At 38.9% G+C, this 121896-nt stretch overlaps 1 protein-coding gene and 1 long non-coding RNA gene across 2 annotated transcripts; one reads left to right on the plus strand and one right to left on the minus strand.

The window, feature by feature from the left end:
- Positions 1-35231: 35231 nt before the first annotated feature.
- On the plus strand, positions 35232-114070 carry LOC124169422 (G-protein coupled receptor dmsr-1-like). The gene is made up of 7 exons (XM_046548015.1): positions 35232-36941; positions 49419-49502; positions 95019-95159; positions 96117-96280; positions 104787-104898; positions 111030-111554; positions 112773-114070. The coding sequence occupies exons 3-7, from the start codon at positions 95103-95105 to the stop codon at positions 113094-113096; spliced, it is 1182 nt and encodes a 393-aa protein (XP_046403971.1). The 5' UTR covers positions 35232-36941; positions 49419-49502; positions 95019-95102; the 3' UTR covers positions 113097-114070.
- Positions 114071-116879: 2809 nt separating this feature from the next.
- Positions 116880-119539, minus strand: LOC124169064. Its single transcript, XR_006867025.1, has 2 exons — positions 119481-119539; positions 116880-118275 (listed from the first exon to the last, which is right to left on the minus strand). It is a non-coding gene; the product is annotated as an uncharacterized LOC124169064 (long non-coding RNA).
- Positions 119540-121896: the final 2357 nt, after the last annotated feature.

The following is a 121896-nucleotide window of genomic DNA, read 5'->3' on the forward strand; positions in this document are numbered from 1 at the left end:
CCAACAGCGAATCGAAATGTTTATCGTTGCCATTATTAATTTTGTTAAAGTTTTTTCTGTCTTTCATTTCTTTTCTTTATTTTTGTATTATTTTTTCTCGGAAATGTTTTATTAGCTATATTTATTTTAAGAAAGTGAGTAACTCCACTGTACATATTGGACTTTGATATGGTAATGGTGAAATTAGCAAGCGTGATGGATATTTATGTGAACAAATTTTTTTTCGCACATTCGCGTTGGAAAACCCGTGTAACTCCGAAAATAGTTGAAGAGGGGATGGAGGTTCAGATATTAATAATCTGGAGAAGACACGTTATCGTTATCAGCCGATATAAGGTACCGATCACCGCTTAATTTTTCCGCACTTCCATAGAGATGTTATCAACATGCTCAGAACAAAACACGGGAGCCACGGAAAAACAGAAGAATCGCGCCACGCGATAACGGGCTCACCTTGAATGCGCAGCCAACCTTTCCATCACCGAAATCGCCTCATCACACATCCAATTTTATCGCTCTCCAAGCGAAATGCAAACATTCGGTGTAACTCGTCGATTGGCCGCAATCTGAGAAGGGCGCTGCTGCGCCTGATAGTCACGGTCGGTTGGTGCTTGGAACAATGGTTTACAGAAAAAACGAGCGATACATTTAAGTCAAGTCGTTCGCGCAATATTAGCCTCACGGCATGGCACTACTGCATCTACATTCTACCCCAGTGCAAGTCGCCTCAATAAGCGTGTGGCAGGGGGTGCGAGGACAGCAGACATTAACAATTTAAAAGGAAGTGTTTCTGCATCAGATTGTGGTAGCATGTAGATGCTCTCAACCCTTTCTAACCCAGAGCTGTTTCTGGGAAAAATTTAATTTCAAGACTTCTCATTGTAAAAATGAGAAACTTTTCTACTCAATCATAATCATTGTGGAAGCTATATGTTTCTCCATTAAAATTTACAGCACAAAAGATCGCTATGTTTAAATCTTTCATGAATAGGGCTGAAAATGTATAAATTTTTGATATTTCTTAGAAGCAACATTGGGTTGTAATGGGTTAAGAAGTTTCGCTCTAAAAGGATTTATTAAAGTCCTCCTTGTTCGGGGGAAAAACGAATTCCCCTATCTATCTGTCCGTTCGGCAAAATATCTCTCTTAATTTATCGCTTCAATCGGACCTGGAAATATAGTGGGGCTCTAATATTATGTTCTCCGTGTCGCTCTTCAAGATATTCATTCTCAATTGTTCAAGAAATCTGAGCCTTGGACGTAGCCTCAGAGTCTGTAGAGGCTACCAGCCTAGTTCCTTTACAATATAATCCGAAGATCCAAGCGTTATGGAGTGGAAATTTTCCATATCGAAATAAGTATGTGCTTCCAATTTTCCACGAAAATGCGGAAATAATCGTGAGAAATTGCAAGCATTAATTTCATTGCAACATAATTCGTTCGCCATATGTGGAACGCTTTCTGTATGCCCATATCAGTTTTTGATACATCAAACAGCTTGCCTTTGTCTTTTAATAAGTTTACCCATAAGGTCTTTCTGTGCCCGATACCATATGCTTCTGCATATTCAAGGTGTGGCTGGACTAGTGCGAAATAGCGCTTCTATTTTACTTTCTCATCCTAAAATCTTCCGATCATCATAGCAGATCCTGTTTCTCCCTGCTTCTCCTCTTATGTGACATTTCTGAGTGATCACGGTGAAGCATCCAGCAAGAGTCATCCGCCCTTCACCCGAACATCCCTAATTTTCTGGTTGCAATGTGCCAATTCCTTTATGTATTCAGATGGAACATTTTACCCTATTCAAAACTTACATATATCGGGCAAAAATAATTCCAAAGCATAGGTTACAACTTTAAAACAGAGCCCTTAGTACATAGGCATTAATGTTTACAATAAGTTGCCAAGTGAGTTTTTAAAAACGTGTCTATTAATTTAAATACATTCAAAATTAAAATTAAACAAATTTTCTTAAACGAAAATTATAACAATATACAGTAATATCTTGAAGATATGACTATCTTCGGTGTGTTAATATATTAACTTCTTGATGTACATTTACTAAGGCCAAGTGGATATGAATCCACAATATACGCAAAGATATGATTCATCCGCGTACCAGAAATTTTCTCCTCCAATTGTATTTATTCTTTTTTCTTTGTCAGCATTTCTCTTACAATGAAGGTATTTTCTGCATTACTTAAAGAATATACCTATCTTGGCAATTTTTTGTATATATTGGAAAAGCCGATATGTATTCATTATTAAAGTAAGTTCAATCATTTCATTATCATCAAATTGTAATTTTAATGACATATTTGGACATTTTAATATTTTGTGCATAGAATTTTCTGTTGCTGTTTTATGACGAATCAACAACGTAATTTATCTTAAGCCACTTATAATTTAAGCGTTACGCGTTATATAAATATTATCTTTAGACCTATTCCAAGTGAAAATTCAACAAAACGAGGTCGCCGCAGCAGCGTCCAAAAGCAAACCTAGGCTCCATTTCCTTTTAAGACTCGCCAAAATAATAAACCACTCCGATCTGACAATAAGGAGCAGAAAGGTCTCCTTGACGTCCTTATAAAGAAGACCTCCAAAGAAGGCGGGGCCTCACTACGTGACTCACATGCAAAGGATTAGCGCCGAAGGAGAAACAAAGATTTTCTACGAAGTGACACCCGAGAGAGACGCCGCGGAATGAAAAAAAATAGCAACCTCCTCCTTAAAGACGCATTACAATAGAAACTGTTTGCTTTTGGCGCGACGGTGAAAATTACTAAATTAAATAAAAAATGCCTAATTCCACCTTAAATTCACGTAAATACCTACAAGGTGCTAAGATTTTTCTATCTAAGATGTATTAATAGCCCAAAAGTTTTGGCTGAGCCCCATTCATGCTATCTAAGAACAAATGCTTAATATGTAATAACCAAACCAAATCAAATTTGTTTAAACTAAGCTTTCTTTGATTGGGGCCAAAAAGTTACAACAGTTGGCCAAAAATAATCAAAGAGAGTAACAGCATATGTACCTTACTAAAGTATGTATTACTGGCCATTTGCCAGCGAAAGCATTATAGAGAATAGACGGGGTTATCTTATAGAAATATTTGAAAACCATATTCCTTAAATGCAACATGTTCAAATCATCGGTTGAACTCTCGATGATATTGAGTTTTGGGGAGCAGGAGTACATCACCGTCAGTCGCTCCATGGAGACCAAAATGGACAATGAAGGAAGCAATACATCTGTTAGTTACGTAAAAAGAGTGCTTGAAAACCTCTTACACACTATGTAAAGTTCTAAGGGACAACTTAACTAAATGTAGCTATCTTGTAATACATCAATAAACCTGGTAACCTGGTGGCTGGTAACATTATTGCGTCAAGCATTTTTTTGTTAGTATTTGGAGTTTGTAGTCACATATAGAACGAGACTGCTGATATTATTATTCCTACGTCAACATGTGAATCTTCTAAAGGACATCATGTCCTAGAACTAAAGTACATAAATGCTTTCAATTCCAAATCCCTTTCCTCTACAGAAAATCATTTTCCCTGGCGAACTGTTTCCCTATTTTTTTGCTGAATTCTGCACGAAGCTTTTACCATCATGATATTATCAGGTTCTCCGCGACATCAGATGCGGAATCGAAAAAGCGTCTCCAAGCGAAATAGCGCGACATTTGATCTCGCAACAAGAAAATGGGGTAGGTATCGATTTTATTTCGCTAGTACGACCTATTTCTCCATCAAATTCTTTCCTTGCTCGCTAAAGCAGAACTTTTAGCAACGTAGAAGTAGAAAAGATAAGAATCGGGTAAACAATAATCTCTTGATTTCGGCTATTTTTTTAACTTCCCTTTCCTTCGCAGAAGAATATATCCTCCGATAAGTCACCACTGATGAAACTAACTATCTGAAGTTAATCCTTCATTTTTGAATGGAATTTATTTTTTAGGAACAAAATGGTGTATTAACAAATATTGTGGCTGAACTATGAATAACTCACTAGTGATACACGCCGAAGGTACGTTCGGATAGGTGAGAGTAGAGGAATCACCACGAATTAAGACCCAGGCGTATAACGAATTCTGGGAAAGGGGACGTCCCCTCGCACTTCGAAGATTTTTGAGTTGAGATCAAGGGTCTCCATTAGCCGCACTGTCGGCCCAAGACAATGGTGGTTTAGCGTTATATCTTTTCCGATTTTATTAGTCGTCACCAGACAGCGGTATCTAGTTCAGTGTGACTTTCTCTGTTAACCGTAGTGGAAGTGGTTTTTTTTTACATGAAATTCGTTTCGCATGCGTTAAATGTGTGCTTTATATGATTTATTGGATCAGTTGCATATTGCTGCCGTGTATTTCTTTCGTGAAAAGTGGATATAGACGACTGATAGCGCAGCGAGTGGCGATTTTGTAATCCTATTTTAATGCGAGCGGAGCGACAAAAATTCTAGCGGGAGAATTGAGAATCCTCTAATTTAATATTCGTGGTTGGGGTGTCCTAAGGCTCCACCAAGGATTTGAACTCGGCATCATTTGGCGAAGCGCACGTCCTACTAAGCCACCGCCTTCCACATGAACGTATTCCACCGTGATGTTATCGGGACCTCCGTGATATCTGACGCAGAATCGAAAAAGCGTCTCCAAGCGAAGTAGGGCGATATTTGATCTCACTTCAGAAAAATGAGACTTCGATTTTGTGTTCACTGTTGACCTGTTTCTCCATCAAATTCTTTCCTTCTCTCTAAAGTGAACTTGTAGACAGCTTACACGAAAAGAAACGTTATGAATCTGACGAGGAATAAGCTACTGTTTGCGGCTAACATTTTGAAGTCGAATATCATCTTGTGTCTACGATTGAAATATCAATCTGAAATTTCTCGCATAGGGAGTTGATTCAGGGTTATAATCCTGTGGAATCATTGGTAAATAAAAAATTATCGGTACATATGCTTAGTGCTATAGGAAAATTGTCAGAAACTTTAAATTTACTAATAGTATGGTACTCCTTCGTTTTTCATTGAGTTCATTTTTATTGGAAGAGTGTATGTCCTAAAAATGCAATAGCAGAAGCTTGCTCCCTATGAGGTAATGCTAACTTCGTTACTTATAGAGAAGATCACAAAAAACAATTAACAATCCAATTGTTACAAAAAATTTAAACTCACTGCCAGGAAAGAATAAATTAGAATATAAATATTAAGAAGGTCTTGAAAATAATAGCTTGATTGAATTGAAGGTCTGGCTCGTCCAACATTCTTGACTCCCCATCAATGTAATTACTTTAAGTACAGTTTTGAATATTGTCCGTAGATTATATTCAATGTTGTGCCTTATATTTTAGACTTTGTACATAATGGAACTACTGTACTGTGTTTAAAGCCTATATATTTAAGAAAAGAACTACTGTATATAACAAAAAGGTTAATTTTATTTTGAAAAATGTCATCTCGGAGCTGTTCGAATTAAACGGATGCTCGAATTACACGTGTTCAGAATAGCGGGCTTCGCTGCACTTCCGTATAAATGCAAGGTCTTTGGAGAATAAACTAGTTATTAGATTCTTGACTTGAACTTTTGTTCCCGCTTGAAGTCACTGGTTATAGCTTAAATGAATAATAAGACTTCAACTCACAGTCAGGTTGATCAAAACTTCATTTACGGAACATCCCATGAGAAGGTATTGTTGCTGAGAGTACATAAACAAAATCGTCATGTTACCAGCCAACGAGGAGAAAACCTTAGCGATAAAGAAGTAAACATAAATCCCAACTGAAATTACAAATATTAACACTAATCGTAGTATTCTCTCCCTTTTCTTTTTCTTTTAATTTTGTTTTCATTTCAACAGAAAGTATGGTTGTCTCTTTGGTCGCAAAGTATGATGAGATATTTGCTAATCTGTTTAACATTTTGGCCGATACAGCGAGTGGATCGGTAAACAATCCGTTTTCATCAATGCTGATTTCATAACAGTCAACGTTTATTTAATGGATACGTAAGGCGTAAAAGAATTCATGAGCTGCAAATATAAAAATGAGATTCTGTGACGTCAATTGATTCGCTTAACCCCACATGAATTAGACATGGTGTTGCGAACCAGCCCTCTCAAAATGGAAATGCATCCTCAAGATAGTTATTTGGCCCCAACAAGATGTTTGCTGTAAGTCTTGCGGCTATCCTCTGCGTCTCAAAATAGATTTAAGAAAACAACACTTTCGAATAAATTCAGCATATTGAATTGACGAACATAGTCGATTATCTTAAGCATATTGGGAACTTTGAAATTGAATTAAGCTGCTCGGCATACATCTGTAGTTTTTGTTATTGCTATATTTTCACTAAATTTACTTTCGCATGATGCGTTTCGTTGTCACGGCAACATTTTCAAGCGTATTTGTGGTGAAAAGGAAACGCATCGTTTCGCGCGTAAATTCAGCGGAAATATTGCAATGTCTCACGTAAACCAAAATTAATTACTTCCACCACGCCGCACAGTGGTCCCAAATCGAAAAAAGCTGGCCAAAATTAATTACGCCGTTGTTATTATGTATATATTTGACCTAAAGGTCTATTCTTATTGTTTTTGACCCGCTTATTCTGAATTTATAACTATTTTTTATGTATTTGCAACAATTTTATTGCTATTTCACATTTTGTTTAAACAATTAATTTTTTTAACATTGGAATTTGAGATTATACTGGTGATAGTAAATTAAAATTATACATATCATAAAACTGAATTAGTTATTTAAAACATATACATAAATGCATATAAAATGACTGCATTGTTTATTTTTGGACAAATTTTGAACAACTTATTTTGAATGAACCAAGAAAGAACATTTTCTACTTTCTCATTTGTTTGATCGTATTTGATACGAAAAATAAGTTAATATTAATTGGAAATTTATATTATAAGTATATTATTAGTATTATTGTACTGCATTAGTTGTTTAAAAATTATAATATCTAATTCTAATTAAGTAGACAATTTTATAGTTCCTTGTAACGTGCCAATGGATTTGGAAGCAATTTTAAACGGGGTTCCGTATTTCACAAGTTTCAACGGAGGCATTATTACAATCATTAAAATGTTATAAAAAATATTTCATAACTCCTATAACTCAAGTTAAACGCCAAATTTATTGATACGCTTGCAATAAGCTCTTTACGAAGTGAGGTATCAATTTAACGAGCACATGATTTGGTACGAAAAATTAAATGAGATTTTCCATTAATTTGGGCTTTTTTAATTATAAAAAAAAATAAGTTAACATTTCTCCTTATCTTTCTCAGTCATTGTTACGAAAAAAATTTAAATACATTCATGATAACTATCCGACAAATCCTCATCACAGTCGTCATCCACTCAATTCTTCCAGGATTAATAAACTCTTTACCTCGACTGGTAATTGAAGTAATTTCCTTCTTTGAGCCTTAGAAATACTTGATATCATTGCATCTGAAGTTAGGAGTAATCTTTTAAACAGGTCTTCATTCGTTGCTATCCAGGAAAATTTCCTTGCATGGTGCTCCCTGAATCTTCTTATGTCCTTATTCCTCGCCTCCATTGCCTCCTCGGACAAGTGGACAATAGGAAGGGTAGCTTCTTTAGATGTCCGTCGGAGGAGCAAGTACTGATGTTTCGTGAAATTACCAGAAACAATCATGGAAAGGGCTTCTTCGTGGGAGATTTTACTTTGCCTCACATCCTTGGCTCTCCATTTTGATAACACTCGCCGCGCTCTTGAGAGAGTGGTTGTTGTCACCTCATTTATTATTTTCGCCACGAACTCATCACCTTTGCTTCGATAACTCATGGATGCTCTACTGGCGATGTGCTAGCTCTAAGATCCTCCGTTTTCCATCTCTAGGACCTTTCACTGGACTTCTCAAATTGTTTAAATAAAGGCGGAGGAAATTTCAACTTCTCATTTAGGCAGTCAGCGAACTTTCTTCTAAAAAACCTGTCATTTCTTTTTCTTTCCTTCCACCGGCGAAGATAATTTGAGAGAAAAAACACTTCTCCGCAATTTTTTTAGGATAACTTTTGAATTAACGTCCTCATCTAACTCTATCTTGTTGCTCCAGCAATCCAATAAGTATTGGTTTTTAAACGATACGGACCCTTTTCCACTTTCAAGAAATTTTTCATGCATCTAAAGACGCGTAAAAATTTTCAGAGTTATCGAACTAAAACACTATGGGCACTCTTCTTTAACCCCACAAGTCTTCTTTAAAAAGTTCGAGGATACTCGACTTTTTCAAGACTCGATCTTCACGCTTGAGGAAACTAACTTTCACGTCTTTCGTTTGGCAAAATCTGAGTAAAACTGAGTTTTGGCGAGAAAATGTCGGGCAAGCGATGTCTAGAAGTAATTTGGGGGTTCCACAGTGTGAGGTTCGCGATGCTATTATCTCCATTTTCTAGTAAATATCACATTTGAAAGGTGAAAAGGCTTACTCCGTTCATCCCCGGTGGCCAAAGTGCAATTCATAACAAGTGTATAGAGAGGGGTGGTTGTGTTTTCCCGATGGGCGCAATCAATAGCCTAGGCCTTTTCGGCCGTCGTTTGCCCTGCATGTGGTTGAGGAGGCCGCTAAGGAGGCGACAGAGGGACAATGTGCAGCGTGAGGGCGAAAACTAACCCGTCTAACGGAAGGAAAGGGTGGAGTTGCGTTTGAGGGATTCTTTTTTGTTTTGAATGCATTCATGTTTTTGAGGATTACTATAAGCACAGCTGCGAACTTTCGTTCCATAAATATATCCTTCCGCTCGAGTCCTTAAGCAATTTTTATGAGAGCATGGGCACGCGTAAATAAAAGGTAAGGTCAAATGGAAACTATTAATGATAAAACGTTCTACGTATGACAAGAGATGTTTATTCATAGGGTAAATATTTTTTGTAGAAATAAAATATCCAACAATGTTGAATAACACCCATAAATACTGGATTTCCTCGAGCCCTACCACGCGCCAGCCAGGCCGCCGCCCGCGTCAGCGCATTGCATCAGTATAGTTAAATCAATGCTGAGGTCGGAGTAGCAACTAGTAGCAAAAATTTTCTTCACTACTGCGTTGCATATACTTTTCCCTTTGTATTGGTGCAAAATACACCGTGCATTCACGTGCCTTTCTAAACGATATTGTACATTTTATTTGAAAATTCGGGTAAAAAACACTAAAAGTTACAAAATATATATAAAATAGTAAACATAGTAAAATCCGAATAAAATTTATGTCCCACTATGTAATAATGTTTATATTTGTAGTTAAAAATGTTTTTGGCCAAATATATCGCGTAAAGGTTGTCCTGCATGACGCTGAACTTCCTCAAAATCGACCGATTTCACGCAACTGTGATTTTTACGGTGAATGCTATATGTTTGGCGGATCACTGCAGCCGCTCTGATGAACAAAAATACTAACTTAGTAGTGTATTTTGTAGATTATATCCTGTAGAATCCGAAAATAGGGTTCAAAAATTCCTTGAAAATTTTCGAAAAAACGACTTTTGGCCAGCTTTTTTCGATTTGGGACCACTGTGCGCCGTGGCACGCATCGCACAAGATCTGTTAAATGACTTGATGCCATGTTACTCTCTAATGAGTCTTTCAATTACAATATATGGTCTCACCCACCCCTCTTCCCCTACTTATGTTAGATTCATCTCACACCTTCGCACCATTGTCATGCTTCTCTTATACAACCCTTGAGAAAAAGAACTCATAAGATTCTTAAGAAACCCTTAAGATCCTTCTTTCTTCTCCCCGCTCCCAACCTTAAACATAAGAGTATACTAACGTATGTATAAGTATTTTGTTCTTGACCTCACTTATCTTGTAATCCTGCTGTTTTCGTGAAAGCAAAGGGTTCGTTGACATTTTTAATCGCTTATTGCGATAGATTTAAAAAAAACGTGAAGAGACCCATATTTTTCCATCTGTCGCTTCTTCTTAACAAATTCGCGACGAAAAATCGCTGACCATAACCCTTTCAAAGATAAGTTGATGATGCCACAAGCTCATGTTGATGAGGTCACTGCTTAAATGCTACTGATGCTACTCATCGACCTCATATGATTCATGGTTGAATACCTTTTTGCGGGAGATCTCATTCAACGGAATGAGCAGTTCTCCGTGAACGAGTAAAGGAGCCGAATCTCTAATGACGCCACCAACTCACGATAGGTGCGCAATTAATTCCGCGTTTTTTGATTTGTTTCAATTCGTTTTGGAATGCGTGACTGAGGAAAACATTTTTTCGTTTTTACTCATCTTTAGCTTCTATCTAACGAAGTGATTCTTTCAAGGAATTGTGATTTCGATTCGAGAGAACTACCACAATAGTCGAACTTGAGTAATCGATGGCTAATCATCTATCGATATAAAAGATTTATCCATCCCACTCGCATTAACTACCAATCCTTGAGCGATGATATTATCGTCACATATCGTTTCAGCAAATAAATTAAATTGATATTCCGTCTTGGATGTAGCGATGGGTTACGTAAGTAATAGATATATGTACTACATTAACCAGCTGAGGAGAATTACTTTCAAGCCTTTCCTTCCATTTCTGCGAAAATGGCATCAGCCTTTGATCAAGTGATTGATAATCGCAATTCAATAACTCCAAGTTGTAAAATATCTGCAAGTAATCATTTGAAATAAATCGAAGACATTCATGGGAAACTGCCTTAGAACAAAGTTTTACTTCGTTCAATGGTGTTAGGCTTAACTATGTGGAAGTAAAACCTTCGAAAATGAAAAGGAGACTTCGTTGACTTCCACAGATTTATTTCGTCCGTGCGACATGTTTCGAACCATAGAGTACTTGATAATGACCTATATGGTTCGAAACATGCCGTTCGGACGAAATAAATCTGTGGAAGTCAACAAAGTCTCCTTTTCATTTTCGAAGGTTTTACTTCTTTGTTAATATAATATATGTTAGATGATTAATGATTTATTTTGATCGGGAAGAATAATAGCATATTCGCAATACCATTTTGGATAATATCAGTTGATCTTTGATAGTCCTTTGATAATCTCGATCCAATAGCTCTTTCTAGAACGGGAGATTTGGGAGTACTATCTTCGATTACACGACGATTTATGATTTCTTAAGGACAAGTGATGAAATCATTGGAAAAATCATTTGAAATAAATCGAAGTCACTCGCGTGACTAAGAGTCGTAAATACCGTTTAACCTCGTTGATTAAATCGTAGATTGCAAGTGATTCATGATTTATTCATCAAAAAGAATTATAGCATGATATCAATAGTTAGATAAAGTCTATTATTACTTTTTGAAAGAAACATTTGCAATTTAAAGCGAATATAAACTTTTATTCCGACCTAGATTTTGTTATAACTACATCACCGCACCATTTTTTACCTTGATGATGATTATCAGTGATGTACAACGAAACCTAGGCTGGAATAAAAATTTATAATGGTGAAAAATTGCAAGTGTTTCCTTGGAGATAGAAAAACGCTACTCTACCACGCATAGTTCTTCTAATTTTATATTATTCTTTTGATGAACTCGATCGAGGATTTCGGTTCTCGAATCTCATTAAGTTCCGCCGAGACTTCTAGAGAGGTTGACCCTGAGCCGACCCTGCGGAAAAAAATTTCAAAACAAAACACTCTCGATTCCCGTCCGTTTGTTTACACCGCTCTTCTGAAATAGACGGGTATCGGGAGGAGGGCCGGCCCTCGTGCGAGGCGACGACTGACGCCCATTCCAAATTATTTCAGGAAAAACGAAAAATCTACTCTGCGTGTACCACTCCGCCCTGAGGATGTGGGGAGGGAATTCCTCCGCTGAGGGGTGTGAGGGGGGGGGGCGGAAAAAGGGACTTCAGAGGAGACACTGAGAATTGTGGATATTGCTCGAATTCCTAGCAAATGGAATGGGATGAAAACATAGGGAGGCGTTAAAGAAACGCCCCAAGGCCATCTTTCTCGAGGGCGCAATCATTCCAGGGCGCGGCTTATGATTTACTTTGATTTAGTCGTAGAGGCTCACTTTCCCTTTTCTCGACTGAATGGTTTGAATATTTTTCCACGGTTCACGCTGCGTCTTTGTCGCTATGTTTAGTATCTACGATAACAACTCAACGGCTGCACTTATTTTAATGAACCAAGCGTTTTTTCACGATGAACCTTCTTCAAGTATTAAAAAAATATTTATACCTGAAATATTTCTCCAGATTCGTGTTAAAACTTTAACGTTCAAATTTTTATTAGCATTGGTGGAATTCATATATAAAATAATGGCGTTCTTAGCTTCGGCAAAGAGTTTGATTTTTGCGGATATTGGCTGGAGTGAGAAAGTGAGATTTATAGCAAATGGAAAACAAAGGGAGGTCTCATAGAGAAGCCTCAAGACCATCTTTAATGGAACTTGAGGGTGCTCATTAAGATTAAGTTTGATTTAGCCGCGTAAGCATACTTTATATTCTCTTCACGGAAATGTTAAGGCTGTTGTAGGCTCACATTTTTATACACAGTCTTCTATGTATGTTTATTCCATGATAACAGCTAATCAGCTGCAATTTTCATATTTTTTGACAATTTGGCTATTTTCGGGGCCTTATTATGTGTCTACGTACATATATTCCACATAAGCAGGTGAACGGCTGCACTCATTTGAATGAAAAAACTTATATTTAACTACTTATTTACGTATCACTAAATGTTATAACAGAGACTGAAATGTTACATTTTAACGTCATCGGTGATATGTAACTTCCCACTAAATGAAGCTAGGTTCTTGTAGGAAACTTCAGAGAGACAGTAAGAATTGTGGATATTGCCTGGAGTGAGATGGGAAGATCCCAAGCAAATAGAACAGAGAGCGGAAACATAGGGTGGCCTTTGAGAAACGCCTCAAGGCCATATCAAATCGATATTGAGGGTGTAATTCCAGAGTGCGGATGAAGATTAAGTTTGATAAGGTCGAAGAAGTTCACTTTCCCCTGAAAATATAAGACTTTTTTCGCCCAGAGCACGACTATGTTTTAATTTGTATTTATTGCAATGCAGAAACTAACAGGCTGCTCTATTTTCATGACAAGACTTTTGTTTGTTGACTTCTCTGCAAGTGTTAACAGTTATGATAGAAGAAAGGTTATTCCAACCCCTAAAAAAACTGGCATGTTTGAAATTTGTGTTCTTATTTATGGTATGCTCCTTTCAACTAGATGGAGTTAGGGGTTCGGAAGATACAGTGAGGATTGCAGATATAATCCGAAGTGAAGGGTGCATTCATAGCAAATGGGAGGGGATGGCAACATAGGGAGGCCTTAAAGAAACGCTACAAGGCCATCTCAAGACGAACTTTAGGGAGTAATCCCAGAGTGCAGATTAAGATTAAGCTTGCTTTCGTGGAAGAAGCTTACATTCTCTTCACTCGAATGAAATACTGGGGCTTTCTTGGGTTGAGGGTTATGTTATTATGTATGTTTATTAAATGGAAAAAGCTACTTGAGAGCATTTCTTTTGGTGAATTAACTGTTGTTTGACTAAGAACTTTCCGCAAGTCTTTTAAATTATATGTTGCTGAAAATATTCTCCAGGTTCGAACAAAAAACGGCAGATTTAAAGTTTTACTATCGCTGTTTTCATACTTCTTTAAACGAATGGAGTTCTGAGCTTTAGAAGAGATTGTGGCTTTTGTGGTTATTGCCTGGAGTGAGTGGTATATTCCTAGCAAATGGAACGAAAAGGAAACATAGGATTGCCCAAAAGAAATGTCTTAAGGCCAGATCAAATCGAAGTTGAGGCTGCAATCCGAGATTTGGGCTTAAGATTAAGTTTGATTAAGTTGGAGAAGGACACTTTCTCTTTATTAAAAAGTTGGGCTTTCGAAGGCTCACAGCAATATGTGTTTGTGGCTATGTTTAACCATAGTGATAGCTGAACGACCTCATCCAAATGAATGAACAAATTGTTATCTGACCCTATCCATCCCTGCAAGTGATTTAACAGATTTTTATCAAAATATTTTCATTCAATTAAGAACTGTCTACAAATTGTTTACATTATACACCGCTGAATGTTTCCTTAGTAGCATTACACATACTGACAGGCTACATTTTTATTACCATTTGTGGCAGGTTTCTTTCAACTGATGGCTTTAGATGAGACGGTGAGACTTGTGGATATTTCCTTGGGTGAGGGAGGGCGATTTATAGCAAATGAACGTGGACGAAAACTTAGACAGGCCTAGAAGAAACGCCTCACGGCCAGATCAAAGCGAACTTTTGGGTTGAATTCCTTAAATTGGCTTAACATTAAGTTTGATTTGGTTCAATACACTTACTTTCTCTTCACTGGACGAGGAATTTTGTGGTTTCAAAGCAGAACATGTGTGTATGTACGTTCGTACCGCTGTGGTAGCTCAACGTCTGGACTGATTTTTATGAACAGACGGATTTCTTCATTCGAAACGTTTTACAAATGTTTTAAATTATGTATCGCTGAAATTTTACTTCGGAATCCTATAAAAAATTGCGTCTTCAAACTTTATTGTCGTTTTGGCATCTTAAATCTATCGGTTCTGCAGTGTACTACCCTAGTCTTATCTTTGTGTCAATTTCAATTATAATTAATCGGACCTCTCGAAATATCTTTAGTATCAAGCAAAAATTATTCTACTTGAAATTTCCGCAAAAGATTTAATTCAAAAATTTCGCTTGGATTGGTTAGACTTTCCCATTCTAATTTCCCAATTTATTAAATAACATTATTACGTTCATCGTAAATTTTTTTGACAAATCTCTCTGCTCGCCCCTGTATTGTATCAATATGCGAAACTTTTCGCAGAAAACAATCTTGTTCACACGAGTCCCACACAATATCGGCGTACTCCAAAATTCTTTAAATTTTCCATCGTATTTCCCTAAAATTCTTTTAATAAATCCTAATCTACAATTTGCCTGCCCGCAAATTTCCTGACTGTGCTTTCCCCAGAATAAGTCCTGGGTATGAGTCACTCCTAAATACTTAATCGACTCTACATATAATGACTTTAATCCTGGTTCGATGCAAATCTAGCACGTTTGCATTTTTGTTATGACTGGTGGTTATAGGCTTATTGGATCAGGTACATTATGGAAACTGTTTAAGAAGTATTCCAATTGTGTTTTCCTGTCGATGGCGACATCCATTTCGTCTCACATCGCCCTGGGGACTGTCTTTTTCCTCGTTCTATTCCAGGGGGGGGGGGGCAAAGGGGGGTCCAACAGCCCGAAGGCCGGCAATAATTGAATCCGCGTGGCGATGGATGGATGGATGAAATATTCATTGCGATCCTTGTGACGCGGAGGCGGCTGATCCGGAGACAGGCGAATAATAACGAATTCTTCTCGATCAGAAGACGCTGTTTTAGGCCGCAAAACATTTGCGGACACATCCGCATGATTGATGAGAATACATTTCAATGCACAAACGATCTTGCGTAAGTCAAAAGCGAAGACGACGACTTAATATGCACGATGCGATATCTTATTTGCCGAAATTTGGTTTGCAATTCTGCAAGGCGGCTGCAACGCAAACATTTGAAGGCTATAGCCTCCTCAGACCCAAGGTGTACCATTTCCACGTTTTTATAATTATAACAATCCTTCAAGTGTGAATTATAGTGGTTTAAACCTACCGTTTCACTTCTTGGTGCCTTGTAGTACACGATCCTGCCACCAAATGCCACATTTGTTTTGTTTTGCAGTCGTAAAACATGATGAATATGAAAACGGCAAGCAAGATGAGTGTACGTCGTCAAGTTTAATCATTAAGCTTTGTATTCAGTTGTTTAAACTAATTAATAATGTCTATAATGATTATATCAATTGAAAATAATGAATGATAATTAAGTATTCTTGATGATAATAATTTCTTTGTATGATTGAAGGGCATAAAAATATATTATCATAAAATCCCCAGCTGCACATATATGCTTCATACTGTAAGATATTTTTTAATAAACGTTTCTTTTAAATTTCACTGCGATGTTATATTTTCCATCCACCCTGATAATTAAAGGAGGCTGAAACATATATATAAAACAGCTCGGAGACTCATGGGCGAATTTATATTTTTTCGTGGCCTCTTTTTGATATTTGAATTTGAGCACTTGAGATTCAGGTTTTTTTTTTAAATAATTAAATACATGCCGACGCACAGTGGGCTAGAATCGAAAAAAGCTGGCCAATACCTCAAAAACGATATTTTTGATCTAGGAAGTTGAAACGTCGCATGCGTATTCTCAAATAAACTGTGTATTACTTTCCAGATTATTTCATCCCTATGCCTTCGTGTTAGCAACGTATTTGAGGCCAAAGTTGAACAAATTCAGCGAAAAACGACCACCCTCGATTTTTCTGAAAATAGCCAAATTTGTCCTCGTGCATTGGTTTCATCAATAGTTTTATTGACAAAAATGTTATATCATCTTAATTAACACTTCCTTTCCTTTTTTTGGAGGGTTTTTAAAGATTTTCTTTCATCGTTAACTATAGATATATAACAAAATGGCGGAGCCTTTTTGCAGCCAATTGTTTACATAAACGTAGAGAAAAAGTAGATACTTCCGCCGTCTTCCGCCAAGTTACTTATACCTCGTAGTTCTATGAAGCTTCTACATTGTGAATCTAATGTAAAATCTTGCACCAACTTGCAACTCCGAATTTTGCATAGTTTTTTCGAGCGTGCGGTCGACTCCGGTCCTGGCCGGCGGCGGCGGCGGAGAGTACGGCGACGCTGCAAGCGTGTGGATGCGATATGACCACATTCACTTTTATACCTGGATAATAGATATGATAGAGATGGAAAATCATCACCAGACAGTAATATTTATAAAGATTGCTAGGAATGACTCTAATTATGCAATCGCTGGACTCTACAAGAAGTACACTGAAATGCATCTTCCTTAGAGTGCATTCCATATACTAGTACGGAGAATAGACTTACATCGTGTGCTTAATGCAGTGACATGGACTCTTTTATTAACAAACAAACTCTCTTTCTAGGCGAGAGCCGACCATGATCCATGGAATCCTCTTCTTAGCCTCCCATACCTATTTAAAAGTCTTTAAAAGACAAGGTACACGCGAATGGTTTTTTGCTGATATTTTCGCGACCATATTCTCTATTTTCCTATTGAAATGCACTTTCACATTTTTTTACTTGGCTTAAAACCACCAAAAAACGATCCGGGATATGCTCGTCAAAGCAAAAGATCCCGTAGGGTTGAAGACACCTGGCGTTTACCAAGTGCCATGTGGGTGCGGGAAGATATACAGATACGCGGCTGCGGAGAACACAAGCGCCACCTCCAACTAGGACAGCCCGAAAAGTCAGCCATCGCAGAGCATTGGATGGAATGCAGAAATACAGTTAAGTTTGACGACACTAAGATGCTCATCCGATCCGATGGCTTTTGGGATCGACTCATCAAAGAGTCTGTTGAAATTAGACTGGCCAAGAATACCGTCAACAGAGATTCCGGAAATGCATTGAGCAGCACTTGGAAACCTGTGCTCAAGACTATCCAAAAGGCTAGGCGAAACCATCACGCCAGCCAATCAGAGCGTGCCACTGATGACAGCCAATCAGCAGTCACCTGACCACCAGAGAGTCTGTATATAAGCAAGTTAAATTTCTCACTCACAGCCCTGAGGACGATGACCGAGTCTGGCATCGAAATGTCGCGTCGGCACTAATGCAGTTCCTGACCTGGTGGTGATCCCGAGAACTCTTTAATAAGTGTATTCGCCAGGAAAGCACGAAATATTTCTTCTATTTCACATTTGGTTGTGATTCTGGTGCGATGTCGAACGGTTCTATTTGTTGTGTTCCTTCTGCACAAAACATCTTCTGAAGTTGGCGAAGGATTGAAAAAAGAAATTATAAGGGTCCCTTCAATCTTCTATTTCAGCCAAAATCGACATCACACAATTAACGGATGGTAAGCCTTCCAAGCGGGCCTGCGTCTCTCACAGCCAATCATCGGCCGCCCTCGGTTCGTTGCTGTTTATACTGTTTCGAGCGATTCCTTCCCTCAATGAACGGTTTTGCCGTCGCGAGTTCGTGGACCGATTCTCCAATAGCCTCATCAACTTTTCAAAGAGGGCGGCGACTTGGACGTATGTTTTATGGTAACGATTTTAAGAGAATATATATGAATGAGAAAAATGTTTTTCGTCGTAGCTTATCACTCCGTACAAGCTAAAATACGGGTCTATATTTTTCGAAATGTTTCAATCGAAAGCCAAAGGAAACTGGTGAATGTTCCTATTTCGTTGGCGCAAACTATTCTACGTCTACATAATACCTTTCGTGCTATCTCAAGGGTGTATGGCAGTTGGTGAATATGCACCAACATTCAGCATGCAATGCGCTACGTCTTCGAAGTCATCCAGAGAAAAGGCAATGACACATACTCATGCCTCAGGCAGTGTAAGATTCCATCGATCATGCATTCCTCCTTGCTAGTTAATACCAATTATACAAAAACAAAATTACTAAATGCATAAATAAACATGAAACTGTAAAAAAACTAGTTTGGTGACGAAAAGGAAAACAAATACCAACAAACTCAAACCAGAAAAGGGGAGAAAATACTGCAATTAAGCAAGTGCAGCGATTAATTTCATTGATGGTACACCTTTTACTGTACTGGGTGGTCCCTCGGAAGAACTACATCTTAAATCTCTCTCTGTTCTGCAGTCTATGAAGTTATGACTGTACAACTTGCCTTTAAACATGATTCTAAAATTACTCCCTTCGTGTGGTCAATGTTCTCAACTCCAACACGGCCCTGCCGCACTCATCGTTGTCGGTCGAAGATAAAGAGAGAGAGAGAGGGGTTGTGAAATAAGGGTTGGGGGAAATGACTGAAAGCGAAAGTGAATGAGAAGGGGGTGAGTGGTAGGGGGGTGGAGGGGGTGGGAAGTCTACTTTGTGTCAGGGGAGAATGGGAATTTATTCGTGTTTATTGTGGCGAGGCTTTCGGAGAAGAGATAAGGAGTGCAAACAAAAGGATATGCCCCCCCCCCCCCGAGGGTTATGTTATTAGATGAACGCGGTGTCGGATGAATAATCGATCATTGACCACCTGAAGCGTCAGCCATAAGGACTGGATTTTCTCATTCACTAACTAACTCTGCCTAAAATCAATTATTAATTTTTTATCTATTAAGCAATGGGTAAATATCTGCAGGTAATGAGCACAAATTAAAGCAAGATATTTGTTTGCACCAGGAGAGAAGAAGTGAAGACTAACATTAAATTTGGGTAACAAAAACTGGAAGAGGCGGATGAATTCTGTTATTCTGGAAGTAGGATAACGGGCGATGAGAGAAGCAAGAAGGATATTATCAGCAGAATAGCCCAAGCGAAGAGAGCAGTCCGCCAAAAAAAAAGATCTAATTACATTGGGAAATTTAAAGATAGAAGTATCAGAAGTTCGTTATTCAGAGTATGTTTCTTTACGGAATTGAGGTGTGGACAATGACCGAAGCGGAGAAACCAAGGTAGGAGGCCTTCGAAATGTGGTGCAACAGAAGAATGATAAAGATCAAATGGATCGACCCCGAAAAAATTTAAGGCGTTTATTGTGAGTGAATCTAACGAATGACAGCATTAAACGATCACAAACACCCATGCCCTGGATAGAGGCATCCTACCCAGGCGGGACCCGAACCCGCGACCTTCCGTTTGGCAGGCGATGACCTTACCCCACCGTCACCGAGAAAGGCTAAAGCCACAAATATTACAATAGAAGATTCTCAAGTCACCCCGATAATTACTGTCGCTCCGCGCGCATTAAAACAAGATTTGAAAATCGCCCCTCGCGGCGCTACCAGTTAGCCATATGTCCACTTTTCACGAAGAAATACGCGGAAATAACATGAAGATGAGCCAATAAATCATATAAACCAAACATTTGACGCATGCGAGGCGATTTTTAACTAAAATAGACCACTTCCACCACGGTTAATGGCGAAAGTATGACTGAACGAGATTCGGCTGCCTAGTGGCGCCGCCGAATAAAATGCACACGAAACTGCCATGTTCCTGGGCCATCTTTAAATAGAGCCTCTAGAGTATATAATAAGCACTGTTCTTAGGCGGTCACCCATCCAAGCACCATCCAGACCGGACGTTGCTTAACTTCGGTGATTGGACAGTAACCGATGATGTCAATGTGGTATGGCATCAGGCTAAAAAATGCAAAACCACGTAGAAAAATTAACACCATATAACTGTAGAGTAATTTTTAAATAGAGTGAGGAGTTGGTTAATGAGAAAATAGCAGTCTTTTTGGCAGAATCTTCAGGTGCTCACAGAGCGATTATCCATCCGACACTCCGTCCATCTTATGATACAATATCACTCATTATAATCAGTCAATCCCTCTTTGTCCTGCTGTTATAATCATATCTAAGTTCTATCATTCATTACTTATATAACCAACCTTAGGCCTGAAACAAGAGAGTGGGTGACTGAGAAAACTGTATTGGTTTTGGCACAAACTTCCGTGGGCCAGAGACGGATTATATCGGCGAAACTCCGTTCACCTAACAACAAGATATGATATAATACCGCCACCAAATCACTTTTGTTTTCCTGTTCTAACCATATACAAAATTCTATAATTAATATTAATCAAACAAGCCATATTTTCAAAACAGGAGTAACCTAGCGATGGAGCTGAAATTGTTTTTGCTTAAGTTTCATTCAGATAGTCAGAGACAGACTACGTTCATCTAACAACATTTACAAATAAAACTCCGTTATTGGTTTGTTACTAAATGAAGGAAAGATCTTAGATACGATTAGAAAAGTAGAACATAAAAGGGATTAATTGATTATAATAAGTGATTTCCTATTAATAGATGATCGTAGTGATCGTTGAAATATGTTTCTGACCACCTGAAGCGTCTGCCAAAACGACTGCTATTTTCTCATTCACGAACTTACTCTAGCGAAGATAATAGCGAATCGGTCTAAAAGTAAAGCTGGAAAAGTTTCAAGTTAACAAAAAAGCGCCATGCCGTGCCTCATCAAGAGTAAAGTCAGGAAAAAATAAGATTTAGCAAAAGGTTCAAATTTTTCCTCCATGGAATGACGGACATTTGTCGGATAAATATTTCGGGTTCAAATCTTGGCGGTGGCCGAGATTGCCCGATCCCTGCTTGGATGTTGTGTGGTGGGACACTTTGGGTAAAGCACTCCGTCCGTCGGATGGGACGTTGAGCCATGGTCCCCTTGGCGCCTTACGCTAAGTCTAGGCTACGCCGGGTTTCTCTCCACCCTTCCAGACCGCCTCGTGCAAATACCGTATCGTAACATAATAAGAGAAAGCATTATCACTGAACTCCACACGGAGCACACTCTTTCTCCGTAAAAGGTGTCATTCCCTGCACTGCATAGTCTCTCTCTCTCTCTGTCTCTGCATGGATTTGTTCGGCAGAGAGTATAGGTATAGGAGGGGGAGATATTTTCCGCTGAATATCTATTTCTGAACCTGTGTTTCGCATCCGTGTAGTTTTGAAAAATGTGGGTCAATGTTAAGCACCCCATTGATTATATGCGCAGCGTAACAAGGATGTTTTAATGAAGTAGTTTGTTGAACAGGTCCCTTGGGGCAGCTGCTGCAGTCGTAACTCGCCCCCTGCTCCAGAGGGTGCGACAAGTGTGGAGGGGTGGAGGGGGTGAATCGGAGATTGACGATAGACACGGGAAGTGAGGGGAAGGGGGTGAGGGTGATTCGCATCCGCCTCCAGCCCCACCACGCACCGCGCACTTTCATTGTTTTTAGTTCAACTTTTTTTTAAGCTGGACGTCAGATGGCAGTAGGGAGAAATCCGAGGCAGAGTCCTCTAGATGGCAGTTCTCTACACTACTCCCTCATAGGGTAGTTTTGTAGTGTTTTATAGAGTAACTTTGTAGTGTATTATCAACAATCCAGAGGGCTCTGATCCGAGGCCACTGTGATTGATGCATGAGGTGTGTTCAGAAAATAACGGGAATTTTTTTAACGGGCGGATTTTTATGGGGGTCAGGAGGAGCCTCCCCCACAACTTAAATGGTAATTCAGTAAAGTGCGAAAAAAGTACGAAACCTGTACTTAAATATGTTGGTATAGATACCCCTGAGAAATGATAAAATTTCCATCTGTATTCATTGTTTACTTTGTCTTCGGCAGCCGCTAAAGTTAAACGAGGTTTTATGAGCTCGACGATTTCCTTAAAGAAATGTTTCTAAGAATAAGCATAACATTTTGCATTATATATAAAAGAAGAATTTACGAGAGGTATACGCGTTCCCGCGAAGACGTTGAAGATGAACGCGTGCAGCAAAGGATGAAAACATGGAATGAGTGATAGAAATGTTTATGAACTGATTTTGAAATGCTTATGAAATGGGAACTTTTTCGAAGAAGGCAACATCAATTTAGAAGAATAAATAAATATTATAAAAAAAACTAAAATCCCGTAATATTTTGAAGAACCTCGTATTGCATGAATGATGGCAGAGTTAGTATTATTAGTTGGCAGAGGAATTTAGTAATACTTCGACGCAAAATGGTTAAAAGGTCTTGCTTTGTCCCTGAATGTTATTTTTGCTCTGGGGAAGAAGAAAAACCCTTCCTGGTTTGTACAGCTTGTCCATAATGCAACCCTTTGAATAGCCCGTCCAGGAGATCACGTGGAAGTGATCGTGACCGACCCCAGGATTAATAATAAGAAGAAGCCGCAGCGGCGATGGCGCTGTCGTAGTGGCCAAGTTGGCACGCGCTCAAGGCGTTGTCGCGCTCCGAGGGTGGCACTCCTGGGTTTGTTGAGAGGTCTGCTGTGTTTGTGGGTCCCAACGCATTCGGGGGGGTCTCATTATTCAATGTTACCACGTCAACCAAACATGTGGACATCCATTGAGATTTGGTTTAATTTTCTCCAAAGCTGGCAGGTTGTGCTTTTTTCTTTGCTGACGACAGAATTTGGAAAAAAATTGCTGCTTAAGCTCTAGGCCAGAAGTCTTCAATCTTTTTTAATGCAAGGACCAAAATTTTGTTTCACATCATCCGTAGGGCTACGATGCTCCACATCACTCTATTACCACATCAATAATATGAAATAAAACATTTATTTTCAAAGTGCAAAATTCTTTATTGGTTAAAAAGTTCAATCAATGGTAGCGATTTTTAACATTGTTTATTTTTGGCGAGTGTGTCGATATTTGTTTCGCGATGCAATATTTTCTTCAACTTCTAGGGGCCACAAGAAATTAGCCGTTAGGCATTAACCATAGAGTTTGAATAAAAGTGGAGGTCGGGTAGCTAGCGCCCTCATCGGTGAACAAGTGTACTTCTAATGTGTATCACGTGACGTTGGGAATTTAGACATGCACGTGCCCGGGGGGGGGGGGGGAAATTAGACATTCGCTTCTTACTCATATGCAAGTCACGTGACCCGATTACACGTTACTATCGAGACGTTTAAGGTATGTAGTGACCGAGGTAGCGATTTGAGTTAATACCTGTGCTTTACCCGCAGATGATTGCGTAAGGCAATCGAAAAGTAATTGTCGAAGATATTTTCCTAGTGCCTCGAGTTATGAGTGCTTGTACTTATGAAATATTTTAGATACGAGCGAAATTTTGCTTTGAAATACGAGCGTAATTTGAGGTACGAGGAACGGCCAACAGCGGCGCTGTACACGGTGAAAAAGGCAAAGGCCAGTGAAGAGAAAAGCAGTGACTAAAATTAAGCATACAGTAATTAGCATTTAAGTTTTGTGTAAGCTGCATTTAAATTTTCTTATTCAAAATCACGTAAAAAAACAATTGGGGTAGCATTTTTGGGGTTGTAACGTATTAATGGCATTTCAATTAATTTCAACGGGAAAAATTGCTTTGTGATTCGACCAAATTGATATGTGAGCAAGGTTACGGAACGAATTAAATTCATATCTCGAGGTATCACTGTACCTTAAATAAGCACTTGTATTTCCAGTCTTCATCCACTTAATCCAATTAATAGCTCAACTCAATTACGGTAAGCATGGTTCTCTAGTGGGTAGATCCTTTAGACGCTGAGCGAAGACTTCCGTGTTCAAATCCCGAGAGAAACCTTAGGAGCGGAGGAGATCACCCCCCAAATATTAAATCCTGCAAGTGCGAAGTACCCTAGGAAACAAAACTGCCCCCCCTCCTAACGTGAATTTGTAATACTCACACGCCTGTGACTTAGTTTGGGGTGGACACTAGCCTCGCCTATCTAAACCAGCCTTCTAGTTGAATGACTGAGAGATTCAATTATTTCAACTATTATTCGAGTCTATCGGTCCACAGTAAATTTCCTCCGAGGTAATGTAATGTCAATACCGAATTCAACGTTATGCACGGAAAGATACACAGAGCAGCAATCATCTCAATCTTGACTCACCGCAGAAGCCTTCGTCAGAATCAAGGTACCTGCTGCAAAGAGCGCCACTTCATGTTTGTAAGAGGAAGTAGCACTGCTTACGAAGACGTTTAAGTGGCTGGCGTCCACTCAACCTTAAAGTGGAGATGGTCGTCAATTGCTAACCATGAACACGTCTCTCCCGACTAAAAAAAAAGTTTCCTTTGAAGATGAAAGACTTCCAGGAAAGCAAATAAAATACCAAAAAGTCTTGCCAAGTCAAAAACATGCAAGTCTCGTTTTTTTCCCTGTAATGAAAAACCAACATAGATTCTTGTATTTAGATTTTCGCAGCAATTAGGTGCCCCTGTGGACTCTATTTCCGAGTGTACCTACTGATGTGCATTAAGTTTTTATACACATGCAAAGTGCGTTTCCTTCCACTGGGAACGTCGTCAGCACACTGAATGATATTTATCAGTTTTTATGAGGACGGACCGTTGAAATATCGGCCAATATTGCCTAGGATTCAATGATGCCTAGGATTGAATAGGACACAAAAAATGTGTTGCAAGAAATGAAATAGATGGTTTATGTAAATTATATAGTAATGTAATTATTGAAGATTAGCATAAATATAAAAAAGATGGACATAATATGTCTATGCAACTACTAAACAAACTGAACAATACGAGAAAGTTATGTCACAAAAAATTTCCCTATTTGTTTAAAAAAATTATAATATATAAGTTAAGATATTTTATTTGGTATTTATTGCACTGTAGAATTAATGCTAAATTTTTGACCTTTTTTGTATTCATTGTGCCTCATTTATTTTCGTATAGTAAGCCTTGAAAATAGAAAAAGTATCCCGCAACGTTGGAAAATATGTTTTTCATAACTGACCTCAATAGTTCATTTTAAATACAAACAAGAGTTACATAACCAAAGGAATATAAAAGCCACTGTATAAAAATCGGAAAAACCTAGTAAAGAAAGCAGAGAGTGCGACAAGTGTTGATTGGCAATGCCACTTCGAGAGTTATAAGGTCAGTCCATGCAGCAATGCACTCGAAAGTAGTTTACTGTTACTCTATTGCACCTGCCCTAATTTTCCGCCTAACGAACGTTATTAAGGAGTGGCTAATTACCACGTATCTTTTGGGATTTCCCTTTCAGGATTTGGATTAGCAGTCGTAATTAAGTAAACACTAATGGCCATGTTTCAGTATATTTTAGTTGTAGTTGTTATATTAAAGGTCTAATTCCTGATTGTGGCATACATTTGAAATAAAAGATACTGATTATTTTCCAAAAATATTTTAATTTCACCTCATGAACGCTTTTAATACATTTTCTAATTGCACTAGACTTGTTTCACTTCACCGGCAGATTTCCACAAATATTTTATTGAAATTCACGACCGGTTTCAAATTATTTTGTATCATCTGAGTCATCTGTAGATAACTCAAAATATATTAGTACTGGTCGTGAAGAGAAATTAAAGCATTTGTTACTCAATATTTTTGAGCTATCGTGCACATTTTATATCTTAAGGTGGTCGCGAAGTGATAAAAAATAATCATTTCTAAGATTTTTGACCAGATATAAAACAGACCCCAAGTGAAGTTATGAGAAACGTTTAAAAATTATGTTGCTGGCTGTAAGAGGTATGTTGACTAAGTTTGAGTCAGCATTTATTAATGTCCTGATTTTTTAAAATCTGTTTGCTGAATTGCTTTCCTATACGTTTTCTTTACTTCAGTAATTAAATTTCCCTGAAATTCAGAGAACTTACGAGTAATCCTGGATTGACTAGCCGTTCAAGTAATAATACTATACTTTGGATGATTTCAACCGATAATTACTCGAATACCAAATAGAAGATTGTAAGCTAATGAATTTACAACATTGGGAAGGTGTTCTTCAACTATCAAATTAAGAATCTTTTCGACGCGCTACTGTAAAGCCGATAATTCATACGTTTCGCACTGCGGGCGAAGAAGATCAAACATTCTTGAGCTACAGATTCCGGGAATTTCAGCGGCGTCATTCCGAGAAAAATTTGGAGGAGACAGCAAAGATATCTGGACGAAATGCGAGCAGCAGATTTACTGCAGTGTGAATAAAAACCTCCTGAAAACTGCAAAGAAAACATTGAATTAACGGGAAAGCCGGGGAAAGAGGCGTGGGAGTAATGCGATTCAGGAAAAGCCCAAGTTAAAGCGACGAAATGCTCAAGGATTACAGCGAGAAAAGAAACATGGCGAGGAATGAGAAATAGAAGAAAAAGTGGGGAAAATAACCGAAAGAAATTGAGAGGTTATTTTTGAGGGAACCAAATTCTAATATTTGCTTGAATGAGGTCAATGTGAGCAAGAAATTAGAATGAGTTATTTCAAGCAGAGGAGGAAATGAATGTTAAGGTTTTTTTTCTCTCTGGTAAAGATACAATCAAATTTCCATCGTCTGATCTGGAGTGCGGCGCTTTACTTGGCGGAAACAATAGAATTTAGGAAGGAGGGCGTCAGAAGACTGGAGGCGTTCGAGATGTGGGTGTGGAGAAGTATGGAGAAGGTGAAGTGGACGGAAAGGAGGAGGAACGAAGAAGATAAATCGGAGAAAGGAAAAATAGGCGTATCATTATTTTCAAACTTCACCGTCACTAATAAAACAAAAGTGAACCCGATGATCTGAATGTGACCATTCGAGACCTGGTTTATGTACCCGTTTAGAGAGAAACATTCATAGTGAGAATGAATCGCTCAACAGTGCAACATCATCGAATAACGCGAGGCCGAGTGGTAGCTGAGGAGCAGTGAACCATTCCGCAGGCGCGCATGACGTCATCGACTCATGTGCGAATTGTTTAAAACCGTCGATTTTTCGTATAGTCACACGACTGGAAATCTAATTCTTGTCAAACAAAAATAACCCGACTTTTTGCGAGGATAAAGACTTATGTTCGTAAGTATGAAATACTAGCGTACTAGTGGAGAAGAAGGATTCGCAATCAGCACGAATATAACATCTGAGAATTCTCAAATCAGCCTCTAGTTGCTCAATTCATCGCGAATTTAAACGTGTTTACCAAAGTCGCCACTCGCGTCGCTGACGACTAGAGCGATCCCACATTCATGGAAAAATGGCTAAAAGTGAGGGCCTTTAACCGAAATTCCTATTCGGGCTGATGTGATGCATAGAATTCATAAATCTTCAACGATATTCTTCGCAATAAATACATCTTGTTCAATTTAAAATATGTATCTTTGTGTGAATGTCAATCCATTTATTATAAAGGTATGAAATGTATTAATGATAATTGCTCACACTGTAATAAGTGTACTTATGTGGAAAAGGTCGATTGTATTAAATATCTTGGAACCTACATCGATCAAAGAGTTAGCTGGAAACAGAATATTGTTAAAAGAAGAGCAGATATGACATCTATAATTAGGAAATTTTACTTATTGAGATATAATTGCCCAGTGTCTGTTCCCGGAATATTTACTATGCAGTAGTAAATTCAAGATTACAATAAGGAATTGCGTGTTTGGGTGGAGCTTGACTAATTTGCAACCACTTCTGGTATCTCAGAAAAAGGTGATAAGGGTAATGCTTAGGGCATCAAACTTAACTCATTCCCTTCCCCTATTCAAAAAAATAAACATCTTACCTTGTGGCATTTATTTGTTTGTAAGGTCCTTAGAGTATTTTATATTAGAGGTGGTGAAAAGAGCTTACGAATATCACAAAATCTCCGACGTTGTAATACTTTTCACATACCCAGACCAAGAACAGAATTATTTAAACAAAGTTACCTATTCTTGGGACCGAAAATTTACTGTGAGTTACCAAAATTCATAACTGATGAAAAGAAAAGAACATATATTACAAAAGGGTAAAGATGTGGTTGTTTCCTCATAATGATGTTTCACATTTGTTTAGGTGAATGAGGTATTGTGATGAATGTAATTAATGTTTATGTTATTGTTAATGATATATGCAATGATTGTTTTTATGTTAGTTAGTGATTTCATCTTCTATATGTTTATTTATATATGTTATGTTCACATATTCTATATGTTTCATATGCTAGGGAGCTTATTATTTCTCAATACGAATGATCCAGCATGGGAACATTTTTTTGTGTAATAAGTACAAAAGCAATCTAACTGAAGAGCGAGTCGGTAACCCCAAAACGGAGTATTAACTCCAAAGGGGGTACGTATATTTCCTGTATTTCTTAAAACTTATATTTGTGTGGAACAATGAACGTTATTATGAATTGTTGCACAGTGATATCGAGAATAAAAGGATCGCTCTAAACTCATCGTCGCGCTGTGGACATTTTTAGAAACACGTCGAAATGTGCCCAAAGTGGCATCAAAAATCAATCCTCTACGGGTTGGAGTGGAGCCTTCTCTATGTGTACGCAGTCCCCTTGTCTAGAAGAGCCTTTGCTCTCTAATCCAGCGCTATACCCACGATTAGTACAAGGAAGGATTCCACAGTCGACTCTTATAGATGCGTTGAAACCCACCGGGAATCTTTATGCGTTTACAAAAGTCACCACTAGAGTCACTGGCGGGCGGAACGATGCGAATTTCGCGGGAAAACAAGACATAATCTGGGATATTAACCGATGGTATGGTATTTTGTGTAGGTGACCGACAGCTAAGGTCATTTGCGCCATGAAGGAAGAGTATGGAAGAAAGGGTGGAGAGAAACCCGGCGCAGGCATTAGAGTGCTCTTTGCAAAAGGCGCCAAGGGGACCACGGCTTAACGTCCCATCCGACGGACGGAGTGTTGCGCTTGAAATTTCCTCCACACGACATTCAAGCAGGGATCGGGCAGTCTCTGAAAATTCTCTGCCACCGCAGGGATTTGAACCCGAGCCCACAGGGTGGGAAGCCTATCTAGCCGCTACATCAACCCGATCCCCATAGTAACCGAGATTCATATTTTTGATGATGTGATCTATCAAATTCATAACTTTCCAATGCTTATTCCTTGCGAGTGCAAAAACCACGTGCCAAATCTAGATATCGGTCTGTACTCAATGCCGCGTAGCGGACATATCTGAAAACAGATTAAAATGCGCACGAAGTGGAAACATAACTCAAGTCTCTACGGGATGGAATGGCGCTCTCCTCTAAGTAATCTTCTTGTCGTCTTCTTTATGAGAAAATTGAAATATATTCTTTTTGGCCTACCATAGGTACTTAATAAAAAATAAATTGAAAAAAGAGCAATCTATAGTTAAAGTATTTACTTACGAGGATAAATCAACATTAGCCGCAGACGATATATCGGGAGCCACCGAATCCTAATATGCCTCGATCAGATTACGATTGTTCCAGCAATCGTTGGGACTATTGTGCATTCACACAGCGATTGTTAAATCTTGTGCTGCCCTCTAGTGCTGAAATCTAAAGTGAACGAGAAATTGACGGTTAGCAAAGCTGTTGAGGTATGGAGGGTTAAGATATTACTATGTTCAACGTGTATTTAACTTATAATTTTTCTTCCGCACATATTCTTCCTCGCTTGGACGAATTCATGAAAAAAAACAGAGCGAAGGGAGCTTTAAAAACTTTTCGTCCTTCTCTTGTCACGCCCTCTTCCGGTTTTACAGCGCCTAACCATCGTAAAGTGGCAACGTTCGGAACTATGTGAACTATTGTGCAGACATTCATTCATTCACACGACTAGTTGTGCTAAGTATCGTTAGGACGATCGATCAGACAATCGTAATGTGAACGGGGCATTACGTTCAAGGTTGAATTGCTTCAAATTCGATAATAGATCGAATCCAGACCTCAGTCGATTCGATCTCTCATCGCAGTCCAGACGTACAAATGGGGCCTTGCAGTCGAATGAATGCAACAGCAGTCAACTAGGACGCGTGAACCCAGATATTGGTAAATTGTAACGCCACGTATTACACCGTTATTTTCGGAAGTATTAACTGGGGTCACATTCTCGGTGGATGCGCAGAAGAAGCAGGAAAAAGAGGGCGATGAAAGAGAAGGTGGTATGGTTCTATAAAGGACAGAGAGATAATGACGGCAGGAGAAGAAACTCATTTGTCAGAATAGAATACCAAGCATTCTTCTGAAGATGAGATGTATATGAAATAACTCCCCCTCCTCCCAGAATTCGGCACTCCCGTCTTTTCCCGCTTCTACGCCACAACCTCCCCAAATATTTTTTCTCTCCCCGAGGGCTATGGTCGCAACCACTTTCAAGGAATTTCTCGTAATACCATCCTAATATTTGATCCAAATTTTCTTCTAAGTCCGTAGATATTTCTGTCACTGGTATATTTTTAATTTTAATCCACTATCTATTGGGTTTTCAATTCATTACAAAATGCTTTGCACATTAATTTATGGTGACTGATTTACAACATTTATGTGCATCAACAGGGCGAAATATCAATAATACAGCGTTATATAAAGAAGAAATAATTGAAAGAAGCAATAAAATAATGATTTTTTGTAAAATGTATGGAGCTTTAAAATTCACAAAACCAAAGGAAGGAATTTTTTTTTAAAAGATTCATTATTTCGTTCGTTCATTCATTCAAATTAAAACTTTCATTAATTTTAAATAATTTCACAAATAGCAAATTTAAATGACAAATAGTTTTCCTGTTAATGATCAGACATTGTTTCTCCTGTTATTGTGAGTCCTCTGTAATTGGCCTCGTACTGTTTTTAGACTGGATTAAATCAATAAATAAACTTATTTTTCTCGTTTTTTTTATCGCATGCGCTATTTGTGTGGAAACTAAGCAAACAGAATTAAAGATCAGGAAAACCTAAGAAATATTCTTTCATTTAATGAATTTTATGAAATATTTATTCATAAATAATGTACAAAAATAATAAATGCTGATATACATTTATAGTAGAATCATACAATGATATGCAATAACTGTTAAACTTTCTTTGATCTCAAATCATCATTGTCGTTCATAATATTGCTCATTTATATAGCAATGAATGAGCAAATTTCAAAGTTAACTACACCGGCTGGTTTGCAGCAGAAGGGCTGAGGCTCAGACCGGTGCTAAACTAGGAAATTACAAACGTGTGGAGTTCTACAACCTGTGCAGCCTAGTGGCCAACGATGGATAAGGCAAAATGTAAGTAGCCAGGAGAATAGCCAAGCGAAGAGGGCATTCCGCTAAAAGAGGATTCGTCTGACAGCTGAAAATATAGGCGTTGAAGCCAGGAAGCAATTTATTATAACTTATATTTAGAGCATGTTTCTAGTAATGAGGCATAGGTGATGACAACAACGGATAATTCAACATTGGAAGCATTCTAAATGTGGTACTTCAGACGAATTATGAAGCTCGTGTGAGTAATGTGGAAGCTGAGTACGATAGAGAATAGTCTCCGATAAAGAAGTCCTTTGAAAAAAGAGCCTCAGATAGAAGACTGAGTTATATAATAGGCCATATCACGATGGTCTGATGGACATTACCGTTGAAGGACAGATTTCACATTATTCGAAGATACCAATTAATTACTGTCAAGTTAAGAATGATGAGGATCAAATGGATTGTGCGAGTAACTAATGAGCCCTAACAGGTGTTCATCGCATTTCTGTCTCCCGTAAATATGGATATTATGTAAATAAATATCGTACTAGAGTCTGGAAAAATAGTTGGAAAAGTCAATGAAATGGAATTAAAAGGTTGATATTTCTGTGGCCACTCTGAAATAATGATAATTTGTCTTTCAAAGAAGAAAAAAAAATGATTGGGCACGGTAATAGTCACCCAGGGTGAATGACAACCCCTTTTATTATGATGAGGGGTGGAGGGCCATGCTAGAAGGGGTAGTTCGATAAAAACTCCTCATAAATATTATGGCGCCCAATTCCTTAATTCATTTTGTTTCATTCAATCAAGAAACTAACCCATTAAAGAAGACCACCGTGTACAAAAAGCCACGAGGCTGGCCACCCAAAAAGTGAATGTAATGCCTGATGAGGATTATATTATGTCGCCCGCGGGCCTCGTCAAAACCCGCAACTTATACATAAATCTATTTTCCCCTTTTCACGAGAAAAGACATGTCCAGCGATGTCGCTTAGTCCTCTGAACTGAACTTCAAATTTCAAGTTCATTATATTTCCCAATGTCAGTCGTGATTTCAAACAATCTTTGGTCTTAAATTAAATTTAATAAACGCAGTTAAACGGAGAGGGTAGAGCTCATCACTGACTAACTCGCATACGTTTCAATATTGTAATTCAGCGTGGGTTCTTATCCCTGAGCCGAGTCACATTACAAGGATTTTATTTGGGAGTTTCCGAGAGATTCACCCAGGATTTAAACCCGGGACTCTTTGATGAGTATCCAAGGCCTCTGCCCGCTGGGCTAACACGATTATTGGAAAATCAGATTCATTAACACGATCAATACATACCGTGGAGTCTCGGTAATTCGGCAGATATCAGACCAGAGCTCTGATGGATTACCGAAATCGCCGAATTACTGGAAAACGCCAATAATGACGCAATTAAACGGCAGGAGCTATGCATAATTTTACATATACATGTATGAAATATATTGTATTATACACTAAATTAGTGCACAAAGTGCACATACACGGAATTGAAGTGTTAGCGCAAAGTAAAAATACAATAAAGAAAAATTAACCTTACAGTAGTACAGTATTGTATTGTTTCGTATTGATAGCCCACTGAACTGTTCGTTCATGTCTCCGTTGACATTGTCAAAGCATGGTCTACCCTCTCAGTAAGCATTACTTTTTTCTCAGTATGACTAGGCTCACATGTGAAGTAGACTACTGGATAATTACCAAGCTACTTGCTTAGCAGCTGCCCGTATAAAAACACCGGATTTCTTGCAGGACCGAAGAAGATAGGTGCCGGAGGGATTACCGTATTTGTAATGTTTTCGGTTGAGAGAAATTCATTGCGTTTCTGCCAGAAAACATATTAGGACGCTGGCCATTTTTGGATTTTGTACTTTTGGAGCTAGCCTTTTTCAACTGTGCGCGGGAGCTCGTTCAATTGTCTCCGAGTGCACTCGAAGCCGGTGCGAATATCGAAGTCGCTGGCCCAAGCATCTAGCCTGTTGCCTAAGCACGTAGCAACCCTCAGAAACTCATCTGACTTCTAGTTTCTTCACTCCTTTATCATGGGATCTCTTCGTTGCTCCAATCTAATTCCCTTTAATTCACGGCACATCCTTGCCCGCACAACCCGCAGCTTAGAATCAGTTCACCAACCTCAATTCCATCTATCAATATCACAGCGGTCCCTAATTTCCCTTTCCAACATCTGTTTGCATACTTGATAGGCAATCAGGAGATCAGGGTTCGAATCCCGGCGGAATCAAACATTTTTTATGGCGAATCGAATCCTTGGTGTATATTTCCAGCAGCTGCTGTCGGGCGATGTAAAAGTGAAAATTTACAAATTTACAAAACTTTCAGCAGCAACCACTCTCACTTCCCCCGCCCTCAATGCAACTAATTCGCGCAATGCATGTAAATCTACGGACTGAGACGAGAGCCACCTCAAAAGGCGTGTGGCGGGAGGAGTAAGGACGCCAGCCGTTGAACAAATTAAAAAGAAATGCTCTAGCGAAGTCCTACTTAGCATTTTTATTCCATTGGAGGAAAAACGAATTCCTGCACTTATCCGTTCCGTAAAATAATTTATCAATTTTTTGCACCGTTTCTGCCTAATAATTCCCCATTGTTTTCTTTCATGTTTCCATATTTGGCCTTTGTTAATTATCAATTTAATTATTAGTGTTAATTATCCAACTTGCTAAGTACTCGAATCGATTGGTGAGAGTGGTAACCTTGTGAAGCGCTTGTCTTGTGATCAAATCAAATCCTTGAAGTGCGTGGAGGCCTAGGGGGAGGAACTGGCTCCTTTACCGTGTATCTGTAAAACCCTTATGCCCATGGCCTCGTCTTGGGTGAGCTCTACCCTCACCTATCCCAACCAACTTTCGGATTCCATCACTGAGCTATTATTAAAGTATTCCACGGATTAATGTAGGTTTTCATGGAGTATTTAACAAGTATTTTGATAGTCACCCTTCTCATCATGGACTTCCCTCTTCAATTCATTATAAGGCCTACTCCCTTTCGTTATAATTTAAAATAATCCTGTTCTCATCCTTCGCTCCCTCATTTTCTCGACATTCTATCAACGTTCATTTAAGCATCATTCTGTGGCACTGTTTTCTACATTTCCTCCCCGCTCAGTACCTGCTCCGTCCGTACCTTCTGTCTCTTCCGTATCTCATCTAAAAGCTGCCTCTCTTCACCCACCATGTCCAGCACTTCGTCGTTCATTTTCCGCCTCGTCCACTTCAAATTCACCACCTTAACTTTCTTTATTCAATAAATGAGTGTGAGCGATGAATATGAATGCCTACTAACCCAATGCACAGGCCATAGTATTGTTTTTTTTTTTGCGTTGAATAAATAAAAAAATGTAGAATAAGCTTGGGTGCGTAGCGACCGAATGCGACGCCTGATGAAGACTTCACTAATGTAAGTTCGCCTCGTCAAACCCCTCCACGCTCAGATAAATCTATTTCTTCCCCCTTTCCCGATCCACCCCCTCCCTTGCGAATACACATCCAAGGGCGAGCAACCCCCACCCCCTCCCCTCACCCATCATCCCTCCCCTCCGTCCCCCACCCGCCTCCACCCTCCCCTACCCGTCTCACCTAGAGCCTCAGAGAGGGAGAACACAGTTTCGCCTTCAATCGACTGACAGACCTCGCACGAGCGAACCGCTCCTCCTGCCGCGCTTCTGCACTCCACTGCGCTCGCAAACTCCACACCCGGAGGCGCCGCAGAGCAAAACACCACGCGTGGACTCTATTAAAAAAAAACAGTGCAGCGCCTTCCTCGCCTGTTCTTCCAGCGTCTTTCGTGTGAAACCCAGTGCTTATTGAAAACTTGAAGAAGATGGTGATTGCTAAACAGGAAAGTGTGAACCGTTTGACCGACAAATAGACATAGTATCAAGCCACATTTCTTCCTCCGCAAAATAATCTAAAGAGTAAAATTCATCCCGCTGACTAAAAATGGTTTAACTCTTTCTTGACCTGTCATCCAGTGATTTTCGTAATTACAACCAATGTTTAGAAGTTCAAGTGGTAGGGGACCGTTTTTCAAGAAGTGACATTGTCCTCTAGTACCCTCGGAATAAAATGAGAAGAAAGTGTCTGTTATAAAAGAAAGTGTGAACCGTTTGACAAACAAATTTTCATAATTTCAAGTCAAATTTTTTTCACCGAAAAAGCCATTATTCACCAGAATCCGCATGGTAAAATCCTATCTAAGGTCTAAAAATGGTTTAACACTTCCCTGACCGATCTTAAAGTGTACATTGCCCGACAGCAAGTGCTTACAAGCTCAGCGAACAAGTGCTTGACATATCCAATGAACGCGAGATTTTGCATCGTTTGAAACTCATGCACGTTCTAAGCTTCATTGTCTTTTCCGCTCCTCCCTTATTCTCCTGAGTGACAACAGAAAAACAACCTCATCTAAAAAAGGACAAATTGAAGCGCAAAGTATAAACTGTTTGTTAACGTTTAAACTACTCTATTTACTTCTGTCCCACCTTATCCCGTGCGACAAACAAAAGACGACTTCCCAAGTTTACAATGGATGAAGGACGTAACGACATACACCAAAGTGTGGGCAGTGCGCGAGAGATATCCAGTTGAAAGTCCATTAATCCTGCCTAGAGTGTGCATGTAAGAGGGACATCGGGTTGGTTCTGATATTTGGAGGAGACTACCAGACATATTGATAATTTTTGTCTTGGGGGAAGGGCAGGATAGAAAGTGTGGAGAGAAACCCGGCGTCGGGTCGGCGTTAGCCAGCTGATAACGAAAGGCGCCAAAGGGACCACGGATTAACATCCCATCCGACGGACGGAGTGCTGTACTTAAAGTGCCCTCCGCAAAGTACTCAAGCACGGATCGAGTGGTCTCTGAAAACCCTCGGCCAGCGCCGAGATTTGTTGAACCCGCGCCCACGGGGTAGAAAGACAGCACTCTCGCCACGGCATTAGCTCGTTCCCCTCGCCAGGGATATCCTTTTTTCATTATTCCCTGGTTCCACCTTGAAAACCCCTGGTGCGCAAACAAAAAAGGAAACTTTCAACTTGATGTTTAGCAATTGTATACCGATAAGGATTGTAATGAGCCTCCTTCTTCTGGTGCGGAGAGAGAGCAAAAGTGAACAGAATTGAGGCGTTTCTTTCCCTGTGTGTGCATATCCTGGGGAGTTCACTCCTGGCCTGCAAGACTTGTGAGGATTTTTTGCTTATTTTGAAGTTTTCTTTGAGAGTTCGAGAGATTCCACCTGCTTATATATTCAACGCGTGTGAGTCTATCCTGCGGCGCTTGTTTTCAAGAATATGATGTTTTTGAACGAAGAGTGACCTCGATCTAAAGAGGAAGGAACAAATCACGTAAGATATTTTACAGTTTATGACTTTTATGTAGAGATATTAAACCCAAAAACTATTTATCGTTTGTAGCTTAGAGGCTTTTCTTTAAAAAAAAGTGAACTTTTCAGCTCCATCATACTCATTGTGGCAGCATAAAAAAGACCATTTCATTTTGCATGACAGCTCAGATAAGATTTAATGGAGATCAAAAAGCACCTATTTTTTAAAACATTTCATTTTGCTTAAGCCTAAACCACATGATCATTTTTTCCCTCCCTTCTGAGCGATCGCTATAATGATGGCGGAAAAATGACCGTTTCACGCGATCATTTTCCGGGAAAGATCCAGGGATAGTAGGTCCATCCCTTTTTCTATCATTGAAATCGCTGTTGGCACCGCCTTTCAGGGAATCGGAACGCATGGCCACTAACAGTGATTGTAATTTCTCGCTTGTCTTTCATATGAATGACAGTTGTAAATGTGGAAAATTACGGAATAAGCGATGGAAAAAGGGACGGTGGGAATGACCGTGCAGTGAATCAGAAAATGATGGGTCGAACGATCATTCTATTGGTCCCTGAAAACTTATCATTGGAGCTATCACTCAAAGGGCGGAAGAAATGATATTGTGAATGAGGATTTGTGATATTTGCATGACGCAGCTTTCGATTCTTATATTGGCTAATCTTTTCACCCTAACAGAATTATTCCACTTAAACTCCTTCATCACCTGCTAGATGTATACAGTAATATAATTCATTTCCCCAATGGGTGAACGAAAAAGTTATTACTCGGTTATGAAATTCATCTAAGGTCCTTCTAATTTCAGTTATTAATTTGAATTACTGTACTATTTTCTTTGTTTGATAAAGGAAAGATGAGCAAGAAATGCTTTTCGTCGTAACATATCTACCGAATTATTCTAAAGAATCGTCATTTCGCCACTGAAATGAACAATTTGATTTACTATAGTAAATAAGCTAAAATGAGCTGGTCCGAAGATAGGATGTCCAAATTCCAGTGGAAGTTGGCTTGAAACAACTCTGAGAGTGGCCCAACGCGGGTTGACACCTGTTGTCCTCTCCGATGATGACAACTCTAATCATTGTCACTGGTCAACCTAATCCTAATAATCCTAAGATTGGTTAGACGCAGCGCCCAACTCAATTCTCCTATCTTCACACACGAACGTATTTCTTCTCTTTCACTTTACCTTTATTTCATTCGTGGGCTTCCCTTTCCGTTTTGTCCTTCCACTCGTCCCTTGAAGATTGTCTTCATCAGATCATCATGTCTCAAGATATGGCTTATATTACGTTCCGTCTTTTTATAAAATTTTTCACGAGGCTACTCTCCCCTCCTACTCTTCTTAGTATTTCCTCATTACTTACTCTGTGGATCCATTTGATCCTCATCATTCTTTTAAAGCACCACATTTCGAAGGCCCTTGGTTTCTCCGCTGCGGTCATTGCGAATGCCTCTTTTCCCTAGAGAAGCTCACTTCAAACATAAGCGCCGATAAATTGTTCCACTTCCATGCTTAAATTTCCCGCCGTATTTTAGATATTTCTTTTGGTTTAATGCTTTCTTTTTCGGGACTATGCTAATAATAATTTCTTTCTCGCTCTTTCCGTCACTAGATATTCTGCTTCCCAAATAACAGGACTGTGCGGTGAATCGAAAACAGGTTTCTGAGATATTTTTCTTTCTCTTGGCATCTGGAGTTCCTGTGTTAAGACATTTATTTCGGGGTTGAGTGAAATACACTATTTAAATCGAATATAATCACTTCAGTACGAGAATAATCGTTTAAGAACCTCAGTTGAGTAAATATCCGGATTGCTGACTGATGATGAATCTTGAAGTTACACAATTATTTTGTCTCAGGAAAATATCTTAGAAAAGGTTTCGCTGACTCAACCAATTAAGGGAGAAAAGAAGGATTCCTCCAACTGCTTTGCCGAAAAAGCCTAAGATTCAAGAAGGACTTCTATTTTCTGAGAAAGTTTTTTTTTGATATTTTCACAAGTTTCATAATTAAATAAAACTGTAGATTAAGGTAGGTTTCCATGGAGCATTTACAAATCATTCTAGTAATATCCGTTCCCGTCATACTCAATTTCTCTCCTCAATTTACGACAACGCTAACTCCCTTTCATTCCATACTTATAAATCCTATTCTCTTCCTTCCTCTCCCTCGTTTACTCAACGTTCTACCCTGTAACACAGTTTCTGATACTACTATTAAATGTATTAACTCTTACGTCTTATTAACAACTTTACTAGTTGGGATGTCATCGTAAACATGCGTATTTACTATTAGTGTGACCGGTCCGTGAATTAGAAATTTACATTGGCTGTAATCGTATTAACCCTTTCTAATCCAGAGCTGCATCAATTATATCAATATATCAAATTTCGAGATTTTTCATTTTGAAAACTGGAAAATTTTCCTCTCAATCACAATTATCATTGGAGCTAAACATTTCGCCATTGCATTCTACACCGCAAAGGAATGCGTAATTTAAATATTTCCTAAATAGAGCAGAAAATGTATACATTTTTGATGTTGCTTAGAAGCAACATTGGGTTGTTATGGGTTAAATAGTGGTAGACCTGCAAGCAATTGGCTAATTTCCATTCGTAACATTTTATTTTAAGCTGAGCTTATTGTATAACGTAACCGTGGAGATTGATAATAATTTTTCAGTGGGGAAAGGTGTTTGGGACATAACTTCGCGAAGCCTACCAATGAAGAAATAAAAAAAGGTTTCCCTTGTGCTTCCGATAGTATATTTTAACGAAAAGAAACAGTTATGACCAAAAATTTCACCAAATTTGCGATACTGTCAATGTTTTGGTGAGAGTAGGTATGGCTTATCCTACCCATGCACCCCCATATCTGCCACCCTTCGCTCGGAACCAGTGCCAAACTCCTTGCAAGGAACGAGTCGAGTGGTTCCCCCCACTAGTATATATTCCCACCTTCTCGAGTAGGAAGGATCGCCTTTTTTTCCCTTGACGCAAATATAAGCAGGAGAGAGATGCAAGGAGAGTGAATGGTTGGCGGGGAAATAGCCGAGGCCGAGGAAGATGTTTAGAGTGGAGTCTCGCGAACGCACTGGACTGGACGACGAGGGTGATTGGCGATCAGGGTAAACATTTCTCTGTTGTCTAACTCCTCGAGGCTACGAGCAAATGAAAGGAAAGGTTGTCGAGTGTCTTGCGAGCAGTCCAGCCAAGAGGTGGAATGCGATAGAGGCAATAGGATTTGGGATTAATGCGGAAAGGCGATTACACTCTGATGAAGAGGAATTGTTTTAGAACCCTTAATCAATTAACCATTACAATTTTAAGGTGAAAATATTCTTTTCCATTTAAACATAGTAAGTATTAAATTAGTTTATTGGCGAAAATGTTGATTAATTATTAAATAATGCAAGCTATTATTATTTAACTATGTATCTCCTAAGGTACATTGCTCATTACGGGTATATAATTACTTTGCAATTATTAAAAAGAAATTCGGGAGAGACACCACAATTAACATGGGACATAATTGTTTAGGCTTCCGCATTTCCATCTAAAATAAATATCGTAAACAAAACCAACCAATGACTCTCGACGTAGTGATCAGCTCGATGCCACGTTGAAAGATGCCATTGGTCATTAGCTTCAACTTAATCCGGGAAATCTTAAAGATATGGCGGAAGTTTACAGCTCTATACATAGAATATTGTCTCCGTCTGTATTTGTGTAACTGTCGCCGCAAATGAGGAGATTTACAGAAAATTAAGACACAAATAACTTTGTAATAACTGGTGAAATTCCTCGTTCAGGTCCATACTTAAATATTTTATTGTAGAAAGACCTCGAATAAAACATTTGGCAGAGGAAATAAAGGCAGGATGTAAATCAGAAGCATTAGGATGGCGTGAAAAGATTAGCCGATAGGGTAATTGATTGGAGATCTTCGTCAAACCAGTCTCAGGATTGATGACTGTTTGTGATACGCCATTATTTTCCACCATTATACCACCCGTCAGTAATCCACCTCAGTAATTAGACTACATTCGATCGATTCTAATGACCCCGATGCGTCTATCGCTCTCTAATCAAACAAATAGCTGTTTTTTGTATTCCTCATCTCTTCCATGCACTCACTGTCTCCATATCTCCTCGCATTCACCTGTTTCGAACTCTGCATCCGGGCACCTACGCCAATCGCCTCGATAAGTACACCCCCATCCCACACACGCATCGACGCATTTCGGCATTCTTTTTTTCATCTATTACGCCACCCTCATGCCCTGTTTACGCCTGGCTCACACAACGAGGGTCGCGACGCACAGTGCTACCAAATGGAAAAAAAGCTAGCCAAAATTAATGACGTCGTCATTTCATCCAAATTTTTAACAAGAACGGCTGTATTATATTATTGATTTTGATCGCAATTTTACAATTTTCCGCAACCTCGACAGTAATAAGTTTTTCCGGTGAAGTGAATTCCCCGTTTGCCATTAACAAACCACCGCTTAGTACTGCACCCCTTAACATTGCTTAAAATGTCTTCACGTTTAATTTATGGGGGTAGGGGAACTTGTTAGAATTATGGACCGCTTTGAGTTTTTACTTATTTTGGATTTGATGTAATGCTCTAAAGAGAGACACGTGCTTCCCGATGTCTGCGAGGCAAAGTATTGTCAGAGGTGCAAGGTTGAAGAGGATCGAATGGACATGAATGTGGCAGGAGAGTTAAGGGAGGAATATTTGAGGGATGAAAAGCTTCACCGCCTTCTATGTTCATTTGCTCTCCCTGAAGTTCCTTTTTTTCCATTTCACCTCCTCCTTGATATTGATTCAACTTGTCTGTAACCAACGAAGGCAGGAAATCAACCTCACTAAAACTGAATAGACCAAATGAGAAATAATACGAATGTCCCTCAGCTGCATATCCGACAGTTGCTGCTTTCTCATAGGCCCTCCTAAACAACATATCTACTTGGAACTGGGTGATTCCTCTTTCGGGAGTGGATGTCATTTATTCATCACTCACAAATGTAAAAACATTTCAAAGGGCCAAAGAATATACATCTACTCGCTGAGGTTTGTGTGAGCTATGAGATGGTAAACATATTACGTGGATGAAGTGAGTCTGACAAATTTCTATTCTATAATTGGGAGGAAAAAATGGGAGGAATAGTTGTCTAAAATAAGCCAGACTGGATCATCAACATGGAGAGTTTTGCATTTCCTTATAACTTTTCGGCCAGTCAATATAAATGCTTGAATTGATGAATCCCGAATTATTCATTAGCGAAAGAGTTCCTGGAGGTGTTCCATCTGCAAGCTCATTTTTCAAAACACTTTCTCGGGACCAAACGCTTTCTTACACGGGTATTTTGGACAAGAATGGGCAGTATGATGCATATCTACGGATATAACGCACTCTAAATTCTGAATTTAGGTAGTATTTTACCAGTTCCCGATAATTAAATGATATATTTTCTATTCCTCATACTGTCTTAACACTCAGAGGAAATCAATTTCTAGGCCAGCTGCAATAGTAAGTATGGGTTCTCCATTGCTCCTCCTCATTATAGCCAAGTACATCCAAAATTTGTTATCCTAATGCTTTCCTTCTCGTTCTTTTCCTCTTACAGTTCCGTATTTTCTTTCAATACAGCTATCAAAAAAGTAAATGAGATATTTGTAATAGAAACTATGAAGTCATAGAAAAAGCAATCCTATAAAGTGGGGCAGGAGTCAGCGCCCGTGGGGCAAGGGCCCTCATGCGGACACTTGCCCCAGGACTCTTACCCCAACGCGTTGGGGTAAGAGTCCTAGATGTTGCAACGGCACTTGCTATACCTAATACGCAATAACACAATCACATGGTGAGCTGCGAACCAGCTAACTGCATGATTTTTCGAAGCAAACGTGTATGAGACACTTGCTTCCCGTCGTTGAGCAGTCAGTGCAGCTCAGGAATTAATCCTGCCTCGTAAGGCTCCCAAATATTCTGAATGCCTCTCTCATCGCGTATATAGTGCGCCGAAAATTCCTATCGGCCCAGAGGAGCCCCAGTGCCGGCAATTTAACCGCAAGAGATGAATATGAACCCCATCACCCTTCAGTGCACCCGAATAGGCAAAGCGAAGCCGATACCAACGCCGCCTTAATCCAACGGAGGACGAGCGAACCAAAAATGCCGAATATTCATGCTTTTAAGACGCGGGTTTTCCCCTTTTTAAATAAATCGATAAAAAGCAACATTTCGTTATTTCAATCGCAAACTTCGGTGTCATATTTGGCAAAAACGCAAACAATAATGTGGCCTGAACGACGTCACAATATAAAATGAGCCACAGAAACTCTAATTTTGAACTAATAAAAATCAAACGCTAACATATTTATCAAAATTTGCTAATAGTGGAAAATGAAAACAAAATTTTTGAATGTATTCCTCTATTCAGTTTCAAATGTGACCGAAACTGCATCTTATCTCTGGAATGCTTGGAGCGAGAATACAAGGCAATTGTTTTTTGTTGTCTCCAATGAGGATGATGCCATATGATAAGACATGGACAATAAAAATTACCTATTTCGTTTTCGTCTATTATTATACTCGTATGTTCTCTGCTGTCTACCTATGTGCATTTAAAATAAAACCGTTATTGTAACTCTCCACTAATTTTTTTTTCAACCATACCTGCATCTTGATCTGCAATGCTTTGCTTTTTTGTAAATATAGTATTAGGAAAGTTACTATTACCGTTATAATTGCAATGGACAAATTATTTCTACCTCGTAAAGCCAGAAACTCTTTTGGAGACGATGCTTTTACTTTTAAAATGTTTATACTTTAGTTATAGGCAAATATTGTGAAAGGGATACACCCTGGAAATATCAAGATGACGACGAAAGTTTAAAAGCCTAGATTGAGGAGGAGGATATATAAGAGGAGACGTAAAATAAAAATAGAGGCGTTTAAAGATTAGCCGGTAAGATAATTGAAAGGAGAGCTGTATCAAACCAACATTTGGATTAATAACTCACGATGGTGATACGAGGCTTGTCCGTAAAATAAGTTCCACGGGCTGCCGCTGGCGCTAGGATTGTTTCTATGCGCGACCATGCAACAAAGGCAGTTTGTTTGGTTCCCTCACTCCAAGCCCTCACCAAGCCAGCGTCAATGCGACGTTTGGTATTGGCTCAGCAGCCGTCAGCGATGGAGCTTCCTCTTGCGTCTCCCGCCAGCTGCGAGTTGCGGTCTGTTATTCGTTTCCTGGCCTCTAAGAAGAAATCGGCGAAGGAAATTCACGAAGAGCTTTGTCAAGTGTATGGAGAAGAGTGTATGAGCTCCGGGATGGTGCGCAGATGGGTCAGGGACTTTAAAAATGGCCGAACAGACGTCCACGACGAAGCCCGTGCAGGGCGGCCATCAGTTTCCGACGAAACAATTGCCAAAGTCGAGGCGGCAATGCTTGAAGATCGACGGATTACAGTTCGGGAGCTGTGCGAAAAGATTCCGGAGGTCAGCAAAACCACAATTGACAAGATTTTGACTGAACATTTAGGCTATTCAAAGGTCTGCGCAAGATGGGTACCAAAAATGCTCACTGCAGACCACCAGCGGCAGCGGGTTGAAGCGGCCCAAGAATTTCTCGCTTTTCACGGAACAACCGAAGAGGAATTTTTGGACTCTATTGTTACTGGTGACGAGACCTGGGTACACTACACCACACTGGAAACAAAGGAGCAATCGAAGCAGTGGAAGCACCCTTCTTCGCCCAGAGCAAAGAAGTTCAAACAAATCCTGTCTGCCGGGAAAATCATGGCTAGCGTTTTTTGGGATCGAACGGGCGTATTGTTGTGCGAGTTTATGCCTCGCGGGACCACAATCAATGCTGACCGGTACTGTGAGACCTTGAAAAATCTTAGACGTGCAATTCAGAACAAGAGAAGAGGAATGCTGACAAAAGGAGTGCGTTTTCACCATGACAAAGCCCGACCGCACACCGCCAATCGAACCACAGCCCTCATCGAAAGATTTGGATGGGAAATGGTGTCTCACCCACCCTACAGCCCAGACTTAGCACCAAGTGACTTCCATCTCTTCCCCGAGTTGAAGAAAAACCTTGGCGGAACCCAATTCCAGACAGATGAAGAGGTGCAAAATGCGGTTGTTAGTTTTCTACACGGACAGGCGGCAGAGTTCTATGACTCTGGTTTGAAGAAGTGGGTGCCTCGAATGCAGAAGTGCATAGAACGCAACGGCGATTATGTAGAAAAATAAAAGAAAGACTGAACTATCCAAAAATGTACTTTTCTTTGCAATTAAACCAGTTTTTTTATGTGAAAAAAATTCGTGGAACTTATTTTACGGACACGCCTCGTACTTACATTCTAATAAGTATTTCCCTGTTTATCGAACAGTCCGGTAAAATGTGCCGTAGAAAACGCTGCCTAAAATCATGTGAATGAGAAAGGGTCTGGCAGGTTAAGATCGTGAAAAGTGCCACCAGATATTTTGAAAAATAAAAATATACACTTAAAGTGCATCCAAAATTATGTTTCCCCAAATTTTCAGGCCTCAACAATGGATAATAACCCCAAAAAAATTGAAACACGGTTTTTAGTTTTTTAACAATATCTCCAGTTTTTATTTTTGTAAAATCGTTTTCTTCATTTTAGAATGTAAATACAATTACGCTCTACCATCCTGATTTTTTTCGAAATTATTTACTGTTAGCTAAACTTTTACAAAAGTTCGAAAATTTCAAAATTAAATTAAAAACTTTAGGAAACAATAGACACGCCGAGAAAATATATGTTGTTATCCCTACTGTAAAGTATAATCCTATTTTTTTCAGATTTTAAAAATTGGTGCAACACGGTCAAAAACACGAAAAAGCTTTCTGCCATTTGCATCTACGTATTCCAGGAGGATATTTGATTTGATTGTTGAGAGCAACGATTGCTGATCAGTTTGTAATATTATTGATTAAGAATAAACATGAAGACATAAGAATGAACAATAAAATGAAGCAATAAATCAACTGACGCCTTAAAATATCAATCATATCTATAAATCAGAAAAAAGTGTCATTTTCAAATGCAATCTCGAGAACATATTCAATGGGAAGTTCCATTATTTCAACCTTCACTCAGTAATGAATAATAAAAACAGCGTATTTCCAAATATTCGAGCAAATTTTCTTTAAAAAATTTCCTTCGTTTTATTATTTTTTTCGTTTTCACCTGAATTTTTCTCGTTTCAGCTCTTCACTCATTCTTCCTCTAAACAAGCAACAAGGAGGGGGTTCTCCATTTCGCATCTTAATACTCAATCAAGCTCGCTCAACTTTTTCAATCTTCCTCCTCTCCTCTTAAGGGTTCCTACCTGAAAAGTTTCCGCCCTTTATGGTCTTGAAATAACAACTCACATTAAGATTTCAAACCTGATTGTTGAGGAGCAACCTGTGTCATTCCAAAAAAGGCCATTTTAAACGGTACAGTTACAGGATGTTTTCAATTTTGAGGGGGACTCGAACGTGGATTCTTTTTTTCTTGTTTTTTTCTTTTTTTATTCCTCAGCTGTAAATGGTCTTGTTAAATGGGATACAATGACGTTTCAACTTGATGAACTTGTCAATATTTCATGCACATATAACCTAATATATACCAAGATTTTGTTGCACAATATGGTTGTCATCTACATACTACCCCCAAGGCGTGTGGCAGGGGATGTTAGGACACCAGCCGTTTACAAATAAAAAGTGAATTCTCTAACGAAGTTCCGCCTAGAATTTGCTGAAGTCAGTTCTTTTCGGGGGATAAACGAATTCCCATAACTATCCATTCGGAAAATTATCTCTCTGTTAGTTAATCTTTTCTTCCGGACGCGGAAAGAGAGTGGGTTTCTAATACGGTGTTCTCTGTGTCGCTCTGAAAAAACATGCATTCTGAATTGCTCAATCAGCCTTTGCCTAGCGCGCAGCTTCCCGAGTATCTATCAGCTCCCAGCCGAATTCGCTTAACATCTTCGTAACGCTGTCCGTACGTCCGTAGCAATTTTTAGACGAATTGCGCATCTTTCCTTTGTATTTTATTAAGTTCACGATTTTAAGTATTTCTGAACCGTATTCCATAAATATCCTTCAGGGCGATGCGGAGAATATCACTATCGTCATTATCGACAGAAATCAATCCTAAGATTGTTTTGACGCAATCCTCCAATCGACCAATCTTTGTAAACCTCTTTCATTATTACGCTTTAATTCTTCCGTCACGTGATCTGTGTACCTCATAAATGGTCCAGCTCATCCGTTGTTCTCCCCACCCACCTGTCTCCCCTTCAACGAGAATTTTCATTAGACCCTTGTATCTCATGATTTTGATTAATTAATTTCCCCGACAACTGGCATGTAAATCTCGCTGTGACTTAAAATTCTTAAGGCTTACGGGAAATTCTTGAGATATGATGGCCTACTGAAGACAATATTGTCGATAGACAATTGATTGTTTGAGGCGTAACTTGGTGAAAGCGATTCATTATTAAAAATAAAAAGAAGAACTTTGTGCTTTCACATTAATATTTATTCACAAATTTACGACCATGGTTTCTGATGAGTTCACCTGATGATGACGTCTAACGTTGAAACCATGGTCGTAACTTTGTGAATAAATATTAATGTGAAAGCACAAAGTTCTTCCTTTTATTTTTAATAGTCGATGGACAAGTTGCTGGCATAAATGGAAAAGGAAGACCTCGATGGAAATATATGGAACAGGTAATGAAGAAATAGAGAGAGAAGAAATATGCATGTGTGACATTATTAGCTGATAGGAGAATTGTGTGGAGAACTGCGTCAGACCAACCTTAGAATTAATGAACAGAGTTGATGATGAAGAAAAGGAGATTGATTTAGAATGGCGTTTAACATCAGTTCTCTAACGGCCAATCTTTTAACACTTGATTACATGATTCTTACGCTTTACATCACAAGCTCTTTCGCGGACTACCTCATCCGTTCTTCACATCCACCTGTCCCTCCCTCAACGATATTTCTCATCATTCCATAGTGTCTCATTGGTTGGCCGATTAATTTATTCATTATCCTACGCAAGATTTTCATAAGAATTCTCTTCTCTCCAACTGCTCTTAGATATTCCGAATCATTCGCATCATCTACCCATTTGAACTTCCATTTATAACCTCAATATATTCCCTGTTCCATTAGAAATGATGAATTAAGAGAGATATTTTGCCAAACGGATAAGGAGAAGAATTCGTTGAGAATGATCGAAGGCTTTCCCGGCGTTTTGTATCGTGGAAGTTATACGGGGTTTACACCGAAACAAGTTCTTCATTACGGCCGACGTTTCGATAAACGAGTACGAGAGCGAGTACGAGTCGTCCATCGAAACGTCGGCCGTGATGGAGAACGTCACCCGGTGGAAATCCCGAGATACCTACCACGAGAAAAATACTTTTTTTTATCTCCAACAATAAATTATCAGTGAGATTCAGTACGCGCATCTCTTCCCCAACGATTGGTTTAGTAATACCCTCCGGAACATACAGATTGGGCAGAAAGGATGAAATAATACATATTTCTCCGATCGCAAAAGTACTGGAATTCGTAACTCTCCCGAATGATACAGGAATGGTAGGTTGCAGGTTGGTGTCTTAACACCTCCTGTGTCACGCCTATTGCTAGGTAGATGGTTAAAAGATGTTTTTTTCAGGATATACAAAGAGAAAAAAATCTTTAAATTCTAGGTAGCTCCGCTGAGAATCACTATTTTTCTTTAATCAACAGTTTTTCAGTCGTAACCATCACTCTTTGGGAAGGTTATAAGTGGATAACTGTATAGCTGCTGCTACTTAAATTTCATTTTGCAAATCACTGGATTTTCCCCATTTCATAACTGCAACTTTAGACATTCTAGAAGTAGCAGAATAGAATTTTCCTCATTTATCGACCTTTGCAATATCAATAATCGTAGATACTCAGAAATCGTAACTTATTGGAGGAATTTTTCATGAATGAAATTTTTATTGAATGAACCTCCCTCTTAGGAAGGAATTTTTAGTCGTTAGCTACAGGTGAATCTACTATTTCATTTTGCCTTTCTTTCTCACAATGATATCCTTCCACGTTTTTTCGTCAAACTATGCGGCATCCCCATCTTCCATTCCTTATTGAACTTTTTTCCAATAAAAACTAGTTGCATTTTTATATATTTTCCCTCGAAGATTTGATTTCTTCTTGATTCATTTATTTACTATTTTTTTTGCGAAGCCCTAAATTATCACGCAAACTTCTGATTCTTCGAGGTCTTGGCACTCAAAGGATTTCCCTTCGTTCTTGAGTTTCTCGCTGGAACCTTTCACTTTCCTTTTTTGGGAATATCCAGTTCTAAATTCAATCGCACTTATTCTACTTAGTCTCAACTAACTTACGTTTAACTTTCGATTCCTCCCACCAGTTGCCGCTGCTTCCACCGTCGCCAGAGGTCGTGTTGCCGCTCGGATGGTGGTGTCTCCGCCGCAGGTGGCGCCGTCAGCGACAGGTCAGTGAACTAATCCATACGTACCTAAACTTAGGCCTGATCTACGATGGGACGTAAGTCGTTTACCATTTTCATGGCCAATGTATCTCTCATGCGATCCACCATTAAACGTGACTCTGGTATGGGAGATACCTACATATTTCTTACACTTCGTGTGGTGTATCTCGGAAGAAACAAGTGTTATAAAGGCCATACTAGCGTACTACAGTCATCTTTTGAAGTTTTCTCGGACAACGTTGATGCTTATGTAATTCAGCATGGCAGCGAGAATATCAGTACCTCTTGAATCAATGGTCAGTTCTATTTACGTAATTTATTGCTGATGTATATGCGGAATCCATTACTAGTCTGTCTTATGTGTATTATGGAGTCTCTTTTGATTTTATTTTTCACCAATAAAAATTTATTTTTTAGTGAGACTGAGCAAATTGGAGGCTAATGCTGGAGGGTTTTCCTTTAAATTAATTAGGTTCGCGGTTGACTAGGCATTGATTAGCCAGACAGCGAAAGGGCTGCAGGATATGGTGGATGCATTAGAAAGACGATGCAAGGAGTAAACTGTGGAGATTAATCATAGGGATATCAAATATATGAGGTTTGGAGAGCGTTGAGAGTTAGGAATGCTAAGTTCAAGATGTAAGGCGATCACAAATTTGAAAAGGTGCAGAACTGTTTGGGCAGGCATAAGAGGAAAACAGATGAAGCAACAAGGGCATCAGGAAGAGTCAATAGCTGGTATAACAACAGGATGGAGCTGATGAGAGGATGGTTATGTAAACATTTGAAGGAAATGGTGAGGAAGAGTCTGATATGAAGTGAAGCGCTTGGCAGTGCGGAAAGGAGGACAAGAAAAGACTGAAGACATTCAAGATGTGGATGTGGCAAAGAATGGAGAAGGTGACGTGGACAGAGAGGAGGAGGAACGACGAAGTGCTGGATATGGTGGGTGAGGAGACGCAGCTTCTAGGTGAGACAGAGGGAGACAGCTGGTATGGATGATATAGGGGATGTTGAAAACAGTGTCGGAGGGTAAACGATGGAGGGGAAGCAAGGGAATAGGATTTTTAGATGGAATGGAGTAAGCCTTGTTGTAAAATGTAAGAGGGAAGTCCTAGTTGGAAGAGAAGAAGGCCAGGGTAATCTCTAAAATACTCTTTATAACACATATTCAACAGGTATAATAGTTTAATAATAAGTATTTTGCGTTTTGTCGATAAATCCATGCTACCATTATCGAAGAAATTTGTTATTTTCCAAAAAAAATCCCAATAATATCACTATTAATTCATGAATGAAGTATTATATACCTACTGCTATTATTCCACCTTAAAACCAATATTCTGAATTTAAAATTATGATATTTTTGGGGTCGAAACTGCATTAATGCATGCATGTTGAATATTTGTACGTGATGACAGCGCAAATTCATTCCTACCTTGCCATAAGTATGCTGATATATTTAAATGCACCATGGCCAAGATTTAGTTTCAAAATAGGAAATCGTGATAACCCGCAGCGTATGTTTTCGTCGAGGTAGTGAGCCTTCGCAAAAATCCGTTTTATCTCCATGGGCCGCCTGATATTCATTTTATGCCTCGTCTCATTCACGCTTATCTTGCACAGATTAAGTTAATCCATAGTTACTATTTACTGTGGCAGTTAGCGCCAGACATGATAACGAATTCAACAACGGCTGCCAAGTTATGCACTCTTGTCGTTTTCATGGAAACGTAAATAGTGTGACTATTATTTCTAATCACTACGACTTAATGGTTTTCGCGAATATAAAATATTGCAGCTCCATATTTTTATTTTAAGTATTCGTGGCATTATTTGCGGGAATCGTGTTAGTTTAGCGAGTAGATCTCACGGAAGTGCGGTAATGGTGCAAGTAAACTCAAGTTCAGTAAACTCGAAGAGTTTAAGGAGATTTGCTCCTTCAATAGCCGAATGACAAACGATGGACGAAATAGGAAGGTAATAGTCAGGAGATATTCCTAAAGAAAAGAGGATATTCCTCAAAATAAGAGGAGTCTCGTTGCAGATGAGAATATAAGATTTGGAGTCAGGATGTAATTTACTGGCAGGGGTCGAAAGTGCTAGAAAAATGCGCCATGAAAACCTTAAGCCATAAAATACTTAATCCTTAATACCGATCAGATCACTGCCTCGTTAATCATTGGTTTTGTTTGCGCTATTACTTTTTCATGGAAATGTGATAGTTATAGCATTCTATCTTTTTTTTGGAGTCTCTTTGGAATTTTTTTTCACAAATTTATCATTAAGCCAAATTGGGCAATGTATCTCAGGAGGTATTTTTAATAATCAACCAATATTATTGCGAATAAATTGCTATGTACTGTTCTGTTTGTTATGTTTAGTACTATGCTGAAATGTGAAAGAACAATTTCACCTCAAAGATGGAATAATTGATCAATTGAGCCTCAAAACGTGGGCTGATGATGCGGGGGAATTCGCCTGCATGGACCACGCAAGAGATGTCTACACGTACTTCGGATTGCATAATCTCAAGGTTACACGCTAATCCAAGCGTTTTCTCGCAGTCAATAGAAAATTACATCCACCAACTTTCTAAGCTTGCTCCACAAATTACACTGGAAGAAACCGCACCAATTTAGTGTAATTAAACATTCGTAATTAATGTGGCCGGCATACTATTTTTCGAACGCAATTACTGCCCTCATGTCTCTTGTGAACTTGATGGTGCGATAAGAACTGTTAGCCTCAAAACACACTTTTCACGGAAGATATCTCCAATAACTGTATCTACGGAGCACCGCTATCACACATTGCGAGACTTTTGAAAAGAAAATCATATTATTCAGAGCTGAAAATATGTATTCTGGCTCACTATATTTATTGTTTTAAGAGGGGCGCACAGTGGAATAATATATAAAACCAAAATGCAAATGTCGGCAATTTTATTTAGAGGCGAGAGCGAGAACTGCATATTTTAAACTATAAATAAAACTAAAGTTAATTTCTTTCAAGGTAACTTCATTTTTTACAGCTTATAAAACTCAAATAAAATTCATGGAATCTGGTGATGGGAAGAGGGGAGGTGGAATCACTTAATGAGTGATTCAACCAGAAGATTGGTTAGGTTGTCTGGTAAGGGAGATATTTACGAAATATTCCCAAATTCGATCTTTCGGCGAAGGAATATCCATCTAAAATTGAGAGTAGGTTTCGTATTTAGAAAACTTTAATTTATTTTATGATTAAATAACAATAAAAATAAAATATTTTCGCCTCATATTTTAAACTTGAACAGTAAATAGATGGAGCTAGAGCATACATTTTCGGCTCTGTTATACATATTTCTTTACATAAATAATAATATAAAATTATACACTAATATCTTACTATTTTATTATTAAAAAAATTTAAGAAGCAACTTATGGAGGGATTAAGTCAATAATTTAGACCTATACTCCAAGGCATATTTTAGACGTTAAATGTTGATATTAATTGATTTATATATTGAGTTAGATGTTAAATGTAGTTGTTATATGGATGTTAAACATAGAGGTCAAGAGAAAGAAAACAACTCTATGAAAATAATAATTATTATCATTATAATATTTACTTCTATAAGGTTGATGGATCCCCTCACTTTCCAGCATTTTAATAGTCTGGACGAAAAACATTAAAAACCGCTCATGCCGTGGATATCAAGGGGGGACTCGAACCCACTACCCCCAAGTTAGGGGGGGAGGGTAAGTTGGTTAGGGAGCAACATTGTAGGCTTTCCACCCCGTGGCCCCGGGTTCAAGTCCCAGCGGCGAAAGAAACGTTTCCCGATCGCTGTCATTAGATTTTCCCTTAGGGTTATAAAGATTTTTGGCTTTTTTCAATTTAATCCCAACGTGCGACTTTCAATTGGAATCGTCGTAGCATAAACAGCTGGACACCCGCCCCTTCCTAAGTATTAGAAAGTATAAGTCTCCCTTCCCGCGGCAGATGCAGCAGAGAAAGGCCTCTGAGGTCGACGCAGGCAGACACGTGGCCTTGCCCACCCCTCCCACGTGACACCATGAGGCTCGACCGCGTAAATCGCTCAACGCCTTGCTTCCATAAATTGCCCCTCCCCCCCCCCCCGCACCCCGCACCCCTCCGCCTCGAGCGCCTCTTTTTCGGCGCCGTAAAGATGCCAGCGTGGCCGTGAACCTGTCGACGGGCGTCGCCCAAAACCCCACGCTTACCACACACAAAAAAACACATAACGCAGGTCTACCACCCGTCAATTAAATGTGTATTGATCCCAGAAGATACGGTGTATCAATTATTAAAATATATTTATTTTTTCTCGACCTCCAGTTTATATTTGAACGTAGACCACATGGAATGAATAGGTTGAATGCCATATTTTATGAAAAAAGGAGCATTTATTTGCAATGGCCAGAGTGATTTCAAAGAATGAAGCTGTATATATAGCGGGAAGTATTATTTCAAGATGTGTTCAATTTTTATTTGAAATAAAGTGAAGTATATATGCATGGTTAAAATTTCATTTTTAAAAGTAAAAAAAAACTTGGCCACTTCCTTGACAATTTGTAATTTGTTTGACAATAAATATGATGATGCCAAGTCAGTAAACTTTTTAATTGATGAAGAAGCGGGATTAATTCAAGTCGGGAGAGAATGTATTAGGGCGGAAAGAAGGTAGAAAAGAGAGTGTGTAATTATTGATAGTTTGGGGTACTTGGAATTCGAACGGGTGTGGTAGGTGGGTACTCTTATGAAGGAAGCAATATCATGGCCGTCGAAATGTGAGTTAATGGCGTTTGGAAATCTGATTGAAGTCGGAGACAGGAGAGGCGGAGTAGAAATGACAATGGCGTTTCAAATTTTTCTCGAATTCCTAGATCCCAACTAAGACAAGATTGAAGGCATATCAAAGCATTATCTTCGAAAATGATATTTGCAATGGATGTTAAGTATATTTCAAATTGATATTACGAACATTGGATTCTAAAATATAATTCAAGTTCAACGATAAATTTGAATTTAATAGTATTTTGGAATTAACTAAGATAATAGGTACGACGTAAAGTAATGTACAAAATCAGACACTTGGCCCTTTAATGATTAGATCCACCAAAGGGCGTGTCATTTGGAGGCTGAAGGTTTAACTGTTAGCATACCTGACTGGAGATCCGGGTTCGAATACCGGCTAAGCAAAATGATTTCTTATGGCGAATTTCATCCTTGGTGCAAGAAATAAATATTTCCTCCATGTATTGCGATAATTCCTCTTATAGCTAATCATCCTTGCCAGACTTAACTTTTTTCCAACCGATTTTCCGTAACTGACTGTGTTTCAAATTATTTAGTTTAAAATATAATCAGTTTTCAATTAATAGTGAACAATAATTTAACACTGAATAATAAAAACAAATAGCAAAATTTAATGATTTAACAGTTATTGTTTTGAATTATTTTCTTTATTTTTGTTAAATGACGAAATTAGAACTTTTTCTGGAAACTCGATGAAATAGGGTGGTTTCTTATTATTTTTTTATTGCCTAAATCGAAAGGTTATTACTCCTTGAGTACGCATTTCACGCTTTTAGATTTTTAAACGACGATATCTATTTTTGCAATAAAATGAAAAGTGAAAATTTTCAAGCGAGCGAAAACGCGACAGCTAAGTATGAACGCTGGTAAAAGCCCGTGTGACGCATTCTGGTTCCGGTTGCCATCGCGTGAGGCCACCTTGGTGCGAGCGCCGCTATGATGCAGGCTACTAGCAGGTAACGCTTGGCTGAAATAACGTTTATTAATACACTATCAAACGAAGGAAGCTTTCCGACCTTAGCCAATTTTAATAGGCGATTATTGAGAGACGTTTCCCTGAGCTCTGTGCATCATGCATGCATTGGTAATCTCAGACGATGTAAAACTCCTGACTACTCGTATAGCATCTAGATCCCTGTGACGTCACGTGGAGTGGCATCGCATGGGCGCCAATCTGGCCTTTTTCAAATGCGGTTAAAATTGACCACTACCATTCGTCTAAACCGGTATTTCTAAAACCAAATAATTTGTATATTATGAATACACTAATGGTGGGTAACGAATCGCAATTAATGCCTTTCGTTTTCTTTGATGAAGGAAACTACCCTATTCTCGGATTTTTATCCACGAGTTATAATTCCCAGTTTTCTTCCGGAGGGTGTGGCCATCCTGACCTACATAAGTGTCTCCTTAAGGGCACAGGGTCCCTTTTATCCCCAGGGTATGAGGGGGGTGGAGGGGAGTGGGGCAGGTGAGTCGTGGCGCTCATAAATATATCATTTACGCGCCCGGGGCGTCGTTTCCACGACATAAAAGCAAAATGGGCGGACTTTGAATGCAAAGCAGAGGCTCACACCAAAAGGTAAAGTAAATCAGGTCAATATTTACGAACACTACTCTCTGTCTCTAGAAGCTATCTATGCCTTAATAGGCGCTCAAACTGCGTACACTAGATTACACACGGCATGTGGAAGACGTTAACAAAGGTATTAATTATTGTATGCATATTTCTCGTGATTTGTACTACAAATTGTCATATATTTACAGTTCTTATAATAATTTTTATCCTTTGAGATATATTATTTTAAATATCCTATAGTGGTGTAATTCATGTATATGTATACCTACGTCTTATTTTTATTTAAGGATTTACATTGCTGTTTATAATTGTAGGTTTTCAGCTGCTCTATGTAAACAATTGACTGTCGTTTTCATGTTGTACGTGTTGTCTCTTTTGGTGGTTACTGAAGACTTTATGGTTTTTTATGTTCAATTATTTAATTTATTCCACTTGCCATAAGCGTTGGAGGATCCATCCAAATATGAAGTAGCAATAATAAACCACTAATTTAATATAAGGGTAACAAATTGTCTCTTAAAATTATAAAATGATATCGATTTTGTTAAATAAGCAATGAGATGAAGTTGCTGTGCCCTCACATGATTCTTTTCTGAAGATGAAGGTAAAAAATTGGCAAAAATTGGTCAGTTTGTATGTCTAAAAATTCAGAAAAATTGGCAAAGAATTTTTAGACATACAAACTGACCGCCAATACTCGACATTTTAATGTATGCATAAATGAAGAAGTCGAGGAAAATGATGCTGTATTTTATCACTTCGTTTCTCACGACGTATTCTCCCTCCCTATATCGTCCGGAAACACTCACCTGAATCTTTGCAAATCAAATTATAGTAATGACGATGGCATGACCTCAGTATTTTCCCAGACGTAAAATCGGGTGACGCGAATACGTCTGAAGGGTTCAGCATTAAAAAAAATATATTAATAGAACGCTCAAAATAATAAGTCGAACAGTGGAAATAAAAAAAAGCTTTTTGTCTCTAACGACTACTTTCTTTTCAAAGCGAAAAATATGTCAGAAATTATTAATTATTTTAAGTTATATTTCCATAATATTCAATTAATCCTACTGAAAAACTAATTACAGCATAACTCACACAGTGACTCAAGCAGAAAGATGAGGGGACAAAAACCCAGCTGAAAGTCGATATTCACAGAGCGCTGATGACAGATTGCATATGGAGGAGCACTTGGTTACATAATAATTAAAAAGAAGAGGATAAGGCAATGAGGGTTTGCCAAATATGATTCCTTTTTTTATTAAGACAAATGATGCAATTATAAATCGTGCGGCTTCCCAAGTGGGCAGTATGAAGAAATAATTGATAATGACGATACATTAAGGTACAACGGTGAACAAAAGATAAAAGAGAATTTTGGAACATAATAATCACATAGACGAGCATAAATTAGCGAAGTGTCGTCAATTATGAAGTTCTTTGTAGATTAAGGCTGATAAATATCTTATTATATTTTTAGATTCATCAGCGTATTTTATTTTACAATCAACCAATCATGTTGACTTGTTCAAAATCCCGATCTTTCATGAATTGGAGATACAGGCTAATGTTAAATCAGGGCTGTTCTATTCAGACTGAATATTTCAATATGATGGCACAAGCTTTAAACGATTTATTTTAAAATGAAATAGGATATAAAAATGACGGTCGCGAAGGGTTAAGCGTCTTTTCAGTGAGGGGATTCTATGAGTATGTCGGCAGAGGGTGTCCATACAGCCCATCTTGAAGTCTTATTTCTTTTCTTAGCCTTGGCCATGATGCACTCGAAATTTCCAGTGAATTCTATGACAAAGCTGATATTGCGCAGTGACTACGAGATATTATTAATTTAACGCTGTGATTGAGAATTAATAGACTCGAAACTAACGTTTTTCACATATTTGTATTACACATAAATGCGATTTAGAACCCAAAAATGAATATATCACGTGTTTACTTCAAATTTTCATACTTAGTCCTCAAATGTAAAAAGCATTTATTACTTCGTTTATGAATAGTAAGCTACATTATTTCAACTTCTTACGAATATTTCCAGACTTTTCAATTATATTTTAACTGCGTTACTGATCAAACAACTCAAAAATATGCGATATTTAATTCTATATTGTACATTCATTGTATAGATGCAGTTTTGCACAGAGTTTTAAACAAAAAATTGGGCCAATCACAACTTTCACTTTAGGAGCGAAATGGTTTCATCCGAGTTAGTATTATATCGCATCTTTTTGAGTTTTTTCGTTTAACAACATCTGAAAATATCCATAAGCATTTGAAATAATTTAGCTTTTCGTTCAGTAGACATGAATATTGTATATATTGGGCGATTAAGTAGCAACACCTCCTTCCGGAGAGAATTTTTATCTCTCATATTTCGATTTCACACTCCTTGACGCTGACAGCCGTACGGTACGTAGTTGATTAAGCGCAAAGTATGGCAGGAAAGAGAAGAGTAATCATGATATTACTCAACTGCTTTGAGAAACACAAATTAGTTAACTGAAATACGACAAGCTGAAATCCGAAGTATTCAAAGAGCGCTGGTGACATCATTACATAAATCAGAGAACATTTTGGAACGTAATAATCACATTACATGTGGAGAAAATAACGAGAGATCGCTAATTATGAATTCCTTGATGATTGCGGTAAATGATGCAATAAAAAATCGTACGCCTTCCTAATTGCATTGGTCATGAACAGCTAATTGAAAGAGCAGAGGGCCTAGAGAAATACGAAGTCAAAGTTTTTTGGAATTTAATAATCACAGGGATGAACGGCAATTAACGAAGTATCAACAATTATGAAATTCTTTGTCGATTGCAGCAGATTTATATCTCGATATCCTTGAATTTAGGGCAGTACCTATGCTTTTAGGTCGTTGAAAATTAACAAATCCTCTTTACAACGATTTGAAAAAAATGGTTTTGCATCAATCTTAAATTTTTGTGTCGATTACAGCCGATAAATATCTGGAAAAAGGTCAATATATTTTTTTCCGTTTTGAAACAAATTCTCATTACTAAGATTCGCAAAACTTATCTTTGCACCTAATTTTTTTTCAAAATCTAAAGATAAGAAAGAAAATAGTTAAAATGCAACCTGAAAATTGAGATATCGAAAGAGAAAAACTATACGATGAGGGAAAATAAGATGAAAGATAGAAAAATAGGGCCCACGCACCTATGGGTAGAAAAAATATTTCCAGAAAAAAGGACCTTTTGGAGGGTATAGGCTTAGTGGTTGCTCATTCCGAAGCACAACAGCGGCCCCACTTAAGTGAGCGACACTTTAGAGTGGAGTGGGGGAAGTAGACGGTTTGAGTGGGCTATAAAGGGCTATAAAAGACGACCTTTCTCATTGGCTGGCGAAGCTTTTAAGAGGACGTGCCACTTAAGATCAACCAGTCGCATCAAGTCTTACATCCTAAACACTTAACGTTAAGATTAACCCTGATGATGTAAGGAATATTGAGTATGGAATTATTATTTTCTTCTTTAAAAAGTTGAAAATATGAAAATGAATATTTTTATTTAGCAATAAATAAACATTTGAGCGTCCTAAAGGATCAAAGAAGTGATGACTATGATTAAGCATTCTACTGTTGAAGTTAGTATTTGATGAAGTACTTAGGATTTATTCTGGCAATGTCATCCCAATCTCAAAATTATGCACCCTAGAAGAGCACTCATTTCGTAGGTTAGCCACCTATGGAGGCACGGACAAACAAAAATGTAATACATAAGCATCAAGGCAAATATACGCACAAAAAATTGTGCTTTATTAAAAAAATTAATTTCAGGGGAAAATAACTATAAAATAGAAATCGTTAGAGAAAAATATGCTGATGAATACTTCAAAAATCAAGAGCCATAAATAAGAGCCAAGAGAATAAACATAGCCAAGAGCTATAAATATACTTTCAATATTCATCTTAGAGAAACGCCAGGTTCGAAATTTGCTTAGAAACCTAGATTCATACCCAATATGTGCCATTTCCTAAGGGAGTTTCATTTAAGTTTTAGCGGAATTATATATAAGTATGCGTTTGTAATAACTTCAACATTAGGTTTTGGAACAATGATACCGTGATATGTTTTATAAGTTTACTATATGAGCATGGTTTATTTTTAGATATTCCCTGTTAAAAATGTTCTCAAAAAATGGAATGCATATGAATAAAACATTTTTCACAATGACAGGTCATTATAAAATATCGCTGGATCTAAGCAGGCATCACACTTTATCAAAGTGGCGGAGGCTCTCGTTTCGCAGAGATGGCTTTGACGATAGCTCGAATACGTGTCAATCATCGAATGTGAAGATGAATGGAGAGCTTTGAAAGTGGGAGCGGACGAATCTAAAGAGGAACAGCATCGCGATCTACGAATCTTAAAGACGAAAGGTGGATCAAGAGTGAATATCGAGCGAAGGATCCATCGATAAAACGACGGATATATGTTTCCTTTGATCTAGGGAACTCTCTCAAAACATAGGGAGCAAAGATATCAAGGCTCAAACTCATACTCATGCCAATCTGGCTTATACATTTAACCCTTCTTATGTTCAAAAATTATGTTTTCTGTTAGATTTTTATTTATTGTGTTATATTTTAGCTATTATTTATTTACGTAAACAGGCAATTTAAAAGCCTATTTGCCGCGTTTTGTGGTGAAATAAATAAATAAATAAATAAATTGATATTTCGTTAATAATTAGGTAATTAAACTAAGATTAAAGTGATTTAAGAACATAATATATGATGATATGAATAAGATACCTTACAAGAACTATGAACGCACAAATCAAGAACTTGCTGACACAAAATTTAATTAAAAAACCTTGTTTGGGCTTTCGCACTATGATGAAGATTCATCGGAGAGGTTTTACGGGATATTCACTGCGTGCACACATCGCAGCAGACATTAGTTTCGCCGAAATTGCAGCTGGCTTCTTCAGGTAGATGAAGTGGAGAGAGATGGCAACGACCTTCTTATATACACGTAAAGACTGTGGGTGCATAAAAGGTGGTCCAAACAACCTCCCACTACCTCCCCCACCAAAATTACCTAATAAGGCGGACCGTCGCGATGCATGTATATCCTGGAAACCTATCCACCCAAACCGGGAACACTAAAAGTAATATTTTTGCCAAAATGTGACGACACATATTTCGTAATAAAATCATACTCTAACCCTGACGTCCTGGTAACAGTGGAGATGGGAAATGTTGAGTAAAATGCGTCTAAATGCTTTAGTGGGAGTGAATGCTGCACTAAAAATCATGGAAATAAAAACCTATCCCAAAATATTCACGGAAATCATTGCTTATCGTATCTAGCTGGAATGGTGCTCCATGATTTGAAATGAAAATTGGTTTCAAAGTAGAAATTATACTGAGTGGGTACATATTGATAATAACGGAGGGAATATCCAAGGGAAACGTTCCAAAATAAATTTTAAATATAAACTTCCACTAATGTCTGACCCATAAATGAATGGATTCCCATTTATCATTTAGGGTAGTCACTAAGGAAACAGCTGCCTCCTTCTCACTTTCCAGGATTTCGGAAAGTAAACGAACAGATATTCGGAGCAAATATTCCTCTGAGGGCTTTCTTAAGTCATATCCTGGAGTGATAACTTGAATGGTGACTGTTTAAACTAGCTGGGATACCAATACAGCCACAGGTGGATAAACATTAGCACTTGGAAAGTCTGGCAAGCGACCTGTCTCTCACTTATGACGAGATCCTCCCTGCCTCATATGCCTGCTTCTAACTTCTCACGAAAAAAACGCCATAAGAATTTTGAAGTCTCACACAAATATAAACACATTGCTTCCGGTGTCAAACAGTATCCATATTCATAAGGGAGTATTTTCGATTCTCAAACATACGACACGAGCATGAAAAAACATTGCTTTTGCATGAAAGCATCCTTGAGAGAAATATGCTGAAAAATAATTTAATTTGATCTAAAAAAATTCGTTTCTTGGAAAATATCTTCCACTGAGGTATTTAAAAATACAGTATCTTCATTCCAAAACTATTTGCTCATTAATCCATGAAAATATGGTGTGTATGTCGTAAAATTGGGTGCTTAAGCATTCATTCTTAGTCAGTGTTTTGGAATTTCATGAATTGCAGTCATGTGACGGTGTCCATTCTATACGAGCTGAAAAAATCGCTTTTGCACAAAAAACATCCAAGAGAGAAGTCTGCTGAAAAAAAACATTTCATTTGATCTAAAGCAAATGTTTTCTTGGAAATTTTTTCCCCTGGAGTATTTAAAAATACATTACCTTCATTCGTGATCTCTTAATTTATTTATAAATTTAAAATATGGAGTGTGTGTCGCCAGTTTGAGTGGTTAAAAATTCATTCTTACCCAAAGTTTCGGAATTGTATGAAATACAATCACATGAGGGTACTCGCTATCGCAGACATACGATAATGGAAGCCGTGCATGAAAAAAAACATCGATTTTAAAATACCATCATATGATTGCATTCCATTAAATTTTAATCAACCCATACCGACGACCAGAAATGATTTTTTAATCATCCAAACTGAAGACCTGCACTTGATATTTTAATGGACATAATATAATTGAAATCAATATTTGCATATAAATGGAGGTTTCTTGATAAAAATTGACCTGTTACTTAATGTATTAACAGCTGGATTTAAAGAAAATTAGATAATAATCGAGTTAAGCGGACCACTTGAGAATTTGAAGCAGAGAAATTTTATTTTCTATGTTTGTATGAAGACAAATAGAGATTCTGACAAAATGTATGGGAAGGATGGGAGACCTGCGACTCGAGTGATTGGCAGCTGATCAAATAATAACTGAGAAATATAATGCGTAATTGTTGTTCTAATGCCTACAAGATAGAAATCTACTTTAAAAATCATTCATCTTGACCTGGAATGAATACTTTCCTCGGACAGTGTCTTCTTTCGGAGAACTTGGAAAAAAATAAGTCAAATATTGCTAAATCAAATTCAGGTTTCGTTTTTAAAATTAAATTTTTAATTGATTCTTTGAAAAGCATATTTTTAAAAAGAGGATACGTAACGAGTAACGGGCGGAAAAAGGGTTGCATTGGAAAGTATATAGCAGATATCACTCACTATCTATCTATTACAGATAATCTACTACAGACATCTGTTACTACCACAGTCGTGTGCATTTTCGCGTGCAATAAGTAAGAGATATTCCCTTTCATCCTCATCATCAGTCAGCCATCCGAAGATCGTTTTCACGCAGCTCTTTACCCTTTTCTCCGATCACATAATCCTTTAGCACTTAGATACATAATTCATTCGATTTACACCCTTCATTACCCGCTTGATGGACGAGGATCGTTCAATAAGTAATGACCCTTATTTTATTTCTCAGAACATATTTATTGTAAAGAGGCAGAATTTGGTGATAATATGCATCAACATGTCCTATTTTTCTACCTAGTACCCATTACGTTATAAGGCCTAGCACCAACATTTTCGGGGGAGCATGTATTCCGTGGTGGTAAAAGCTCTTGTCTTGTACGCGTTGCCATGGCGAGGGTGGCTGATCTCTCTGGAGCTCTGTTTCTGCATCTCCTGCTGAGGCTGTAACATTCTTTACCCATCGCCCAACTTCACTCCTACCAACTGCAGCGTTGCCATACACTGCACACAAACGTTTATGGATGTTCACCACGGTTTCTTTTTCTGTGCACAAAAATTCAATAACAGCACGCTGATTTTGTGTCATCTGCTAGAACGGTGTCAAACTTCATCAGTGCAGAGAACAGACATCAATCGTGAAAATTCAAAGAATCAAGCAAGATGGAGTGGAATTGATTCATAATGAAACACTGACTTGCAATTTTCCACAAAAATAAAATTTAATTCGACTCGAGTTTCGATGTTACTACATCATTTTCAAGGTACAACTGAGAGAGGAGAAATGTTGAGGACCTTCCATCCCATTTCTCCTCTCTCTCCTACCTCGAAAATGATGTAGTAACATCGAAACTCGAGTCGAATTAAATTTAATTTTTGTGGAAAATTGCAAGTCAGTGTTTCATTATCAATCGTGAAGTAAATTCAAGTCTAACAAGGAAATTCATCTATGTATATTAATTGGTTTTAAAAAAAATGTGGGGTTGACACATCATTAGTTATTGAACGACCCTCGTATCTTATCCGTCTCAACAGCGATAGTTTTCACCCTTTCGAATGATGTGGCCGATTATATTGCCATCTTTCTCTGTTATCCAAATACTTCCCTCCGACACATCTTCAAACTTCCGCATATCTTACACGATCTATCCACTTTGTCTTCGTCGCTTTCATGTAACATCCCATTTCGAAAGCTCCCATATCTTTTAAAGTACTCGGGATGGAATAAAATGACGCATTAAGCATGATCCCTTCCTTATTGGGACCAAACTGCAAGAAACCAATGCGCTGAGAAACGAAAATAACGCCATTTTTACTTGTTTTGTTTTTCGTCATCCTCATAACCTCAATGCTCAGAGACTTGTAATGACTGTGCAAGTGCACTCGTCCAAATTTTCCTCAAAACGTTCGCTGGACTACACATCTGAGAGATATAAAAGAAGTCTAACATTGGAAGTGAACTTATCAACCAGCATCTAAATCAGAAATGCCTCAGACATCATCAAAGAAATATGTTATTAACGCATTTTCAAAAGACACGTCCGAGGCTTTCATTACGGTAAACAATCGTCTTGACGAGATGATGAACAATCCATGCATTAGACAATGGTGAAATAAATATGTAGAAGGCACGTTTCAAATTATGTAATTGCGTGATTCAAAATATACGAATAACGAGCAAAATATATACGTTTACATTCGTCATATTTTTCTTAAATGAAGAATTTGCCGTGAAAAAAGAAGATGCTTTGGTATTTCAAGGTGTATCTAGAACCTCCCGCATGAATTCAGATCAGGGTTCCTATCCCGGTCCAGGAAAATTAATTTCCCTCTGATTGAATTTTCCCACTTACCGTGCACTTTTGTCTGACTGTATAAAGGCGTATGCCACTGTGGTTAGTTCACCGTATCTCCTAGGATAACGATTTTTTTTAATTCGTCATATGCCAAGCTACTCCATTACGTGTAGAAACATAATTGGTTTCAATGAATAGTGGTCAAGATTTATTATTGCTTCAATATCTTTGTATAATGTAGGATTCAATCCACATCATTTTTTTTACTTTCATTAAACTCAGAGACTGACGAATATCAGCTTATGTATCTTCCTTAAAAACTATGTAGCAGGCATTCAGTCTACAATGCAGATTTTTTTACATAAACACTGTTAATGGTTTGTGGAACGCAGAGGTAATAGATTTACCTAATACGAGGCCGGTGCTTAATTAACATCCATCCAACCATTTTGTACCTTGAAGATGATGTAGTAGCATCGGAATCAAGGTCGGAATAAAAGATTATAATCATGGGATATTGCACGCTTTTCTTTCAGCATGGAATACTTCCACTCCATCCCGCTTAGTTCTTCTGATTTTAACATCGATTACAATGTCGTTAAAATAGCACCACTTTTGGTCATAAAAAAACGCCATCTTTTGCGTGTCTCGAGTAATTTCAGATTAAGAAAATCATGATCACGCCTACCAAAGTACGGCAGTAAACGAATAATATTTTTGACGTCGCCTGAGAAAAAATCTCATCCGAATTATAAGTAAATTTAGTATCTACTTCCCTCTGCGCTCTTGTGAAGATTCCTATCCTAGCTCCTCTAACATATTTGAAATTCTGCAATTTTTATCGTAACAACTCATGAGCTGAGAAAAAAGTCCAATTTGCCCAAGTATTTAAATGGAGCCCAACTCAAGATGGCTAGACGTGCAATCACTTTGTAAGGGGGTATCGGGGATCCATTGACTTGCGCTTCATCGCTTCGATATATCGGGTGAGCAAAAAAGCAATGTAAGTCTTCCCTGTTAAAAAAGTTCATCCATAAATACGTCCCAAAATCCCATTTCCTTCCAGTCATTTGCAGTATTTTCAAGAATAGAGTTGTCAATATTTCGTGATGTCTTTCGATGCAATTTCTTCACTTCAGGTAGGGATTTTTACTGTCGAAAAAACATCCGCCTTGGACAGGAATCGAACCAAGATCCCCGATTTCGTTATCAGCACACCAATTAAGCTACCGAAGCGGAAGTCACGGCTATGGAGGCCGTAATGCAACATCTCAATCGTCTATAGCTGATATTTCCACGCGAGAAGGCTTTTGCAGCTCAATTGGCTAAATTACTTGGCGTAGAATTGGAGAATCTAGTTCAAGGCCAAGTCAGTCACGAGGGGGAATTGTTTCCGCTAGGGCACTCCCCTGCTTCACAGCACGTATGAGCGACTCTTTGATGCAGCTCAACGCTGACTTTTACGCTTTTATTCCCCAAAATCAGGGGCAAAGGCGGAGATTCGAAGTTATTATCTCTGAAATCCTTCGACCGTGTATTATGGGGAAAAACAGTATCACGAGGAAATTTTGCGCCGACTCCATCCCTGCGAGAGAAAATGCGTTTACACTACGATGGATAAGTATTAACGAATCCAATCGCCAATGATGGCAGCACCGTCGCCGGTGGAGATATAATTGGGTGCAAACGACCATGAGTATTATCTATTGACGACTCAGGGGCGGATCCAGGATTTCTTTCTGGGAGGGGCACAAGCAAGGCCGTATCCAGGATTTTGTTCAGGGGGGGGCACAAGGATACCTTGTTATACAAAACGAACGAAATTATAATGGGACCGTATTAAAAATCTATCATATTTTTAAGGGTCTGGGGGGGGCACGTGCCCCCGTGCCCCCCCCCCTGGATCCGCCTATGTGACGACTGGTGTTTCTTTTTATTAAAATTTATCGATAGCCTGGATAATTGAAGTCTTGAAGCCTGTTTAATGCATTGATGTCGGCCTCTGAATGAAGATAGAGAATCGTTGAAATCCAATCAAGTAATTAATTACATCCGATATAAGCGACAACTCGCCTGTGGGGACATCTGTTGGCGGGTTTGTTCCCTGGACGGGTGAATTAAATTGGAAACCTCATGTGGACCAGCTTCCGATCTTGTCAACTAAGTACGCCAGTTGAATGTTATATCCCATGAAGCATTACGTGCAAGTGAACTTGAGCGAAGATAGGAATAGAGACTGCACCTAATTAACAGATTCAGAGAGGACGTGTTCGCAGATGACATTAGAGGTATACTTCAATCACTGGCGGATTTTAGAGGGATCACATGACCCCCCCCCCAATATGTATCAAAAAATGTAAATGTTTGTCACTGTTTTAGTTTTTACATCCTTAAATGTCTAAAAATGTTCAATTCCATCCTTTGTTAGGAATGAAAATGAAACTTTAGGATTCAAAATTTAAAAAAAAAAATGGATACTTTAAAATATTTTATCCGAGAGAACCCTCATTGTGGGTATTCCACACTCCCCTGACCCAAGCCACGACTCTCTCTCCCAAATTTTATCCTTAATCCACCCGTAACTTTTTTTACTGTCGTATGGTAGAAGTGATGTCAGGAGGAGGATAAAAAAATATAAAGCCGAGCAGAGAGATTGAAGATGTCCTTCTTTCCGAGGACTATCAGGGATAGTAGTTATAGATGTGCAATTAACGTAATTAATCGCTGCTCTCGCTTGGGCGAACAAATGCATCTATTTTTTATCTTACTTTATTTCCTGTTTTCTGGTTTTGTTTGTTGGTCCATATTTTCTTTTTCTGCATCCACCTAGTTTTATGCAGCTGCATGGATATTTATCCTAATAATAATTTTGTATTTTTGCCTGGTTGGTGTCACTTTGCATGGGGCAACGCATGATCTGTGAGAATTCACATCGCGTGCATGTGTTAAGGCCTTGTGCATGTGTTAAGGCCTTTATTTCCATGACTACAAACACGTAGCGTATTGCATGCTGCATGTTGGTATGTACTCAGCCCCTGCCAAACACCTTTGAGATGGGTGGTACGGCTTTATGTAAGCGTAGAAGTAAGGTTCGTGAAGGTGAAGAATGATGTTGATGTCCCAGGAACGTCCCCATAAGTAGAAGAGCACCGATGGTTATTTAATTATGCTTTTAGTCATTAGAAATATATTTTTCGTCGACGCATCAAGGGGCGTTTTCAGGTTATAAGTGAGGCTTCTAAAATAACTCCAAACAACTGAAGAACTCGCTGAAATTCCGGCAGAACAGTCGTTTGGAAATTAACCGATTTGCAGTGTTAGAGTTATGTAGCAGCTTTTGGAATACAATTCATAAAAACCCATGTATTGTCGCTGTGCTATCTTCTCCCTCACCATGCTGCAAAGCGGCTCATTTTGGCTGACAGCATACAGAATTCTGTTGCAGATGCTTATGTTGTTTCTTCAACTATTTTCTGCACATCGAAATAAATATTCAGCACTATCTTTTCTTTCACTCACAAGTAATATTTCCTCATAAAATTCAATAGCGGGAATTGAATCTCGCATAAAAATGGAACCGCAAAGGAGCAATAAATCCGTCCATTCATCATCATCATCATTAAAATCATGCATCTCACTCCAGGAAGTGGCCTTGTATTTCCAGATCAGCCCCCTTAAAAGACTTGAGGCCCTCGCAGGTTCCCGATTCGCTATCTACAGATTTGGGCGAGGCAGTGATATTATCTTGGGAAGAGGACGAACAACTGAATCCGCCAATTCATGTGACACTAGGGTCTTAAGAAAATTATCGAACAAAAGGGAGGCCACGGATGACATACACAGAATAGAATATATTTTTTTATCGCTCTGGGCATCACCCTTGGAGAAAAACATAATTTACAAGTAAGGAGACCTTGGCTCAACAAAAATCTCAGCAGGCATATGAAAAAGAAAACAGAAATAGCTCTAAATTTTGTGTCTCAATGTTCCATCTTATATCTTATTGATTAAAACGTTTCATTATAGTATGCCGCATAATTTTTCTTGGCTTTTTTTTGAATGATTTCCTAAAATTTTGTTGCATATTTATGCGCTGTAAAATTAATTTTTAATACATGATCACTTTCAAATTAATATTACCTCTCGTATTTTCATATAATTAGCCTTGAAAATTGAAAATAAAGAAAAAGTAAAAAAATGGAAAACTTCAGCAGATATGTGTTTTTATGTAATAGGGCCTTAGCCTCATGATTTCATATTTACAAAAATTTAAACGAGTACGGTCAAGTAAAAAATGAATATATATATATATTCATTAAAAATAGGGAAAACCTGTGAATAAAAAAAATAAAAATCGGGGAACTTTAATTAAAATCCACACCATTCGTAATTTGCAGGCTGTGATATATTTAGCAAATTAACTTCCATTTTCCTCTTCATTGGGTAGAGCCACGTATACCTCATTTTTAAATGCATGAATTACATTTTTTAGCCTTCAGCTAGAGAATCCCCAATTTTAGACTCCGCAACGAGAAATAATTTTTGGTGGGCATTTGTATGAGGGGCGGGATGGCGCAAAGAAGATAGAAGTTGAGATTTAGGTCAGTTTGACTGTTTGAGGACATAAGCGACAGCACACCTGTATTACGGTGAATTAAATCCTGCGATTTTGACTGCTATATAAGCTAACGTCAATTTTATCGATGAGCAGATAATTACCCTGCAATGAGGAAAATAATAAAAGAAAGGTATTTTTTACGCCAGCGGCGTCTGCATTCCTTTGCTGTCCGAAACCACCTCACTAATTATCCCGTCGTATGCGATGCAGCGACGGGAGATTGAAAAACGTTAGTAACTCTTCCCTTTTGAACCAGGATGAGTGTAGGTATGCAATAATGGACGGTGTATTTAATTTTCTCGGCTGCTTTAAATATGCTAAATACCTATTCTTTTTCCCTGCTGAGCAAATTTCACTCGATTCACGGGAAAGAATTTTTTTTCGCATCCATTTATTCGAGAGCTTCCACAGGATGCAAATTATCACATACCGAATGCCCGTGGGAAGATACAAGCAGAATCAAAGTCATCAATGGTCAACAATCCCAAGATTTTTTTTTCAATTATATAAATCAACGCGTAATATGATAAGAAAGGCAGTGGTACTAAAATCATAACAATAGCTTAACGCGACTGGTTTTTAAAAGTGATCAAACACGATTCTATATACTTTTTGTACGGACAGTAGGTATGTACGTTACATCTCTTCGAGTATTCGGTATAAATCTACATAATTTAATCCCTGAAAGTGTTTGGTAGTGGGTGATAAATCACCAGCATACGGTATCCAACCCACATGCACCCCACATGGTCATGAATATATTACGCATAATAACAATAAATATGCACATTCATGCACGTATTTTTACCATGGCAACACAATGGCAAAAGTTGCAAACGGTTAGCAATTTATGTAGTGAATTTATGCAAGGTTAGAACAGTGGAAAAATGAAAACTTGCAATGATTTTAGCGGGTGACGCCATTAATAACAATAATCAAAGGATCATTGCTATCGTTCATAGTACGAGGAAAGAATGATACTTTAAACTTCTCTAATTTGCAGTCTTATTCCTTCATTTCATTCACGCTTACCATGTATAATAATAGTGCAACTGTAAACGAAGGATACCTATACCTACCTATATCGCGACGTTTGAGAAAAAGTTTTCCCCGAATTTACAAAGAATATTTAGCCTATACTTTGCTCCACCATATTGTAAAGATTCCCATTCTAACTTACATGATATATTGGAAAAGCTCCTCTTCTTATTGTAATTAGTCAAACGTATCCGGCCGCCCTGAGCGGTACTCTTATGATTTCAGCTATCAGTCCTTCTTCAAAAGGGTTCTATATGCTAGCATCATAGCAGGTTTAACATGAGTATACTCATAAGGAGCGGGATAGATTTTAAGTTGATATTTTTGCCATCGCTGCCGCCCTTTTTGTAATCCCTATGAAATGTTCGCATTCTTTGTCTTCGCCGAAAGTGCCAAGGATTCTTTCTATCGTCCCTCTAAATTACGTCGAAATCAACGTCAATAATAAATGAAGTACTGAAAAACTTGTTGCTACATAAAAATAGCATCAGTGAAATCAATCTTAATGTTTTAAATTACAACCTAAGAAATAAAGCTCCAAGAAGTTACACTTTATGCAATAAAGTTGCTATTGTTGGTGCAATTTTACGTAACAGCACATTTTGCAGTACTTTTAGTAGTTACGTCAACTACACAGTAATTATAAGATTTGTTTTAATACGACGTATTTATTTGTTACAACAATATTGTCAAGTGCAACGCGTTTTGTTGTAACAATGAAACGCGACGTATTAAAATAAATCCTGTGGTAACATTGCAATGTCTCCTTTAACTAATATTAAGAACTTGCACCACATCGTGCCTCACATCAAACAGGATAAACACAGCAGTTACTTGGCAACTCATACCATGAGGTTAAAGGGATTGGTGAAGTGTACTCAAACTTGAAATCTCTGAATTAGCTTCTAAGAAGCAATTTTGGCGTAATATCTTTTCCATGAGTAGTGATAGTCGCACGCTCTGCTTCAAGTATCTTATCACAGGGAAAAATGCGTCACTGATCACCCCATCTGTTTATCTATTACTCTATCCCTAGCATCGAATCCAATTTGAGCTGCTGATAAGACCCGCGCAAACTTTGACGTGAGTATATGCAGTAATAGCACGAGCTGTCGGATGTTTTACTCTGAAAAATGAGGATGAGCCTCCAAAAATGAGCGTCAGAGCAAATATGACGTAGATAAATTCGAACTCGCTAGTGATTGACGGGAAGAATTTGGATAGTTGCTCTTCGCATGCTCATTAAAATCAGCTGAGTTTGCATGTTCGTAGATAAAATAGCAAGCCTCACGGCAAAACCGGCGTTTGATCGCAAACGAGACTATTGCACAATAAGACGAGCGGCTGAGATTACGAAAAAAATACCCGATAGACAACAATTGCAGCGAGCGTATGGGATCCGGCGAAAAAAACTTATTCCGAGAACTTAGTAATTGTTTGTAAATTTAAAATTAAGGAAAACTCGACAAACAAACCTCTCCCTCTTTATTCACGACGTTCTTAAATCTGGTGAATAGAGAAGACGAATTGTGCGAAAAACCCACAGAGGAAAAATCATTCGCCTTGACCAGGATTCGAACCCGGACCCACCGGTTTCTGATCGAGTGCTTTAGAAATTTGCGCTAGGTGTGGAAATTCCCTGTTGAAAGAAGCCGGAAAAAGGGGAATCTGGGTTCGAATCCTGGTCAAGGTGAATGATTTTTTCTCAGTGGATTTTTTGCACGATTTGTGCATTGTGGGTGACTCCGTAAAAATATCACCGTGGATTCTTAAATTAGAAAAGACAAGTTGACGTATCATTTATAGATTTTAAGAAAGCTTTCGACAGAAAACCTCACAAAATTCTTTTATACAAGTTAAAGTCATGCGGATTGTAAGAAACAGTGGTAAAGAAGGTGCGCGACACTCTGAGTAGGAGAACAAAAAGTAGTTCTTTACGGAATTAGCTCTGGTGTAGTTAAAGTGACATGAAGAGTCCCTCAAGGAAGCGTAATCGGCCCTCTTTTGGTCAATGCATATATATCAACGACCTCCAAACGCAAATTAGTAGTAAATTATGTTCATTTACTAACGATGCTGTCTTCTATTGCCAAATAGTTATCACTCTGACTTTGAAATTCTATCACCGGATTTCAACAACGTTCATGTGTGTAGACAAGAGTGGGGACTGGAACTTAACACAAGAAAATCTGTATTTCCTATAATACAGTGCAGATTTACAGTTAGAGTAAAAAAAACACTGCCGCAGAGCTCGAACGAGAAAAATGAATTCAATACTGCGCATTCCGGGGTTTCACGCTACTTTCCCATTAATTCAAAATCGACCATGCTCCACGCCATTTTCCCATTAATTTAGCGAAGTTCCGCCAATTTATCGCTGCCATTGAAGTGAGGTTATTCGAAACTCACCATAAGTGCTCTCCTTGGCTTGTTTATTACTATTTTTTTATAACCCGGCGTGAAAGCGCTATTTTTTTCAGTTCGCGTTCCCTGAGCAAACAAACTCCTCCTGTCTCCGACCAATTGTTTTGACTCGTGGCGCCACCTTCGTCCCGGAAGTAGGTGCACAATTTCCCATTAATCGTGCGTCATTTTCAGCTCTAATTTTACCCACTTCCGCCGAACCGAACACAGTGGTGACCTTGCACGTGACTCTCCCAGGGTCACGCTTCGGATTTCCAAAAGCAGAAGTGGATCCATCAAGCTCCTCGCAATCGTATTGACAAATATCAGCATTTTTATCAGTAATATTAGATCACACAGAACCATTTATATACGTCCTGCCTCTGTGAAGGCTTGTTCAAAGTGCATTTTGCTTTTATAAATGCTGTATTGAATGGTTTGTTTAGACCAGTGGTTGCTAAGAAAACTATTGATAAAATTTAAGGGTAAGTTTTGGAAATCAGGCGATGAAAAGGGCACATGTTTTGTGATTGGTCAGCAAAATGAATGAGTTAAGACATCAACCTTTCTCTTGAGTTTTGACCCAAGATAAAAAAATTAAAGATAGTGAATTATTTGGTTTATTACTTCCACTCAACCGGTCGAATTGTGTACTTTTAATGACTTATTTCTCACTTAAAATTTTTAGTAAAATCTTAAAAATTTCAAAATAAATGGAGTATACCTACTTTGTAAACATTCTCCTTTACCTTTGATTAAAAAAATACATTATTAAAGATACCAAGGTAAAATTTTAATAGTTTTTATTTCTAAAATTTAAAATCGTTTAATTAATTTTAATTAAAACTTTTAATATTCAAAATTTTCATATGCAAATATTTGCATTCACACATTACTTATTGTTTGCGTCCCATACGCCTAATTTCCGCTATTCCTTCTCTCTTATTTAGTCTCTGATAAATCCGAGATTAGAGAGGGCAATTCAAACTGGAGAGGACTCAATGTTTCCAATCTAAATTCTCCTTCCAGCGTTCAAAGGAAATGGAATGGAATAATACACTGTTTACGCAACTCAAAGGAGAAAGCCACTCTGCAACGAGCTCTTTTCCTCTCTTTCCGAAACTCAATAATTTACCCTTATGACTCTTATTCTTCTATGAAGGGAAAAGTGTTTTTTGCATCCATTTCATGTAACTAACTTTATTTTATACCCTTAAAAATCATTCCTATATCTTTACTATACCCATTTTTAAACAACCAAAGAAAATTAACGTGATTTGACTTCAATAACTGCATTCATTAATTAAATAATTACTCTTAATATTGTGAGCCTTAATTTTGTTTTTATCACTCCATTAAAACCCGCGTTCTAATTATTTTTTTTTACAAAAAGCACGTATCTATATTTTAATAATCATAAGTATTTTTACCATACTTAGCCAAATATCTCCATAACAGATGCTTTAAAATAGTTGTGTTTGAATGTTTTTCCCAGATGACAAAGAATTAACTAATCATCGCGAAAAATGAATACTTATGACTTGCTCCCGAACACTGCATGAAAAAAGTGACTTTTTACTCAGTCACGCGCAAAAAGTGATACACACCAAGCAAAAGATTAGCAAAGAATTAGCAATGAAAAAAAATTTCAGCGTAGCCGGGATTCCTGGTAAGCCACATGATTTCTTCATGGCGAATTGGAAATACGCGGAATTTCTCGTGAATCTCCATGGAAACTCTCGTATGTATTATCGCCGTGTTTTTTTTCCATACCCCCTCTGAAGCCACAAATGAATCCCAATGCGCTGCCCGAGTTGTTTAGTACCATTTGTGGAATAACTTCGGTATCGAAAAAATATTATCATACCATAATTATTTTTTCAGTGGCGTATGTGGAATAGCTTTGTGGTAACGCTACTGGTAAAATAATTATGTTATTAACATGTTTTTCGAAATGCGCTAATAAAATTATTATATTCCAGGAAAATATGTGGAATAGCGAAGTTATTGTCATTAATTTTTCATAAAATTAGAATCGGTTAAATTTACTGTAAAAAAAGGGCAACCGTTGAAGAATCAAGTAAATATGAGCAAAGAAATTAAAGCGAACGGAGAAGGTAACGTGAAAAAATTCAAGGGAGACATCTTGGGAGCAGCGAAAGCAAACGATAGATCGGGGGTCGTGGAGAAGTAGTATGTGCACATAGGCGTGGAACATACGAGGAGTCGACCCGTCCCTTTGAACCTCGGCGTCCGGCGCAAGACAAATGCGAAGCGAAGGGCGAGATCCCTTAACCCCTCAACGCCGTCATGCGTACCCAGTACGCGCCTTTTAAATTTCGTATGCCGCCGTCATGCGTACCCAGTACGCTTCCTGACCTACTGTATATAATATTTTTTCTCCACCAGATAATGCATGTTAAATTAAAACTAATTACTCTATCATTTGAAGAAATGTTTTTCCTCTCCAATAAAATATTCATAACGGCTTTATGCCTTCAAGATGTTTTTAAAATGCTTCAATTAAATTCCGTTTTAAACTAGCGCGTTGACGACTGCGGTCCAAAAACTCAACGCCTTCCTTCAACTGTTCTATCATGAAAACTTCCGCCTATTCTGCTTGAGAGACGTCAAGAAGGGTCAGCTACTGTAGCTTGAGATATCGTATCTTCTAAGCTGAATGCCTTCTCTCCGTCTTCTCCTTGTTTGTCGCCACCTCGAGCCCCAAGTGTGTATGGCCCGCCTCGTTTGTCCTTAGCGTCCTAGGCGAAGGGGCCATGTGCTTCGCTCTGCATTTTTAAAATTTTTTTTCTGGACAGTAATCAACGAAGATAAGATTCCATCTAAACAGTCAGCGTATACCAGGGCCCCTTCGAGATATTTTCTCGTCTCTTGAGGGAGCTTCTAAACCACGAGCTTCAGTCCACTAAAGTCATTCATACTGTGTGGTGTTCTTTCAGGCAGTGTGTTGAAATTCTCATCGGGTATACTGCCTGTGAGTGGTATTATTTTATAATTGGGGATCCTACGAAATGGGAATAGTATTGAAAGGCAAAATAGAGACTCGGAAGTCTGTTTGTGTGTTAGGTTATAGTAAATTCATTGGTGGGGTGAATTTCAAGGACCTGTTATTGCAGTCGTAACTAATGGAAAGAAAACGCCATTACAAGTGGTGTATGAAGTTATTTAGGAGACTATTGAATGCGGCAGTCCTAAATTCATATGTTGATCGTAGGAAAAACACGTATAAAAATTGACTTATCGCGTGCCATCGATCGAGGTAATATTTTTGAAATATCCAACGTCTTACGAACTGTTTGGACATGGCCGTCACTTATTACACAATTAAGTACCAAGACTCACAAAAATACATTTCCTAAAGACAATTCCTGCAGCTGGGAAGAAATCAAAGTCTCAAAGGAGGTGTGCAGTTTGTGCCTAATGTGGGAAATGAAGAGACTGCATGTACTGGTGTGAAAAATGTGCAGTGGGGTAATGTTTGGATAGCTTCAAATCATGTCACACAAAGCAGATTTTCTAAGGTAAATCATTTCATTATTCACATATTGACGTTTGAAACATTAGCACGTGATTACCTAAATGAAATGATACGGTAATAATGGAACAAAGTCAGAGAAGTGGGCGGAGTGGTAAATTTTCAAGAAGGCGAAACCGGTAATCCTATCGAAAGTATCTAATTTGTTATGACATTTTCAACCCCAAATAACTAAATTACATCATGTAATTGCATTTTTTTTAATGCATGGAATGTTAGAGATCTCGTAGTTTATTCAAAACCAAATTAAAATCTTTCGAAATTAAATTTTTTTCATTAGCTCATAAATGGAGATACAAAAAACAATAAATATTTTTCCAAATCGCTTGAAAAATTATTATATAGTAGCGCATTATATAACGCAAGTTTACTAAAATTTTCAATGATATTGATCGTATATTATGAATGATATAAATTATTGAATGATACTATGTCAAAAAGGCGAATTCATTTAAATCTCATCCGGCCGCTGAGATGGGATTTAATTAAATGCCCGCCGCGCTTGAGGGGTTAAGGGGGGAGTCGTCTTACAGAAGGGTCAATCCGAAACCCCAGGCTAATAATACGATTTCCGTCCCACCCCTCCAACCCCTTGCCTCCACATCAAACAAGTGCCTTCCGCATTGCGCCGGCATATCGGGAAAAATTATTCCCGACGCCCCCATCGTATTCGCGGGCAAGAGCAGAGTACGCCAAAGACGGAGCTCCCTAAACAACTTCGGGGATGCGCATTCGGCGTCGTTTGTGGCTACAAAGGGAGTATAAACAAAAACAAGGAGAAAATATAGATGAGAGTTTCCATGGAATTTCCGATTTACCCGTCGTATTTATAACTGGGGCTATTTGCAATGGCTTTAAATTCCGCACTTAATTAGCTTCACATTCGTTTTTAAGAAAAAAAAATTGAAATAAATTTAAATTCGGAAATTGACGATAAATTAGCTTCACAGCCGGTAAATAGATATTTTTTCCGCACGAATAATTTACTTGAAAAGCGGATATTGGAAAATTTTTCAATAAATGTAAATTCCGCTCTTAACGACAAATCAACCTCACAGCCGGTTGAAAGAAAAATGGTGCAATATCTTTAAATTCAACAATTATTAAAAATTAGCTTCAACATCGGATTATAGAGAAAATTGCAAGATATTTAAATTCGGCAATTGACAACAAACCAGCTTCACAGCTGGATAACAGAAGAAACATTTCCGCACCTAACGAAAATTAGCTTAAAGTCCGATAATTTAGAAATTTTCGCAATAATTGTTAATTCCGCACTGAAAGATAAATCAGTTTTAAGGTCGATTATTGTAATTTTTTATTTAGTTTATATTTCGCACTCCACGATCTAATTAGCCTCACTGCCGCTTTAAAGTTTAAAAAAGCAATAAATTCAAATTCTGCAATTATAAAAAAAAATATCTTCAAAGACAGTCAATAGAAAAAATTAGTAATGAAGTTCAATGCGGTAATTTACGAAAAAAATAGCGCCAAAGCCGATTAATATAAAATAATTTTAAAAAATTAAAATTCCGCTCCTCTCGAAAGAATTGCGTCAAGCATCTGGAAATGTCTGCAATAAATTAAAATTCCACACATTCAATTTTTCAGGATATAATTTAATTATTTTCGGATTTTTCAATAAATTTCAATATTGAAAAAATTAAAATAAACTTAAATTCGGTATCTATCGGAAAATTAAACTTTAAGGCTGATTTAAAGAAAAAAATTAGAATTGAATTTAAACTCGACACTTCACAGAAAAGCAGTGCCACAGCTTTAGGATTTATATAGAGAAACATTTACGCGTACTCGACACCATCTACCATTCTTATCCATAATTATGTTAGCACACAAGGTAGTGAAATTAATTTTTTATCATTTCAATAATAATAATAATGATATTTATTCCATATTAGTAGAGTATACATAGTATATATACATAATGAAGAAAAAAAACAACAATAAAAACAGAATAGGTACCCTTTAAGTTAACTTGAATTGAGGTTACCATCATATTAGGTTTAAAGCAGCGGCTGATGCAAATTTATGAACATTTTTTAAAAAGCCTAATTCAATAAATAATTTAGTTAATAAAATATATACTGTGTGCTGTAGACGAGTTGCATGAAGAAAAAATGATAAATTACAACGCTGCAAATACAAAACAAATCATCAATTCAAAGAATTTAACTCATTTATAATTTTCATATTCACTATCATTATTTATTTATTTATTATTACCATTAATTCCGAGGTTGAAATGCCTGACACCAATTTCAATGCCTCAAATAACTGTTTATTCTACCTCTGGATGCTCTGATTGGCCAGACTTTCTTCTTCTGCCGAATCCCCTCCCAAGGGTGTCTTTTTGACCGGTCAATAAGAAATAAATTATCCGTACGGAGAATTTATCGCGAGATTCCGAAATTAGCGAAGGGTTCGACCAATTTTGAAAACACGAGGAAATCAGCGTGATAATCTGAAACGAACTGTGTCCTAGTCATATTTTTCACGCGCTCTGCATCAGTGTTTTTTTTTCTAGCTGTGGACAGACGAAAAAAACCCCAGGGAATGAAAAATAACGTTGGTATAATATGGAATTGAAAAGTTGAATCCGGCATAAGTAAACAAAAACGCATCGGCATCTTTATCCACGAGGTACCGTGAAATCCACCAACAGTGTAGGTATGTGGAACCGTGCGAGGCGCACCAGTTTTGCAGCACTCATCCTAGCCACCAATTAGAAACGCGCTCGTTCGCCGGAAACAGGCCAAGTACTCAGGACAGCGACACGCGGTCAGACCAGAAACTACTGTCGGCGTGAAAATGATGTGCCGCTGTATTTTTGCAAATTTATATCCAGTGCTTCTAGTACTTCAGTGCATGCCATAATAATGAATTAAATGTCATTTCAAAGGAAATTGTATTCTTAATTCCAATGTATTTTTTTTTTATGAAAAAATAAAAAATATAGACACATCAGTGCAATAAGTGACTCCGCGCACCGTAAAATTAGCCGTTTTGTCAACTTCATGAACTTTATAACTCAACCTATGGAAAAGTACTATGTCTGCAATACATATCTTCAAAAATAAGTTGCAATCATAAATATAGATTAATAAAATGGCTTTTGTGTATTTTTAGAACGCATATTTTGCTGTTATATAATGAAAATGTTTAAACATTATCTTGTCCTACAGTTACCCCGAAAGAAAAAATTAAACTGGTAGAAACACTTCTAAATTTATTTTCAATTTTTCTATGATCCCGAAAATGCATGATTTTTATGTAGTATAGATTATATATGGGCATTAAAAAAAATACACCGCAGCGAACGAATGCTGCGTTGCCTGATATGCTGAAGCCCAGATATAAATTTACAAAGCACGGCGACACATCATTTTGACGCCGACTGTAGGAGAGTGACACGAATATTTCAAATAATTGTACGACTAGCTCGTAATAGAAGAAGGAAAAGTTAGCGTAGTAAGTGATTCATGTATGAGTTGTAAATTTAAAAAATTTCAAGTTCATTGTTAGTATTTACAAATATAATAATATACTCATAAAGAGCCGATTTTACCTAATCCGAGTCACTATATACCAGAGATAAATTATCCCAGGTATTATGGCCCCTTACCTGTTGTACAAAGAAAAAATTAAATCTTAAATCCATCAATTTTGCAGTTTATTTCCCTAATGTTATCCAAGTGATCGTTTATATAAAAATAATTAGGCTCTCTCTAAATATTTTGAGAATCAGGCAAATATATTTATACTTGAAATTTCCGCAAAAGATTCAATAAAAAATTTTCCCTCCGATTTCTTAAACTTTCACTTTCAAAATTCTTAATTAATTCACTTAGAATGCTTACGTTCATCGCAGCAGTTTTTTATAAATGTTGTTGCTCGCCGCTCTATTCCATCTACATCCGAAACCATCTCCATCACACGATTCCCATGCAATAGCGGTATACTCCAATATAGATCTCACGAGATAAAAATACCATTGTTCCATTACTTTTTCCAAGAATTCTTTCAATAAATCCAAATTTACGATTTGCTTGCCCGTCAAATTCTAGAGTGTGCTTTCCCCAAAGTGGTGATGGCTGGGTGAAGTAACGGATGCAGTCTGAGAGGAAATGTAGGCAGAGAGCTTCCATGGAGATCTATAAAAAACATCTGCACAGTTTCCTTTGCCCGCCGGATTCAAAGGGAGGCTACCCTAATTGATTAAAGTTGGTTACCTAGTGGAAAAGTTAGTTTTCTGTTTTTTTACGAGTCACAGCTCGCTTATTGCATATCTCCACTATATGCACCACTGTTCAGTGAATTGACCTCTAATAGGCTTGAAAACGCAGTGAAAACCTTAGTCTCTAATAAAAATGAGCCAGTAGAATATATGTGTTATATTGTCGGCGAGTGCTTAGAATCATGTAACTTTAGGTTAAGTCATTTTAAATTAGCACATCCTATTATAATTTTTATTATTTAAGAGACTTTTCTAGTTTTTCATTTCAAAGTCGTAACGCGCTTCAAAAAATGTAAATTATAAATTACTGGAAACTTTAACTCTTACGGACTAAAAAATGTTATGAAACCGGGCATTCAACTGTGTGGAGGTGGGAATGCAACCCCTTAATTCATGCAAACCGTGATACAATATTACAACCTAAAATTGCGATGTAGCCCCATTTGACATTCCTTCTCCGTTGCTAGGCTACAGGAAAAGCGCGGAAGAGACTATGTACATTTTTTTACAGAGGTGATTTTGTGTCACGAGTTGCATAAGTTTTAAGTCATCTTTCCCTAATTATTCATATCTATCGACATCAAGTTAACATGATTATTGGCGCTTTCTTAAACGTTCATAGTGTAACATTCATTTTACTTGGATATCGATAATCCTGATTTGGCCGATCACTTTGTAATATTTAAATCTAGAAAGACTGGAAGAAAATTATCGCGTTTTAGCCGGACTGGATCCAATGGACCCTGAAACTTGTTCTTTCAATTTTAACATTTTAGATTAGAACATTTTAGATTTTTCCGATTAAAATAATTACGCTAACACTCAGTACATGATGGCTCTGTACCTACCTCCAAATAAGACATATATCACAACTTTAACGAAACAGAAATGATGCTTCTACAAATGTAATTAAAAACTTTTATGATACTGCAAGCAATGATTGCATAAAATTTCTGAATGCTCTTGGCATAAATTTTCTGCACATCGTGAACCATCGGTAGTTGGTATCCTTTTAGTCCACGTATGACGCCTATTGTTCTTGGTAATTACGCTAAGGTCATCAAGGGTTGTGTCATATTTTCTTTTTCTCGATTTCAAGTCTTCCGATATTTGATTTTTCTCTAGGAGGTACTCAACCCTCTTTGAATGAACTATTACACTCCCGAACGATTACAACAGTTACATCACGTAAGTTAAATATGAAAATGCAATATTTCATTTAATCTGAATTTATCTTTTCATGACGCGTTTAGATGCAATGACAGCATTTTGAAGTGCTTTGTTGCACTAATAAATTAAGTGGGAAATTGCAATGTCATATTTAACTATTCATAACTTCCACCGCATTGTACCGCGTATCATACATGCTACATCTCGTGCATGCCATCAACTCGGGGCCCTGAATGAAACGTCCTTTCGATGCTAAAGAGAACTCTGGCGTGTTCTGGATCACGCTTAAGCCGCACACAGAGCATAAACGAAAACAAATGCCTGCTGCAGCGCGAGACGGAGACGCGTTGAGAACGTCAAGAGTGTCAGTGCCGTCTTCTTATGATGCCGTCGTCTAAGCTCTGAAGATGTGCTTCTCGCGAATATCCGGAGAAGACGAGGCTCAAGGTCTAACGTTAGATCAGGATGACGACAAAAGGGAACTTTTGAGGCCAATCTCTCGTCCGGGAACTTCTCGCGCAGGAAATTCAATCTTTCGCCACAAACGCAGCGTATAAAGGTCTCTCTGGTTGCAAGTCACTTCAACGATCACTCCCAGGTCACGTTGGAGAATAATTTTATCGAATATTTACCTCAAATACAACCCAGGTTGTGCAAGACACAGTGTAAATGACTCAATACAAAAGAGGCTTGAACTAGAAAAAAGAGAATTTTAATTTCCGGTGGCAAATACCACCTCTCTCATAATTAGGGGCAAGAGTAATTCTAAAATCTGTGTCTGACTTCCACCTTGACTTCATATCCCGGTAAAATTAACCCAAAAAATAGGGATATCCTTACATAATTTCCCAACAAGCTGATCATTGGCATTCGCATAAACTGGGATTTCAAAAACCAAATAATTTGTATATTATGAATACACTAATGGTGGGTAACGAATCGCAATCAATGCCTTTCGTTTTCTTTGATGATGGAAAATATCCTATTATCAAAAGCCAAGCGTGGTTCAAGAATTGCTGTTAGTGGCCCCGCGTCCTAATTGGCTGAAGGGCCTTGCCAGCGATGGTTTCAGGGACGTGAAAAGGGACGATCCGAGTGATGGAAAAAGGGATGGCATTCCCATCCCTGGAGCCAACGCGAAAAATGATCATTGCTTAAATCGGTCTTTTTTTCGCTCTCGTTGGAGCGATCAGTGGAGTTATCGCTCAAAAGGGACGGAATAAATTATCGTACGATTCAGGCTCGACATAAACTAAATGAAGAAGTAAAAGTCTTATTCTGAATTGTACGCCCATTTGCTGTGAACTCCAAGTGAAATCTATAGACATTACGGTTATTAAATTGAAATTTTTAAGCATGGGGTTGTATTTTTCTCTGAGGAGCGCTATGTTGATGTTTACTATTCAAACGAAGTGCCGTGAATGACGTCATAGTTGGAACTCTTACCTTTTCCTTCTCAATACAACTTTTCGACAAAGAAAATTATGCAATTTGAATAGGCAAAAGTTTAATTTAGTTCCATTCAGTTGAGTATGAGCCTTGGTTGACCCCTGGCACAAAATACGAAATTTCCACGGAGTAAAAAACCATTTTCCTTTACCGATATTCGAATGTGTGTCTCCAGCAAGAATAACGGGAAGTTTTGAGGCCAATTTCAACTGGAAACTTCTTCAAATGGAATTCCAATCTGTCTCCTGACCGTACATTCGGTGACTTCGAGTCGTATATCACTTCACTGATACCTCTAAATTCGTATCGGGAGTTTATTCATTTCCAACTTTTCCATAGAGAGCGCACAGCTGCCTTGACAACGGAGATTCCAACACCAACAATGCACAGCATAAACAGCCACGCCCTGAACAAGGGCCACCTACCCAGTCGGTATGCGAACCCGCGACCTTCGGTTTAGCAGGCGAGGACTTTACACCACCGCCACAGAGAACTGTGTTCAAATATTTTGCACAAACTATAGAAACTTTAAAATGGATTGACAGAGTAAGTAATTATTGTCGGCGTCAAAATGATGTTTCGCTGTACTTTGCAAATTTATATCTGAACTCTAGTGCATGCCATAATAATTAATAGTTTTTCTATGATCCGAAAATACATGATTTTTAGGTAGTATAGATTATATATGGGCATTAAGAAAATACGCTGCGGAGCGAACGAATGCTGCGTTGCCACGTCTTGCGCGCGAAACTTTGCTTATCGGTAACTGGTAGGTACTGGCCCGGCGCGGCCCCGTTTGGCAACATGGCATTAATAGAAGTTATTGACATTCACAAATATCAATATTTTTATAGATTATGGATCATAGAATAATTGCAAATAAATTAAGAAGTGTATCTATCCATTTTATTTTTTATTTTGGGATAAACTGTAGGAATAGATAGTGTTTAAACATCTTCGCTGCTTCATAACAAGATATGCGTTCTAAAAATACGCAAAAGCCATTTTAAAAATCTACATTAATGTTTACAACTTATGGTGGAAGATGAATGTTGTAGACGTAGTTGTTTTCCCTGGGTTGAGATACAAAGTTCTTGACGTTGACAAAACGGCTAATTTTTTTGGTGCGCGGAGTCATTTATTGCACTGGTATGTCTTGATTTTTTAATTTTTCATAAAACAAAAAATAAATCAGAATTGAGAATAAAATTTCATTTAAAATGACGTATTATTCATTATTATGGCATGCACTAAAGTCCAGATATAAATTAGCAAAGTACAGCGGAACATCATTTTGACGCCGGCAGTGCTAAGAGGAGTGGTAGAAAAGAGAAGTCTCTTTAAAACCCTTGAGGAGAAAACTCAGTTGGTCACATTATGAGACATGATGGCCTGATGAAAACAATCGTAGAAGGTCAAGTGGAAGGGAAGAAGGTCAATGGATTGTCCAGACTGAGTTACATGGGACAAAGGGTTATAAATGATGTAAAAGAGAAGAAATACGTCACTATGAGGAGGCTAGCGGATAGGAGAGAGGAGAATGGAGAGCTCCGTCAAATCAACCATGGGATAGTTGACTTATGAAGATTATGACGATAGAAAATCAACAAGGGGGATAATTGTAATGACTGTATTGACTGACGCTAATGACCTGAATACTTCCGTCTGATTTCTCAAACATTTCGTCATTAGAGTCAATGAGGCTTCTCTTAACTTCCTTTATTTCACTTTTAAGCTCGATAAATAGGCTATAAATGTGATCAAATGCATCGCATCACAAAAACCCTCACCTCTTGCAGCTTCCATCAAATAAGTATCACTAATAAGGCTCAGACGACGTGCAACACGACATGCCGTGCAAATCCACCGCTTTTTGGAGTCCAGCTAATCCGAACTAATTGGGAACGAACGCTGTTCGGATTATATTCACCAAGGATGAAGTTCGCTATGAAAGACCGTTGCGCTTGACTGCGCACAAAGTCACTCGTGCATTCATGCAGTGCTTTGCTGTTCGGATTACTTCGGATTAGCCGAAACTATAGTAAAAAACCGGTTTGAAACGGAAGAAAAAGTCACAAGCGTAGGCAGTGCATAGAACCGCATATTTATGACTGTATAAGACTGTGCTAGCTTTAAATCTCTTCTTTGAAGCACCACATTCGAAAGCGAAGACCTGGCACTTTAATCAGCCATCACTTCCAATAACTATGATTTACTTTAAATACAGTTTTGAATAATGCACGTAGCTTATAATTTATATTGTAATGTTCACTCTTGCTTCACAAATCAAATAAACACAAATTGCACAAACAATTTTGCTTGGTACTTACGAAAAAGTTCGGGAGCGACGACTTCATAAAACAAATTATCACATTTTGCAAACACAATTTATAAGTTTCGTAAAATGTTCTCGGGATCGCCACCGGGTCAGGAACTGCATAACTGCCGACGCGACGTTTCGATGTCCGACTCGGCCACCGCCATAAGGGCGATGAGTGTCGAGTGAGATATTTTCATCTCGGCCATTGTCCTCACACCCCTGAGGGCGATGGATAAGTCGGACATCGAAACGTCGACAGTTATGCAGTTCCTGACCCGGTGGCAATCCCGAGAACTCTGCACGCGGTCTATTCGCCGGGAAAGCACAAAATCTTTCTTCACAATTGATAAGTATTTATTCAGGACGAAAAATCAGGAACGAAGACGCGTTCGACCGAACGCCACTATTTTCATTCCATGACTCCCTGTTTGTTTATTTCCGCGTCGTCAAGGAGAATTGTTGTCCATTATTATTTGACTCCCATTGTTTTCTCCCGTTGTCAAGGAGTATTGTTACAACATTGAGTACTATACTTTAAACTTTGCACATAAAGGAATTATTGCACTGTATTTTAAGGCCTAAATATCAAAGAAAATAACTGTACTGTAAACTACAAAAGGTAAATTTTTGTAAACAATTTAGTGTCGGAGTTGCTCGGATAAAGCGGAGAAACTCATCTGTTCATTGCTTTGAGATACGGCGTTAGAACAAATAAATTTGAAATGCGATCGAACCAATCTCGGGAGGAAAGATATAACGATATCCTCAGCCACTTACATGCGAAAAAATTCTTACAACACGAGTGTATTCGGAAAACAAAAATCAACTTTCATTATAATCCCTCTTCTCGATTGTCTTTGTTTCTGCATTTGTCTAATAACCCTCAAGACGTGTTATCGTTAATCAATAAGGCCAGCCAATAACTTCGTCCCTGACTCGTTTACATACTTCATGCTCGCCATCTCGATCTGCGCTGTCTACGCAATGAATCATGGGCAGCACAGCGTCACACAAGGAGGTAAGGTTAAGCTCTAATAGGTATTGTGTAGGTATGAGAATATCAGCGATCAACTCAACGCCACCGATTTTGAGAAGGGACAGTTTGTTTTGTTTATAGGAACGTTCTTGACAACGAATATAAGGTAGCGTAATAAAGTTCACTCTTCCTACCTCGGCGTATAAGAGGAAGAATGACAGTATAGTTTAAAAATATGGCCCTTGGCCTATGCCTCACAATTTACTGCGCGCAGCGACGGCTTCTTTAAACGCTATAATAATTATGAAATACCTCCTGCGTCATCTAATGATGAACTGCCTCTAGTTCACGGCCCTGATTGTGGCTGTAATTCCTCCGTGAAATTCCGACGTAGAAGTTGTTCTGGATGAATGTTGTTTCGTTTTGGGGTTGGGTTGAAACTGCTGGAGATGGCCTGCCCTCTCTTGGGACCACACCCGATCAACCAACAGTTTGCGAGGATTTACGATACGACACCATGGTCACGCATCCCGGTCACAACAAAGGCACACGAAAAGAGAAATTCGCCGATAGTGACGACACGATGGTCGGTGCCCGAGAAAAACGAATGCGTCCGATAACGGCTATATTTATTGAAAATTAATTCACAATTTTCAAAAAACTTATTAAAATATAATTAATGTGGCTACTAATATGAAAATATATTGCTTTCTAACTGTTATTGTATTTCATTTTATAGTCAATATTGCATGCATCAAATTTTACAATTTTACTGACGTCACTTTTTATGCTGTTGCGCCAACATTTCATCTTTTCGTATATTGTGTTCCTCTAAGTCGGTGGTCTCATCATGGGAGTTTCTTCACCTCATTCCACGGAATATTTTGTTTAATTTTCAAGTGCAATACCTATCTGAAATAAATCTATACTATCATCACTGTGATGCACATACATTGCACATATTTGATGGCACTATAGACTAGTGCCATCAAATATGTGCACTAAGAAAGCCCAAGATGAGAAAATAGATACGGCAGAGATGTAATAATAATAATAAACGTCTTTATTGGGCGAGATTGGGACTAGAGAGTCCCATCTTCCATCTTACCCCTGTAGTGGCATGATGATGGGAAAAACAAGGATATTGTATTAGGAATGGGGCAATAGTAAGGGATATGGCAGGGGTGGTCGACATTATTTGGGAGGGTGAAAGAGGGAAGGATGCAATGGCTCGATCGTATATATTTTTTATTGAGAAGGGATGTTTGGAATTTATGTGAGGAACAGAATTTGAAATTTGGAATGTAGAATAGAAGGAGGGGAAGACCAAAAAGAAGATTGTGTTGAGAGAATGTTTTGAGGGAAAAAGATGGATTTCACTAAAAGATGGATGGATTTATTGTTAGAATACGTTATTAACAAAATAAGCAGCGCCTGGGTGGAATTCGAATAGGCGTTGCCAAGGTATTGTTTATGTTGATGTAACTTTTTCTCTTGTTCGCAGTGGATGTGTACGTTATAACCTCTTATAAATAAAAGGTTTTTCCTGTGTGTGCTAACAGGTTTTGGGCCCAGGGCGTATTACGAGCCTATAAAAGAGGTCACGGAGTTTATGAAACGTGCGTAGGTGCTGTCGGGCGAAATGGCATCATTATACAATCAGGGCGAAGCAACTACGAAGGTTCCAGTGCTGAACTCAAATAATCATTCCGCATGGTCATTACGAGTAAAGGCGGAGTTACTTTTACGTGATGCATGGGAGGCTATCGTCGGTTACGAAGACGCATTGGACGCATCACTCACTCAAGACGAAGTTCGGAGGCGAACCAAAAGCAATACCATCGCACTATCCATTCTTTATAAAACGGTAGGTGATGAATTTTTGGGAGATATTGCTGACTGTACGACCGCAAGAGAAGCATGGAGGATTTTAGACGATTTGTGCAATAGTGAAGGGCTAGTTAATGGCGCAATGGTACTGAAGGAGCTTACACACTGCACCAAAACACCGGAGATGCCCATTCAGGAATACTTTGCAAAAATGCACAATTTGCAGAAGAGAGCAGCAAAAGGTGGATTTGAATTGTCCGATAAACAAGTCGCGGGAATTATTCTCGGAAATTTACCGGAAGAATACCAAGGCTTTATTCAGTCCTGGGAGATAGATTCAAGTAAGCTGTCCACAACTTTACTGAAATCAAAGCTCATTACGGCGGAGAAGAAATTACAGTTGATGGGAGAAATCGAGGAAAATAGTCATCACGCATTCCGAACTGTTCAGAAGAAGAAGGGAAGTAAGGTGAAGAATGGAAAGGGAGATGAAACAAACAGATTCAGAAGTTACTCGAACGATAAAAGGTTTTGGTGCTTTGCCTGTGGGAAGGAGGGACATATTTCAAAGAATTGCCCTAGGAAGAAGGAACATGAGGGGAAAGAATCGTAGTCGAGCAGAAGAAGGCGTCAACAGCCATCGTGTCCAGGGGATTCGTGTCGCTCTGCGCGAAGAGGAAAGTACCTGACGGCCAGGGAGTGTGGTTATTGGACTGTGGTGCTTCAGATCACATGTGCCCGCGAAGAGAACTATTTCACCACCTTGAACCAATGGAAGGAGAAGTAGAGGTTGGTGACGGCGCCCCTTTAAGAATTGAAAGCAAGGGAAGTGTGATGCTGAACATATCGGACGAATGCGGAGGTAAAGATGTGGAACTTAAGGAAGTTCTCTATATACCAGCACTACAAGATAGCCTAATTTCGCTAGGGCAAATCGAGGAGAAAGGTTGCAAGATAGAGACCTTCAACGGCGTAGCAAATATCTATCTTAGGGAGAAACTAATTCTTAGGGCAGTAGGAGTCGCTCGACTTTACTATGTGTCGACAGTGGGAGGCATCAGTATACAGGAGATTAGTGAAGAATTTAACAATATAGGGAAGAAGGCTTCCAGAGTTTCCTTTGCACAGATGCACACACACCTTGAACCAATGGACCGGGAGAAGAGGTTGGCTAAAGTAGAAAAGCTGGAGACATCGCTTCAGGAGGCAGAGAAACAGGCCAGCGATTGGAAAAGGAAAGCAGAAGTTAGTAGGGCAATATCAGCGGCTAAGCAGGCTGAAATGGATGCTTTCAAAAGTCGTTTGTCCACAGTAATGGCCAAGAGAGCATGGTGACCAGCTAATACTATTCCTCAACGAGTGTTTGAAGAGCAAAGATAGTACTATTAAGGATAAAGAATTAGAAATGAAGGCAATGGCAGAAGAACATAGGAAAGAAAAGAAAAATTTAACGATGAAGCTGATGAAAGAGCAGGCAAAAGTCAATTATTTGGAAGATACACTGGAGAAGAAAAATATGACGGTAGAAAAGTTACAAGAAGCCCTCCATAGCATGAATGTTTCTCCAGGCTCAAATGATAACTCACTGGTAATTGCCGCAATGAGATCCGGAAATTTCAAGTCCTCGGAGTATGCATTAAGAGCCATGATGCAGGCTGATGAGGTTGAAATGCTCAGATTAATGGAATTGGTGGCTGTATTGAATAAACGCCTGAAGGAAGAGCAATCACAGACTGACCACGCCTTGAAACAACTGGAGATGAAAAACGAAAGCAGGAGAAGACGATGACTTGGGAGGAGCTCGAGGCGAGAGGTGGAGAGGCAGAGGAAGTGACACCCATCCAGGGGCCAGGGGAGGTAATCATCGCCTGTGAAAATGAGCCTGCCTATGAAGGAGTAGCGGAAGGTGGTCTACCACATAGGTCTCAGAGACAGAGGAATCCCAAGATCTGTCCCTGCTGCAGAAGGTCCAGATAGCAACATCCCGGAGGATGCAGAGGAGGCACTGAGTGACCCGATGCGGAGAAGTGTCATTATATCATATATCAAGAAGTATAATTAAATATGATTATATGTCATATATAAAGAAGTATCATTATATCAGGGAGATGGTAAAAACAGGGGAGGTTTCATTCCAGTTAGTCAGATCAAAAGATAATGTCGCTAATATGTTGACAAAGCCACTGTAAGGAACTAAGACAAAAGAATTTTGTAAGATGTTAAATCTAAAGGAGTGCTTAGAGGTTTATATTTCAAATTATTATTTTGTCAATCCCGAGGGGAGGAATACGTTATTAACAAAATAAGCAGCGCCTGGGTGGAATTCGAATAGGCGTTGCCAAGGTATTGTTTATGTTGATGTAACTTTTTCTCTTGTTCGCAGTGGATGTGTACGTTATAACCTCTTATAAATAAAAGGTTTTTCCTGCGTGTGCTAACATTTATTTCTAATGGTATATGTTTCAACTGGGAAGCCGAATTACCAGTGATGGACGGAGCAAGAAAGAAATACACAGTAGAATAGCACAGGCGAAGAGGGCTTTCTACAAAAAGAAGAATCTTCTTACAGCTGAAAATACCAGCATAGAAGTATGGAAACAATTCATCAGATGCTACATATGGAGTATGTTTCTCTATGGAAGCGAGGCTTGGACGTTGACAGCAGCAGAGAAGTCAAGAGTGGAAGCATTCGAAATGTGGTGCTACCGAAGAATGATGAAGATAAAATGGATTGACCGTGTGAGTAACCAGTAAGTGCTAAGGAGAGTAGGAGAAAAGAGAAGCCTCCTAAAAACATTAAGCAGAAGAAGGGACAACTTAGTTGGCCACATTTTGAGGCACGATGGTCTGATGAAGACAATCGTTGAAGGACAAGTGGAAGGGAAAAAGGGCAAGGGACGGCCCCGAATGAGTTATATAGGACAGGTTATAAAGGATGTAAAAGAGAATAAATATGTAGCTATGAAGAGATTAGCGGATAGGAGAGAGAAATGGAGAGCTGCGTCAAACCAATCTTAGGATTGTTGACTAATGATGTGACACCATGGCTCACACCAGAAATTAAACTGAAGATAAAGGAAAGAAATATTACTCGAGCAATGTTCCGGCGATATAAAGTTCCGGCTACTCTCACTAGATACAAAACCATACGTAACCAAGTGAAGAGTATGATACGCAATGCAAAAAAAAAATTATTTCAAACGCACTCTAGGAAAAAAGGGTGATCCTAAATCTATGTGGAAATCCATTCGTAATCTTGGAATTTTACCTCCTAAAACCAATAGCAATATCTTAAATATCCATCCAGATGTTCTCAATAATCACTTTGCCAAAAGTGAACCGCAAATCTCCCTCGAACCTCATATCCCACCTCCAGCGAATCATAATCAGTTCTTCTTCTCACATGTCTCATCGTCCTCAGTTTTTAGCGCGTGCAAAAAAAATCACCTCCAATGCCAAAGGACATGATAAAATTCCCATTTCTTGCATTAAGAAGGCTCTACCTGTCATTTTGCCCTCGCTCCTAAATATAATAGATGCCTCACTTCAAACGGCACACTATCCTGCGACCTGGAAGCACTCCCTTATACACCCAATTGCTAAATGCCCCCAGCCCTCTACACCTGATGACTTCAGACCGATAGGAATTTTATGTGCTTTTGCCAAGATATTTGAGCGGATTGTATTTCAGCAATTAAGCTCATATACATCCACTGCTAACTTACTAAACCCCTTGCAGTCTGGCTTCCGTGGTCGACATAGCACTCAAACTGCACTCTTAAAAATTACCGAGGACATTCGTGAGGCAATGGACAAACGCCAGGTGACGATCTTAGTATTATTCGATTTCACCAAGGCTTTCGACTCCGTTTGCCATGAATTGCTCCTACGCAAGCTGAGTACCCTAAATTTCTCAACGAGTGCTGTTGACTGGTTTAGATCTTACCTCAGCGGTCGCACTCAAGCAGTGGTGGTCAGTAGTAACCTACAGTCAAACTGGATCCCTAATCCCGTGGGGATGGTACAAGGCTCAGTTCTTAGCCCACTTCTTTTTTCTCTCTTTATAAACGACCTCCCTGATGTCCTCATGCATTGTGACTACCACATTTACGCCGACGATTTTCAAATTTATCGTCATTCATCGCCGTCCAATATTATTAATTCAATCGCACTTATCAATGAGGACATCGAGAGAATTAACAGTTGGGCGCAGGCTAATCATTTGGTTCTCAATGACAAGAAAACAACAGCAATAATTATAGGGAGCAATTATTTCTTTTCCCAATTAGACCATGAAAATCTACCTAAAATAAGACTCGGTAGCCACAACATACCTTATGAGGAAACAGTAAAAAACCTTGGAGTCATATTCGATCGAACCCTTAGCTGGAAGCCTCAAACAAACTATGCGAGGCGTAAAATTTTGGGATCACTACATCAACTTGTCAGAGCCAGAGAAATACTTACACCCGACATACGAATTTCATTAGTTAAAACACTAGTCTTCCCTCACTTGGATTATTGCACAGCCTTATTCACTAACCAAGACGACGCAAACAATAATAAACTCCAATTGGCCATGAATTCAGCTGTAAGGTTTATTTACGATTTAAAAAAATGGGACCATATAAGTAACTATTACAATCACCTCAACTGGCTTAAGTATAAAGAGCGTCGCACCCTTCACATAATAACTCAAGCCTTCAGTATCTTAACGACCGGTTACCCGCCATACTTGTATGAGAAATTCATTAGAAAATCTGAGGTTCATGATATACCTACCCGAAATCATAACATTGACCTCCATATTCCAAAACATCACACGCTACATATGAACAAATCATTCATAGTAACCGCCTCACAAATATGGAACTCTCTCCCAGCCCAAATAAGAAGCAGTACAAATGTCAATAGGTTCAAACACAGCACATATTGGTTTCTGAAGAATGCCTCCTTATCCCCAAGTTAAATTTCTTTTGTTTATATTCACTTTCTTATGTTCATATTTCTTGTTTATATTCACTTTCTTATGTTCATATTTCTTGTTTATATTCACTTTCTTATGCTCATATTTCTTGTTTATATTCACTTTCTTATGTTCATATTTCTTGTTTATATTCACTTTCTTATGTTCATATCTCTTTTTCATATTTCTTTTGTTTGTCACCTTTAATTTTGTAATTAGTGTGTTATATCGAAGTGCGATTATTTATTATTATTTTTTTTGTCGAAAATATTGTATTGTTTCTTTCATGTACTAGGCGATATGCACTGTTCACATTTGACTGTATATGTATATATATTTATTTACTTTTTCTTTTATTTATCTATCTCAATGTGAAATGTAGAAAGATGTACTTATATTTTCTTATGGGCCCCAGTGCCTACGAAAATAAACGATATTATTATTATTATTATTATTATACGACTATATGTGATTATTATCACTAATTTAAATATGAAAAAGAAAAATGTCTGCAGGCATTAATAACGAACTTTAAATGTATTTCCTATCGAAACTTTCAAGTCAAATTAATGGGTAAATAGTGAAATCGGAGATTGAGATTGTATTTTTCGTCAGAAGCCGGTGATTCAAAATTTAAAATGATACCTCATTTATCCCTGTAAGTGCGGTGTTAACGAAGAAGAAAGGAATGATATAAAAATACCTTTCTGCAATAATCATTGTCCTAAAAATATGTTAATTAAAATGTACTCGCATCGAAATATCCAAAATCCCGGGGCAGCAATGAAGTTGCAAGTCGTGAATTAAATACTATATTATTATGAAAAATCACAGAATGTATCGCCTTAGAGCCTTCACATAAAACATTCATGGAAGGCCCTCTATTTCAATGCGCTGCATTTGCCACGTATTTTTTCTGGTGTAACGCATGCATTTGAAGAGGTTCTTTAATAATATACTTATCATTTACTCTCCGAAATAACAAAAGAATTACTACAATATTTATGAATATATTTGGAAGTAATTATCCCAAGGAGGCAAAATGCCCGTTTTTAGGGATCCAAGAGTTTTGGCATCATTGCTAATATTGTGTGAGGATATTTCATTATTTATAAGAGTATTTTGATAAAAAAACAATCAATATTCCCCTTATATAAAAATTGACTCTGGCACCAAAAAAGATAACGGAAAATAATCATTACAATTGTTCAATGTTTACGCATGACATTTCCCTGTTAAGGGGACTCAGTACTTCGGCAGAAAGGTTTCATTTATTAAAAAAATAACTGCCATAATGGGTAACGTTCCCTACGTATGTTAAATTAATGTATTTAACACTTTGTAGATTCCACTCATTATATGCTCGCTACTACCTCGACCGATCTCTATTCTCCCACCAAAGTGACCCTCAGAGGTATAACCAAAATGACCAATTTCGATAAATCCACACATTTTTACAGCTCAACCCAACTTGAAGCGATAAATGTGTATTAAATATTGTGATTTTCTAATCCTAACTACTCCTGTCGTTTCTTCGTTTCAGCTCGGACTGTCTGCGCCCGCCTCAGAGGCGCCATCGGCGGAGTTCGGCGCCTGCTGCGGCGGTAGCGAAGGAAGAGGCGCCGAGATGACGCCGTCTGCCAAAGTGGAACCATACTGCGGACAAGGACTGCACGAATTTCAGGTAACCACGGCAACTCCAGACAACAACCGAGGGAATACAAACGAAGCGAGATTCAAATTTTCAAAATGCATTTTCAGCTCTTTGATCATTACACAACGATTATTAAGTGACATTAGGGGTTTTTGAAAACGTCAATAATCAGGTTCCTTCCGCATATTTCCAGTAGATCGTAAAAAATTCAAAAGTAAAAAAGATCCTCAAAAAATTTAATTTTTTTCTTCCCGATATCTGTGACCACTCCAACCCCGATGTGTTCTTGGCCTCGTCTGCTGCTTGCTCGCCATTCGTCCCCCTCTGTACTGCATTATCAACTCCGGTGTTTCGTCGAGCCTTTCAATATCTTTCCGACCTCGATATCTCTCCACCGTAAGCAGTCTTGGGCGCCCCAGTGGTCCTCTGGATGGCAATTCTCTACACTACTCCCTCATAGGGTAGTTTGTAGTGTATTATTGTCAATCCAGAGGACTCTGATCTGCCTCGTGGTAAGTGCTTTTAAAATTCATTTCGTATATGGGTCAAAAAGGTATCATTAATGGGGTACATACAACCCCAAATATAAAATCAACTGACTTCAGCGTTGCTTGGTGGAACTTAATAGTATAAATCGTATAAATGGTAGAACAAAGAGAAACAGAGTACTGTTCTGCAAATAAATTAATTCTCTTTTCTAGTTTCAAGGGCTTAGCGTCATGATAAAGACAAAAAGTTCGAATTATTAGTAGAACAGTGCTTTGTTTTTCTTTGAGCTACCATGAACCCCAAATATACACCTGGCACAAGGAATGTATTCCGAAATTTCCGTGGCTGCATCTGCTGTGGATTGGTTGAATTATTTCTTTGAAAAGATGCAAAATAAAAACACTTCAACTTTTAGGACACAAATATGTGTGGCGATTTGATTTGTGAATTTCACCGCCCTGCATTAGTACTTTATTTCCCCCGATGTTTTTGTTTCAGAGGTGGTACCGGCCGATCCACGGTCCTCTGGCGATCGTCATTTGTTCGCTGGGCTGCGTGGCCAACGCATTCAACGTGGCCGTGCTATCCCGTCCGCCCATGCGGTCGCCCACCAACGCCATCTTGACGGCACTCGCCGTAGCTGACCTCCTCGTCATGGCAGAGTGAGTTATTATTACGTATGATATGAATAATAAGTTATCCATTCCCACACCCAATAGGATTTCAACACTTGGAAAATTAAATAACTTTGTACGCTTCACACAAAAATATCTCTGTGAATTGATTTGGAGTTTAGAACAGGAAAGTATAACCGACCGAAGGGAAAAAATATATTAAATTCGCAAAAATTTCAAATAGATAACTGTTTGTCTGATGTTCAAGATATCTTAAGAGAGCCTAATTATTATGTTAGAAACGATTACAAGGATAAGATTAGGGAAATAGACAGCAGAAACAATAAATTTAAGATGACGTTTTTTTCGATTACAATAAGAGACCAATGTGGACGGAGAGGAGGAGGAACGACGAAGTGCTGGACATGGTGGGTGGGGAGAGGCAGCTTTTAGATGAAATACGGAGGAGACAGAAGGCGTGGATGGAGCTAGTACTTTGCGGAGAAGGGATGTTGAAAACAGTGTTATCAGAGGGTATAATGTTGGGTAAACGAGGGAGAGGAAGGAAAAGAATACGATTTGTAGATAGAATGATAGATAGCTCTGTAAATTGACGAGGGAAAGGCTTGAAAGAAGCGGAGGCTCCCAGAATGCTTCTTAAGTGCCCCATGGAATCGGAACAGTACTAGAATAAAAATTGCAATAATTTCTTTTGGTACAGCATTTGCGTAGTCGGGGATAGGCTGACAGCATGAGAGTATCCGTTCGAGGCTGTATTTCTCAACTTTTAAGGTGAAGGACAACGCATCGATTACGTGGCGCCACGTGGCGTGGTGATCAGCAATGACACGACTCCCGCGGGAAAGAAGCACGCGCTCTCACGATGCGATTTACGAGAACGCAGCACGCATTTCATTATTGCCTACTCGTTTTGCCTACCCACAAGGCGTCGCTCCCCGCTTGTGACTGTTAACACTAGAATGTCCGGCTGGGTGAATTTGACAATCCAAAAGAGAATATTTACGTTGATTATTTTGAAAGGAAGAAACATTTTAGACTCATATTTCATGACTTTTAATTATTTAGTTTGGTGTACCACTGTTCAAAAGTTAAGACTGATATTATTATTTTTTCTATTTTTTCTCATCACTTTAACTTGCCACGCTAGGATGGGTCATTATGATCCAAACTATATAATTCATTTGAAGCCTTTCTACTGTTCAGAAAACACTTAGCTGTTTCACAAAATAAAATATATTGCGACCGGTTTCGATACATCGTATCATCATCTGGATGATACGCTGTATCGAAACCGGTCGCAATATATTTTATTTTGTGAAACAGCTAAGTGTTTTCTTAACCTTTGTGCATCATGAAGGAGTTTCACCATGTTACGCCAACCACCATCGCATTTCTACTGTTCCTTTGTATTCAATTTAACGGTGTGTTTTATGTTGATTTTTTGTCAAATGTTACTGTATTTATTTAAGCCAGATACCATTAAAATTCATTGTATTACCTCCCAAACCCATCACAGGAAAAGTGATAGGTATTCACAAATTTGTGGAAGCTAGTTTCCCATAACGCCATAGAAATTGTTGAACAACTACAATTATAATATTTTTCGTCTAATTACATTTTCTAATACCCTCCCAAATGCTTTCTGAACAACATTAAAAAATAAACTGGGAAGGAATTAAGTATTTTGAGTAAAATGTGCTACCATGGTCACATTGGGTCAAATTGACCCACTATGCCATAAAAAAGTGTTAGAAGTGATCGGGTGTGCTTGTGTTAAGCCTACGATTAACCCAAAATCGGTGACTTATTTGAACTTTCAGGCGATATATTCTTTTAAATTTGCGCATAGCGAGTACATCATTAAGAGCAGTACATCTTAGTTCTTTTTCAGGAATTTTAATTATATTTTTTAATCATATCTCCTGAGATTCATTCCCCATTTTGGCCAAATAACTTATTTGAATTAGTGAAAAAGGAAATTCAAAAGAGTTTAATATCCATAATAAATATAATACAGTTTATCATCCCACGTTTAAAAAGATTTACTAAAGCCGCCAATCGTGGCGCTGATGGAAGAGCGATCCACAATTCACCAGGAAATAAACGTAAATCAGTCGATATATACATTCGTGGCGATACAACCTGTTGATATCCGAATGTTCATTCATAATAAATTGCGTACACAAAACTTACCAATTACTCTCGAGGTAGTGATCTACTCGCTGCTTCGTTGGCATTCACGAAGAGGTGACGGTATTTTACTATGTTTTTTTTTACATCACATGTTTCTTTCAAGATGCATCGCCCAAAATGTAAGGAAATATGTAGAGATCTATCCTGCAAACCATGTGGAATGGTGTATCATACGAGATACATTAGCCAATGAAGAGTTAATATGCAGTAGGTATGTAGCACGTGTGAGACGATAACATCATGTAAAAGTATCAGCAAGTATTAAACGTATACGTAAAACTACATTTGTCGGAAGAATGTAGGGTAAGCGAAGGAGAGAAATATTTAGGGGTATTTTATGCCAGCGAAGCTGATTGGTGTTGCGCACGTGATACATGGGCCAATAAGTTTGAAGTGTTCTATGATCGGCTTAATGTAGCGTCGGTCATCCCTTATATAAACGCGATCCTAAATTCAGTGCCAGTGCTGCCAAAGAGTTCTGCAATCCGCTGGCGGCCGTAAAGCGAAATCACCAATGACGCCGCTCAATTGATGACGTATTCTGCAGCTGTTGCCTCAGACCACCAGTAAAGGAAGAAATGGCGGGAAAGTTACCAACGCAAGGGATTCGGCGAGCGATTAATCTTTGATTGCGCATAAAATGCAGGCCATACTGGCTGTATTAGTCAAAAATGTCACAGCAAAAATGACAGAAAGACGAATAAAGACGAATTTTTTAATTCGTCGGTGACTTTTTTTTAATTTTCCAATTAAATTGATAATTTAACTTGCTATATCTCATAACATAAACGGACTTTTGCATAGAAGTGTTGAGAAAAGGTCAGAATATGAATAAGAATTACCAGATATGAATATTATTAACACCATTCACTCGTTTCTGAATGAATATTCTACTACCATGCTTATGGCACACAAAATTAATATTTTTAAGAATTCGGCCATTAATTCAGCTTCAATGGAGTTTTCGTTCATCCGTAAACGTTGTCAAAAACCATTACTCATTCATAACTTCATTAGTAAATAAGAAAGAAATTAAAATTAAATTATGCAGGGAAATAAGTAGATGTTATTGGACCTACAACAACAACATACCTAATTTCTGCACATAACTCTGTATAAAAAAAGAATTCACTTGTACCGCTTGGTTTCTCACCCACTCATTTGATTGCCATTCGTCAAAGTGACGTAAAACTTTAATTTATCCCATTAATGGTGTTTTTTACTCTTATTAAAAAAATGATTGTTTTAAACATTCTAAATTTAAACATTTAAATGTTTATAGGCTAAAATTATTGATTAAATATGTAACTGATTCGGTATTTAGACTACCCCATTTGGTCAGCAAAGACCCCAAATTCCAATAGCCTTTCACGAATAGCTTTCAATTCACGTCCATGTCTTCGTTTAAAAAACACACAATGAAATTTGCAAACCCGCAATGCATAAAAAAACTAAAAACATTCCATTGCTTACGAAATATGAAATAAACCATTTTTCATTGACTTTTACACGTATCGTGTCACTGATATTACAATCACGAATACAAACACGATAGTGTGAAAACAGGGTTGAAGATTTTACATTTTGCTGTCCCCTATCCATGTCCCTTGTCGACGTCGCAACAGCATTTGCATGCGATGACGTTAAATTCATCGCCAGGTCTGTTTGCAGAAGGCAAACGAATGAAAAGGACTGTAAATATATGCATAGGAGCGAGGTATAGGGCGAGATGGAAGGGTACGGAGTGGCCTTAGACAGAGTCCATCGTATCGGGTTTCTCTCTCTATTACGAGCGGGTTGGGATGGCAACGCAAACCGGAATAACAAGACAGTAAACAAGCGTAATTGCTTGCGCGCGTGACCCGGTCAAGAAATCACAAAACGGGGAATTGGATATCGTTGCGCAAGGAGTCGGATGATGATGGAGTTTACGAAACGATGCTCGTCGTACAATTGTGACCTTGATGGACTGGATTCAACGATCCATCTTGGTGCTAAGTGTGCGAAACATCCTACATGTACGCACGGTATGAAGCGAGGAATCGTGAATTCATTCGATTAAATCTCTTCAATCAGTCACTGCATACATTCATCAACATACAACTCCGGATACAGGGCTGGGCAGTATTTTAAATATAAATATTTTGGAAAACGTATTTCAAATACATTTTTTATTTGTATCTTGTATTTCAAATCCCGATTTTTGGTGTTTTCCTAAAATCATTTAAATTGAAAATACATTTGCAAAATACTTTTTAAGTCGCTCTGATAATATTTCTGTAACATTATGCTTCAGAAATTATTTCGCTTTCATTAGAATCTTTTTTTCATGTTTGAAACTATCCGTAACGTTCAACGGGAGGTTATATTTTTAAAAGATCTATTAGTTTCCATGCAAATGTATATTCTATTTTAAAATGTATTAAAAAAACTATTTTTAAGTTTGTTTTTCAGTTCCCCAAGTCAAAGGTATTTTGTACTTCAATGCATTTCAAATACATTTGGAGCGGTATTCTGTATTTCAAATACTCTTCGGCCTGTATTTTGCCCAGCCCTGCCCGGATAGCATATCAGAAGGCGTGTGGCAGGGGGTACTATGACTGCAGTCGTAAAATCAAAGAAGGAAATGAGCGCTAAGAAAAAGTTCTGTGTCCCACCCAGTATTATTTGATGTGCTTTATTGTTATCGGGGGAAGAACGAAATCCCACGCCTATCCGTTCGGCAAAATATCTCTCTTAATTTATCGTTTCTATCGGATCTAGAAATATATTTGGGGTCTCATATCTATGGCTATCTATCTAACAGCACGAACCTCAAAATTTGGCCGTAATAGATAATAGTGCTCTGTCAATAAAAAATTAAATTCAAGCAAAAAACACTCTTTGTTTGCAAATGTATGCTTCTTTTTCAGTTTTATGTGTTTTAAGTTTTTTCTTAAAATTATAAACAATTAAAAAATAAATCGTTATTTGTTCTTCTGAAAAGTTGCTATTTTTGAGATACGTGTTGCCATCGATATGAAGTTCTCCGTATCGCTCCGAAAGATATCCATTCTTAATTGCTCTAGCATTCTAAGCTCAGTCTACAACGGCTTCTAATCCAATTCGCGTAACGTTTTCTGCACGGCATACCTGTATTCATTTGTTTTTTCTTAATTGACTGGAAAATGAATCTAACAGAACGGAGCATGCATTTTAGGGCTTGCTGTCACTTACATTATGTATCCTCACGTATCTGTTTCGAATTCGAAAGGATTTCCTTCTCTCACGTACATGATTTCTGATACTGTCCTCTGATAAAATTCGCTGTCAATCCTATTATTTTACCATGTTTAGAATATGTCGAGAATATCGACTAGAAAAGGTGCTTTTCAAAATTGCTCGGAGAGAGGAGGGACATTTAGTCCGCTCTTTTGAAAACGCTTTGCAGCTCCTACATGACCTATTTGTAGTTATCCTTCCTTTCAAAGGTTTCCATTCCAAACACCCCTAACATAGCTGCGATAGTGAGTGACATACTGTCTCCTCTTTTATGCCTCCCTATCCAAGAGTACTGACTTCCTTTGAAATTTCTCAGGCCTTCAAGTATCTGATGTACTATGCACCTCAGTCACATATCCCTCCACTGCAGTACTTTGAACCATAGCGGAATCTCTACTCCGCCGAAATTTGATGTGAGTCACTTGTGCGAATCGGACGTGCCCTTTGGGCTCAAATGATTTGGCGCCGGCGCCCTGCGACGAAGTTGTTTACGTCGACACGGGCTGACTTTGAAAATCTACTTTGGTGGGAATTCTGCTTTAAGTCGAGGAAGCTCTCAAAAACATTCGAAGAGATTTCCCTTTGAGTTGGAAGCGCGTCTTTGCATTCCAAAACACACGCTCATATCGATTATCTCAGATGATGCTTCGATCAAAAGGAGCGCATGATTCGTTTGCACCGCGAGAGCATTTATAAATCGGATTGAGTATATCGGAGAGTAAGTAAACTTCGACAGCGGAAAATACACACTTTATAAGATGCACCACTCACATAATACTCGACAAGATAAGCTAAATCAGCAACCATTTTTTTTATTTCAGAGGCAGTCGTGAACGAAACGCATTTTTTTCGCCAATTTGTTTATTTAGGACGGAGATGGATTTTGAGGGATAAGAGAAATACTCATTTTTCAGCTCTTTGATCCTTTACCTTTATATTTTTATCTTTAAGACATCTAAACGAGGTTTTGAATATTCGTAATTCAATTCACGTAACGGGCTTTCTTCTGTTGATGCTCGCGAATATATTATTTCCCATTTCATTATTTTTAGTCTAGTTTTAGTTATAGATTATACTTAACTTAAGCGTATTCAGAAGCTGTCCCGATAAAACGACATTTACCTCTACCAATATTATTTATGCGCGTTTGCCTGTGTTGTTTTCGTTAGCAGAAGCTTAAACATTTATCACTGAGAACATTAATAGAAGCACTTCTTAACAATCATTTACAGAATGTTATTCACAATGTCTATGAGGCCATATTTTGTATCATTACTTGATAATTTTTAGCCTTTTCGTTGCAAATATCAATGTTTATTGGTGATTGTTTTTCTGGTTCCTTCCGCGATGACTTATATTAAAAAAGTTTTTATATTATAAAATTTAAAAGAAAATAATTATACAATTTTATGATTATGACAATTAATTCACCGTTGAACCCTCCGTAATAATCAATGCTTATTATTATTTCATTTTTCATTCATTTGGTTTTTTAATATTTCAAATACAATAACATATTCAGCAAATGCCATTAGAGTAGTGTGTGACGAGAGAGATAACCGAGTAGCCAGCATTTGCGTGAAATGCGATTTCTCTCTCTCCACTATTTGTCCAGCAGATCCCCTTCTAATCCCAGATTTCCTTTCCCACATGTTCCACATTTCTTAATCACTCTTTCACCTTCTTATCCCAGAATCGCTAGATCTTGGTCCCTTTTATTAAGGCAAAAAATGGCAGACTTGAGCTCAAATTCAAGGACCGAATAGTAGTAAAATAATAGAAAATTACTAATTGCATGAAGAAATCCTCATCATCCTACATCAATAATCCTAAGATTGGTTTGACGCAGCTATCCATTCCGCGAGCCTTTTCTTAGCGACGCATTTCTTCTCTTATACATCCTTTGTAACCCTTTGTCCTATGTAACTCATTCGGGGCCGTCCCTTGCCCTTTTTCCCTTCCACCTGTCCTTCTACGATTGTCTTCATTCGGCAACCATGCCTCAGATTGTGGCCAATTAAGTTGTTCCGTCTTCTGCTTAAGGTTTTTAAGAAGACTTCTCTTTTATCCCACTCTTCTTAGCACTTCCTCATTACGTAAACGGTCAATCCATTTTATCTTCATCATTCTTCGGTAGCACCACATTTCGAATGCTTCCACTCTTGCCATCTCTAAGCATGCCAAGGTCGAACCCTCGATACCATACAGAAACATGCAGTATCTGATGAATTATTTCCTCCATGAAATAATATGACAAGAATTCGTACTATGGTTATAATGTGTCATGTAATAATTTTCCACCAACGAATTCACACACATAGGGCTGTGCGGTTCAGGAAATCGGGCTCGAGCCATTACCTTCGCATTTCGATCTAAATTTGATTTTTCGACTTCGATATTGACCATTTCGTTTGATTTCAGCTGCGCCTATGATAACGTCATCCGTCCAGAGTGAAGTACTTTTCTCTTAATCCAGTGAAATCGGAAAGCACGCCCTCGATCTTCAAGAAAGCATCTTAATCAGTTGATCTTTCTCAAAAAATTAGGGAAGCCGAATGGTTCCAAGCGCAATACCAAAAATTTGTGAATGCGTAAATTATTACTACTGATAATTCAATAATTATTCAAAGAATGTTTTCTACTCAAATGTATTTTTCGGATGAAAAATTAAACATTTTTTGAATGAACTGTATTTTTTTCAAATAGAACCTTCAATTTTTTCGATAAATCGATCTTTTGGTTCAAATTTCGATTTTGTTAAAAAATTGAGCTTTTCAATTTCGATTAAAATCGGTCGCTTGAAAAATCGATTTAGACCGAAAAATTCCCATGAAACCTGTGCACCGGATAGCCGCTCATCCCAAATGAATTCCATCGGAAAAATATCCCTTAACTTATAATTTCTGTTGGACTTAGAAAAAATATGTATTACAGTTCTAAGGTGATGGATGCTCTCTCCTTATCACCGTGAAAGATATCTGATCTTAGTGGCTCAAGCAATCATAGCTAAGCTCGTAGCCTCCAAGTCTCTAGCGACTAATTCGTAGTAATATACATATATTTGCCGTGCATTTTACAGATACATCCCGTTCGCGGCTTACACCATCCTAAGCACTGCAGGCCAGCCACAGCACCACATCTACACCTTTCCCTGGGCCGCCTTCACGCTATTCCACGCCAACTTCGGACAGGTGAGTGAACAAAATCAGCCACACGCGAACATGTGGTAGTCAAAAATTAAAAGGAAGGAAGACTACGCACTCCGCCGTCACACCTTTGGTGAAGCCGGCCGCAGAGCGGCGCCACCAGTCCATGTGAGGCTAACAACAGGCGAATTCTATGTAAACTCCACGTGAGGCTACCAACGGGCGAATTCTATGTAAACTTACTAAGGTTTAAGTAAAAATCCAGAATAAATTAATTACACTCATATTTGATAGATAGATATTGTAAAATTAAACCTCAATAAATAAAATTTAAACAATGGATACATTAAAATATCACCAATGAAGATAATGTGTCACAATACGGTCAGCGTCGAGCATCACAAGGTACTTAAATTAGCCTTGAACAAACTGTTAGCCTTCACTCCGGAGAGTTTTTCATCTTTCTTTGCATGTCCAGCACGTCGTCGTTCCTCCTCCTCTCCGTCCGCTTCAATTTCGCCATTCTTCTCCACACCCACATCTCGAAAGCCTCCAGTCTTCTCTCGCCCTCCTTCCAAAGTGTAGACGTCTGTTACTCAAGGTAAACTGTTCTAATGAAACAGTTCATAAAACTCATTAATTTTACAACCTAAGGTGCAAAACCTGTCGTCTGGAATTCAAGAAATCTATCCTCCATGTTGCAATATCATAAGAATCAAACGAGCTGAGAAGAGAATCCAATGCTAACCAAGCAATTTCCCATGCATTGAAATCAGCGTTATTGTAGTATCAGCTATGTCAAGATGGCCAGATGCGTAATTTTTTGGCTTGGTTCGGGAAGGGGGGAATCAGCATTCAATTGTTTACAGCCCAGAGTGGGATTGTTCTCCAAAAATTGAATGTTTCCGATTTTGGACATCAATTGTCGTCGATTGTTGGTGGTTTGTCGGTATCGATAATCAATACATAGGCATCATTTCCGGATCATTCATCATTTCTATGAGGGGGCTAATTATATTTACTTAATTTTTTATTTATTTTATTTCATTTGCCCAACGATTTGCAGGAGAAAATATGGGATACGTCAATAATCCGAATGAGAGTGCGAGATGGAAGACTTACGTTCCAAACGATTGGTTTTGCACCTTTGGCTGTAAAATTAATTTGCTCTATGAGCAGTTTTAGCAAAATATTTTACCTTGAAGGTAAATATAGGTGGACGAAAACTTCTGCGGGTACAGGGATTCAACTATTAGGGAAGTACATTAGAGGAAGACGGATACAGCAGTAAGGACGTCAGGAAGAGAATTGCGTCAGAAAAGGAGGCGTTCATGAACAGGAAGGAGCTAATGAGAGGATCGTGGTGCAATAGTTTAAAAAAAGAATAGTGAAGAGTCTGATATGGAGTGTAGTTCTTTACGGTGCAAAAACGTGGACACTTAGGAAGGAAGACTAGAGAAGATTCGAGGCATTTGAGATGTGGGTGTGGCGAAGAATAGAGAAGGTGAAATGGACGGAAAGGAGGAGAAACGACGAAGTGCTGGACATGGTGGGTGAGGAGAAGCAGCTTCTAGATACGAAGGAGACAGAAGGTATGGGTGGTGGGAGAGGGGATGTTGACAATGGTGTTAGAGGGAAGAATGTTAGGTAAACGAGGGAAGGGAAGTAAGAGAATAGGACTTTTAGATAGAATGTGAAAGAGAGTAGGCCTTGTTGTGAATTGAAGAGGGAATTACATGAAGGAAGGGTAGACTGCCGGAGTACTTCTTAAAAACTCCATGGAACCAACATTAATCGGTGGAATACATAAATAAACTATCGTCAAAGCCCTAAAAGTGAGTCTAAAATACGTTTGAAAATGTTTAATGGCCACCTGGGTGAACTCCAACGCAGCGACGGCTCGCATTCGATCATGGGATTAAGAGACGAAGCAGCAGACGAAGGAACGCATCAATTGCTAATGTTTTGAAAGGGGCAGCGGATCCTTTACTTTGAGAGACATGAGAGCAAAAAGAAAAGAAACAAGAGCCGAGTTATAATTGGCCTCCTCAAGAAGAAGAAGACTAAATATTTGATGAATAAGACAGGAGGCTGGGGAATTCCGGGAAGGCCTCTTCATATAGGAGGAAATGCGAAGAAAAACGTCAACGTTTTACGAGAGCAGCTTTTTTTTCAAAGCACAGTGTTCATCGCAATGAAGTACTTCGTGACATAACTTTCGAGTGTGTGTGTGTTTGCAGTTGGGCATTGATTGGTTCATCGTGTCTCGCTTTTCGTTCCACTTCAAAACTTCGTGCTGCAAATGAATAGCGCTGAAGTATCGCAAGCCCCTTCTCACTACATTTCGAAAGCAAAGATACCCGTGTTTGGGGCACTGCTGTGTCAAGTAAAGGTTTATACCACTTATCATTTATTAATTTTAACGAAAATGGTACGCATGTTGGAAGAATGACAATTTAAAGTGCACTTATGTCAATAAAACTTAAACATAGGAGCAGGGCCGTCGCTGGCTGATCTGGCGCCCGGGGCAAACAGGGATCGTTTGCCCCGCCCCCTAAACATCTGCAATCAGGAGATTTGAAAATATAATTGAAAACATTTTTTCATAATAAAGATATTTTATTGGAAGTAAGGAAATAAAACTTTGTAAGGTTCAGTTATTTAATTATGGGCACGACCCGGGTTTCGTAACTTGGTTACATCGTCATGTGACTGATCTTGCATGCATCATACATTTATACACAAAGTACACAAGTGACTGTGAGGACATGCATCGGAAAGGAAAAGGACTGGTTGAAAGGGCGGGGGTGAGGGTTGAACACGGGCTGAAATAGAGAGAGGGGGTGGGGGTAAGGGGGAAAGGGGCAGCCTTGATTTGGGACGAGGGTTTTTCCTATGAGGATCTGACCAGCCAGGGGAGGGCGGGGTTAAAGTGGGTGAGGAGACGAGAGCTAAAGAAGGTGGCGGTGTTGGGGAAGAAAGAGAGGATTAGACGCTACCTCTATGATTAGCGGGGTACATTGAGTTTTCTAAATCACAATAGTCCGGCTGTGGAAGGAGCTGGTATGGGTTAATGATTTCCCCGAAGGACATGGGTCACTGGGGGAATTTTGGTAACGGCACTGCGTAGTATTCGTTCTTGGAAAGTTTAACGGCACACAGGTGGATAGGCACTTGAAAATTTAAAGGTTGTCACTATAGGAGATCATTGATGGGGATGGAAAAGAGAGGGGAGTGGGAGAGGTTTCACAAAGTAAAGCCTGAAGTTATTAGTTATATATTTTATTGATTATGAAAGTAAAACATACAAAGATATTTAAAAATTTCGAAATGAAACAGTACAATAAAAATGGAAATACATAGTATTATTGAAGAATATTTATTGAATATTATAATGGAATTTTTCTCATCTTACTTTTTGCGGAGGATTTGATCAATTCTTGAAAGTTCAATTCTCTAGGTTCCTCATTCTCAATAGATAACGTTGCTAGTGCAACCAATCGTTCTTGGGAAATTGACGACCTCAAGTAGGTTTTTTTTAAGTTCCTGCTAACTGAAACATCTCTCCCCGCCAGCTACTGTGACCGGTATCGTGAGTAAAGTAGGATAAGCTATTCACAGGTTTGTGAATAAGTCGTGGTGGTCACTCTTCTTCATAGAATTCAAAATCTTCAATGGTGTCGCTGGTGTTATTTTCATTTATTCGTCAGTAATTGAGCCGACATGCTGTAGTTCATTGCACAGTTCAGTCCCGTAAATGTCGGAAATACCTTCACGCGTCAGGTAGTTCTGAAGTTCCTGGCAACACATCTTTAATTGATCAAGTTTTTGAGACAATTTCTCGCGAAATTTTACCAAACAAAATCACAAAGTGTTTAATAGCTCTGACACTTTCACCTAAAATTCGTCAACTTCTCGTTTCTCACTTCTGGAGGGGACATTACCATTTATGCAGGATGCAAATTATCGGTAAAAAAAAACTTTTGCCGACCGCGTAAGACACGAGCCGATGTTATGTTTCTCTGGGTTTTGCGGCGTGAAGGAGACTCTTTCATTGCGTTGAAGAGAGCTGAGAGCGCCACGCAGCGGATAACGTTGTTAGTCAAAATAAAATAAAAATTAGTCGGTGAACACGGTGCGCCCCCAATTTGCTGCGCCCTGGGCAAAATGCCCCGGTTGCCCCGCCCTCGCGACGGGCCTGCATAGTTACATCGAGCGAATCGAGCGGTAACAAAAAAAGACCACAAACCGATGCGCTGGCCACCTCCTTGGTTATTTTTCATTAAATTAGATGATGCTAGGCCAGTGAAGGTTTTATTTGATGAAGAAAAGTGATGAATTTAAGTCGGGAGAGAATGTATTAGGGCGGAAAGAAGGTAGAAAAGAGAACGCATAATAATTGATGACCTTTGCATTGGCATGTGGAGTCAGGAGTTCAAATTGGTGTGGAGGGAAGGTACTCTTTCTAATGTTGACGAAGGAAACAATATCAGGACTGTCAAAGTGGGAATTAAGGAAGGAATTCTATATTTCTGTTTGAAGTCTGAGACGGTGGAGAATGGGGAAAGAGGGAGGATGGACTTGAAAGTTATTGACATAAAAATGAATCATATCTGCATCGAAACTCATCGAATGTAATGTTCAAAAAGAATCTTCGAATCTTAAGCCCGAATCACACGATCATTATATCCGTTATTGCTAGTGATCACTCGCAAATGATCGTCGCCGGCAATTATTTTTTGCGATCACTCCAATGATGAGGATTCCCATCACTTTTTTCATCACTCGTCCGGTCACTTTTTCCGTCACTAAAACCGTCAACAAAACCCCATATCAGCCAATCGGAACGCATTCCCATATGGAGCGATTGCAGCGCAGCCTTTGGCAATCGTGGGAACGACATTCCGATTTTAAGACTTATTCACTTAAGCCATTTAGAGGTTCAACTAAATAATTACAAGATCACCATGGTTAAATTGAGATTGGCCGTCCATCAATTAGGTATCAGTTGCAGCAAAATATTGCCTTATTTCGTTAATCTTCCGGGACACATTTTGCCGATGCGGTTAACCCCTTGCCCAGAATAAATTTCTAAGATTGGCATTCGAGTTCGAATCTCAGCTCACGGACACTATCCAATGGCTACCGATATTAAAAAAGGATACATTCCAGGAAAATGGGTTACGGAATATTCTCCGCGTAAGTCCATCTTTGTAGACAACAGTTTCGCCGGCATTCCTCACGTCAATGAAGTGTAGAGAGGTGGTTTCGACCGTCTTTTACGGATATTATGTCGTTGTCAGGCGTCTCCTCATTGGCCCATTTAGGAGGAAGGAGACTTCTCATTGGTCCGTCTTCCCTGGCGTTTTCCTTTTCTTTTTCTCGCGAGTTGGTTTGAGCACTCTATTCCAGTAGTTGAATAGTTGACATCCGTCTTCTCCGCTGAAGGTTTTCGTGAACTTCATAATCTCTATCGCCTCCCTAATGATACGTGGATAGCATCTCTTCTCCTTGGCAGCTACTTTTGCTGCGTCAAAGTCAGCATTGTGGGTGGGCACAATCAAGGTGTACTCAGCTATCTTTGAGAGGTGCAGTTGTTAATTTATTGTGGCCCTTTATATATATATATACAGTGTCATTGAAGCCGTATTTTTAGGGCTCTGCACGGCACTGCCATTGCACAGTTATATACTCGGTATTGGGTTCCTGAGAGCAGGGGCGCAGCTAGCAATTAGGCTGGGGGGGTTTAGATGCAACTAATACCGGGGTGAGTGGGGGTATGGAATACCCACCAGGATAAGAGGTAGGTGCGAGATTAATAAACTGCGGAATTTTAAGATAAATGGTTCAAAATGGTGAGTTTTACGGCTTTCTGGGGGATTATTAATTAATTACTTACACTATTCTATTAGTAATATCAATCCAATTTAGTAAAATGGATTAAACTTAAAAAATTCTCTGCGCTCTGGCGGGGGTTAACTCCCCTCCCTGCGCCACTGCCTGAGAGAACTATATCCTTTGATTTGATCCTCCTTTGATCCTCAATTGATTCTTGTCTCTTTACTGTCGTCTGCAAAGATGGACACACGAGTTGCATATCCCGTAAGCCTCTCCGCCGAATCATCTCCGCGCCGTGTAAGCCCATACAATTCTACTTTGTATCATCATCACGACAGGTCTTCCACACGGTGTCCATCTGGCTGACTGTTCTTCTCGCCGTGTGGCGCTACGTGGCCGTCGGTCATCCGCTGCGCAACCGTGAGTGGTGCGGTCGCGCGCGTGCGCACCGTGCCATCTTGGTCGCCTACGTGGCCTCGCCGCTCCTCTGCGCGCCGTTCTACTTCGGCATGTCGATCCTCTCCAAGCAGGCGGCGTTGCCAGATGGCTTCAACGGCACCCTGTACTTCGTGGGGCACTCGGACCTGAGCCACGCCAGGGACGACCTGCTGCTCAAGCTCAACTTCTGGCTCTACGCCGTGCTCATCAAACTGCTGCCGTGCGCGCTGCTCACGCTGCTCAGCTTGGCGCTGGTATCGGCCCTGGCGGGCACGGAGCGACGGAGGCGCCAGGTGATCAAGCGAGGGCCAGCGGGAGGCGCGGGAAGCAGCAGGAGGGGAGCGGGAGTGGGGCGCAGGGCCGACCGCACCACGGGAATGCTGCTCGCGGTGCTGCTGCTCTTCCTGCTGTCGGAGGTGCCGCAGGTGAGTGCACCACACAACACACCCTATCACCTGACGATATATCTATGGCAATAAGGGTGATGTATCCAAAACGCTTTTTTATCACACGATGGATATTTTGACTACGTTGCATAGACATCCAAATTGTGATATCCGTGATGTAAAAAATAGTTTTTCCAAACAGTAATTATCGGTAGCATATGTTTTGTATAGAGTTGAAGAGCACACATGTTTTGTTTAATGTCTAGAATTACTTAAAACCATAATAAGCGCACCCATTAAGTATCTACTCATTACATGTTGTGAAGAAACCTAAGAGATGTTGTGTTATGGACCTCCATGTCAGACATTCCTGCAACATTATTTTGCGGATCCTTTGGATATTTGGCAGATGTCCATACAACGTTAATTGGATTTATAATGATGCATACATTCATTATAATAATGAAATTAAGTGGATAAACATGGATATTGTAAGGATGTCATATGATAAAGCCGACAATGTTGTATGGATGTTTTGGGATATAGATAGCTGCTTGGGTACTATCAGCTGTGAAACAGAAAGGTAGTTCTAATGGCCGTAACGATCTGCCATTAAAATACTGTAGGAATCAGCGAAATTTTTTATTGTTTTCTGGTAATACTTGCCTAATATTCCATCTAAAAGGTTAAAAATACTTTCTCTTGTTATAAATAGAGATAACAGAAAATAAGGCGTGCGACAGGATATAAAATTTTAAAACTCTATGAAAACTATGAATTGGGCAATGACATTTTAGTAGATAGACACTGCAAATTGACCGAGGTCAAAGGTGAGAGAGATTACCAATTACCAATGTTGGGTTCACCGCGCAAACAACTACGCTATACAGCTACCTCAATTCCATTGGCCCATCACCGAAATAAGAAATTGTCCGGGCCTTTGTCCACATCACTACCTTATCCCCATAGCTATTTACTGAAGTCAGGATGGCCAAAACGGCCGATTCTCGCTCCACAATGTAGGTTCGAAATACATTGATAAATCACATTGCTGGCAACTTCAACAGTTGTATACATAACCCCTCGGAGTTCAATACGGTTCACGGTTAATCCATTATCATTAATAGTTTTCGCGATGATATTCTCTTTTATAGTCCCAAATAATCCCACAACATTCGTGTATCAGCTTGTCTCCTCGGTTAGCCTAATGGGACTTACGCATAAGGAATGTGACTGGTACTTTTCTTGTATTTGCAGGGCGTCTTAGGACTCCTCTCGGTCATAATCGGAAAACGGTTCTTCCAAGACTGCTACCATCGCTTGGGCGAGGCGATGGACCTTCTGGCCCTGGCAAACGGGGCGGTCAACTTCGTGGTCTACTACACGATGAGCCGCCAGTTCAGGGACACGTTCTCCTCGGTGTTCTGCCGCAGGACGGCCATCAAAGGCACACCCTCGGAAGAAGACGGCAACGGAAACGCGAATCCAGCGCCACCCATGGAGGCCCCCCTCAGGGGACAGTCTACATGGATCAGCCGGAGAGACAGCGGCGCCGCCGAGACGCAAGTGACCGCCGTTTGAATTACGTTGCCTCGAAGAAATGTGAACCCAAAATGACGGTGCCAGAGACTCCAAAACAACCACTGCGAGAGGGAATGTTAACAGCAAAGGGTAGGCAAGTTGTAATGAGTGAGTTTCCTCCCACTACATCTGGAAACTGAAAAAAAAAACCTTAGAATTCGTTGGGTCAGGAACTTCCTACCAGAATTTGATGCTTCGAGCCGAACATTGCCAAGTTTCGTATCTTCTACTTGGGAAATCACAGATAATGCACAGCGTACTAGTGTGCCAAGCGTACCCGAGTGTAGATATTCAGTACCCAGATATACACTCAAGTAGTCAGACAGACTCGAGGACTTAAGGACACGGATTTGAGTACTCGTGCATTTGTCTTACATTTAGTTATGGAGTGCCTAGATGAACGAATAAGTCCGGCACTGTGCCGGAGACTACACTGGATGAATCCAAATATATTGAGTAGATGGAAGCAGGGATAAAAGTTTAATGGATGTGATTCCTTCCAGAAAATCTCGAAGCTTGCTGAAAACCTCCCATATCGGTCTGTTATGAACTATCTTCAAGAGTGCGGTGGAGCAAGCTCCAGTCCTTCAGCTTTTGTGCTTAAAAGACATTGGACCGGCGGAGATGCTGGTGACCCCCGTTTTAAGGACACTGCCACGAATAGATGTTAAACCGACTGATGGCGGTACTTTGCCCGGAGACTCCGAAGCGACGACTATAGCGAATGATTCCTAATATCTTAATCGAACGGGGTTGAATATTAAAGGTGCGAGGGTGTTATAACTGCCAACGAAATCTCGAAGCTAATGCTAAACCGCCGTTATCGGTAGGTTTAGATCTGTCCCCAAAGATGCCTGTGCCAGAGACTTCGAAATAACCACTTTATTAGGAAATTCAAGTTTACTGAGCAGATTTAATCAGGATTAAATTTGCAATGGGTGGCAGAAGGAGGCAGGATCAATTTGTTAATGGTTGTGATGCCATCCAGAAAAATCTCTAGCAGGCTGAAAGCCTCCACTTAGGGTGTGTCACTAAATTCCTTCAAGAATGTGGTATTGCGAGTTCGAATTTAACAAATTTCATGTCTTCCACTTGGGAAGAGACGCAGATGACTGCCTTTTGAAGGACGCTGCCAAGAAAAATGTAAATCCGACTGCAAGCGACACTGTGCCAGGCCCTCTAAAAGAGAAAATATACGAGAGAATCCAAATATGTTGGAGCATCAAATGTGTTATGGGTGCGCTGCCTTCCAGCATATTTCTCGACTGGCAGAAAAACCTACGATTACGGTGTGTTTGGAACTGCGTACAGAAGTGTGGTATTGCGAGTTAGACGTTGCCAAGTTTCGTGTCTTCCACTTCGAAAACCCGCGTGATACACATGGTAGGAGTGTGCCGAATAGACCGGAATAGAGGTATACCAGGTCCCAGTTATGCTGCTGCCATGGTGTCTACCGCCCTGTTTGATATCTGATGGCGACAGTTTCGCCGGCGATCCCGCCACCATCTTCAGCTCAGAAGTGGAGCTCAACTGTCGGTGAAACTGCTATCATCTGGAATCAAGCAACGTGCGAAACCAGGACAGTATCTGCTACTCGTCACGGAAGCCTTCGCAAGAACTCAAGATAGGAATTGGAGTACTCGGAGAAGACACGAGTACTTGAGACAAGTATGCTAGTGCCAATGTATTCTTCCAAGTTCTGGAATATACGGGGTACCCAGACTTTTACATGAGACCACTGTGGAATAAATCTAGACAATCCGGCTAAATTCGGTGAGGTAATCGAGGGCTCTGAGAGGAACTGGTATTTACGGAGGTATTGAAGTATCTATTAATTCTCATGAACAGTTCTGGGGATCACCATCGGGTCGGAAACTGCATTACTGCCGAGGTTTCTGTATAAGACTCGGCCATTGTTCTCAGGGCTATGAGTGATATGGTGTAAAAGGAAGAGAAATATCATCAATCATATACTATCACTCGAAGCCCTGAGGATGATGGCCTAGTCGAACTTCGAAACGTCGCCAGCAACGCAGTTTCTGACACGGTGGTGATCCCGAGAACTCTTCACGAAATGTATTCGGCAGGAATCTTTCTTTTTCAATGTGTTTGTTTTATTTCGAAGTACTCATGAAATGCCATGGATGGGCGGTAGAATACCTACACCTAAGAACTCTAATTTTATTTGACGAGGTGAACGAGAGCTCAAAGAGGCATTAAAACGCCCGCCATAAATTAGTTATCCTGTAGTTTCGAATTTGGTTTTAAATTTCAATGAAGCCGCAGATATGGGTATTGCTTGGAATTCGAAGAATTGACCGTCTGTGGCGTGAGAGTAACAACTAATGTAAGTGAAAGGGCTCAACTCTATAGGCGTTTTTTCGTTTATCCTGTGTCAACTTCGTTGCCTCGAGCAATAAATGACTCATGGAACGATTCATCCGAAGATCCATCAGTTCTTCGAATGTGGTCATTTTCATTCGGAAATTCGTAATAACACCCGGGTCATGAGGAATTTTTGTTATCGTCTGGGTATTCATTCATTCGTCGGATTGATCGAAAACTCAGACGAATACAATGGTGCTCTGGTGTCAGTTCATGAAAACCTAACCGGATTCCAGAACATATTTAGCCAACTCCTAGCACCGAAAAACATCCTTCGGTGTGATAACAGGAGAAAAAGATTGATGAAGTGTTCATAACGGTTTTCAACGAGCAACTGAACCTCCGACAGCCTAGGCAGGCCACTGTTTGGCTTATTAGACTATCACGTGACAAAAGTCTTCCTCTTCCTTCAATCCCACCAATTCTAAGTCTACCTCTCAGCGCCCAAGATATTTGATACCAACTCTACCCCCAAGTGGCGTCCATGCAATGCATACACTGCGAAAATTTCATACAGAAGAGCTGCACCGTGTGGTGCTGAACACTCAATCAGGAAGGGACCACTGAGCTGAAAAAAACGAACAGCAACAGCCGAAACGATTTAAATTATGATGACGTTTTCTCGGGCTTCCAGCCGAGTTAGACTGGAGGATTTTAAGAGAGGGTCTCAACCCCACGAGCCAGGTTGCATAATGCCCCTCAGCCGTAGGTGTTATATAATGGTGCCGCAGAAAATAATACCCCGAAATTGCTAAATCAAGTTATACCAACGCCACAAATTTTGTTAAGAGCGTACGCCGTAAGCATTTATACTGTAGACCAAAGTTCTTTTCTTCCCAATGAAAGAGTAAGTTAATTGTTCCTAGCAACTACAAGAATTTGATTTTGCGAATTTGATACCTATATATGTCCATCTATTGTTTATATTACGACACCATCATCATCACTGGCCAACAATCCTAAGATTGGTTTGACTCAGCTCTCCACTAAGTTATCCTATCAGCCAATCTTTTCTCACCTACGTATTTCTTCTCTTTCACATCCTTCTTTACTTGTTACGTATATTTTGTTCGAGGTCTTCCTTTTCCGATCTAACCAACTACTTGTCCCTCGACGACTGTATTCATTAGACTATCATGTCCAGTGGTGCCGACTCCACGGGGCCTGAGGGGGCCCGAGCCCCCTCAAAAATTCGTTATGGATGTGAGGAAAAAATGTGTCATTCGGCTTGTCGATTTTTCCCGGAGTGTCCAGATATCGAGATTCGGGTTATCAGGGTTCTAATGTTGATAATATGACTCTTCTAAAATGCTTAAAAAAAACTTAAAACTCACTACTTATAAAATTTCCCGGGGCAAGGTCCCCGGATTTGGCCCCCCCAATAATTTTTGTAAGTCGGCTTCCCTGATCATGTCTCAAGATATGACCTAAAAGGCCTTCTTATCATGCGTCAACTTATTTCAAATAATGGATGGAATCTTTAGGCCACACTGAAGATAAAAACCTGTGTGATTTTTATCAGTCCAGGACCTCACTCAAACCTCAGCAGGTTTATTGGTCTTGCCAGCATCACCTCTCCCGATTCTGCACCCACTCCACTTCTGATCCAACTCTTCCTCTCAGTGTCTTTTACGATTTGGTCCTTGCAGCGATACTGTGGCCGTCCCAAAGGTCGCTTCCCTATTAGTAATCCTTCTAATGCAGTTTTTTCTATGTTCTCTCCTCGATACATACCTGAGTCATATACATACCTCCATTCAGATCCATACCTCCTCCTACACACCTGAGTCTTCCACTTTTGATTTGTCACTACAATGTCTGGAACATTATATGCCTCTCGTAGATCTTCGTTGCTCCGGGTCCTCCACATTCCATCATTGCTTATAGGACGGGAAATACACACCTTAAACTTTTATTTTCGAGCACTATACGTCCACTAGCGTCCTTCGATATCAAAGAATAATTACCAGATACGAGAAACTAGTAAGACCTCGAACCGTCCGCTAAATTCTTTAATTTAAATCGGCTGGAAACCGATCGAGAAAACGTCATCCAATCGATTTGCCGGCAATTGACCGGGCCTTTTACAGTTAAGGTGGGATTTCCGGGGTTACGAATCAATGACGAGCTTCGTTTATCTGTAAGGAAACTAATCCTTGGCAATGGCAGCAGAGCTAGGCGCTGAAAAGTCGTTTCCTTTTGCTGCTGACCTGGCTGAAGTCTCACGGGGACTTTACTCATGCCTTCCAACGATAAAAATTCATCAGACCTTAAGTGACTAAACATTGTCTCTTAAAGAGACGGAACATGAGGAGATGGACATTATTGTATTGCAATGGAACTAAGTGACATTTCACAAAAACGATCATCGTTTGGATACAAAATAAGTATCACTCTTTTTTGTGAGGTGATCTAATTGAAAGTATATAAAAAGGATTTTACTCTTTGTAACCATTGACGAGTGATTATTTACCACCTCTACACATACCCTCAGGTTTCTGCACTGTTCCGGTGTTCGGCTAACTGAGGACTGATAGGTAAGACGGCAAAATATTTTTGAAACGGCAACAAGTGTATGAATTCAAGATGCGAGAGTGCTAATGAAATATTAAAACAGGTTATTCAGGCAAGTACGCTGGGAAGATGATATGCCAACGTAACTGATCACACCCCGTTGCTCCAATCACCAATTTTATTGTCTTCTTAAACTCTGCATGATTACTTTTCATCCGTGGACCATATCTCTACCTCCGCTTCTCTGCTAATCCTGTTTTCTCTCTTCTAAATCAGGAGCCTTCAAATTTTTTTAAATATAAGGGCCACATTATTTATTTCCCAAATTTATGCGGGCCGAAGGAATAAAAAAGAAATTAAAAAACTGATCAGTGCTAGTAATTTAATTTCCCCAAAAATTAGAGTACAGACATTTGAAAAAATGGAAAATATCTTTTTGGAAAATATCAGGGTAAACTAAATCGATTCGTTCGCTTTTAGTTTTATGCAGCCAAATTAGTGTGACGAATAATACCGTCGTTTTGAACTTCAACATTTCATTAAAATCCGGATGCAGATTATATGAGCCACTTGTAATAATTGATTTCAAATGATTATCAAACAAAACTGCTTGATAGTTATTTATTTATTTCACACACCACCGAAAACAGCACTGTTCGGCCTTTACATCGGGGTTGATAACATTTAATAATCACAAACATCCATGCCCTGGATAAGGGTAACTTACCCAGGCGGGATTCGAACCCGCGACCTTCGGTATGGCAGGCGAGGACTTTACCCCGCCGCCACCGAGGCCGACAATAGATTTCACATAGCCCTGAATAATTATCCAGCTTTGAATAATTCAGTGATGCTAGCCGTGCGATAATTATTTTTTTAAACGCCAACACACGGATTTTTTTGGCGGGTCGGGTGGAATTATGTGTGGGGTAGGATCTGGCCCGCGGGATTGGAGACACCTGATCTATGTAAAACGGTAATCAACGTGGCCCACTTGCACACAGCGCACATTAAGTGCGTAAATTACATTCCAAAAATAACTCCCTAAATTGTAGAATTTTTGTAAGATAATTTTCTTGAAAAAGTAGCGGTCAAAGATCTGAAAAATTCAATGATGTCGGGCGAAAAGTGATGGAGCTCCTTCGCCATAATAGAGAAAGGAAAGTTGAAGGCAATTATTTAATGATGAGACCGGTTTCGATACTAAGAAACATCATCAGACCTTGTATCGAAACAGATCGCATAAGTTGTGGAACTGTAATGGTGCGGCCCGCCAGCTTAAAGTCGCGGGTCGCACGCTTTGAATTGCGTGGGTCCTTGCCCTCGGGGTCGGGAAGCGAATAATTATCACACACAAGTATTTTAAGTTTTTAACCCATAGTTTATTTCCCAATTTAAAATCCCAGCATCCAAATCAATTCAATGAAAATACATAAAGTAATGATGAATTCGTGCGTCTATAATAGCCAAAATTTAGAATATTACCAAATTCCCGGGAAGGTGAGGAGCTGCTGGTGATGGCGAGGCGCTTCGGCCATAAGGCCCGCGCTTCGACTCAAACTGACGGCAAATTGCCGATTGACCACAGGTGAGTCTACTGGAGACTGAGTAACTGAGTCCAGTAAGTGAGTGTGTGTTACTGAGTGAGTACCAATAGCATCGCCACCGTGCCATTATATAGGGAAGTGGAACCAGGATGTTTTCATCAAAGAGGAAGGGGAAGAGGAAGGTTAAGCGTTCTTGGAAGTGAAAAGGTACAAATCCCGAGGCATTGTTTGACCAAGCAGGCTATTCTGAGACGACACACAACAACATGTTTATGCAAATTTTGGAAATGGAAATCTTCCTCATTCGGATCACTACAGAACCTAGCGTCGCGTTTCCTGCCCCACTGTTGGCGGAATCGGACATTCGCAATTATTTCTGACTGAATTCTTACCAATTCAGAATGCCGTGAACGCCGAAAGAAAAAAGGTGGCGACATGTTATACTTTTGTGTTTAGACTGTGGTAAACCTTGTTTGCACCACTAATAATTGCAAATACGATTTCTTCCTAATTGCAGTTTGCATTGCATCTGCCGTTAGGTATAGTTTAATTTCAAACGGTGGGGAAATCGTTACTGGGAGTGAATTATGGATGATTACATCAGATAGGCTCTGCTCAGTGACGTAGCCAGGAATTTCGTTCAGGGGGGAGGCCCTAAACTGGGGGGTCCGGGGAAAGAGAAAAATAGGGTACTAACAATTATTACTCTGTTTTTCAAAAAATATCTTCCCCCGGCTGACTTAGCACTCGCCCTGATATCGGGGGATTCAGGTTCGAATCCCGTCCAAGGCGATTGATTTTTTTTCTCAGTAGAATTTTCGCTCAATCCTTTTAATCCTCCCCTCACTCATTCACTTCGGGTATGCCCTTGCCTCGAATAATTTTCCTGGACCAGGATTTTAACACGAATATCCTAACTGACGGTCGCCTTAATATGGTCACCAATGATGCCAATCAGGGGCGGATACAGATAAAACTCAAGGGGGGTGCAAAAGATATCTTGGACCACCTTTTCTTTATCGTAATAAGAAAATAATGAAGTCACATGCAAAGTTTAAGCAATTTTTATTTAAACTGATGATACACATATTCAAGACAATGCCATCTCATTATATAAAAAATTAAAATTGTGGCTCTTCAAAGGTCGGCAATGCGGGCGGATCCGCAAGAGTGGGGGGGGGGGGGGGGGGGCCGGACCCTCCCCTAATATGTATCCGCCACGGAAGCCAATAGATGACTATCTCTTGTACCAGCGCGCCAGACTTAGAAGACAGTTTGTATTAAGAGGATAGATCTCTGAAACAAACGCACGAGTTTCCGTGTATTTTGATTGGACGCAAGAATGAATTTTAAAAAAAGCACCGAATAACCACAGAAAATAGAACCTTTTCTAATTTGGATCAAACACTCGTACATGCTCCGGTTCACCAAAATCGCGCAGGCAGTCACATATTAACTCGTAATTGTTTATGCCTGGTTTATATCGTATACTCAGGCCTTTACAGATGCTGAAGGTATAAATGAAATATTCACTTCCAAACTGGTTTACTAGAACGGTATATCACCACATAATAGTCCCATGAAAGGGAGTCACAGTAAATAAGTACTTACATTGATTGACAATGATGAAAATGAAGCTACATGTCAGCATCCTCAATCCTTGGGTCTCAAAATATGAACGAAAATTATGCCCATTTCAACTATAAAATACAATGAAGACGCATCATATAGTGTGCAGCACACCTTAAATGCACAACACAACAGGGGCGCAGCTAGGAATTAAGGCTGGCGGGGGGGGGGGGTTAAGGTGCAACTAATACCGGGGTGTGTGGGGGTATGGAATATCCACCAGGATAAGCGGTAGGTGTGAGATTAGTAAATTAAAAAAGAGAAAAATTAATTAAAAAAGAGATAAATTGCGGAATTTTAAGATAAATGGTTCAAAATGGTGAGTTTTACGGCTTTGTGAGGGATTTTGTTATTAATCTTTACACTATTCTATCAGTAATATCAATCCAATTAAGTAAAATGGATTAAACTTAAACATTTCTCTTAGCTCTGGGGGGGGGGGGGGGTTTAACCCACAAAACCCCCCCTTCGCTGTGCCGCTGCATCACGAACTCCAAAACACAGTCAAACACAATCGGCACTTGCCGCTCGCCCAGTAATGCAATAACAAGTCTCCGAGTACAATGTCCCAAGTTGAAATTTAATAATATGGGGTATTATAGCATAAATATTTTCAGTTGACGCCTCAACAAACGATATAGCACTTCGACAAGTACAAGACAATGAGCCATGAAATTTCCGAATAGACTTCTTCCTACGAGAGACGGGTGTGTGTATATCTCAGA

Source organism: Ischnura elegans, chromosome 12 (assembly GCF_921293095.1).
Source record: "Ischnura elegans chromosome 12, ioIscEleg1.1, whole genome shotgun sequence".
In the NCBI taxonomy this organism is placed as follows: domain Eukaryota; kingdom Metazoa; phylum Arthropoda; class Insecta; order Odonata; family Coenagrionidae; genus Ischnura; species Ischnura elegans.

Coding starts and splice junctions, on each gene's coding strand:
- LOC124169422 (XM_046548015.1), top strand. CDS start 95,103: ATGACGCCGTCTGCCAAAGTGGAACCATACTGCGGACAAGGACTGCAC. Junction 95,160..96,116: donor AAGGACTGCACGAATTTCAG/GTAACCACGGCA, acceptor TTTTTGTTTCAG/AGGTGGTACCGGCCGATCCA. Junction 96,281..104,786: donor GACCTCCTCGTCATGGCAGA/GTGAGTTATTAT, acceptor TGCATTTTACAG/ATACATCCCGTTCGCGGCTT.